The sequence below is a fragment of the Rutilus rutilus genome, assembly GCF_951802725.1.
Source record: "Rutilus rutilus genome assembly, chromosome: 24".
Taxonomy (NCBI): Eukaryota; Metazoa; Chordata; class Actinopteri; order Cypriniformes; family Leuciscidae; genus Rutilus; species Rutilus rutilus.
The window spans coordinates 12,754,796-12,898,974 of NC_140228.1; the positions used below are offsets into that span (position 1 = coordinate 12,754,796).

At 38.1% G+C, this 144,179-nt stretch overlaps 3 protein-coding genes and 2 long non-coding RNA genes across 8 annotated transcripts in view; 3 read left to right on the forward strand and 2 right to left on the reverse strand.

The window, feature by feature from the left end:
* Nucleotides 1-29,348: 29,348 nt before the first annotated feature.
* Nucleotides 29,349-38,977, reverse strand: pkia (cAMP-dependent protein kinase inhibitor alpha). Its single transcript, XM_084398569.1, has 3 exons — nucleotides 38,690-38,977; nucleotides 31,665-31,842; nucleotides 29,349-30,341 (listed from the first exon to the last, which is right to left on the reverse strand). The coding sequence occupies exons 2-3, from the start codon at nucleotides 31,813-31,815 to the stop codon at nucleotides 30,259-30,261; spliced, it is 234 nt and encodes a 77-aa protein (XP_084254695.1). The 5' UTR covers nucleotides 31,816-31,842; nucleotides 38,690-38,977; the 3' UTR covers nucleotides 29,349-30,258.
* Nucleotides 38,978-39,880: 903 nt separating this feature from the next.
* Nucleotides 39,881-52,588, forward strand: zc2hc1a (zinc finger, C2HC-type containing 1A). Of its 2 annotated transcripts, XM_084398550.1 has the most exons (10): nucleotides 39,881-40,078; nucleotides 40,756-40,826; nucleotides 42,239-42,355; nucleotides 44,837-44,872; nucleotides 49,418-49,559; nucleotides 49,648-49,796; nucleotides 49,927-50,026; nucleotides 50,970-51,075; nucleotides 51,160-51,264; nucleotides 51,512-52,588. In XM_084398550.1, the coding sequence occupies exons 1-10, from the start codon at nucleotides 40,063-40,065 to the stop codon at nucleotides 51,645-51,647; spliced, it is 978 nt and encodes a 325-aa protein (XP_084254676.1). In that variant the 5' UTR covers nucleotides 39,881-40,062; the 3' UTR covers nucleotides 51,648-52,588. The 2 variants fall into 2 exon arrangements, with proteins under 2 accessions (XP_084254676.1, XP_084254677.1); XM_084398551.1 differs by lacking the exon at nucleotides 44,837-44,872 and having other exon boundaries at nucleotides 39,951-40,078.
* Nucleotides 52,589-62,671: 10,083 nt separating this feature from the next.
* Nucleotides 62,672-67,559, reverse strand: LOC311283835. The gene is made up of 5 exons (XR_014626112.1): nucleotides 65,787-67,559; nucleotides 65,183-65,311; nucleotides 64,554-64,625; nucleotides 64,040-64,192; nucleotides 62,672-63,947 (listed from the first exon to the last, which is right to left on the reverse strand). It is a non-coding gene; the product is annotated as an uncharacterized lncRNA (long non-coding RNA).
* On the forward strand, nucleotides 65,362-96,349 carry LOC311283836. Of its 2 annotated transcripts, XR_014626114.1 has the most exons (4): nucleotides 65,362-65,691; nucleotides 84,312-84,418; nucleotides 92,311-94,358; nucleotides 95,431-96,349. It is a non-coding gene; the product is annotated as an uncharacterized lncRNA (long non-coding RNA). The 2 variants fall into 2 exon arrangements; XR_014626113.1 differs by having other exon boundaries at nucleotides 92,311-96,349.
* A 30,319-nt stretch (nucleotides 96,350-126,668) lies between these two features.
* Nucleotides 126,669-144,179, forward strand: part of ctnnd2a (catenin (cadherin-associated protein), delta 2a) — a 324,872-nt gene continuing 307,361 nt past the window's right edge. Inside the window, exon 1 of one of the 2 annotated variants that reach the window (XM_084398526.1) lies at nucleotides 126,669-126,890. The gene's annotated coding sequence lies outside the window, so the exon portion shown is untranslated. The remainder of the gene's footprint in view (nucleotides 126,891-144,179) is intronic. The other variant, XM_084398527.1, reaches the window with a different exon arrangement.

Sequence of the window (144,179 nt, forward strand, 5' to 3'; positions counted from 1 at the left end):
TGTACTAGTACACACTAGTAAATGGTAGTTTAATTTTCAAAGGCTAAAAATGTATATTGGCTATGCAGCTGGCCCATCGTCTCAGTCTAATTATTATCTTCAGCAGGTCAGAAGAGCATTTGCTTATTTATAATTTTAATGAAAAGCTGAATCCCCCTGCTTTTAAAAGCACTGTGTTTTTGATGATGCGTGATGTGTTCAAAGATGGGGGGGGGGGGGGGGGGTCAGTTCTTTGGGTAGAAACACACTCATTCTTTTTAAGTTCTTTCCCCTCTTGTTCCTTTTTTTCTGCCTCTTGACATGTGTCACATATTGGGATTCTGCTCTCCCAGGATAAATGCCAGATTACATGGTGTAGTATTTTTATCCTCTCTACATTAAATGAAACAGCTTACAACATCAAAGTGGAGGCACATCACACACATCAGCAAAAAAAAAAAAAAAAAAATTTGAAGAAGGCCCATAATATGCTTCCTTTGATCTTCCCCTGCTAATAATTATCCTGGCTACACGCAGGCATTCAAAGTCAGATTTGAATTAATAAGGCGACTGAATCCACAAAATGAAGAGACGTTCTTTAAGTGCTCATTTGAACCCATCAGCTTGGAGATAAACTTGATTATTGACTTTTGCGCTTGGTGTATTTTCAGGGAACCAACATGAACAACTAGTGTTTACCTCTGGGAGGGTTAAGAGACGATTGTGTTTTTATCGACAAAGTAATATTGTGAAACTGGCCACATTTTATTAGCTGTACATTTAATATATTTTTACGTTTCCTAACCTGGTGCAATGCAACAAGATTCCAGCTTAAGTTTGTTTTTTTCTCCTTACTGAAAACAAAAATTGTGCGTCTCAATAACAGTTAATCAGGATGCAATTGATTTTTGCATAATACAGTATATGAGGATTTTGGACCAATGAGACTTCTGGAGATACCACCAGAATTGTGTATTACAAATAATGTTCTGTTAATAACATAAAGAACATACAAATCTATTGACAATCATTGTTTTAGCTGAGGGTTTCAATGAGATACAGGATAACATTACTGACTGCCTTTACTTGCACAAGATGTGAACCCGAATAAGGCTGTATTAATGCAATTTAGCTGAATTAATCAGAATTTTGATCTACTGCCGTAAACAAAGTTTGGGGACTTTTGTTAATGGCTTTATTAATTAAGAATGTATTAAACTGATTAAGAGTAACAGTTAATACATACTGTTACAAAGGATTTCTATTTCAAATAAGTGTTCTTTTGAACTTTCAAATTATCAAAGAATCCTGAAAAAATGTATCACATTTTCCACAAAAATATTAAGCAGCGCATCCGTTTTTAACTAATTTGATAATAATAAGAAATGTAACTTGAGCACCAAATCAATGAATCAGAAATCAGATGTGACAAATGTGGTCATTCTTGTAAAGCGTATTATTTAGCTTATATAATGTAAGGTAATACAATCTGTGCTAAATCAGCATCTACACAGTTAAATTTGCTTTAATAAAATCGGTTTTATTGAACTCTTTTAGCTCATTTGCCTAATTCATGTGACACAGAAATCATAATGAATTCTGTTGTAATTGCTATATTCAGCATATAATAATTAACCTGACATCAAACTCAGCTGTGGTTAGAGTTTGCTCAAGAAGATAATGTCGGTCTTTCTACTGTATATGGCGATATAATAAAAGTCATCTTCACAGGAGGAAACCACCAAAACCTTCCACCATGCTGGAAAATTCCCATTATAATGACTTGATTGATTAGTCTCAGATGGAGGCCGTGGTCAAATGTCACTGTCTGGCCTTAGCGGGACCCCCCCCCCCTCATCTTAATCAGCACATTACTGTTGGTCTCTGGCTAAAGGAGAGTCCCTGTTTACCCCCTGTCTTATAGGCACAGTCAAGCAGAACTGGAATAATGCTTTTCCCGCACTGCTGGAGGAACTGAGAATCAATACACTCGTGTTACCAGTCTAAGCTCAGGCCTGAAAGGGGTTGTGTGTTAAGGATAACCTTATTTGGAGCACTGGCTCAACAGTTCCACCAATCAGGGGTCAAATGTCTCTTTGTGGAGACAGTTGATTCGGCTTTTGTACAATACATTTGAGCTGCAAGAATGTGCAGATTCATTGTAAAACCCTCTAATGAAGCTCATGAGATGCTGTTGGAGAGGAAAATAGACCTGAGGGAGGGACAATGAGCAGGAGGAAAGCCCCTTGCTGTCCACACCAAACTTGAGTCAGGATTTTTGCTCGCACTGTACATTTCCCCTGCATGTCGATTTCATTTTCTTGGCATGTGCACGGTGCAGTTGCAGAGGCGGTGGAATGAAGTGATTCAAACCAGAAGCCTGATTGCATGGAAACGTCAAACGAGAAGGAATCTTTTTGCCAACTTACTGTAAGCTGGTACGGAGGATGTGATGTGTATGTGGCCTCTATAGGAAAAGTCAGATGACATCTTCTTTATTACCTCAATATTTAGGGAATGTGATTTAGAGGTCTGAGCTAAAAGCGTTTAAATCAAATAACTTTCAGATTGAGGGTCTGTTTGGGAAGTTCAATTTGGGAAGACTTATATTGCCAGTGTTAGGTGGGGTTTAGTTTAAGGCAGGCAGATCATTTAACATATTAAAGAAGTAAATGGAGTGTCATTATGTCTATTTTTCAGCAAGCATGTGTTCAAAGATGTTTCAACCAACTGTCTCTGCCTTAGATGGGATACCCAAGGGCAAGCCATACACAGATCCATACTGCGTGCAAACATAGAAACCACTAGCCGAAATCAGCAGTTCTGCGCTGACTGGCTGGCACACAATTTACAGGAAAAACAGAATTGTTTTATCAAGTCTACAAGGTAACAAGTTGCTACAATGAGTATTTTTCTAAGGAAAATGTAGTCTCCTGATTTACCAAAGTTTGTGAGTTTCATGATCTTTGAAAGATTTTTTTTTTAGATGTTCTGCTTTTATCTCAGTTATATTCGATTTACCATCCCATAAACTTTAGGCGGTGTTATTTATTTACTATAATTGTTTTTTTTTTAAATAGTTTAAATGAGCTTTTATTTATTTATTTTTTATTTTTTGTACTTGTACTTTTTTTGTCAAATAATATTTAATTTTTATTTATTTGAATATGCCAAGGCAACATTTTTAATTTTAGTTTAGTAATTTTAATTACTAAAAACTACATGTTAAAACAGGCAGATTAAGTCTAAATATGCTAAACTTATTGCACATTTTAGGCTTGTTTTCACAATGCAAATATACACAACATATAAGCAACACATTAATTACAGCGTTCGTATTGTGCACATATAAGTTGTTTCAGTGCTGAGCTTGCCGTACTTAGCTTGTCAAACACAGCAGAAAAACATGTTGCAAATACGCTATAAACCTTTCGGTATTTTGCAAAATAGGCTTTTATGAAGCAACATTAAATAATGGTAATGTATTAAAAATCAATTACCGTTGGGAATTTAATGTTGTTTACTTGCTCACGCACATTAGATTCAGTGGCCATCAAATCTCTTATGGTACTCAATGACTCATGGATGTTTGTTGACAAAGTCCTTTCCATCACTCTATTTTCTGTATAACACACCACTTGAGCCTGCTTTTGCAGTGAAGCTTCAGCTCCTCTTATGTGTACAATGCAAAAGGACCTTGTTCCGTCAACATGAAATTGTATGTCATGAGTCAGTCCCAATTAAAAAAGAAGGCCATATTACAATTTAAACGAAAGTAAAGACCTGTATTGCGAAACATTGCATTAAATAGGTTTTTTTTCTTTCTCAGAACTAGATCAATTCAGTGCACACAAAACCAAAGCTTGGCTGCTTTCGACGGTTTGAACCACCCAGCAATGCTACATCAACAGGAACGTAAACACAGATCGCTCCATGTGGTTTTGGCTCGGTCGTGGCCTGATCATTATACGCTTTGATCATCTAAACCTGGAGAATGCAGACAAACCGCTCCCTCCTCCAGCTTTCTCTCTTTAGCTCCAACAGCCAGTTACTGGTACTTAAATAGGCAGAATATTAGCATAAATTAGACTGCATGAATTTTTTTTTAAACCACAGCATGTCGTACTGAGGTTGACAAATAGTCAAGTCGGTGATTTAGAAACTGTACGGGGAGAAAGAAAGGCTGTGCTGCTGCTTGCCGGCGTAAGCAAAGACAGCGGGGCGTCACGAGCAGATGGGAATTTCAGCAAACAACGGTCGTGTGATGATGAAACAGAAGGAAGGACATGTTTTGGTGTCTCGTTTTATTTTTTTGAGAGTCATTTTCTTTTATTATCCATGCCATCTCCTCGACGTCCAAGTGTGGGCGACTCATACAAAGCTTTGAAAGAATCCGAGGTGTCGGCACAAATACATAAACATGAAAATGAAAATATGTATGCATGGAAACAATCACCGCACCCCCCACAAGTGTCCTCGCAGCTGTCCGCTTCCGTAGCTCGAGGACTTATTACCATTGTGCCTTCAGATTCAATGTTATTTCTGATTCCGTGACTGGCAGACCGGGTATCCAAGGCTGTTTAGCCACAACACACAGTAAATGTATAAGGGATGCTAGGATGGCCAGTCGCCCACTGTGAGCCAGCTGTGATTTTTAGATTGCAATTCTCCAGCTGTGCCGCCCCCATCAAATTCGGCTCTTTGTTGTTGAAGAAAAGTGCACATCCATGAAAATAGAGTCGAGCGGACCCCTCAGAGAGAGGACAAAGACAAACCAGTTCAAAGTTGGGCCAGGTAACGAGAAAGACATTCAACCTTTCACACCCATCCTTTTTTGTATGCGTTCGTGTGTGTGTGTGTGTGTGTGAGGGATTACCACACTCGAAACAAAATGGCCGTTCTCTGTGCTTCACAAGCCTGAGAGCACACCGCCTAACTGGGTTGTTGAAGCGTTTGCAGTGAATGCTCAAGAGTTGACCTTTGGGGCCAGTGATCGATACGCGGATATTTTGTGCGTTCAGTTGCAGGCCTGCGAAGAGACGGCCGGCTCTCGGGCTGGAGGGAGTTCTCGCCGGCCTGAAGGCTGAACGAAGTGGAGAGGTGGGGGCAAGTGGAGATGCTAGAGAGACTGATTTCATTCAACGTGCCTTTTAGGTAAAATCAATAATGATCTATTCATTGAGTGTCTTCCATGCGGTGTGGGCTGCCTTCTCCAATAATACCTGACAAAGAGCAGGAGGCCTCTAAACACCGACCAAGTCAAGCTGTAATGAAACCGGCTCTCACAGGTCCTTAACTGAGGCTGATATTAGCTTTGTGTAGACGGCTGTGCTTCAGTGCTCAGGTCTGACCCGGGCCCTTGGGGAGCCCCGGGAGTCACACTGACTCAATTCGGTGCTTACTCACACTGACTCAGCTTCAAGGGAGCAACCGGTTAAGCATGACACACTTAAACTTAACTTGACCTTATTCTCTACTTGGGAGCATTGACTGTTAAAGACTCACTTTATTTTGGAGTTGTGCATCAGTTAGAAGCTTTTTTTTTTGCCCTTTGACCCCCTAGCTGTGTAATTCTCCATGTCCTATGTAGATTGGTATATAATTGAGTTTAAAAAAAAATTACTCCTGTCAATCACAATGTTGGAGTATACTATATAAACAGCCACTTTTCTCACTGTTATGTATGTTCACTTTTATTATGTCTTAGCTTAATAATAATAATAATATATCTTATTTTTTATTTATCTATAACAAGAACATGGATGTTAAAGAGTAGTGTATGCTTTTTGTATATGTGTTAGTTCAAATATACAGTTATAAATAAAATATTTAATGTATGTATATATGTATGTATTGAACATATGTATTGAACATCTGTTCAACTGCAACAAATATTTAATCAGCCAATCACATGGCAGCAACTCAATGCATTAGGGCATGCATGGTCAAGACAATCTGCTGAAGTTCAAACTGAGCATCAGAATGGGGAAGAAAGTTAATTTAAGTCTTTCATAAACTGCTGATCTAATTTTCACTCACAACCATGAGCCAGAGGTCAGAAGAGATTGGCCAGACTGGTTCAAGCTGATAGAAAGGCAACAGTAACTCAAATAGCCACTCGTTACAACAGAAATCTGCAGAAGAGCATCTCTGAATGGACAGCATGTCGAACCTTGAAGCAGATTGGCTACAACAGCAGAAAACCACACCGGGTGCCACTCCTGTCAGCTAAGAACAGGAAACTGATGCTAAACTTTGCACGGGCTCACCCAAATTGGACAATAGAAGATTGGAAAAATCTGGTATGAGTCTGACGAGTCTCGATTTCTGCTGCGACATTCAAATGGTAGGGTCAGGATTTGGTGTAAACAACATGAAAGCATGGATCCATCCTGCCTTGTATTAATGGTTCAAGCTGGTGATGTAATGGTGTGGGGGATATTTTCTTGGAACACTTTGGGTGTTAGTACCAACTGAGTATCGTTTAAATGCCTACCTGAGTATTGTTGCTGACCATGTCCATCCCTTTATGACCAGTGTACCCATCTTCTGATGGCTACTTCCAGAAGGATAACACCAGGTAACCAAGCTCAAATAATCTCAAACTGGTTCTTGAACATGACAATGAGTTCACTATACTCAAATGGCCTCCACAGTCACCAGATCTCAATCCAAAAGAGCACCTTTCGGATGTGCTGAAATGGGAGATTCGCATCATGGATGTGCAGGAGCTGGCAAATATTCTTTCAAAAAATATGAATTTTTTAAAAATAAAAATCTATAAAACACTTACATTTAATGTTTGATGGTGCTTCTTTTTTTTTTTTACTACATTCTTGATCACAGAAGTCCCATTGTGCCTTCTCTTGTTTAACATCCATGTAGCCTTTTAAAATTATCCATCAAAGCAATGTTGTCCATAAAACCTTCATAATGGCTTTTCTGTCCAGCCCTGCCTTGTTCTCAATTAAACATCATATTCTGGCACAATTAATGAGCTTTAGAGGTTCTCTTTTTCATTAGACGATTTTCTTGTCTCTGGAATTGGCCATCCATGCCACCCCTTATAAGCATAATGTTTTCATTATGCCTGCCAGCCAACCCATTTTGTGGCCGTATTATTTTAATTGTTTCACTTAGATGGTGTATAACATTAATAATTAAGTCTAAATGTAGAGTGATAAGAGCCTTGTGATCCTCCAGGCCCACTGGCTCAGTTATTATATTTTGTAGCTCTCTTTTGAACTAATTAATGCAATGATTGAGGTTACACACATAAACACACTCACTCACTCACAGACAAACTGAATGTTGATGCGGTGTTTGGCCTCTGATCGAGTGCTGCATTAGAGGGACTGACAGGGTCTCTTTGGACTCCCAAATGGAAGTACAAATTAAAAATAATTATATAGTCTAATCACAAGTGGAGAGGGATCTTAATCTTTAACCTTCTGAGACATTATGGCAAATCATCAAAAATGTGACACTGACAAATAAATAAATAACTTGCATAGAATGATGTTCCACAGCTGTAGAAAATGTTTTTCATTATGTATTTATGCGTGAAATGCCATTTGGTAGCTTTTCTTTCACCATTTGTAGTCCAGTTGTTTCACAGTGATGTATTTCACATTACACTATTTTACTTCCATAGTTACAAGCCTTTATTTAATTGCTCAAGACAGGTTCTGTACCTTAGAGATGGGGATTTTTTTTTTTTTTTTTTTGCAGGTTTCATTGAAGCCCCAGTAGGTGGTGAGTGACCGCCTTTATGAGTGAGTCATTGAATCACAAACTCAACCAATTTGTTCAAAAATATTGATTTAGCAAAAGCATTTAAATTCAATGTATTTATTTGTGTTGTTTTGGATATGTCATGACTGCCTTTATCATTTTATTCTTTAAGCCAGCTCACTGGCAAAATGTGTAACCACAGCTGTCTGATAAACAAATATAAAAACACCTAGCAGTGTGAAGACTTAAAGGGTTACTTCAGGATTTAGCATTAAGCTTTGTATTAGTAGAAAACCTGTAGTATTTTCGAATTACCATGCTTTCCACCCTCATATCCCCCTGAGACAAGAGATTTATGTATTTTTTGTCTGGAAAAAATCCTCCGATGACGCAAAAATCGTCATTTTGCGTCATCGGAGGATTTTCTGGACAGAGGCTAAAGACTACAGCCAGTAGAAGGCGTTGTTCCGCATGTTTTCAGCCCGCCCATACAGGGTGGGATCTCACTCAGTCAGAATGTACACAGTGTCAGCCGTCTTTCTTTGGAAGCTAAGCTAGCAGGCTCTTGTTCTGTGGAGAAAGCTGAATAGTAGGAGAAAGCTGAGTAAGTAACCATCGTCCTTTTCCCGGACTTGTCCGACGGGCGAGATCGTTCAAAATGTCCGGGATTCAGCTTTTGCTTTCTGCGGTCGCCATTCATTGTTTACATGCACACCTTTCAATCTAACTGAATTCATTCTGATTGGTGAATTTGAATGTAGTGTTTACATGAACGCTAAACAAGTGATCGGTTGATGTGCGTTTTACCATTGCTAAGAAAAATTCCCGCTCCTCCGTGAGAGATGCGAGACCCGGCGCGTCTCAATAATCACGCCACCGGCCTCGCGCTGTTCTCCCGCGGCCGTCAGCCTCGTCCTGCTCACCACAGTAAACATGATGAATGGCGACTGTAGAACGCAAAAGCCGAATCCCGGACATTTTGGACGATCTCTAAATCCCTCGCAAACTCATCATCACGTAGGCTAGCTTTGTTGTTTTCATCTGCGCACTCTTACCGGTAGGCGTGGCCTCCTAAGGCAGCGAAGCAAGTGCATTCTGGGAGTTGTTGTCTTTCATCCACATAAGCCAAAAATACTTTTTCTGGCTTTTCTCAGTCTAGAAAGCTCCAAATTCAAAAATTTCTTCACATTTCTTCTACTTAAATGACCTATTTTAAATACACATTCATCTTCCCAGAGGTGAAGTACCCCTTTAAGAAATGATTGCTAAAATGTGCCGGAGTTTATTTGGGGCTCAAGGTGTGGTTTATCTGGGCTGTTTTCTGACCTCTGAGCTTCCCTCACCACATTCTTTTTTTGAAAATGGAGGGGGTAAAGGAAAGGAGTGATTTTGCCTTTCTCTCCTGTAGCCACTTAACCAGCTCTATTCAAGATGGGATCAGGTGTTTCCAACATACCTGTGGTTGTTAATGCACGGTCAATTTCACTGGGGAGACAAATTCTTTTGATATAGCTGAGAATGAGTGCGCTTCACTCTATTTAGTGTCACAACATTTACAGTGTATCTGTCTGTCTGTGGAAAGAATGTACAGTTGGCAAAATTAATCCCAAAAAATAATAGAAAAACATGTTATATAAATGTTGTATACCAGATAATTCTTGGAAATACTGTCCTACTTAGATTTGGTTGAAGTTTCTGGATACAAAATAAACAGGGTAAACACTACAACCGTATTATTAATACATAATATATAAAAAATATTTACATTTAATTTAAATACATTACACTATACTACTGTGTATTTATATATAAATGTGTATATTTTATATATATATATATTTTTTTTTTATATATATTACACTTTTATTCATTTCTTTGCACTTTACTGAATTCCCAGACTAGATTTCATTTGCTGTTGTGATGATTTGAGGTGTTTTTAAAAATATGCTGCATGGTTTTCAGACCAAAAGGGTCCAAGGTTTGTTTCTTTGCCCATTTGAAATGGAAAGTATAGTGGGAGGAGGGAGAGAAGCCGAAAAGGGGAAGGAAAGCATGTTTGATGAAAGGCGAAAATGAAAGGAGTGTGTTGGTGGGACACCATTATTGCCTCAGGCGGGCTGATGAAGTGCTTGGCTTATTAACAGATCCATTTTTTTTTTTTTAAGTGTGGTCTAGCACACACAATCTGTTGAAGGATAGCAGTGCATGGCCAAGCTGTGACCAGACCTTTACAACACAGGCTTGCAGGCCCTTAATGAGCTTGGCCTTGACGCACACAGATACATGCACGCACACACATAGGCCTACGTGTAAACTGGCCTTCATCTCTCTCTAGCTTCATTATAAAGCATTACTATTTGGCCAAAGCTTTGAAGCACTTGATACAGGTGTTGGAATTTCACTAAATATATTGGATATAAATTTAGCAGACGCTTTCATCCAAAGTGTCATATTGCATCCAAGGTATACTTTTTATCAGTTGATTCCCCAACCTTCAAGTGCACTCATTTTAATGGTTAGAGAATACCCATAATGCACTGTGAGGCACGCGTCGAAAGAAGTCCCGCGTCCCGCGTCTCGCCAGAAGATACCGTCCGCAGCTGAATCATCCATTCATTTTACAAACCACTGGTCCAATGTGACTAGCGTAATATCATACAGCTATAAATTCCTTTTTAATTGATTATTAAATTGTTAAATTAAGGTTTATACATAGTGTTTATGACAGAGTTCAAGATAAATCTTTACATCTTACTACGGGTGCTGCCAGTTTTCTAAGTTTCTATTTTCTATTGTTAGTTATGCAAATGTTGAGGAAACTTTTCATTTTATAGTTTTTCAAACATTAGGGGAATGTCCAACTAAGACATTTCAGGAAAAAAAAAGTTCCATGAACGATGTATACTGTAAAAAACGTGTCAACAACATTATTAAAAGAGATAACTTTTGAGCAAACACTTAATTAACGTTACTGAAGATTGTTTGCTCATAACTTTGAGAGAACTTTAAAGTTCTGAGAACGTTTCCTGTTAGCTGGGACTGTGTTCATTCTGCCCTAGACTAACAGCTTCAGAGCAGATTACTTCTCTTACTCCGGTTTATAGATCTACCTGGCACTGGAAGTAAGTGCTTTTCCCTGACAGTAAAATCAATGTTCTCCTCCACACTACAGTAGGGGCTCAACAGGCTCTGAGTGTGTGAAATAAACAACAGGGCTCTTCACTTATGGGTCCTTCCTTACATAGCACTGCTAACTTGACAACCTATCTGTGTTCACCACCAGATGATTCTTTAGCTTGTATGAGCTCTTGTGTAATCGTTTTAAAGATGTGTGAGGGGCCAGCACTGAAACAGTGGATGGGTGAGGTAATATGTGCCGTCCAATCAAACGTGCAAGACCACAGGAGTTGAAATGAGGTGGGGGCCCTGATAATGATGAAGCGCTATAAGCTGATATTTTCCACAATTACTGTTTTTCATTCCAAACTGTGCTTCCATTAAAGGGATACTCCACTTTTTTTGGAAATAGGCTCATTTTACAACTCCCCCAGAGTTAAAGAGTTGAGTTTTACCGTTTTCTAATCCATTCAGCCGATCTCCGGGTCTGGCGGTCCCACTTTTAGCATAGCTTAGCATAGATCATTGAATCGGACATGACCATTAGCATCTCTCTCAAAAAAATGACCAAAGAGTTTCGATATTTTTCCTATTTAAAACTTGACTCTTCTGTAGTTACATCGTGTACTAAGACCGACGGAAAATGTGAAGTTGCGATTTTCTAGGCTGATATGCGTAATAATCAAGAAACTTTGCTGCCGTACCATGGGTCCAGCAGGCATAATGATATGACGCAGCGCCTGAAAATAGGTCTAATAGGTTAGACAAACTTAGTCCCGGTCACGTTGTTAGTTACTGAGCTGGGGACTATTTTCAGGCGCTGCGTCATATCATTACGCCTGCTGCACTCGTGGTACGGCAGCAAAGTTTCTTGATTATTACGCAGGAATGAGAGTATAGTTCCTAGCCATATCAGCCTAGAAAATCGCAACTTTACATTTTCCGTCGGTCTTAGTACATGATGTAACTACAGAAGAGTCAAGTTTTAAATAGGAAAAATATCGAAACTCTTTGGTCATTTTTTTGAGAGAGATGCTAATGGTCATGTCCGATTCAATGATCTATGCTAAGCTATGCTAAAAGTGGTACCGCCAGACCCGGAGATCGGCTGAATGGATTAGAAAACGGTAAAACTCAACTGTTTAACTCTGGGGGAGTTGTAAAATGAGCCTATTTCCAAAAAAAGTGGAGTATCCCTTTAAGGCCCTACATAAACTCATGAATTCATTAATGCAACTCCAACAGTTACTAGATCCTCCCAGGTTTTTCAAGAAAATGTAAACAGTGTTTTTCATACGGCCTTGAATGGAGAATTACGTGGGAACTCTGAGAAAAACAATGGCATTTACAGATGGAAAAGTGATAACATTTTCCGTAAAACTACATGTGAGTGTACACATCTTATAAATAAATAAATATTTAATTAAAATTAAAAATTAATAATGATAATAATAATGAATTATAAATTAATTATTATTAATAATAATGACCTGTTTGCCTCTCCGGACACGTCCCACTGCCAGTTGTTTTGGACCCTCGGCACGGACTCGCTGGCACACAGCTGGCCCCGGGGCCTACGCAAATTTGTGTTTCCCCCAGTGACCCTACTTGCATAGACAATGTGCAAAGTCAGGGAGGATGAAGAGCATAGTTGCTAGTTAGTCGCCTTACTGGCCCAACCGGATCTGGTCTGAAATTACGTGAATTTGTATTTATGTATTTGAAAGACAAAAGCCTTCCAAAGTAATACTTGGTTAAATGACTTACCGGATGATAATTAAAATAATAATTAATGTGTTCGTGAGGAGCTGATGCAATGTTGTTGCAAAGTTGAGAAAACACTTCTTTAAGTTATAAATCTAGTGATCAAATGCCATGTGGGTCTCAGTTTTCAGTTATAGTCACATGACTAGTGGCTGGTCTGTGTGTGCAATTCCACAAACCTGGAAGACCTTCTCAACGGATATAAACAGTAGGCGTTTTTAGATAGGAAAACTTAAAAGATAAAAAAGAAGTAGGTGGGAGATGAATGAATTATGATTAATTTACTGCCACTGTGAGAATAACATGTAATCATGTAATCAATAAAAAAGTAACTGTAGTCTGATCACGAGTATTTTTAAAATGTTAATTTGTGGAATCTGATTACGTAATCCAGATGATATAGTCAGTGCTGGGTAGTAACTGATTACAATTATGTAACTACATGGCAACTTATTCTACTAACCCGAGCCTTAACACCTAACCTAACAGTCTACTAATACTCTAATGAGAGTTAGTTGACATGTATTTGCAAAGTTACTTATATATAGTAGAATATCTAGAGGACCATCAAAATAAAGTAATCTAACCTATTTTCCTGTATATGTCTTTTTTTTATTTTTTTTTTTATTGGTTGAACCACATGACTTTGATTTGGCAAACAGATATTTTAAAGTTTTTCAATACGCAATAAAACTGGTTTGCAAAAATAAATAAAAATCTCATTCTTTTAAAGAGGCTTTTCTATTTATTATGATATCAGAACAGTTGTATCACCTGCCACCTCGGCAAAAAAATATCATATAAATTATAATGTGGAAATTGAAGACATGGTCATCATAGAAGATGTGTATTTGGGTCATTCTATGTATGAATATTTTAAAATAAATTCATAAATCTACTTCATCATTCATCTATCATTATTGCTTCACATACCGGTTTAACCCTTGTTACCTTGTGTATGGTTTAAAATGAATATTTTTTTGGGGGGTGAATTAACCAGGCCTCTCCACTTTTCCTCCCCCATCCTCTTCTCCCCAGCCTTCAGTGCTTTTACTTACAATGGCTGAACAGATGGATCAGAAGATCCACAGCGCCACAGAAAACAAGAGGGTCACTCTGCCCTATCACATCAGAAAAAAAACATGTAAAAAGCAGGAGTCTAGAGTGTACTTGAGTGTAAAATCACATTCTGATGTGCCCGTGCAGCTTCCTCCTCTCATGTACCGGTGTATATTAAAACCTCCCTTACTCTTCCCTTCAGTCAGATACAGATTACAGTCCTGTTTAAAAGCCCTGCTATTTCTCCACACAAGTGCTTCAGTCTGATCGCTTGCTTTGTTTATGGGTCAACTCATTGTCTTGCCCACAGAGCACAAATGTCTCCAGCCTGAGAGTGTCTTCTAAAGATTGACGCACTTGATACGCATAATAAAAAGCATCTTTCTGCCGATCGCCTGGCTTCTTTGAATTGTACCTCAACTAATGCTTTCTCAGCTCTTAGACCTTTTAGAGAATCAAATCATTTATGAGGGTGCAAGTATGTTTTCTGATGCTGGACTTATTGAAAGGATCAAATGATCTTTGCATGCAGGGCTAAATGAAAGACGTGCACTCAGTGGAGAGACACAAAGTGATTTCAATACCTACAAGATGTTTTCTGCTGAAAAATCTAGCATTGATAGTCACCAGCATAATGTGTTTTTCATGCTGAGACCAGCATAGACTGCTGGTTGCTGGTTTGCTGGTTCCCAGGATGGGAAGAAGTGAGAGTGCTGATGGACCAGCTACACCAGCTCAGTTTTGCTTGAGAACAGCATGACCACATGCTGGTCCACCAACTAAACCTCACTAGCTGCGTTTCCATTACCCTTCAAATGGCGCAAATTGAAATTGCGAATTGAAAATACGCTTAATGGAAACACGTAATTTTCGCAAAAAAGTTTTTACGCTCGCATGAGGTGGTTTTTCAGGCAATTCGAAAAAGAAATATTTCGCAAAACTGCAATGGAAACAGTTTTTGCACATTTACAGGTCACCTGTTTGGACAGAATACGAGACAGAGTTCTTAAGAATTCATATAAGACAAAATAATTAAAGCAATAATGGATTCTAAACCTCAAATAAATGCCACAATCAAGACCTCAAAGCAGAAATGAGGGAGAAACACCCAGAAACACCTCATATGTGCCGCTCACAAGTATAAGGGTCGTTCCTTACCATTAATGCTTGGAATACATCTCCTTTGATTAATAATAATGGCTAGTGCAGTGGCTGGGATTAGTACATAAACCTCCATTTTGGAATGATTTTACCGATCGCGAGAGGAAAAAATGAAGTTTTAGTCGCATAACATCGGTTAATGGAAACGCCGTCATTTCGCATAGTTTTTTGTTGACAAAAAAAAATAAAATAAAATTAAAACATTAAAAAAAAAAATGTAAAAAAAAATGTAAAAAAAAAATAATAATAAAAAATAATTCGCAAAAGTTTTGCGCAAATCTGTAATGGAAACACGCCTGCTGACACTCTCCAAGCGCCAAATGCGAGTAAAAATCTGCGATGTTGTGACAACATGAAAGTGAACAAACGTGAACTAGGCTCTGTACAGTTGACGGGTCAGTGCTTCATCATCACGAAAGTTTCAGCCTTTCCAATGTAAATATTCAAACGCTGGAACACGCAAAAGGGAATTTGTTACTCACACGCGTGTGGAAAGTTTAACATCCGAAGCGCGCGATCTGAAAGCTATGGAAGCTTGTTTCCGCCACAAAAGAAAAAAATTAAATAATAATTGCGACTTTTTATCTCACAAATGCGAGTTTACATCTTGCAATTCTGACTTTATTTCTCAGAATTGCGAGATACAAAGTCAGAATTGCGTGAAATAAAGTCGCAATTGCGTGTTATAAAGTCAGAATTGCGAGATATAAAGTCAGAATTACGTGAAATAAAGTCACAATTGCGTGTTATAAAGTCAGAATTGCGAGATATAAAGTCGCAATTGCGTGTTATAAAGTCAGAATTCTGACTTTTTTTTCTCGCAATTGCGACTTTATATCACGCAATTCTGACTTTATAACACGCAATTGCGAGTTTATATCTCGCAATTCTGACATATTTTCTCAGAATTGTGAGATATAAACTCACAATTGTGAGATATAAAGTCCAATTCTAAGAAAAAAAAAAAAAGATGGACTTTTTTTTTTTTTTTTACCTCAGAATAGTTTCTCTCACAATTCTGACTTTATAACACGCAATTGCGACTTTATTTCACGCAATTCTGACTTTATATCTCAAAATTCTGAGAAATAAAGTCAGAATTGCGAGATGTAAACTCGCAATTGTGAGATAAAAAGTCGAAATTATCTCTTAAAATGTTTTATTCTGTGGCGGAAACAAGCTTCCGAAAGCCGCGTCTCTTAGACAGGTAGAGCTCTCTTTCATGCCTTCCTGCGGTTCAATGGACAAACTCACTCAAAATGATGTCAGTATCCTAGTAAACATAGTCAGTTATGTCTTAAACGAACGCAAACACTAAGACCGAATGGACGCACGAATCATGCATTTTAAGTGACAGCATCCTAATAATCCTGCTACTGTCTGCATTTTTTTATGTTAACCAAACAACAAAGGACAAAAAAAAAAAAAAAAAAACACTCACTGTTCTTGAACTTTAAAAAGGATATGAAGACTATGCAGTGTTTATTTGATTTGCCTACTTTATTAAATTTCAGTACCTGAAAACTATTAGACCTGCCTGAAGAGCACTGTTTATTTCATTTGTATGTATTTTATTGTATTTATTTGTGCTTTTGCTTTTAATTTGATTACTGACTGTTTACTTGTCAATAAAAATGTAGGCTATTAAGTTTTAGCCATGTTATCAAATTGGAATAGAGGAATGTGAATTTTCACTGGTATCTAAAATTTTTGTCATGGCTTATAAAAAATATTTTTGGCTGGTAAATTTTCTTAAGTCACTGGCCATTGGCAGGTGTGGCAAAAAAAATAGTTTTAGGCCCTGTTTATATGTGAATGAAAGCCTAAATTACATTTAGAAACAAGAGATTTTATATAGCCTAAATTTTTAAGAGAAATTAAGTATGAAAATTAATAAATGCTTGACTATTAATGAAAATGCGCAGGGTAGGCAACTTTCTGAGAGGCTAGCAATAGCGAGCTAGCTTTGAAAGCTCAAGATCCCACCCTCTCTTCAGAGCGTCTCCAAAGCCGAGTATGGAAATACATACGTTGACATGCAGGTATAGGGCATCGTATCATTGCATTCGGACCGAATTCAATGACTGGACGAACATTTTATGGTCCTACGCCTTCCGCAGATGCTATAAATACATTTAGGAACATTTAGACCACTTAACTTAGTGTTTGCTATCAGGATGTGAAGAGTGTTTATAACCAGTGTAAAAAAGAAAAATCTGAAACAAATCACCAACCCTGCCTTTAAAGTCTGCTTCCTTTAAAGCTTGTGTTCAAAGCGGTGTTGTCAGATGGCCATTGTCTCCTGCTAGTGTTTGATGAAAGTTTAATGCACACGACAACAAACATAGCGTGAAGATTGACGTCTGATTCCTGAAAAATGTCTCTTTTGAACCAGTTCTTTTTCATACGTTAGCCAAAAAAGCTATTTGAATAATCTGTGAATTGTTCAGAGCCACAGCTGAGTTCATAACTGAATCAAATGAATTGCTAGTTATTTTTCTGTTGTGTCTGATTTGAAACGAACCAGGAACTTACAGTGCATAGGTCTAATGTTTACATAATGATGCATAGCCTATTCACAACAGAGTTGTACAAATTAATAATAGATTCCATTATAAATTGTCATTCTATATATATATATATATATATATATATATATATATATATATATATATATGTGTGTGTGTGTGTGTGTGTGTGTGTGTGTGTGTGTGTGTGTATATATGTGTGTGTGTGTATATATATATATATATATATATATATATATGTGTGTGTGTGTGTGTGTGTGTGTGTGTGTGTGTGTGTGTGTGTGTGTGTGTGTGTGTGTGTGTGTGTGTGTGTGTATATATATATATAGAATGACAATTTATAATGGAATCTATTATTAATTTGTACAACTCTGTTGTATATACACACACGTGTCTATCTGTCTTTTTATTGTTATATGCAAACATTACAAAAATATTAGTTTTATTTGTTAGGAAGTCCAACTTTAAGTTTCTTGTTCTTCATTTTTAATATAATATTTTTAAACATTTTATTATTTAGTTTACTATGAGTCATTGTGGTTTTTTTCATTAATCGTAATATAATTTGTAGTGAAATATTGTCTAATTTGACAGGATTTTTTGACAGGAGAACAGGGCAGCCTTCTTTAAATTTGTGTCAAATTTCAGAACTCTAACTGATTTGTATGCCTCTCTAACTAAAGTTTCAGGATATTTAAGACCACACTCACTAATTAATGTTAATTTTAATTGCAATGCATTTAAATTTCTTCTGGAAAATAAATAGAAGTGATGCTATTTAAAAACCTTTCAAGATAATTCCTTTGAGCTGACAGGAAAACTAATATTTACAGACATTTTTAGGGCACATTTGCTGCCTGGGACTCTCAATGCAAGGAAAATGCTCATTACCATATATTATGATTTAGAAAGATATGCAAACGAGCTGCCATAATTAAAAGCAATGTGTAATCTTCTCCACATTCCTAAGCACAAGTGCCACAGCGCTGTCAAGAGGGAATTAGTGAAACACGAGCACCCGAAATCTGAACTTTTCTCTTCTGGAATGCAGTGTGCTAATGATCTCTGCACTGAGCATTAATTAGGTTTTAAGCTTGTGCCTCAGTTTAGCTTTTTAACCCAAATAAAATAAAATAAAATAAAATACGAGACATATGATTGTGGTGAGACATGGACCCTGTCAGACATGGATTCCTGGTGTGTTTTGGTGAAAGTGTGACTCCTGAACACACGTGAGCATCAGATGCTGATGTGTGTCATTAGGACTGATGATCAGGGCGAGTGAAGACGCACGTCAGTTCTTGTGCCTGTGAGCCCAGACAGTCTGTGCAAGTCATTCCAGACCCGTCAAACCCACTTCAATTCTGTATTATCTTCAATTTACTGTCATCTGAACACAGCTGCACACAGCTGAGCCCTTTCTCGTTTAATTGCTCTCTCTCTCTTTCTTTCTTTCTTTCATTCATTCTTCTATCAACCATCTGTCTGTCCATCTAGCTATCTATCTATCTCTCCGTCCATCCAACTTTCCATCAATTAACTCATCTGTCTGTCTGTCCTTCCATCCATCCCATCTAACTTATAGTCTATTAACTCATCTATCTATCTATCTATCTATCTATCTATCTATCTATCTATCTATCTATCTATCTATCTATCTATCTATCTATCTATCTATCTATCTATCTATCTATCTATCTATCTATCTATCTATCTATCCATACTTTCATATGTCAGTCTGTCCATCCATTTGCCTGTCTATTAAATAATTCACCCTTCTTTCTTTCTTTCTTTCTTTCTTTCTTTCTTTCTTTCTTTCTTTCTTTCTTTCTTTCTTTCTTTCTTTCTTTCATGTCTGTCTTCACTCTTCTTTCTTTCTTTCTTTCTTGTCTGTCTATCTGTCTTCACTCTTCTATCTATCTATCTATCTATCTATCTATCTATCTATCTATCTATCTATCCTTTCATGTCTGTCTTCATCCTTCTATCTGTCTTCACCCTTCTATCTATCAATCTATCTTGTCTATACCTATCCATACTTTCATGTCAGTCTGTCTGTCCTTCCATTTGCCTTAAATAATTCACCCTTCTCTTTCTTTTTCCTTCTTTCTTTCTTTCTTTCTTTCTTTCTTTCTTTCTTTCTTTCTTTCTTTCTTTCTTTCTTTCTTTCTTTCTTTCTTTCTTTCATGTCTGTCTTCACCCTTCTATCTATCTGTCTTCACCCTTCTATCTATGAATCTATCTATCCATACTTTCATGTGTCTGTCTGTCCATCCATCTGCCAGTCTTTTAAATAATTCAAACTTCTATCTGTCTGCCTCTATATATTAATTTATCTGTCTATATCTATCTTAAATTTTTTTGACCGTCCATCCATCCATCCATCGTTATTCACTTTTTCTCAATTCTTATGATCAAGTCTCTGTGAAACAGATTAAAAAAGGAGTGCTGACGGCAGCATATGACATCTCTATCCATCCATACTTTCATATGTCAGTCTGTCCATCCATTTGCCTGTCTATTAAATAATTCACCCTTCTTTCTTTCTTTCTTTCTTTCTTTCTTTCTTTCTTTCTTTCTTTCTTTCTTTCTTTCTTTCTTTCTTTCTTTCTTTCTTTCTTTCTTTCTTGTCTGTCTTCACTCTTCTTTCTTTCTTTCTTGTCTGTCTATCTGTCTTCACTCTTCTATCTATTTATCCTTTCATGTCTGTCTTCATCCTTCTATCTGTCTTCACCCTTCTATCAATCTATCTTGTCTATACCTATCCATACTTTCATGTCAGTCAGTCTGTCCATCCATTTGCCTTAAATAATTCACCCTTCTCTTTCTTTTTATTTCTTTCTTTCTCTTTCTTTCTTTCTTTCTTTCTTTCTTTCTTTCTTTCTTTCTTTCTTTCTCATATGTCTGTCTTCACCCTTCTATCTATCTGTCTTCACCCTTCTATCTAAGAATCTATCTATCCATACTTTCATGTGTCTGTCTGTCCATCCATCTGCCAGTCTTTTAAATAATTCAAACTTCTATCTGTCTGCCTCTATATATTAATTTATCTGTCTATCTATCTTTCATTTTTTTGACCGTCCATCCATCCATCCATCCATCCATCCATCCATCCATCCATCCATCCATCCATCCATCCATCGTTATTCACTTTTTCTCAATTCTTATGATCAAGTCTCTGTGAAACAGATAAAAAAAGGAGTGCTGACGGCAGCATATGACAGCGGCCTCTTCCTCTCCTGACCTTTCCGAGACCTCCCATCATGTTCAAACTCCCCACAATCACCCGCTGCAACCGTTCCCTGCGTTACACGCCAGCGCTGTGCGTTCAGCCAGATGTGTACCGCCTTACGCTCCACCTAAATATACAGAGTCAGCAGCCGCATTCATGGCTCAGGATAGGCTGGTGTGCTTTCGCTGGCTCAGCCGTAACATGTGGAACAATTAACAAACTGTGATGAGAGATGTGCGTTCAAAAGTTGACAAATGGGGGGAAAACGAAAAAGACCGCATTGCCATTTCTACAAATGGAAAACAACTGGGTGTGGGAGCCAGCCAGCGGAGAGAAATTTTTTCTCTCCATATTAGTTACAGACGAATACCACTGGCAGAGGAGAGATATCATAGCCTGCACATGTTCAGACAACAGTGAAGTCTGTGTAAAGTGGTGTGAATTGCTGTTTGTTTATGTGTGGATATGTTGTCAATAAAAAGCTTGGCGTGGATGCAGTCTCTACATGCAGTCGGTTGTGTATATGTACGCTGTATGTTTATGGGGGTGTTTTGGGTCTGTAGGCAGCTCTACGGATAGATATCTTACAAAATATGGCCTTGGACAAGAACAGTGCTGTAAATTTAGATATGTAATGGTTCCAGCATGTTCCATGTGGTTCGCAGTGACTCCAGACAGAATAGACAAATTCACTGTTATAATGTGTCTCAATAAAGACATTTAAAGTATCTGGAATGCTCATTGTGCTTATCAGATTTTCCAGGCTGTAAGCTTCCATTTTTTTGTTTGACCTAAAGAGCTTGAGCAGAATTTAAAGGGAAAGTTCACGCAAATTGTAAATTCTGTCATTATTTACTAACACGTCATAAATCAGTCTTGTATATACACTTGAGAATCAATGCTGTTTTAGTATCAGAGAGGTCGACGCCTTGATTTTTAATATAGTCTTTATGAGTTGTAAAGACTAATTTATGGTGGATTAATGGTGCTTTTTTATCCTTGTCGTATGTGATCACTATGAACAGCTGTTGTATAAGTTACAAACTTTTAAGATTTAGTAGATCTAACCGTCATGGTATGCTCTCAGATAACTGCAAATAATCTTAGCGCCAGTGGCTGTAAATTGGTCTACACTTGGCTAAGTAGGTTTATTTCATAATTCTTATAAAGCAATTTAATCTTACCTTACACTTCATCAAGAAACATAGAAAGAGGGTTTAATGAGAGGGATATTTCATCATTTCTCATTTACCCTGCATGACGGTACAAAAAAGGGGATGAGAAATGAAATGAAACGGAGCATTTTTAATTATGATCATTTTGATCTCAGCAAACATGTTCCTCGTGGAATTAGAGGGAGCAATTAAAATGTAATTTACGTGTCCTTTCAGCATACGCCGAGTGTTGATTTAAAGCTCAGCTAGCATGCACTGTTTGTTCCAGTACAGCTTTATGGGGCCTAATTAGCAGCGGTTAGCCAAGACTGCTAGCTGTCCAAACAAACTAAATACTGTTGGCCAATAAGACATACTGTGAAGTGTGGAGGCTGGTCTCTAAATGTGTGTCTGTAAACCAATCAGCCTCACTGTGGTTACATTGATTAGTGTCTCTGGCTGAGTGTGTGTGAGTTTGTGGCTCTGTGTCTGTGTGTTTATGTGGGTGTGCCGCTGAGTTTGTGACTGAGTACATGAGAAGGGAAGAGGGGGGAAGAAAATTCTTCTAGAGAGAAACCAAAAGCTGTATAATTATCCACACACACACTGGATCAAGTTTCTCTTTAAAAAGCAACCAATTATTGTAATGTGTGTGGTTGAAAACAAATTCCTGAAAAGAGATGGATTTTCCTTATAAACGCGAATAGTTTTCCAGCAGCAATCAGGAGCGGCGCAGTGTATTATTGGAAATCTTTGTCTGGTCAGGGTTGGCAATGTAAAATATCAGAATTATAGATGTGTCACATGAGAAATATAAAATATGTACCTTTAAATAGTCCAAATTAGACACTATCAACGTTTTATTAGTGTTCTTACTAAATGCCTTGAAGATTTGTAAACCTGGACCTAACTGCATATTATTTTACTCTTCGTTTGCTTAATTTATGGACGTCGTACCCCTTTCACCCTGACATTGATTTAACGTTTAATGCTGGAAAAATAACCACAAACTTCACAAATATGCAGGGTACAACTTAGTGAGAGCAAGAAAAGTGAGAGGAAGAGAGAGACAGTAAGAGACATGTCCAAAGAAAGAAAAAAGATTCAATGCTGGTTAAATTGAATCAATGATGATAATATGATATAATATAATTGTTTGAAATGCCTAATGATTTCTGAAGGATCATGTGAGTAGTGGCTGATGAAAATTCAGCTTTGCATCACAGAAATAAATTACATTTTAAAGTATTTTCAAATAAAAAAAAGATTCTTTTAAATTGTAATAATATTTCACAATATTACTGGGTTTTATCAAACAAATGCAGGCTTGATGAGCATAAGAGACAACTATTAAAAATAGTAATGTTTCCAAACTTTTGACCGGTACTGTGTACTGGTACTTTAATTGTATTATATTATATACATTTTTATGTTAGCAATAAAACATTTGGGCAAAACCAGGCAAAAATATGCTGAAAGCAGTTACTTTTAAAACTAAACATTTCATGTCATCAACAAGAGGGAGCATATGTTGATCAAGTGACATCATCAGCATTTGTGCCAGTTTAGTTATGCAACATCGCACCCTACTGTTGTTATATGATACTGCATTTTGATTCATGCGAGTTATATTTATATAGCCTACAGTACTGTATACGAGACACCAAGGGTTAAATTTCACAGTTACAAAGCAGACATTTGAGCAGCAAACACTACGTTTTTAATAGAAATGTGTTTAGACTTAATGTTTTCAAAATGATTTAAGTGGCAAAAGTTAAGCCCTAAATAGGCCTATATAGCCATCTTCCAAAGGACCGAAGCAGCACGTAAAAATTCAAAGGGAGCGACTTCCCTGAGAAGCAGCTAACCTCCAAATAATGGCGGTTTTTCATCTAAAACTCATCTTGCTTGATTGGTGAGTCTGAAAAGCTGAGCTTAACCTTTAAAAAATATAGCCATGTGCTTTTAATAGATTCTCTGAGAGCCCCGTGATGAAGAGAATTACAGAAATGAACAAGGCAAACAATCAGGGACCTCACTACAAGGCCCTTGCCATGAGAAGCATTTCAATCACGCACCCAGCTGAATTTTCTCCCAGACCGGAGGTTAATAGCATGAAATGCCCTTCAGTCTCCTGAAAGCGAAAACTGGAGCTACAGCAATATATCTGTTTCATAGGTCGCCCGCTGCCTCATATTACACCACAGAGTTGCTCAGAATTCAACAAGGGAACATATTCTTTGGAATTCCACAGAAGGACCCCTGATATAAATGTTTATTTTTATGTTTTAAGAGGCCAAAGGCAACCGCATTGTGTTATCTCTGTCAATAGACCGCGTTTTCGTTGTGAAATATGTTATTGGATGCAGTGAAGAGAGAGTTGGAGACAAGGCATAACATGTTTGTACATACAAGATCAGAAATTCCCTCTGGGCATTTTTATTTTCTCACGGAGAGTGAATGGTGATTGATGAATAAACAAGACATTAGTATAAAGGTAAAGAAGCTAAAGATGACTTTTGCTCGAGTTTGATCGCGTTGTCGTCTCCAGATGCAAATTACACTTATAATTCATGCGATTAAAATACTTAGTGACTTAGAGATGTTCATTAGTTTGTTTGAATCCACTGTCCTGGATTCTGTTACACAAGCGTACAACAACAGCCGGTCACTCTGAGACACTGCGGCACATAAACACGGAGACTGTGTGAGAATCATAAAAGTCTGCCGCCCTGTAAAATCTGACCCAATATGAGCAATATGCGTCACTGTAATTGTGTTTATTGGGAGAGGGCCCAGACACTGTGGTAATTACATATTGTTACAGTCTGCATCCCTATATATTTGATTTATGTATTTTGGCTCCAGCTGACAGATAAATAAGAAAAATTGTTATATTAAGCGGTAATAAATATGAATCATTTTGCAATCTGCCAGGAAATAATATTGTAATCTGTGAGGTGGAAGGCTTAAACAATGTATGTATTTGTGTGAGTGCAGACTAGAGCATGGTCTGTACTTTGGAGAGAATGATATATCACAGCCAGCTGAGACACAGGTTTGAGTCCTGTTCTGTTTCTGCTCTTTAATACTGGACGTTACGTACAAGCCAAACGGGTCGCTTCAACCGTTTCAGTCAGGAAGTGTGTGAAAAATAAACAACGGAAGTACATTATTTGGATAATTATATAGACACCGTTTTTCATTGTTTATTATGACTGATGTATAGGGGAGAGTGGGATAGAACTAAAAGGGACTGATTATATAAAAATGGAAACAAAAGAGAAAATTTGGTCTATATGCAATAAAATTGAATAGGGTCCGGTGTTGTTTCGGACCTCATTGACTTCCATTATATTGAATGAAAAAAAAAAAGTCTGTGTTAGACAGAAGTAAAAAAAAAAAAGTCATATAGGTTTGAAACTTCATGAGGACGAGTAAACAGAATTTTAATTTTTTAAATTAAAGTAATCCTCCTATCCACAGAATTGAGAGCAATAACATGACTCAAATATGACTGAAATATTGAATTGATTAATTGGGGATTATGATAACATTTCAAATAAACATATAGTCAACATCTGAAGTGGATCAAAAAAGAGTTAATCAAAGTTGTCCTTATAGACAAGAACGGGCATTTTTCAAAATTCATGTATAACTTTGATGAAAGGTTTATATAGCCTATATATAATTTATATTGTTTAATAATTTATATTGTATATAATTATTTTTAGTGAAAACATTTTCTGACGATAGAGCTTTACAATTAAAGCGCAACATGTCAAAGTTTTGCCATCCTACTTACTTACTGTACATCCAATCACCCTGCATGGGCCACTCACTCACCCATATGCAGCCAGTCTTGCCTGTCAGAGTCAAGCTGTCTCCTCCTGAGTTTCTGTGTCTCCTCTGTCTTCCTTTTGTTTAGCACTCTGCACTCTAGCTGTTGAGCATCCGCAAGACTCCGGCCTGACCTTTGCCGGTAATCCTTATAAAACATAAATGCATGATATCTCCGCTTCTCTCTCTCTCACACTCACTCACTCTGTAAGACCACCCCATGGCCCTCATTACAAGCATCCCACTGCCACCCGATGTCACTGTCTAATTACAATCACCCTTGATCTGCTCGATCATGACGCGAGACCTGCAGCTCACTGGCGTGCAGTGCCGAGGGTCTTTCCCCCGCAGGCGGTGTGCTGAGCCGGGCCGACAGGACTGATGAGGACGACGCTTCGCTCGCGGCTCTCCCGACAGGCGGAGGATCATTAGTGAACCAGCTGTTAACAAGCAGAGACAGGACAGCCAATATCACTTCCTGTGTGAGTGACACGCCGTGGGTGGCAAAGGAAACGCGAGGCCAGGTGGGCACAAGTTCATCGGATTTAAAACTCTAAATCGCCTGCTTTCCCAAGTTTTTCAAGGAATCAATTCATAATTACGCAGCAAATGACTATATTTAGGCTTGTATTTGAGGGTGATGTGTTTTTGTGAGTATAAATGCTTCTAGCTTTCATCATTAAGACTGTTAAAGGAATTATTAACACCAAAATTATAGTTAAACTAATTATTTATTTATCTTAAAGGAATTAATCACCAAAATTATTTCATATTTAATATTAAGGTCAAGTAAGCCTGATGAATGCTGTGTGACTAAAAATTTGGTGTGTGTTTTTCCTCTTTAATAGCTTTTGTTCTATGCAATTTATAATTTGTCAGGTCCATTGATTTATTGTTAATATTTAAAATTATAGTTATGTAAGCCAGATGAAAGTCATGTGACTGAAATATCACCCAATACATTTTAATTTATGGAATTAAATTTAATTTAATTTAATTTAAAGAATGTCTTGGGTGCTCTTTTATTATAGAAGTGAATTAAGCTTCAAAATGACCTAAAAAAAAACCAGCATAAAAGTGGTCCATACAACTATATTCAAACTTTTTGAAGCCATAATGGCTGCGCCAAAATCGCATACCTATATACAGTAGGCCTACGTGACAAAAGAAGTAGGCCTATGTCAAAATGCACAGTAAATATAAAGCTAAAAGTATGACATACTTCCGGTGAGATTCTAAAGTTTGCATATGATGGGCACTTCACTATCCCATGAGGCCAAGGGAGAGGATTTATGAATGGCAGTGAAGCGACACAACTGACGCTGGTCACATGATAATGACAACATGGCGAGTGTAGTGCATTCACACTACACACTCATACTATAAGGAACATACTTTTTAGCGGCCGTGAAGTAATTACTTGTTCGAAATAAGTACCTACCCAAGAGAGTATGCGATTTCGGACACAGCCGATATCTTTCTGCCAAAACATCATTGGCTCTCGCGAGTCATGTGACCAGAAGTCATTGATGTCAATGGTGCCACATTTGATTTAAGAGCTGCAGCTGAGATTTTAGCAAATACAATTTTAAGTCTCAGTCTGTTCTTTGGACAAAGTTTTTGTATAACCTGAAAAGACCTTTTCTGTGGTAATTTTGGTGCCTGACAGCTCCAGTCCCCATTCACTTTTATTACATGGAGAGAGAGAAAAGCAGCAGGAAATTTGTAAAAATTCACCTTTTATGCTTCACAGAATGTCATACGGATTTATTTATTTTTAAATTACGGTGAATAAATGATGACAGAATTTTCATGTTTGGTTGAACTATCCATTGTTAAATGTTAAATGTGGTTTGTAGTTAGGTTTTCACAGATGAAGCAACAGTGTAGGCCTACTTGTGTGCGAATGTATGAGTGTGTGTGCGAAAAAGAATGAGAGAGATTAGAAATGATGGTATGACACTCTCCCATCAGGACAAAATCCATCACTGTCAGAGGTAGCAGACTAAGAGTAGCAGAGCTCCAAGACCACAGATTCAATTTCACTCCCTTGAGCCGTTCAGCCCTGCCCACACGTACAGACACCTTCCATCTGAATAATAGCTCTGCATAGATTTGAATTTTCACTCTGCACTCCAGAGCAAGGCCATGATAGTCCAAGTCTAACATTTACAGTTTTGTTCTTACACATCCCCCTTATCTCACAACAATATATTAAAATGTAAACAGCTCATTTGTTAGTGTGTGCAAGTTCATAGGAGTCCAGCTCCAATTGTAACTGCATAGAAAAGATCTTCAGAATTCCATGTTTTCAGTCATTTTAGACCAACACTGCAGAGTCTTCCTTTATGTTCTGTTAGAGAATATGTATTCTTGTCATTGTCGCACACAATGCCTCTGCATCTTACTCATGATTTCTCTCCACATGAGAAGAACTTGCATTACTTATTTGAAAAAGTAACTATTTTGTTGTGAATTTAAAAGTAATGCTTTACTTGTCACTTAAAATCTGATTATGTACTTGCGTTACTTGTAATGCGTCACCCCCAACATTGATTGTATATTATAATTCATGCCGGCCCATGATTACATCCACAAATGCTGTTTGGTTTCCAATCAAACACCAACTACAGGGGGCACCAGATGCCACCTCTATGGAGTGTGATTGAGTGGACGGACACGCTTGACAGATTTGGAATTACAACTGGAGTGTGTGATCAAAGTTTTAAGGCTGTGGTCCTGTCTGCCTTTAAACCACCGTATGTCTCTATTGCTCATGCACAGGGGTCACAATTACATAACTGATCTCTCAGAAAAGCCACATGGATTCATTGGTTGTGAAAATTGGCTGATAACTCCAGTGTGCTGTAAGCTGATTAATGATTAATGTGCAGCTCTGCCACTTAAAAGACAGAAAAGGTCAGCGGCTCTGCCAAAGGGTACGAGGTCTCAAAATATTACTGAGAAATGACACGGCAAATGGAAGGAAGGAAAGGTTGTCTTCTCAAAGGTTGTCCCACCTGCAATTCATTTCTTCCGGGTATTTATGTTTTAATAAATGAATTTTAATGATGTGAAATTGCATTGCATTGCTAAATATTGGCATATATTAAAGGGATAGTTCACCCAAAAATGTAAATTCTGTCATCGTTTATTCACCCTCAAGTTGTTCTAAACCTATACAAGTTTCTTTGTTCTGTTAAACACAAAATACTATATTTTGAAGAATTTTGGTAACCAAATTCTGGTCCCCATTGACTCCCATAGTATTTTTATTTTATTTTTTACTATGGAAGTTAATGGGGACCAGAACCTGACAGGAAGAAATTATTAGCAAGTGAATTGCAGGTTTAGAACAACATGAGGGTGAGTAAATAATGACCGAATCTTTAATTTTGGGTGAACTATCCCTTTAAGTAGAAAAAGTAGCAAAAATGGTGCAGCTATAGTGACCTAAATATATATAATGTAATTACATATAACTGACATATGAAAAGGAAAGAATATAAAACTCCAAAATGGATGATGTTCACTGACTTCAATCACTCATTAGGTGGAGCTGCATTTAGAATAAAATAGATTAGTGAGTGAACAGTGCCATCCAGTGGAATATCAGTATCACTGTCTTAATCAGTGTCTAAGTTAGTACAGAGCACACATATGGTTGTTGACTAATACAATATAATATAATAATCATTGATTCATGAATCATCGATAAATAAATGAATACATGTACAATACATTATAAATAAATATATGCAGAAATTAAAAAAAATCACCTTTTTCACAAAGATTTCTTGAATTTATTCAAATTTGTATGTAACCACAGATGAAAATATCAAATATATGTATGCAAAATTTAGGACATAGAGCTGGAAGACAAAATATGGGCAGAGGTTTGGTAAGGCAAGCTCTATTGAACACATTTTCAAATGGATTAATAGGCAGTGTAATTAAGACTTCAAATCGAGCCAGATTTTATAATATAATAAGAATTCTCATCATGAAACACACAAATTAGCATCGCAACACTGCAAATGATTGGATCACAAATTTGTGGGATGTGAACGGTTATACATACAGACTCTGTCAGGAGCAGTGTCATGCAAGACCATCATACACAGTTTATCAGAATTCAGTGAGTGTTTACTAAAAGTGCAGCACTTATATTATGTACATATACCAATGTGTACTCAGTGAAAACATAAACTGAAGATATCAAAGACAAAGCACAATTTAATATCAAAATCTGATATTACTATTACAACACTACACCTATAAAATGACTGAATTTTAAGTGCGTAATAGCTGCACTACACTGGCAGTTATTTGGTGAATCGAAAATCACAAGTTCAGTGGGTGTTGTTCATCTCCCAAGTGTGTCTTCATCATTCTAATGTGATTACTTCTGACTCAAATCCCACCAGTCGCTCTAGGTACCTACCAACTAGAGTGAATATCTAAGTAAAAGTCATACCTACATCAGCTAAAGTAGCGATCACTGTGGTAAAACAGCAGCGCTATGATTCATAAGGCCCAGCCTTTCACAGTAGCTTCCTCAAAGCAAAGTCTCCTCCATCCGGATCCTTCAGAGAGAGGGATGCTGCGCTATTTTCAGTGTCAACCCCTCCATGCTTATAAAAATCAGCCACTAGAGGGGGTATTTTACTAATTCTCTCACTGAAGTCTGTTATGTTTCTTCCCCTTTTCCCTCTTCCTGCTTCGGTTCGGAGTCTGAAAAGCTCTGGCTCTTCTCTCCATCATTCCCTGACTCTGAGAGTGAAAGAATTTTTTGTTAGTGAAAGCAAAAACAGAAACAAAAGACAGATGGTTTAAAAGTGGAACTCTCGCCATAATGCAACCTAGGGTCTTTTTGTTAATCTACCCGAGGCGAACTTTCGTTTAAAAGCATAATTAGAATGGAAACGCCACTTTTAAGTTTGACCGTATTTTCGTTTTCGGTCAAATTGCCTTTTGAATGGGAGTGCTTGGGGCACGATCAAAAATCGCTATTTTTAAAACACAAAGAAGGCTCGACACAACATGAAACTTTGCTCGAAGTATCACCAGGGGCTCTACACATGAACTCGAGCATTGAGAACATTGTTTGTGTACACAGAGTTTACTAAAAAGAAAGATTTTGAACAACTCACTGTAGCTGTGTCCGCCGGCATTTTGACAGTCAAAAATAGTCGATCTCCGAATGTGAATGAGCAGACTCTGGATTTTAGTATTGCTTCTTATATGAGCATCCATTTTCAAATACAAGGTCAATATTGATTTTCACTAACGACAAAACAACAAATTATCCGTGAATTTGTATGGAACTAAGCTTTAGGAGCTTTCCATCTTTACTCTCCTCCCTGTTACGTTGCATTCGGAGATCGACTATTTTTGACTGTCAAAATGCCGGCGGACACAGCTACAGTGAGTTGTTCAAAATCTTTCTTTTTAGTAAACTCTGTGTACACAAACAATGTTCTCAATGCTCGAGTTCATGTGTAGAGCCCCTGGTGATACTTCGAGCAAAGTTTCATGTTGTGTCGAGCCTTCTTAGTGTTTTAAAAATAGCGATTTTTGATGCTATCATAGAAGTGCCCCAAGCACTCCCATTCAAAAGGCAATTTGACCGAAAATGAAAATACGGTCAAACTTAAAAGTGGCGCTTCCATTCTAATTATGCTTTTAAACGAAAGTTTGCCTCGGGTAGATTTACAAAAAGATCCTAGGTTTCATTTTGGCGAGAGTTACCCTTTAATGAAAACTAGGGAGCTGTTGTCCAACAAGAGCGGATACTCGACACCCTACGGCAGGGCAGGATGTTTAGCAGTTGCTGCACTGCTTTTTCTCAAGGATGCCCTCAGCTAACAGGCCTATATTTGATAAAGCACATCCATGTTTGTCTTGAGCTAAAAACTGGAGTGGGAAGCCACTAACAGGCCCTCTAAACTCTCTAGTTTGCCCAAAGCAGGTTTGTCTGATACATTATTCATGGCCAGCCTGCCTCTCAGTGCCATATTACATTACTGCAGTGTTTTGATGACACTCCATGTTCTTTCTGAAGGAGCAGTGATAAGTTAAGGGGACTTTACTCACCTGCTTTGCTGATATTGAGCTCAGACAGAGTTTGGGAGAGACCACTAGCATCCAGCCCGCCGGAGGTTCCCAGTATTTCGTGCACAGCATTGCGTCTGCCGGTCCTTGCAGAGGCGATGAAGTCTTCATATGTCACCTCGACATCAGTCATATCTAATACATTTCAACATAGCAGTGCCTGTGACAGACAGAGATGGTTTTATTTGGTCAAACACAGATCTGCTGTGGCATGCAGATGCCTTGCAAGTCATTAAGTAGAAAAAACTCAAGTGACTTTAAGAAATAAGTGCACTTAGTTCACCCAAAAATGAAAATTATCCCATAATTTACTCACCCTCAAGCCAGGTATAACAGCATACTGGACCTAATTTAGATCGTACAGTCATTACAGACCTATAACGAAATTACCTTAAGTTTTAGAGAAGGTTGTTTTATCCCAACTTGTTCCGTATATGCGAATGCTGTAATAGATATGTTCCAGTCAGATTTTAAGTCCCTTCAAGTACAGAATCTGCCCTTCTTAAGGTGTTTAATGATATTTTATTTGCAGTTGATTCTGGAAAGGTAGTTATCTCGATCTCAAAGCTGCCTTTGATTAGCCTGGCTCCGCCCTCCTACGTACTTCCGCTCAATTTAATTTTCCTTCAGTAACTCCGTCTGGGATTGTGGTGTATTCTTTGGTTTTCTCCGATCAATTTTTAACCGGTCCAATCAGCGAACAGAGGGAGTGGCTGAGAACGATGACGTTGAGATCGTGCGCTAGTTTGAGTTGACATACGTCACGACCAAACGTTAGCAATTGGTTATGGCAGATCCAGAGTGACTCTGGTCAGATCCAATAGCTTTAAACTTCAACAGAGTTTTGTCAATGGAGAGAGGCCAGACTCTCTGTACAAATGAAATGTACGAGTGTCTGATAGAACCAGGCTAGCCTTTGATACCATTGATTATGAAATTTTAGTGCGGCGTTTGGAAGATGTTGACATTAAGGGTACAGCCTTAGACTGGTTAAAAACATACTTGAAGGAAAGATCATTTTCGGTTTGCATTGAAAATTTGTGTTCTACATCAGCTAAATTGCATAGTGGTGTGCCACAGGGTTCCATACTTGGGCCTATTTTATTTTCATTGTACATGTGCCCTTTAGGTAGCGTGGATGCCAGCCGAACTTAGCCCCGCCCACAACATTTTTAGATCGGGAAGTTCGGTCTGGACTTGATCCGTTGTGGAGCAAACCAGAGCTGCTCGGACCAATCAAATTGTCAGGGCGGGCTTTATACGATGATGGACAGATGTTCAACAGTAACGTAATCATCCACGTCACCAAAGAGCGATTGGGTTGAATTTGTTTACAACAAAGATGACTGCCGCTGGAGAATTTGGATTTCACGAGGTCACACTTACAAAAAAGTCAGATAGAATAAATGCATATTTGACGTGCTGTCTGAGGAGAGGGCTCCGGGCACGGTATTCGGCCCGAACCCAAAGTACTCCCCCCGTATTCCTGGCTGTGGAAGAACAAGCCAAGAGTGAGTGGAGGGATGCTGAAAACTGTCAAGGAATGTTAGGTGAGTTGACAGAGTGAATAAATATATGCTTCCTCTCATGCTGATAGGGTAGACATGGTAATTGTTTGATGACAAGTTGATTGGATTGATTATTTGAACGTGCTCCTCCCGAACTTTGTTTATGAAACGTGTAGATTCCGCCATCACGTCTGTTATATCGACAGCGCATTATTTTTAAAAGAGGAACAGAGAACCGCGATCAAGGCATTTGTCGAACGGAAAGATGAATGAAGAACATACGTCACTTACTCCGTTGCTCTGATTGGTTGTAGGTCTATCCAATTGAGTGCAGAGGCATTTTGTTTCCTGGTTCAGTTGAAACACGCCCCTTAATCACAGCCCAATGGAGCAGTATCAGACTCACATTCTGACTAGAATCTGAGTATGACGACGTCAGGCTACCCTTTAGGCTCAATTTTTCGAAAATACAATATTATGTATCATTTATACGCAGACGATATTCAGTTGTATATTCCAATAGATCCGAAAGGCTCTCACTTGTACAGTGCTTAGGTGAGATTAAAGCCTGGTTGGCGAGCAATTTTCTTCATCTTAAGACTAATAAGCCTGAGTGTGTTGTCTTGGGACTCTCTTCTGTCTCTAAGGGAATTGTAAGTAGGTTGGACTCTATGTCGATAAGTGTTTCAGATCATCTCAAGAATTTGGGCGTTATCATGGATTCGGGTTTGGTTTTGGTTTTAGATAAACAGGTTACAAGTGTTGTTAAGGCTGGATTTGATCAACTCGTACTATTTCTAAACTGAAACCAATTCTCTCCTTCAAGGACCTGGAAAGTGTTATTCATGCATTCGTATCATCAATCATTGATTACTCAAATTCTATATACAGTATATTGGTATATCACAGGCACAGGGTCAATTATCTCGTCTACAATTAGTGCAAAATGCTGCGGCCAGACTTTTGACTTGTACAAAGAAGAGAGAGAGAAATACCCCAGTTTTGGTTTCTTTACACTGGTTCCCTGTAAAATTCAGAATTGAGTTTAAGGTTTTGTTGATGGTTTTTGAAGTGTTCCATGGTATTGGCCCAAAATATATTGTTGACCTTTTGATACCTTATCAAAATACAAGAAATATGAGATCTTCTAGTCAGATGATTCTTCATGTTCCTAAAAAAAAAATCAAAGGGTGATAGGGCCTTCTCAATACGTCATGAGTCGGGTCTTCTGCCGGAAATAGACTCACGTTCGGCCATTACCAGAAGCCAGAGATTACAGTTTATAAAGCAATAAATATGGATATTTTTCTTACAAAAACACATTGCTTCGCTTCAGAAGGCCTTTAATAACCCCCTAAAGCCGTATGGATTACTTTTATGATGGATGGATGCAGGTTTTTTTTTGGCTTCAAAATCGAAGGTCCCATTCACTCCTATTATAAAACTTGCAAGAGACAGGATATTTTTTTAATATAACTCTGATTGTGTTTGGCTGAAAGAAGAAAGTCAAATACACCTAGGATGGCTTAGGAGTGAGTAAAGTATGGGACATTTTGGGGTAAACTAACTATTTAACTAAATCTAGTTTTTTTTCTTGAGTGCAAGGAACACAAACAACACTCAGTGCTGATTTAAAATGATCTTTTAATTATAACGTAATTATTAAAATTATTTATTGGCATACTACTATATATTCGGCCTGTGTTTCTCAAAATATGTTTTATTTGCCTTTATGCAATGATGCATTTTTATTTTAGCAATGCCTTTTTACATTTGGTTATAAATTAAAATATATAAATGTTTAATAATTTATTTATAATTGTAAATATTTTACTTGTTTTCAAATGTTTAAAATATTTCTTTGCTAAATTTTTGTACTTAATTCCAAAAGAAAATATGCAACAATCTAAAAATTATACAGCTACAATGTACATCATCATCATTTAAAGGTTAATAAAAAAAAAATATTATTCAGCATTAAATTGATAAAAAGTAACAGTTATAACTTTAAAATTGTCTAATAAATGCTGTTCTTTTGAACTTTCTATTAATCAAACAATCCTGGAAAAATGAATCATGGCTTCCACAAAAATATTAAGCAGCACAAATGTTTCCTGAGCACCAAATCAGCATATTATAATGATTTCTGAAGAATTATGTGACACTGTAAACTAATAGCTACTGAAAATTAGCTTTGCCATTACAGGAAAACATTACATTTTAAAATATGTTCAGATAGAAAAATATATTTTAAATTGTAATAATATTTCACAATATATCTGTTTGTACTGTATTTTGATCAAATAAAAACAGCCTTGGTGAGCATAAGAGACCTTTGGAAACCTTTGAATGGAAGTGTTACTCCTTAGATTCACACATTTCAAACTGATTTAATTACTAATTGAACAAAGACTGTTCTAACTATGAGGAATCCCAAACAACAATGTAAAGACTATACAAGGAGCTATAATCTGTCCTAGATAAGAAGATAAGCTTGGATAAAGGACTGTTCTGTCACACATTTGTGATCTCATGCATTTCTAAATTGTCCTTCTGGATTTCTTATCTGAGACTCCTCTATATGTTGTCTTGGGGAAAAAGTCCAATAAAATGTTTTAATGCTCTGATCCCTGAGTCAAACACATCAAAACAGATGTGGCACAAATCTGCGAGATTATCTAGCATTTTGTGGAACTAAATATCATTCATGAGATGCAAGGACAGTCTTCCCTGAGCTCAGAGTTATATTTAGCCCATGCTATCATCTAAGTACAGTCATTCTCAGGTGTTGCCTTCAAAATGGTGCAACTGTGTGGTGAAACACCCATAATGAGGTCACCATTACAGGGCTGTTCTTACAGTATTAAAAAATAGCACATGATTTTAAAACTAAAATATTTACTTTTCGATTTTTGGTTGCTGAATAAGTGAAATAATAATAAAACAATATGTGTATTATTTTAACTGTATGCATAAATACAGAGAATGGTGGCCCTATTATGCTTTTTCAGATATTATACCTTTCATGTAGTGTGTAATATAGCTGATTGTGAAAAGGTCTGCAAATTTTTACATATCAAAGTGCTTGATAAATGGAGTTATTGTCTCCCAAAAGAAAGAACTGATTCTGAACTGCCTGAAACAAGTTATTCCAATCTTACTTCCTGCACAAACATATGCTTGCAACAAATCTGCATAATGTTCTATGCCTATGTTCTTCATTGGCTGCCTGCAAACAACGCCCACTTTGACCTGCCCGCAAACATGGCATCCTGGCCAAATTTGCCCCTTGGCCTCTGTCTATCATGGCCTCCTAATCATCCCCATATACTGATTGGCTTCATCACTGTCTCCTCTCCACCAGTATGCTGGTGTGTGGTGGGCGTTCTGGCGCAATATGGCTGCCGTCGCATCATCCAAGTGGATGCTGCACATTGGTGGTGGTTGAGGAGATTCCCCCCTTCTATGTAAACACTGTAGTTGTAGCTGAGGCCTAGAAGAGTTTGTTTCTTGTTGTCAAAATGTCGTGAAGACGCTGTTTTCTGCTCTGCGAAAGCAAATCCACTTTGCATGCACTTCCAAATGATGAGGACTGAATTGGAAGTGGCTCGAACTGAAATGGTAAAACCGACGCCATCGTTACTGTTCATTTCACTACATACAAGTGCTGAAGAAGTTTCCAGAGCTGAAATTCAGATATGATAATGGGCGTTTAGTTTCCAACACCATAAGCGGTAGACCAATCACAACAGACTAGGCCATCTGACCAATCAGAGTAGAGTAGGCTTTCAGAAAGGAGGGGTTTAGAGAGACTGAATCCTTTAATCGAACCATTTCAGGCACTGTGAGAAAAAAGGTAATGCTGCCATATTGAGAAAATGAAAGTGTTTATTTTTCTATTGTAAGAGTCCTCCAAAACAAAACTAGGAACCTTTAAAATAGCATAATAGGCGCACATTAAGGGTGCACATACTTTTTATCACCATTGCACTTACTATAGAATCATATCTATTAAAATGTGTCCAACACCAAATGAATTGTATATTTATTAATGGGAAAGAGATGTCATTTAAAGCTCACTTGGCACAGGAGTTCAGGTCTAAGTCCAAAAAAAAAATCTATATGGACTTGAGTGAGCAGTTCCTCAAGGCAACATTGACAACCTTGCAGAAGAACTGCCACACACTTTCCCTGCCTATGCCTCAGAGACCTCCGTGGAATCCACCAACCCACCCCCTGAAAAAAGTTTGTGCAACAGTTTGGACACAAAACAGTCCGAACAAACCGACATAGCAATAAAGGTTGCTATGTACAGCAACCCTACACACTGTACATAAAGAACAAGACAGAGCTGAAGAAGATCGGGAGGAGAGATGGGTGTACCTCTTTTTTGCATAAGGTGCACACCACTGATGCTTGAGTCCTGGGATATAACAGGTTGCAAAACTTAGAAAATAAAAGTTTTTGTACCAAGGAATTAACTTGATACATAAAATATATTAGTGTTCAAGATAAATTATTGAGGATGAACACAGAATTTGATTTCACACAATTTTATAAATGGTTTCAAAAATATCTGATGGTAAAATATGCATTTCTTTATATTTCAGTTTAAAGTATTGAGGTATGATCTGAGAACAAGTGGTACACCTGAGTGATAATGCAATATTTCTATTTAATACTAATATCTAGAGTCAAATGAAATAGTCATTTACATTGTAGTTATCATTTTGGATTCATTTGAAAACTTTTTTTGCGGTTTTCAAAACTAAAGGCAAGTTGCGTGACCTGTCCTGTTATTCCTATGTCTCAGGAATCAGTCCCACTAAGGCCTCCACAAATCCAGTTTTGTCCTCCAACAAGCACTCTTCAAATGAACCAACTACATACAGTAGTATGATATTAATAAATTATAAGAACTCTAATGAGTTACAATGTGCAACATAATAAGGGTGAGATAATCTTAAAAATTGCTTCATTCATAACTATACCCTTCAATGCCCTAAACTCAGAATATAAATTACCTTATTAATTGAATCCAAAAACACATATCTGGCTAAATGTGTTGTTGTGATAGGCTATTCTAGTTCTTCCAACGTTTAAAGGAATACACAATCTATTCGTGACAATTTGACAGATTTATGTATTATTAGAGCGTAAAATGCACTAGAATATGATGTAAAATTAAGAAAATACAGAAATATAAACGTTTGTGGGGAAACTCGTCTCGTCCATGACATGTCACGTGCATTAGACAAAAACATCAAAACATAGTATCAACATGGCATATCCAAATATGACAGCTACAAGTGCAAATCTCAGTGGAGCAATATTTCATTTACAGCACAACATACGGCGTTTGAGCTTATATGAATGCACCGGTTATATAAATCTGACAGGCTACAGCACAGATGCTAATGAAACAGGGTCGCGCGACTAATTTTATCATAGAATGCGATTAAGAAAGCTTATAAAGCCGAGCGAATCCGCAAATCGTACCTGTTTTGGGCTAGACGTTTTTCTTCTCGTCAAGGTTGAGCAGTTTTGTCGGTCTTGTTAATACTTAAGTGGGATGCGACGGTGCTGTCAGTGGTGCTGCTGCTGCCTCAGTTCATGAGTCTGCATGAGAAGAAAGGGATGACGTATGCGCGTTCCTGAGTGCTGATGATATGCGAGGATTATCCAAAGCCCATCATATCTGCTTACGCTCAGTAGTGGTGAGGAGTTTGATTCATCTCAGTGATTCGAATCTTTCGAACCTGTTCACTGATTTACATGACTCTTTGTTTTGGGTTTCATCGTAGGCTAGGTTACTCCAGTAGGTGACGACAGTGAGTCGTGTTTTATGTAACTCGTTCACTTTTAAACGTGTAGGCCTATCGGTTATTTATTTATTTATTTGTTTGTTTGTTTGTTTGTTAGTTTGTTTTTACCGCACACTTTCTCTCATGTCATGCCTGATTCACTGATTCTAGTTCTCGAGAAGTCACGCTGTCAAAAGAGAGGGAATTTATTTAATGAAAATATGATTAATCGTATGGAAGTGAACGAGAAAGATTTGTTAACTTTTTTATTTATTTATGTAGCCTACATTAAAGAAAAAAAATAAAACAATCAAAAGGCTATTTGACACAGCGCCATATTGAAATATAGCGTGGGGACAATATCGCCCCTGGCAAAAAGTGGTGGGGACATGTTACGCCTAGGGGCCTATGTCATTTCAAATAAAACATTTCATTGAGTAAATTCTGGACAGTGCAGCTGTTGTCTGGACATGCATTTCCTATCACACATAGCAGATGTTCTGGCATTCTAACCCAACTAGTTCAGTATTTAAAAGGGATCTATTGTTCGAGATTTCGTCCAGACATGTTGATTGTTGCTTCCCAGGGGCTTGTGAATGAGACACTTACAGAGTTTAAAAACAGAGGAATATGGTGCAATATGGCATCTCAATTGCAAAAGAATCAATTGAATCTTTTGCTTTTGCAAATTGTAGTTTTGGTCTGGAAGTTTGCCAGTAGATATAAGAAGAAGAAAAATAACTTAGGCCCTATATATATAAAAAAAAAAAAACAATATGCTGAAGTAATTATACATTTAGAAAATATTTTTCAAAAAAGCCATATATAATATAAAATGTTAGTGGAAGATTATTCATCTTTCTGTACATTGTAATGCACAGCCTGGTCGCCTCCCACGTTCCACCTAGCGACTAGATGCAGGTACTACACAACGTTTATTTCTGCATGGAAACGGGGAAACGGGAAAAGACCAATCAAAAACAAGGATACTAGCATGTGGAGGGGCCGGCTACCTAGAAGAGCCAAGTTGCTACAGCATCGTCCTTAGTGTCTTACCAAGCAGGAAAGATGGAGGAAATAGAAGGTAAGGCTTTAAATAAGCAAAAGAGGCATATGTAAATATATTGTATTTTGTGTATCTAACCTCTAACACTCAGTCCATGTGTTTGTGTAATGGAGAGCCGCTTTGGTTTATTCAGCGCTGTTGTTTGGGTTATCACCACGGAAGAGAATGACGTTTTGTAGGAAAATATTGACGTTTAACTGTTATTTTAGGGGCTATATGTATACACACACACACACACACATACATATATATATATATATATATATATATATATATATATATATATATATAATGTTGTGACATTTTGATTCAGCAAACTTGATTCCATTTCACTAAATTGTTCTGGTGTAAGTTAGGTCTTTTTAAACATAAGAGAAAAAAGGTCAAATGCTTCACTTACCATTCAGGATCATTTTTCTTTCTCCCTACAAACTGTCATTCTTTAGTTCCTTCCTTCAGCCGCTCTGTTGTTTTGCATGGACTGACATGATTGACCTATTTTCACATAACGTTACAGCTGCTTGATCCATTCTCATTTGTTTAGCTAATCCAAAGCCACTGTATCTGAGTAAACTGGCTGCACAGACACACCCAAACAGACTAAACTACTCTTTGATCTATTATTTTTGTGTTTGTTATTTCCGTGTTATCATGATGATCTGTTTCTATTTATATTTTTTCTGTTTTGTCTTCAGAATCTCCTCCTGTTTCTGAAGACCTGGTGCCCTGCAAAATATGTGGAAGAAGTTTTTTTTCGAGGGTGATTGTAAGTATGTCTTTATAGATGATGAACTGACAGCTGATGGTTGATATAGATTATTTTGCCATTCAAATGTGCTTGCAAACATTTTAAAAAATCCATACAGGATATAATATTCTGCTATATGTTATCATATGTGCATTATTATGCGTTGCCTAGCAAGGTACTAGTATGTTACAGTACGTACACTACCGTACAAAAGTGTTTTTAAGAAAGTCTTTTATGCTCACCAAGGCTGCAATTATTTGATCAAAAATACAGTAAAAATATTAATATTGTGAAATATTATTACAATTTAAAACGACTCTTTTCTGTTTTAAAGGGATACTCCACTTTTTTCGGAAATATGCTCATTTTACAACTCCCCCAGAGTTAAACAGATGAGTTTTACCGTTTTAGAATCCATTCAGCCGAACTCCGGGTCTGACGGTACCACTTTTAGCATAGCTTAGCATAGATCATTGATTCAGACGAGTCCAGTAGCATTTCTTTCAAAATGACCAAAGAGTTTCAATATTTTTCCTATTTAAAACTTGACTCTTCTGTAGTTAAACCGTGTACTAAGATCGACGGAAAATGAAAAGTTGCGATTTTCTAAGCCTATATGACTAGGAACTACTCTCATTCCGGCGTAATAATCAAGGAACTGTGTGGCTGTACCATGAGTGCAGCAGGCGTAATGATATGACGCAGCGCCTGAAAATAGGTCTAATAGGTTAGACAAACTTAGTCCCGGTCACGTTGGAAGAAGTTACCGAGCTGGGGACTATTTTTAGGCGCTGCGATAGAGTTAAATATATGAGTGTCACAGCAAAGGGTCTGAATACTTAGGACCATGTGATATTTCAGTTTTTCTTTTTTAATAAATGTGCAAAAATGTCAACAATTCTGTGTTTTTCTGTCAATGTGGGGTGCTGTGTGTACAATAATGAGAAAAAAAAAGAACTTAAATGATTTTAGCAAATGGCTGCAATATAACAAAGAGTGAAAAATTTAAGGGGGTCTGAATACTTTCCTGTATATAATTTTCAGGATTCTTTAATGAATAGAAAGTTCAAAAGAACAGCATTTATTTGAAATATGAATCTTTTGTAACATTATAAAGGTCTTCACTGTCTTTTTAAAAAAAGAAATATAAGAATTTAATGTATTCTTAATTAATAAAAGTAAAAATGTCATTCAATTTTTTTAATTAAACAAATTGTTACTGACTAAAAACTTAAGTGTCCATTACGTGTTGCCTAGTAATATACTAACCAATTAGGCCTATATTGTTGTGCAGTTGCTATATCAAGATTAGCAACAAGGCATGTATTTCTCACAGGTCACTATGTAAACACAAATCCTAGTATTATTACCCTGTCAACGCAGTGCTGTCACAGTTATTTCATACCTGCAAACCTTATTACCTGTTGTAGAAAAAACATGTGCCGATCTGCCAGAAGACAGTGGCAAAGAGAAGGAAGGTGTTTGACTCCAGCAGGCAAAGGGCAGAGGGGACCGATATTTCTACAGTCAAACCCATAAAACCAAAGGTGAGGAAACAACCACACCATGTTCCCCCTTATGTTCACAGATGATGAGATGTGAACCGTGAGTGATTACATGCAGTATATAGTTAAGATTTATGCACATTCAGGGACAGTGTAGTTGCTGTCACCATAAAATCCGTCTGCAGTGGCAAAAGTGTCATTCCCTACACATCATCTTAGTATTATTCGAACAACATAAGTAAAAAGGCAAATAATCCATACATGTTACTGGATTTCATTGCAGTTTCCAGTACTAGTTAATAATATCTAACAATAATACTACTAATAAAGGTATTTTGTAAGGCTAGTTTACACTGCTCCAACACACAAACATCCAATGAGTGTCTCGAAACTTGTGTGGTCTGGTATAATGATTTTGATTTGATAGTGAACCATTGAGTCATTGACAGTCATTGTCAGTCATTGACAATGAGTGTGTTTAGTTGCACATTCTTAACCTGATTTTGCCTAATAAGCTGACAATGCATATGGTTGTAAACGTTTTCCTGTTTTACAACTCGATTTTTGCCTCTTACCCCAATTTTGCCTGGAATGTGAACACGTTAACCTGCATTCTATTGGCTTATTGAAGTGTGCATGTGTGATATGTGACAGGAAATGTCCTTATTGTGGATTTAAGCGCATTTAGACAGAGTAAGCGTTAATCGGTAGGGCAGGAGAAAATATATTGATGCTTTGGGCATATGCTTTTATCCAAAATGACTTGCAGCACTTTCAAGGTATTTTTCTATATTATATTATTAAGAAAAATAAATGATTTGTTACGTATCAAAATACATCAAGGTTCACAAGGTGTATTAATTCAAAACAAAGAGCAACCTAAAAATCAAAAGTCCCTAGCAATCTAAAGAAATCTAAAATTCTATAATAAATTAAAAAAAATGTATAAATCTTGGAGGACATAATTTTGAACTTCTCTTTTTTTCACTTTTTTTTGTACATTTGTTGATTTTTGTCCAAATTCTTCCTGACCGTGACCATAGGCCTCAATTTACAAGCCTCTTGTCCTCCATTAATTGGTCTTTTTTTTTTTTTTTATTACCATAGATTTGGTGTGAAGATTCCTTATTACTGATTTTTGCCAGTGTGTTCGTTTCCTGGGAATTGCTAGCTTCAAACAGCTTAGAGCCCTGCACGGGCCTCAAATCTAGGCCCGAGCCCGGCCCTGGCCCGAGACGCTCAGGCCCTAGCCCGACCCGTGTCCGACAGCTCATCAGAATTATCAGCCCGAGTCCGACCCGAGCCCGTTTTTTTTTTTTTTTTTTTTCTCACAGCGGCAGCCTGCCCTATTTGCAGCCATTAAAATATGTCCGTTTTGTTAGTTATGCTTCTTTTCTTTTCATTTCTTTATTAAGTTAATTTAGACAAATGTTTGGAGCATTTAAAAAAAAAAAGAGAAAAAAAAAAGACAAAGCAAGCCGAGCCAACAGCGAGTAAACCATGTTTGATCAATTTAGCCTCTCAAATCAACGCTAATACTTTACTTGGCTACAATAAAATCCATAGATATAAAACACTTCAAGCATATCACACAGACAGTTAGTTTGATGTTTATTTATTAAACCACAGTGAGTAAAATTTTTTGAAATACTGAGGCAGGCTCAGACTGCTCGCAACAGCGCTCGCAAACGAAATGAGCAATAGCCAATCTAAACAAATAAAATAAAATAAATCAAAAACAAACTTGCAGGTTATCTTACCTCAAAAATGCACCACAGAACATGGCCATTCTTTTTTCCAGTAGTTTCCAACAGTTAAACGAAAATAAAGTCCAATCAAACGAAAAGTTAGAACAGTCTCTTACAGAGCATCGTGGAGAAAAAGAATAGCATCCACAGTGGAAGATTTTAACCCAGTCCTCTTTTCTATCACTCTGCGATTTATTTATTTATTTATTTATTTATTTTTTAAATATTCTCCATTATTTGCACATGAGGTGAATCGTTGGTTGCGCTGACGGGAAACCTTCTGTGTGTGTGCGTGCGTGAGACTGTCATGTCAATCATATGTCAGTGTAATTATAAGATTATGAAAGTTATGAGGTTATTAAATGTCTTTCTATGTTTGTTTTTCTATCGTCGACGTCAACTTCTCATATTTTTTTTTAATTAATGTCTAAAAATATAAAAAGAAGGATAACCCAAAAAAGGCCCGAGGCTGCATGTGAACTATGACGTGAAAATTGGCCCGAAGCCCGGCCCTAGGGGCGTAAAAAAGTCGGGGCCCGTCGGGCTTGGGCTGAAATGCAGGGCTTTAAAACAGCTTATTTGTTTGAAATGTTAAGTGACCATGCCTTGGTTCGGAACAGTCAAACTCTGGTTTGGCCTCAAGCAAGAAGATCAAATGTGAAAAAGACCTCGGTCTCACAAAGAGCCTCTGTTCAGAAACATTTCCTCCACGGCTACCCACATTTCTACCCCAATGTCCTAAAATATTCTGAAACTCCTTTTGATTATGTTTCAGTTACAAGGTTCTTCCAGCAGCTCTAAGTCTGATAAAGTAAGTTGAATGTTTGACTTTGTTTATTTTTTTTCTCATAACTGAATTTTGTGTCTCAACATGTCACTTCTGATATTAAGGCGTCAGTGTTTAATATTTGTTAAAAACAGTGGTTCCCTTTCATGTCGATCACTTCAACATTCGTCGGAGGGATCCGACAGAAATGGGATCTTCCAGAGAGACCAATCTACTTGGAGAGAAACTAAACAAGCCAATGCACATTGACATGTGATAATTGCGCCAGCTGCTTCTATCATGCAGTGCAGGCATATAATGAGCAGCAGGTGCAACGCATCCTTGCATTTCGAGCTTTCGAGGCGAGCTGACTCATGTTCTGTTCCAGCAGTCTTACTTCTAAAGCCTATTTAAGGCTTCAACAGCCTCCGTGCTGTTTTCCCGGATGTGCGTGAAGAACTTTGGCAGTATGGAAGCATATTGGCGGCAATATGGCAAGCCAAACATGCCTAAGTCTGCAGAAAAAGTTTTTTCTCTCTCACTATCCTCGTTGGCGGGGTGGCAGTGCTACGTGCAGGCCGCCTCCACCCTGCATGTGATGGCCACCCTGAAACTATGGAAGGCCAAAACACTCATAATGCAGGAGGGTAGTTCTGAGCCGGGGTTGAGCTGCGGATGTTGACTGAGATTAAGTCAAAGCGTTGGCCCTCGGCCAGACGATGTCCACCCTGGTGGTCCAGAAGCGCCCCCTGGCTAAACCTTGCAGAGGTGCGAGATATCGCCAAGTGTGCCTTCTCAATGCTCTCATCTCACAAGGTGGCCTTTTCGGTGACACTGTCGAGGACTGGGCCCAGCAGTTCTCTGCAGTTCAGAAGCAGGCTGAGGCAATCAAGTGCTTGCCCCTTTGTGCTTCAAGAGCACTCGTGGGCTGCCCCTCAGTCTGATCGTCGCCAAGGCGCCTATTCAAAAAAAAAAGGGGGACTCCGCCACAGCTCTACTGTGATGTTGAGCCTCACAGGGAACGTCACAGTAGAGCTGAGCGGTCTACGAGGCACCTCTATGCATTGAAGTGGAACCTATTCGTTGAGTGGTGTTCTTCACGACGGGAAGACCCCCGAAGATGCCCGGTTACAGTTTTAGATGTTAAAGATGCCAGCTTTCCTTCCTGCAAGATGGGTTGGAGCGAAGGCTGTCTCCCTCCACCCTCAAAGTGTATGTTGCCGCTATTGCCTCGCATCATAATGCAGTTGAAGGTAAGTCATTGGTAAAGCATGACCTGATAGTCAGGTTCCTGAGGGGGGCAAGGAGACTAAATCCATCTCGTCCCCCCTCTTTACCCTCTTGGGACCTGTCTCTGGTGCTCAGCGCACTGCAGAGACCTTCCTTTGAACCGCTGCAGTCAGCAGAGCTAAAGATCCTGTCTCAAGGCTCAAGGTTACCTCGCTCCGGGCAGGTCGTGGCTTCCGCAGCGTTCTCCTTCCCCTATGAAGGGCACGCTTTTCTAGTGTTATCCAATGTTCTCACTGAGTGGGTATTGCGGAACATCAGTGGCCAGGACTCCCTGCATAAGCTTCTGCCCCTAATAAAGGGAGAGAAGTGAGGCTTATGCAGGGCACTGGAAGGGCCAACAACATGGCGTGTTGGTAGGGATCCCATTTCTGTCGGATCCCTTCGACGAACATTGGAGTGACCGACATGAAAGGGAACGTATCAGTTTCGTATGGTAACCCACGTTCCCTGAAAGAGGGAATGGAGACGTTCGTCCCGTCGCCATGTTGTTGTACCATCGCTGTACACGGCCGGGTCCCAGGCTCGGCTCCTCAGCCAAAACCAAAGATGCGTTGCACCTCTGCTCATTATATACCCGCACTGCGTGATAGAAGCAGCTGGCGCAATTATCGCAATTATGTGCATTGGCTCGTTTAGTTTCTCTCTAAGTAGATTGATCTTTCTGCGAAGATCCCATTTCTGTTGGATCCCTCCGACGAACATCTCTGTTCCCTCTTTCAGGGAACGTGGGTTTCCATATGTAACCGAGACGTTTCTTTTCGAAGTGGAACTCAACACTGCCTTGGATTGACGCTATGGGGAACACCAGTGTGACCGGTGTCTGAAGCACGTGTGTACACAACAATTTCATTTGCCGACGGCAGTCCATGACGTCATCACCTGGGCGCCTGGTGCAGCATGGAGGAGTGTGTATTTGTTCCCATAGCATCAATCCCAAGACGCAGTGTTGAGTTCCACTTCGAAAGGGAACGCATCAAGTTACGCATCAGGAAAGGGAGTCTCCTGCGTCTCGTCCGGTGGTGACGTCATGGACTGTCTTCATCCAATGAAATAGTCATGTTTACACGCATGCTTCAGACACCGGTTACACTGGTGTTCCCCATAGCGTAAATCCAAGGCGCAGTGTAGTGTTGCACGATATACCGATACTAGAAAGGTATCACGATACCCTGCTTTTAAAAATGTTATGATTCTTAATTTTATTAGTACTGGTACTTTAAGAGTGACAGCTGTATTTCCTAATGTGCAAATATGATATAGACTCAAAAGATTAAATAGAGCAGTAGGACCTTGATGGACAAACAGAATACCTTAAATCTACCTATGCAAAAGCTAATTCACAATGAGCCTACTTCCTGGAACTCCACCTTTGATATGGTGGAAGGATTCTGTATACAGCAACAGGCCGAAAATCGGAAGAAGTAGCATCTGATGCCTAAAGACTCTGAAATGGCAACACTAGAATTTGTTAGAGAGGTCCTTGGCTTCTAAGCAGCTTTACTGATGTTTTAAGTGGAGAGAAAGACCCCATGTTGTCTTCTGGGTTGCCACTCAATTGGAAACTACGTTCCTTACTGACAGTGAAGGAAGGAGAAAGCACTCTTTCATGTGAAATGAAAGAAAAAATAAGACTTCAGACTTCACAGCAAGATATGAAAGCAGACTAATAGACACTGTTCTAGACCCAAGATTTAAGGAGAGCTTTGTTACCATGGAGGAAGAGGTGAAAGCTGTACTTTTACAGAAATCTGTTGAAGCTTCACTACAGCAAAAGAATGAGGCCTAAGCACAGAAACAAGATCAAGGAGGGGCAAAAGAAACTGCTCTCCACCATCAAGTTTGAAAATATGAAGTCATTAGTGGCAGCAGGTGGGGCTGAGGGATTCCCCTGCTGACCAATTTACAAGTGAATTCTTGTTGTACAAACAAATGGCAGGGATCAAATGCTTCTGAATACCCACTTAGCTGGTGGAAGAACCATGCAGCCCCCATGTCAACTGCCAACTGTCCATGTCTTGCACATTTAGCCAGCAAGTGCATGTGCAGTCCAGCCTCAAGCTGTGTTTAGCACATCAGGCTTTATCTGCACATCAGACTTTATCATTAGACTGACTGAGGGGCACTCTTGTTTTCCTTGCTAAAAACCTGTAAATGGCTAAAGAACTGTCCAGAAGTCCAAGAGAGAATATGAAAGAAACAAAGGTTCAGGTTTTCACATATCCATGTTCTGGTGACAAAAATCTTTATATTGTGAACCAATGTTTGTTTAAATAAACATAGCTATAAATCTTAGCTGTTGCAACAACAATATTGTTTTGTTAGACCCTGTAGCTGACATCAAAAACTGAGAAGCTTTTTGTTTATTAATAACAACAACAACAAAACGTTATGTTATCTATTATTTATTTACTTTTCCTGATGTTTTAGGTTTTTTCCATAGTATCGTTTAAGTATCTGTATCGTGCTATTTTCGTTAGGTATCGAAGTCAAAGTTTTGGTATCGTGACAACACTAGCGCAGCACCTCATTCCCCTTCTCAGGGAGTCATGGTTACTGTCGTAAACTGAGGCGTTACATGTTGTAATGATGACAAAGCTGCTTGCTTTCAAACTTCTTTATTACCAGAAACTAAGCATTTCAGTAGATTAAAATAATTAACCATGATTAATTTTGTGATTCCAGATGTTTCAAGAACTACACGTTCTTCTGTAAAACCAACAGTTGAGGGGACAAATTGAGAAATGTTGGTTACATGTTGTACATATGATTTCAATGAAATAAAGTTTTTATCATTTTATCACTTTTAACTGATTTCAATTTGCATTCACAATGTATAGGTACCATATTAGTTATCAGACAATATTATTATTGTTATTTTTTTATTTAATGGTCATTAGTGGATGCATATCAGCCAATATTTGGATATTTATTGTTCATACACCTTTACCCTATTCTTACATTTTACTGTTACTGTTGCCATTATCTAACATTTAATTTTTTAAATACTTATAATGTAATACATTATAAATCACAATCTTAAAACATATATCTAAGTTTTACACTTATGTTTTTTAGTTTGAAGTGTTTTTGTTTTCATTTTCAATTTACAAAAAGTATAGAATAGACCCTATTGACCCTTTATCGTTTTCAAAGCATGAAAAAAATGTATCAGAATTTTAAAAATGGTTCATAACTACATTGTAAGTAATTAGTTCATTTATGGCCCCCTTAGAGGTTATGTAGTAAGTGATATAGGAAATTTATATTATCCTTTTAAACTAAATGTTTGCTTTTAAACAGCCTGAACCACCCAAGAAACAGTCGAATTGGCGCCGAAAGCATGAAGAATTCATTGCCACCATTCGCGCTGCCAAAGGCTTAGATCAAGTCATAAAAGATGGTGGACCCCTTCCTCCACCCCCTCCTCCATCCTATGATCCAGGTTAAAAAAAAAAACCTTTTTATTGACACTTGAAATGGTTACCGTAATATCAGTAAAAAAAAACATTAACAGCTATTGACTTTTTCAGATTATATCCAGTGTCCATATTGCCAGCGACGCTTCAGTGAGAATGCAGCAGATCGCCACATTAAATTCTGTAAGGAGCAAGCGTCCAGAATCTCCAACAAGAGCAAGGTTCCTGGAAGTGAGAAAGCCAAACCCCCAGCTAGGATTCCGGTGAGGTTTCACTCACTGTGAACATTCCTTGGGATCAGCCAGTGGTTTATTTGTTAAGTTTATTTATTGAGGAACATAAACAGTGCCTTGAGTGGGTTGAGATAAACATTGCATGTTCCTGTGTCTGCAGTACAAACCTCCACCACAAAAGAAGGCAAACTCTCCCGCTGTACCTATTGTGTCCTCTCGTTTACCTCAGCGCTCAGCCTATGGGCAGGGTGCTGGCACAGGTATGATTGCTCCTGTTGCATCCCTCAATGTTTTCCTAACATTATTTCAGTGTAGCGAATGAAAGTGAATGGAAATTCTGTCGTCATTTACTCACCCTCATGTCGTTCCAAACCTGTAAGACTTTCGTTCGTCTTTGGAACAGAAATGAAGATTTAAAAAAAAAAAAAATAATCTGAGAGATTTCTGTTCCTCCATTAACAGCTACGCATTTACCACTTTGACGTTCAAAAAGAGATCATAAAATGAATCCATATGAATTTAGGGATTAGAGAAATTATAGCTTTATATGATGAACAGATTGAATTTAGGCTTTTAAGTCGAAATGTGGTGCCTAATACACGAGAATTAACCTCATTGGTTCTTGCGGAAGCTCAAACGTGCTGCGTAACACCAGGAATGAACCTCATTGGTTCTTGCAGAAGCTCAAACGTGCTGCGTAACACGAGAATTAACCTCATTGGTTCTTGCGGAAGCTCAAGCATGCTGCGTAACTCATGAGAATGAACCTCATTGGTTCTCGCATGTCAAGCAAGCATTGAGCTTCTGTTTATCATATCTGATGTGTAGGTTCATGAAGGTTTATATGTGAATAAAAGCCTAAATTCAATCTATTCAGCATATAAAGCGATCGTGTCTCTTTATTTGAATGTTTTCGAAAAACTTTAACAAAAATTTGAAATCTTGCCTCGGCAACTAACTGAAATGAAAAAGTTGAAGTACTGATATATATAAAATAAATAAACTATTACAGTATCTCAGTGATACTAAAATAATACTGGCTCCTAGAAAATGATATATGTAAGGGCCTGAACCTGTTCCTAACACAAAGCAATTTTATGGTTGCTGTAGACTTGCAATACAGAACATGAAATGTAGAAACTATACTATATAATCATATTAAAATAAGGACATCAAAACCCCTTTTCCCCTCTCCCTCCACAGGGATTCCCAGCAGCAAAACCTCATCCACCGGCTCAGTGAGGAGCTCATCATCAGGATATTCTCCTTTACAGAACAACTCATTCGACTTGAACAGCCCTCCCTCTGAGTAAGGCACCGAGTCACTGACTAATCCTGTTTTTTTGACATTATCTCCAGGCTTTTAAGACCATCATTGCACTTGTGTTTGCAGAGGGAACGTGAAGCCCAAGGGCATGGTTTTGCAAAACTCCCTGAGAAGTCCACCTTCTGGTATAGGGATGAATAAGAAGAAAGTCCAAAATGCAGATAATTCAAGGTATGATGTTACAAATATTGCTGTACTGCACTGCTACATTCTTGGGACTGATGACGAATCCAAATGAAATGGATTCCATCAACTCCTTAATGGTCCCTATTCAAGCACAACACTTGAGTTCACTGCATCAGTTACAAATGGTCTATAGTTGTCCATGTTTTAGGCCAGTTTTCCTAAATCATTTTTGGTTGTAGTTTTGTTTTGAATAGTCGACGCTGACTCATTCACATCTTGATCTTGTTTATAGGAATGATGTGAAGAAAGAACATGAAAACAATTACTCTACAATTGGCACCAAGTTTTGCCATGAGTGTGGGACCAAGTACCCCGTGAACTGGGCCAAGTTTTGCTGCGAGTGCGGAGTTAAACGAATGTACATTTAAATGGTACAAATGATAGAAAGACTGACTCACTGTAGCTGCATAAAACTGAGCGTTCCTTTCCAACCCACTAGTGTACTTGGCAAAATCCATGTGCTGTACAAACATCTCACTTGTAATCTGTTTCTGTTTCTATAGACTGAACCCCATCTCACCCTTCTGCTCAGTTTTTATTTTATTTCTTTTAATGAAAGTGCAATATGATTGGTTACTGCTACAAAAGGAGTATTATCACAGTTAAAGTTATGATTTAAATGTTTAAATTGACTTTAATTGATCTAGGCCTTAAAATGGGACCATAACACAAAATCCAACCATTCTGATGTTAACAGGGCAATATCTTATTGTATTGTCATTGAGTTAATTATTTATTAGAAAAAGAATTCGGTTAAATGCATTGACTAGAGTTCTTTCGCTGTGCAATCCAGTTTTGTATTTCACTTAGTTTTTATACGTGTTGTTTTGTGTGTTTTTAACAGTATTCAACATGAAAACATATTGTAGAAATTGCCATTGTTGTATATTTATTAGATCACATCTTTTCAACCTTGGTTTATTTAATCTCTTTAACATATTCACACATTAACGCAACATTCAAAACTTAAAGGCAACTGAAATGTCATGTCACATCCTTCCAGAGCGTGCACCATACTACAATATTCAAAAAGGACTTTACTATGGTATTTTATAGCTTCAGAGTGCTGAACTGCTGTTCAGAGTGAGTGAAGTCAAGGAGCTGGTGTGTGTTTGTGCTGATCTCAAACTCACGTGTATCTTGAGCATCACTCTGCACCTTGTTATGCTTGTACTACTGCTGCTCTGACCACATCACAGCTTATGAATACATGCTATATGGACAGAAATTTTACCATTAAATAATTGACTGGTAAAAATGGCTCCTGAATTGAAGTGATCCTAAATAAATAAACTGGTAAACAAAGCTCAGGTTGTGTCCAGTTTGATGTTTGTCAACGCCCACCACCCTCCACCAATATCATATACTGTACAATAGATGAGCATATCTATATAACAGAAGATGATGTTGAAAAACCTTTATTTTAAAAGTTAAATGTTTATATAAAAATTACAACTAATAAAAACGAACAAAAAGCAAGAAATTGTTAAATAATAATAAAACCAATTTTAAAGTATGTAGCAACAATGGTTGTATATTAATATTAGCTCAAATGATCTATAGGGAATTTTAATAATCATGAATATGATTATTATTTTGCATATTACAGTTATATTAATTTATCGCAGCTGAACTAGATTGATGTATGAATGATTACCATAACGGGTTATGGTTCGTCATTAATACATAGTCTTATTTCAGCTCGAAGTTATGGGATAACTTTACTGGAATTAATTTAGCTATATCAAACAATCTGTTTGTCCCGCAAACATTAAATGTAAGATTAACTTAACTCAAGGAAAATTATCCTTCTTACAAACACAAGAAAGAGTATCCCTTCCAGGCCTTGAAAGAAAACAACTCTGGGTTTGTAAGATTAGGTTACTTAAATCGTATCAAGATAAAGCATATAGCTAAGATCGACATTTCAGTGACTTTGTAACATGGGCAATTAAAACAGAGTCAGTCAAGGACATATGGAATTTAATAGAGAATGAGAGAGAGAGAGAATAAAATGATCAGAATTAGAGAAAGATATGAATGACAGAAAAGGATGAGAGAGAGAGAGAGAGAGAGGGATAAGAGATGAGATCGGAAGTGAAAGCAAAAATCTGCGATCAGAGATCGCAGTAGGCTATGGCAAAAAATCACAGACAGTGACCCTTAAGAGACAACAAAGAAATCACATTTAAAAGTTCAATTCAATAATCGATACTTGCATATGGTTCTCTTTGTATGAGGAAGGAAGCAGGGCCGGCTCTGTAAGTCTGGGGGCCCTAATCAGGATAATTTTGGGGCCCTTCCTTGCAGTGAATAGCCTAATGGAGTATTGCCACCACAAACCAGCAACTGCAATCTAACCCTTACATGTTTCATCTCTACCTCTTTTAACTGCCCACAATTATTTATTGTTTTATTAAAATTTTATTTTATTAATATTATACTAGTTACAGGTGTTGCTGGAGTCTCGATCTTTGAACTTCTTTTCCCTTTTCCACACTTTAAAAAGAGGAAGAAGTTGGACCAGTAATTTCTTTGCTTCCTTTTAAAGTGATTTAAACATATTCTTATATATTGATGTATCAAAGAGATAAACAATTCTACAAAAGATTCTAGTTTGAGTTGGAATTTATATATTTTTTTATATATATATATTCCAACTACAAAAACACTACTTCAGCGAACAATCATTAACCAAATGTGTATTTAAAATGTTTAGTTATAAAATATATACATATATCTAATAAAAACTCTAGGTAACACTTTTTAACTAGGCTACATTTTACAGTAAAAAATAAATAATAAATTAGTGTCATTGTTACACGTTACATGTAGTTCATACAAAAATAATTCCACAGTAAAAACTGCTTATGTGGATTTCGTTAGAGTAGTAGCTCTACTATAATGGGCTTATGTCCACTTTAACGCACACTCCGAGGCTGCCGTGAAACAGCGCCGCGAATTGTGCAGAAAATGCAATAGGCGGCTTTTTGTGCATTGTGTAATGTCAAGTTAAAAAATTCATAACAAAATAATTCTACAGTAAAAACTTCTTAAAATGTGGATTTAATTAGACTAGAGAATCAGCTCTACTATAATGGGCTCATGTCCACTTTAACGCACCCTCCGGCTCCGAGGCTGCCGTGAAATAGCAACGCGAATTGGGCTGAAGGCGCAATAAGCGGTTATTTGTGCATTGTATAATGTCAAGTTCAAAAACTCATAAAAAAATAATTCTACAGTGAAAACTGCTTAAAATTTGGATTTCGTTAGAGTAGTAGCTCTACTATAATGGGATAATGTCCGATTTAACGCACCCTCCGAGGCTGCTGTGAAATAGCACCGCAAATTGTGCAGAAAAATGCAATAGGCGGCTCTTTGTGCATTGTGTAATGTGCCAAGTTCAAAAATTCATGCAAAAATAATTCTACAGTAAAAACTGCTTAAAATTTGGATTTCGTTAGAGTAGTAGCTCTACTATAATCGGATTTTTTTCTTTCTTTTCTATTGTTCCTTTTTTTTTCTGCACCCGATGGATAGACTCGTTTCATTTTTGTGGTCAAATTTCCAAGTCCAGGGAAGACAACGATTTCTATACGGTTGGTTGACAGATTATTACTCGTGACAATAAAACAAAATATATGGATATGAAGGCAGAGTCCTGCGTGTGTCTTTAAAAGCAGCGTGAGGGGAGGCGTGCGCGTGCTGTGTCTTCCATGCGAGCGCGAGCGCGGGAGGTTCAAAGAGTCTCTTTCTTTGAGGTGAAGTTGCCGGGAATGATTCAGGCTAAGTTCATTCAGCTCGTGAATGAACAGAGGCGAATCGGAAAACGAAACTAGACTATAGAAAAACATAAAAAGAAATAAAAGAGAAGAGAAGAAAAGAAAAGAAAAGAAAAGAAAAGAAAAGCAGGCCGAAGCCGGTGCGGACTTGGGTTTCCAAAGTTTTGGAGGAGGGAGAAGAGGAGGAGGTCAGAGCGATCGATGAGAGAAGAGAGTTAGAAGTGGGGGTCTCTTCCTTTTAAAAGACGTCTGTTTACGCCCTCTGTTTGTAACAACAGCGAATCAAATCTTCTGATCCGAGGCGAAAAGAAGTTTCTTTGTTGTGAAGAAACGCCTACTTTGACTGTCGTGTGAGAGATCGAAAATAGCATTCATATTTAGAAATATGGTATTTCCTGGAATAAATGCATATTCTTGTATTCTGCTATCGGAATTCAACTCCGTTAGATTGAGAGAATTTCAGAGATATCAAACGCATCGCATGAAGGTTGTAGAAATGCAACGTTACAGGAGATATGAAGAATTACACACATTTAAAGTTGTGATTACCACATGACAAAATCATAGACACCCCAATATGACATGGTCATAACAAAAGGCACCTCAGAAATATATCAACATTTTGGTAATGTCTTATGTGGGAAAGTCAATGAAAAATCTGTGTGTGTGTGGTGCGTTTGGGATGTGACTCGCTTGGAATGTTTGCCTTTTCCTGGGTCGTAAAGTTTTATGGTCTGGGGTAGGGTTACAAAACCATGATTCTATTTGAGACCCTAAATTGGGAGAAACATATGTTATGAAAGAAATGTATGTACAGTTTTAGAATTGACACAACATCATTAAACACAACAATACGCCATCGCATTCACGACTCTCCTATGATTAAAGGCGACACTTCCGGTTTTCTTCCCACCGGAGCCTCGCTTTCGATTTCAAAATAACAGCTGCGTGAAATCAGCGTATAGATCTCTTGTCTGCTCAGACAATGAAGGATGTGTTTGCGAGATCGGGATCCACTAATTTGAACAGCATGTGACCGGATGTCGTAGTCATTGTCGTTACAAGTAACTGCAAAATGTGTTTTTGTTTTTTTATCAGTTTGTTATAATTCATAAGTCAAAAAGTCAACATTTAGAAATCGACAAGAATGCAGTCAAATATAAAAATAAAAAAAACATTTATTTTTTTAATACAAATAATATGGAACTGGTAATATATTATTAAATAAAGCTAATAAATGTATTCATCCAAGTGCAGTGTGTTGTATTCGTGTTTTCTTATTCCCAGTGAAATAACTGCAAGGAGTTAGCTCAAAGGGGAAATATTAATAGTAACTCATAACTTGATTAATTATGAATATTTGGGTCAGTTAATTGGATTAACTTGATGTAGCTAAATTAATATTACAATCAATTAATAAGTTCGTCCAACGAACTCTTTTGATTATTCATTTATTCTAAGAAAAGCGTATCTTTTATTATTTCTTAGCATGTACAGCGCTTAGAGCATGTAACAAAATCAAGATCGTAAAATAAACTTTGTTGCAAGCAGAGAATCAGAACCAAATACGTATTGTGCACAAGTTTCTACAAACATAGCTAATCTAAACACACATGCATACATAGGAAAAATGTATAGAGACCAAACATGGTATAGGTGACCATTGATTCTATTGTAAAATACACAGCATCAACAAAATAATAGTATTAAAAGACATTACACAGGACAGTAAATCATTCACAAAATTTTCTGGGATGCATCTCCTTTTCATGGCGTTTCTGGTACCCTGATTTATGTTTTCTTTTTCCCGACGTTTTTCAGTCAGTCATTCTCCTGCTCTTCCACCAAGTTCATCGTTAACTTCGGGCAGCTGCCGACTCAACTCTGATTGGTTCTGTTCACGAGCTGGGGTGGGACTTACAATTTTATAGGGTCCATCTGATGTTTGTCACTAACTGCATAATTCATAAATACTTTAGATCGGATCGGACTAAACCGTTTTTTAGGGAGGTAAGAGAAGCAGATATTTGGAAAAAATATTTAACCAAATTGCATGTTTTTCATTTAAATCTCGGGCATACAACTAATATAAATATTAGAATTATTCATACAACAGGGGCCTATTTAGTATAACTGCTGGATTTTGTGGGGCCCCCTGGGCAGCGGGGTTGTCACCACCTTCCACCCCACTAGTGACGGCCCTGTATAGGGGAATGACCCTAAATAGATTATGGGCGTCAGTTTGGTTTGAAATGTGCTGGGGACAGAGACGCATTCATAAGTGCATTTTCAGAAGTGCTGGGTACAATGACGCATTCATTTTTTTCTCTCTTTCGCGCAGGTTATGTTTTGGAAGACGGTGTCCTGTAGCTCAGGCACGGCCCCACTTTTCAACAGGCCCACCCAAAAGTAAAAAAAAAAAACTTTTACTATATTCTAATTTTGTCAATAATTATAAAAAAATCGCCAATAAGCTCATAATTTGTGCTAAAATAGTGTTTAGTTTTAAAAACCATTTTAAAAAGCTGGTTATATTTTGATGTTTCTGCGCAAGTTCAGCAGACAGTGAGGTTCGGGTTTGTTCCGATCAGAGCTCGTGAGTGGAGAGCGCATTTCTGAATTTTCCGCTCCGCTCGTCCACTTCTTAAAAGTAATGATTATGAATGATTGTTAATAGGCTATATCTTCATTAACTAGAGATATAATTAAACAAAAAGTAGTCAAAACACATCTAACAGAACATAGCCTAAGTTGTTTATTTTTTACACCTTGTGTTTTTATTTTGTTTTATTAACGAAATGTCAATCTTCGTGTTTATAACAGAAGATACAATACAATACAAAAATCTTCAAGATGTATAACGGATTGTCACCTTATAAACAGTCCCTTTTAATGGAATAATACACCCTTATAATAAAGAAAAAGATTCAGTGATCAAGAATATGAACGCAATGCATTTAATTATACATTAAGCGTTTTCCTTTCATAGAAACCCTTTATTATAAGGAAAATAGGTGGCTCTTAACGTGTCTTTCTATGGGAGGATGGCATAGCGGTGCATAGCAAATATTCAATGCATTCAATGAAAATATTCAATGGTATTCAATGCAAAACAAATAAAATAAATAAATTATTGTGGCATTAATTAGCCCATAAACAATATTTATTTTAAAGCCTAAACGAATTTGTTTAAAGAAAAACACCAGCGTTGGGCGTTTATCTGAATAGGCTAAGTGTTTCAGCCGCCCTTTTCAAACTGCCGCAATAAAATGCAACAGAATTTGATTAGTTAAACATGAAGAGGATTATCAGTCTGGCATGGCCGCTCGCTCTAACGTTAACCTAGATAAATGTTTGCTATTATGAAGCGCATATCCAAGTGTTTGTGCGGAGTGTGGAGCGCGCACTATGACATGGATGGAGGCGCCGGTGCCATCACTCGCATTTTCCTATAGTGGAAACAACTTAAAATACTCCATTTCTGGTTATACAGAATATAATAATACATCAGTCGCAACTACTTTTATTTGTGTAAACTCACAACAACAAGAAAACGGTGTGCCTTTGTAAAATAAAATAAAACGAACAGGGAACGCTTTCATTATCTCTGTGAATTGGAGCGCGCCTCAAAAATGAACTGACAAACAGTAGACAAGCCTCACAGACATGAGAAATATAACTATAAAGTTACAAAAAAAAATGTCCACCAACGAAAAAAAATCCAATCGAAAGCAAATACGGTAGCTACCATCTGATAATGTAATCCTGTCCGTATGAAAGGCGCATCTAGACTACATTACAGCGGAGATGTGGAGATATGTATGCAGGCAGCCTACACTGATTTAGAAAAGACTAGATCATTAATAAACAATTAAAATGCATCGTTATTTTAAAACGACATAAGATCTCGTTAGTAGACATAATTGAGGTGAAAAAATAATATGTATGTGGCAGCAATGCGTCACCGTATGATTCACGTCCGTAACCGAGAACTGACACGTTGTTTTTTCCCTCATAAATGCGAACACGGAAAATAAAATAAAATGAATATTATAATGTTTTTTTGTTGGGTCAGACAATGATTACCAAATTTCTCTCTCATATTGCTCCTCACAACCACTGAAAACGCTCAAAAAAATCGAACCAAAAAAGTCAAATTAATATGGACGGAAGTTAAAAGTGGTGGGTACAAAATGACTCATGACGAAATCTGGGGGGTACGCGTCCCCCCCGTCCCCCCCGAAATCGACGCCTACCATATAAGCCCACCTACTGTTTTTTTTTTTTTTTTTTTTAAATATAAATAACTTTTAAAGACATTGGTAAATAAAAGGCAACCTGAAAAGATTTGCTTGGTATTTAAAAGCTAATTTAAATTAGCTTTTAAAATCGAGGGTTTACAAGGACCTGCTCTATTAATAACCCACGAAACAAGGAACCTCATCCAAAAAAAACAATTAACTGCATTTACGGTTTAGAACACATGCAGTTCGTGCACTTTACCCACTTCAAAAAACTTTAATTATGTGTAATTGTGCATGCTGAGTAAAAAACAAAGGCAGAGTTAGCGACCACAGAGGAGGACCTGGAACGCGATCGCAACTGCTCATGCCTGAGATTTTTTGGCCCAACAATTGCTGAAAGGCCCTGTGCGTACAGTTGGCGAGCCTCTTGGGACTTGGGAGGCGTCACATTGCGTTTAAATTACTGTAATTCACTGTATTTAGGTCCTCCTCATTCATCTCTTGCTCGCCTCCAGATTTAAGTGCATGGTTTAAAGTGCAGCTGCAAGGCTGTTGACTATCACTCTTAAGAAAAATGGTTCTAAACAGTACCAAATTAGGGTTCTAATTACGGCTCGGTTCGGTACGGCACGCTTTGGCGCTTTTCCACTGCATGGTATGGTACGGCTCGGTTCGGTACGGCTCACTTATGGCGCATTTCCACTGCATGGTACGGTACGGTACGGCTCGCTTTAAATGGTACCACCTCTGTTGAGGTTCCAAGTGTACCGTACCGATACTAAAATGTGACGTGAAAACACTGCAGATCACTGATTGGTCAGACAGAATCATCTCTACCAGCGTCATTGTATTTACGACACGAGATACTTAAACCCACTAGATTTAAATAGCCAGTAGACAACAGCCAATGCTGTAGCACCTGTTTTAAAAGTATTTGCTTCAAAAAAAGAGTATAAACTTTTCTTTTTTTTTTAAAGAAATGGCTGAATCGTGGGCAGTGGACGAGGTGCAGACGTTCGACGTTGGTTGCCGAGGAGTGGATGGGGAAACACGGAATGAAAAATTCGCATTTAATATGATGATGTCATGGTAGAGACGGCAACTATAACGATCAGTCCCACCCACTTTGAAGCGGTACTAACTGCAGTGGAAAAGCAACCGAGCTAAAGCGAGCCGAACCGTGCCGTACTGAGTCGAGTCGTACCACGCAGTGGAAAAGCGAAGCGAGCCGAACCGTTCCGCGCCGAGTCGAACCGTACCGAGCCGTACCATGCAGTGGAAAAGCGTAACAAGCAGAACCCCTTTTTGGTGGTAAATAGAACCCTTTTTATAAGGTTCCATAAAGAGCCATGCTTTGAAAGTGCTATTTAGGACTTTTCAACAATATTTATTTTCATTTATATTAGTATCTTCATTTTATTAAAGGTACAATATGTAAGAATTTTGCATTAAAATATCCCATAATCTCAAGGCCAGTGTTATATATTTTGTTAAGTTGATTACTTACAATATCCCAAATTTTTCCAACTATTTTTAAATCGTGAGAAAATTGCGATTTTAACCAAGGAAAGGAGGCGTTAGAGCAGGGGGGAGCTGGGAGTCGCCAGTCAATTGTGTCATATCCGCGTTACCCTCGGTTTCCGCTCGTACTGTGTGGAGTCCTGGACAAATGCGGAAGTTGTTGTAGCGTCTATCAAGCAGCAAACGTTAGCTTGTTTCGTGCAGTCGTTATGGAACACAATTATTCTTTACCGATTGCAGCTGGTTCTGTCGACAAAGAATGCTTAATTTTATATTCAAATGTAGCATTCGGTAATAGTAATGTTTATGTAAGGGAAGTATATATTGCTTTAGATGTGTTTAGTTTATTGACATTGTTTATCACGTCTGTGTGTATGGCCATGTAAATAAACATAGCATGTGTTATACATAAAGATTAATCAGTATTTTGGCAAATGATGTGGGTATGTTCGAATGTACTTTTACAACAATTGTTTAGAACACGTAAAACTGCGCCGCGTTATCACAACAATGAATTCGACATACAGTAACATCTATGATAACCAATGCAGTATTAAACCTTACTTTTCTTGCGGTTAATTCATTTTAATGAAATAAAAGTGTGATGAGGTTCAAGAGTCAGGAAGGAAGAAGACAGGGGTCGGTGTGACTGGGACTCATACTAAAATAAAGCAAAACAAACAAAAGTCGCGCACAACGCGCATTCACCGTGGTAACCGCGACGGCTCAAAAAAGTTCAAAAATGAGAGCTCGGATCCACCGGTTTTCTTTCTCTGCGTCCAATTTTCTCTTCAGTCTCTCTCTCTCGTTCCAGCGCGCAGCTTATAAGCGGTCTCTCCACGCCGATCACTGCAATAAGACACAGGTGTTCGTCATTTGCACTTTACCTACTTGCGTCGGGAAGTACGTACGTTATCGGGAAGTAAATCTCTCTCCCATTACAGACCTCGCTGAACCACGCCCTCCTCGCCACAAAAAGCATGTCATTATAAAAATAGAACTTAGCCTCATCCATGAACATGATTTTTCGATTCCCGTCTGACTGATTTACATCCACGGTGGAGTTTAAAACGACAGTTCCCATCATTCCACGCTCCTTCACATCGTCATCAAGCTACGCCGTTGTTGTTGTTTGGAATGTAGCGCCCTCTAGCGGCAAAAAATTCTTGCATATTGTACCTTTAACATTACTATTATTAATAGTTGTATATATTATTTATTCATATAGTTATTCTAGTCCTCTATCTGCCTGGTCTTATTAGGGCAAAGAAATATGAACGTCACCCCAATTTTAGCATCGCTCCATTGGCTCCTGGTCCATTTTAGGATCCAGTTTAAATACATGTTGATTGTTTTTAAAGCTCTTAACGATCAAGCTCCTTCTTATCTCAAAGATCTTCTTCCTCCACATTCATATTGGAGATTTTTAAGATCTTCAGATAGGTTTCTATTGTATGGTAGGGTGTAGATTGATTGTATCTATCACTGTAGATAGGGTGATAGAGCTTTTTCAGTTGCTGCCCCCTCGTTTATGGAATCAACTGCCAATAGACATCCGCCTCGCACCTTCTATTATCATTTTTAAAAAGAGGCTGAAAACGTATCTCTTCTCCCAGGCATTGTATTGTAATTTTAGTATTGTTTTATCGCCTGTCTTGTATTTTGTTTTATGTTTTCAATTTAATTTTCTTTACTCTGTTCAGCACTTTATTAAAATGTGCTATATAAATAAAATGTACTTACTAAAAATAGGGGAAGGCTCACGTGCTTCTTTGGCAAAGAGTTATATATGGAGTTGATAGAAAGAGCCTGAAAGATATGAAAGATGATCAACCAAAGAAAAGAGACATTTGATGACTTTATTAAGAATAAGGAAGAGAGTCATGTTGAAATTGAAACTATTTGTGTTTGGTGATTGTTAAATAAGTACTGAAAAAAACAATCCATACAAAAGCATATTTCAATCACGACAATTCTCTGAATAGTTTTAGCATGTTATTGAATATGGCAAAGCTAATGTATTTGGTATTGGCGGACGCTGCAGCTGCTGTTGCAGATCTAGGCAGGTGGAGCTGGGGAAGATGTAGGGTTTCAGAGTAACTTCCCTACACGTATTTTCTGAATATGAATATATTCTGAATATGAGGTATTCTCTGAGTAATGCACTTCAGGTATTCCCTACAGCAAACACTGAACCAGACTATTTAAATGTTGAGCAAGTAATCTCATTGGCTGCAGGATCAGCAGAGGCCAATCAGAGGCCAGCAGAGGGTAATGTGATTGCTTGCAGATCGCATGTAAAGGACCTGTTAGCCTGCACCCTCTAGAGTTTCATGACAAAACTAGTTTTTTTAATAGCTAAACTGTTTAATAAAGTGCAATGAGTTTACATCAAAAACCATAGTGGGTGTTTTTGGAATATACTGTTGGGCTTATATATACATGTACCTTATAAGCCCATTCCAGACATTTCTTTGTTTGCAATTAAATTTGGTCAGTTGATGAGAAAACAAGTGTTTCTATGAGAAATTAATATTTGCCTTTTTTGCAAAGCTGTGAGAAAGCATAAAAGATTTGGAGTTGGGTGGGCTGAATAGGGTCACTTCCCCAAGAAGACCATAAAGTCTGTAAATTGAGGCCTAGAGAATACATTTTTGCTTAGTTACAGAAATGTGCAATTAAACTCTGCAAGTGCAATTAAACTCAGCAATCTGTGGCAAATATAACAGTCCTGGTCATAAAAAAAGCAATGTCCAAGTTTTAAAACATTTTCACGCAAAGTAGTATGTTCATGTTTATGCTTAGCATATTTTTTTCCCCATAAAAAAATGGCATTGGAGGGCTTTTTTTTTTTCTTCAGTCAAATACTGAATAGTGTGAAAGGCACATGGTGCATCCAGTTCTTCATATTGTGTATATTCAATTGTTGCAATAGAGCTATGAGATGAATGGAGGCCAAGTATTATATACCGGTTTACTCTGAAGTCTTCCCACGCTCTGAAGAGTCATTGCTGAGTGAGTGGTAAGCATTGTATTGTTCAAAGTGTCTCTGTAGATTGGCAAGAATGTCTTTCACTTTGCAAGGCTTCCACTTTCGTATTTGTTGTGTCGGCGCCTCTCTCTGTTTATCCACAAATGAGACAAAAGGGAGGTTTCAATAATTTAAATGATACATAAGAAAACTGAATGTAGGAAATAGGTTGTTTCAGCTACCTTTCGATGGGACCAACATCTCAAGGACCAATTTATGTTATTCACAAGATGAGATAAATCATCTTTCAGCTGTCCATTTATATTATCTGATTCGCTCCCAAATCTCCTCAGTTTTCCGTTAACCCTGCAGATTCTTCTGTGGATGTTATGTGCCTGTGACCAATTAAGGAAAAACAGCAGATGAGTGAACTCAGAATAATGACAAGAGATGATTGATCATACATGCAGTACGGAGGAGAAACTACTTTAAATATGGCTGTTTAACTAACAAGTTCCATCTGTGTCTAATGAGAACCCACATGCCTGAACTTTACATTGAGAACTTTCGGGAATGAGTGGGAAAGCCAGGTCGTAACATTTACAAACCACATCTGAATAGAATACTAAAGTGATAGAAACACATCACTGTCACATTTTAGTGAAAGTAACTTTACTGCCACGTAGAAGACGCTGTCACGTGTGTCAGTTTGAGAGAGAAACCAGACTTACACACGAGGAAACAGAATAGACTCACATTTTTTGGCTCCTTCGACTTCCAGACATTTCTTATTGTGCAGTTTGAATATAGTTGTTCAATACTGGCCTTCTGAAAAATCAACAAATAAATAAATAAATAACTAATAGTAAAAACACAACAAGAATTTTCACAGGATATTGTTAAAATGATTATGTAAATATGTAGTCAGTTACATTGTGTCAGTTATGTTCATTTTGTTTTGTTACATTTTTAGTTAATGTTTAAAGCATTATATTTACCATGATGATGTTTTGTGGGTTTGTTTATGGTTCTGGAAAAGCCAATTTTTAACTTTAATTTATCATGTGGCCTATTTTATCACCCATATTATTATTACAAAACAGATAGTAGTTGTAGTTGAAGTTCAATGTATCAACTGATCCCCGTTAATATGATTATGAACTGTAAAATATAAAGTATATATGCCTGAAACCACCTTTTTAACAGTTAATTTACATCAACCACAGCAGCCAGTTTTTCACTGTAAATGTAATAAAATGTTTTTTTTTGTTTTGTTTTTTTTACAGTATGTATATGCACACAAGTGGAAATAGGCCTATAACATGACCTGTTTTAATCTATTCACATGGTGGTAGGTCATACATCTGATAGTAGGTCATACTTACAACGTGCTTCAACTGTGTTTCAATGATATTGCGGTAATCCTCGGTGATTTGATTTTTATTGCGGCCACTTTCGCAGGAAATCGCAAGAGGTAGAATAATAAGCATCAAAACAGAAGTACCAAGACGATGCTGCGGATACAAAAATGCACATGGGTAACCCTACAAAATATGGAACCGTGTTAGACAGTTTCATTCAACCGTAGGCCTACAAGTCGTATAGGATTCACACAACACTTCTAAAGCCCACATAACGCGTACCTTATGCACCACTCGAATCAGTCATTACTTCTGAAGCATCATTTTGACTTAATTTCGGGATTTCCACATTAATACGCCCTCAGTGAACATTCACTTTCGTAATAAACATGCTTTCTTGTAAATCACTTGCGAGTTTCGTTTTGATTGTTGGCTATAATCACCGGGAATCCCCAAGTAACGATAGCTATAAATACAAGGTTTTCCTGTAGTCCGGCTCAAACGCCAGCCGCAGACACTCGGTGCGCATGAAGGTAAGAGTTATGCATTAATATTCTGCTCGTTTCCTCATGCTCCACTGAGGCAGGACTGGGACACTTTGGTCAACTTTTGCTTTGCGCGAACTTACCATTGGTCATTTTTGAGCCATATTCACATTCAGACCGAAGCCGTCACTGCAAACTCGTTTCGAAATGTACAGGTGGAAATCCATGTTTTCCCATTTCCTATTGATTTTCCACGTGAATCAAGTTGTTTGATGGTCAGTTGTTTAAATGAATCGAATGCTTTCCTCTTCTCTCAGTCATTAAAACGCTCATAGTCCAGGGGAATTAAACTTCCGTCACTGGTGGGTCTCACCGCTTTCGTTTTCTCTCTGTATGACTGGACTATACCTCTTCAAGCCATGCTCCGTGTGAGTTCGGACCGAGCGGAGAGGACGTGTTACCGAAAGGAGGGGCCTTCCCGGTTTCCACATGACAGCTGGTGACAGCTAGAGTCATTCTGGTTTGATCGGATTATATCGTAGGAAGACGTCAAGTGCGTGACTAACACAAGGTCTATGGCAATTATCTATCAATAATGCCAAAAAATAAATAAAAAATTAATCGCGCACCACATGTGCAAGACATCCCATTCACTCCTATCGCAAAAAAAAAAAAAAAAAAAAACACCATGACTGTCAGGTGCAGGATGACTGCTTTTCATTTAGCAATCCTCTGAAACAGATTCCATTATAGAAAGGTGTTTCGTGGATTTATCGATTAGACTGGGTGGGTGTTTGTGGGTGTTTTTTACAGGCAAGACTAAACCAGGATTAGGTCTTTTGTTCAATTATGACAGTAGCTTTTATAAGACTGCATGTTAAATTATAAAAAAAAAAAAAAAAAAAAACTGCAGCACAGTTTCAAGTTTCAAGTTACAAAACAGCAAATAACCTAATGAATGAATTACATGCATTACGTTTTCATCAACGTAAGCTACATGTTATAAAGTTTAGCCTATATGCGGGCAGTTTTTTTTTTTTTTCTTTTTGTCATTTGGCCAAAATCTCATGTTATTACAGATGAAGTGCTACACAGGTGCTGTTGAAGATATTATTGGCTGTGACTTGATGACAAATTACAAACTAAGACATAATTATAGTGTTATACATATAAACAGGTTATAACTTATACCACCTGTTTATAAGTGTTCTAATAAAACACATTAGAAATCACAGCATTAGAATTAACACGCGGTTACATGTTTGTGGCGTTGCTGACGGTGTTTGCAAAGTCTGCGCCAGAATTGCAACTGAATTACCAAATAATTAACTGAAATGTAGGCTAACGAATCCAAAAAAAGAATGCACTGCTGTCTGCTGAGACTTTCACATAGTTGAATAAAATAAAATAAAAAACACTTTCCTAAATTAGGATACTTTGGAAGGTAATGTTACTGATCCTGTGACGATATCTTAACCCAGCTAACACACTACGTAACAGTTAGCCTACGTAATTTATTCGTACTTTTTGGTAATTTCATGATTTACCAACTGACGTAGTCTCGACGTCGCATGTCTGTAATTTCATTACCATCAAATTACCAACTGACAACTTCGTCAGTACGGTCTCCTAAGGTTATAAGATAACCAACAACGGTCAAGATACTCTATTCGTAATAACTTAATTTCATGATTTACCGGCCACGACACTGCAACGTCACGGACCCGTAATTTCATTACCATCTTATCAGACTGCATTTCTATGAAATATTTTATTTGTAGGTCAAAAAAGTTAATTGCAAGTTTAAATGTACCAACAACAAAAAAACGTTCATTACTGTATCAATCCCAGCAAACATGAGACACAGACCTGCAGATCATTGCATCAGTCCAGGACATACATGACGGTAAAATCTGGACGTTGAATTACCCCTCTTGGATGTAGATATTAAGTTTTTTGTACATCTGTGGATGTGCAAGACATACAGAAAATGACAGTAAACGTGATCAAATAAGAACGTAAAGTATGTTACTGCTTTAAAATTCTATTTACAACTTGTATATATAACATACATATATCCTGAAAGTGGCTTTTTATATATATACACAGTGCAATGCATAAGTTAATACACCCATGCTAAAGTTGACTAAAAAGAGGAATAAAAAATCATATTTTGGAAATTGAACTTAATGCCTTAATTTAAAACCTGATGCTAACTGAAATAAAACCATGCCAATCTCTAGGTATGGTGAATGCTATGTGATGATGTTGGGCTATTTTAATTCCAAAGGCCAAGGGAACTTTATCAGGATGCATAGTATCCTGGATCCATGAAGTAACTGGCCTTTAAAAATAAAAATCTGCCTGCCTCTATGGGAATTTAACATAGGGGTGTACTAACTTATGCACCATGTATTTTAAGGAAGAACATTTATTTATTTACGATACATTATTCATTCACAAAGAAAATTGGTGTCCTTAAAGGTTGGATTTTTCCAATTTTTTTTAAATTAAGGCATTAAGTTCAATTTCCAAAATATGATTTTTTATTCCTCTTTTTAGTCAACTTTAGCATGGGTGTATTAACTTATGCATTGCACTGTATATATATATATATATATATATATATATATATATATATATATATATATATATATATATATATATACAAAATATTATATATATATATATATATATAAAGAACTTAATTCTTTAAGTGCCACTTTGTCCCACTATCACGTGTGCAGGGGTGGCATTTTGCACATGAATGGGTCACAGAACTACAAAGTCAGTTTTAAATTCATGATTTAATATTAATGATATTTTAAATTGTTATATGTTTTAACTCTAGATTTATTTTAATGCTGCGTGACTTTTAAGTGTTTTAATGCGCGTGCGCGTGAACATTCGAGTCGCATTCAAACCAAAGGGGTAATCTTTCAGAAAAAACTGAAGCTTCCCCGGGGACCGCCATTGATTAGCAGACCATCACCTGCTGTTAGCATTCCATTGACTCCCATTCATTTTGGTGTCACTTTGACAGCGAATGACTACATCTGATACGTTTAAAGACTCCATTTGTCCATTATTTATTTCTAAAGAAACACGAAAATGTATAAAAGGCTCCATTACCTTGTATCTTATGTTATGGCCCCGTAGAAGCAGTTTTTGTAAAAATAGGCTAACGATTGCGTCATAACCAAGCGACTCTCTGTCGCACAGTAGCGAGATTACCGTATGGACAGGAAGAGAAACTCGCAGGCAATCGGGGGGACGTGGAGGCAAAATGACAAAATAATTAATCAGAATACTTAGCAAAAGTTGCTCCTGCTCCAAGCTCATGGACACCTCCTACTCACACTCTGTCTCTGCAAGTTTCGGAAGGGAATGATTCAGATTTATCTTGGCACTGCTACTAGAAGAGCTACTAAATTGTAATTATATTTCACAATATTACTGTTTTTTTCTGTATTTTTGATCAAATAAATACAGCATTGATGAACAGAAGAGACTTCTTTCAAAAACATTAATAATACCGGTAGTAAAGTTTCTAAACTTCTGACTTGTACTGTATAATCAAGTGATATTTAATAATTAACAAGGACCCTGTTGAACCAATCAGAATTTCTTGTCCAATGGTCAGTCAGTTTAATTTTCTAATTTCCTCCTTCTCATGGGCATTTAATAATGACTTTTCAGTATAAATCTCTTTTTTTGGCCCATTTTATCTGTCAAAGAAAACCTGCTTATTAATTATGCACACCTGAATAAAGGTGTTTTAGTCTGACTTTCTTAGTTTGATCATTTGTTCTGACAGTTGCACCACCACCTGACATTTTGGGGGTTTAATGCTGCTGCAGGTATTATCATAAATAAGCCTGCTAGTTTCCTATTTAAAAAAAAAAAAAAAAAAAATTGGACATCATAATCACAAATGAATTCAAACTAAGGTTTTATAGAATATAGTGATACATGTCATGAATTTATCAAATTATTTTAAAAGGAAATAATGCACTTGGACACAAAAATATGCACATCACATTGACCCATTCCCGTATTCGTTGCCACAACATAACTTTGTGACAATGTTTATAAAAATATATGAGCGATTTTTAAACAAAACTGTCTGCTTATACAGATTCTATCTTTCAGTGCAAATTGCTTTGTGTATTTAAATGTTAAATGGGAAAACACTCACCTGTTCTTTTTTTTATTTTTTATTATTATTATTGCTTTGTTATTAGGGCCACCAAAATGAAGACGTGGAAGAGTAGTTTGATGTTCAAGCTTCTGGGGAAAACCTTGTTCGTTTAAATGTTAATAAACCTGTTTGCATACTGTTTTTGCTGTTTGTGCTTTGTTCTATAGTAAATGAACTGAATTAACCAAATTCTGCGTCTTTATCTTTCATATGTCGTTGAAAAAGTCTCTAAAATAGTTTTGAGCAAATGAGGACAAGTTAAATTAGACCACTGCATGTCCGCCCACATTATATTAATTAAAGCTGCAGTAGGAGTTTTTAGAAAACATTGACTTAGCCTGAAAATTTGAACAAGCACAACTTACAGCCGGTAACTCCCCCTTGCTCTGTGCTGCGCTACAGCCCTCCCTCCACAGCTCCTCCTCCACAACGGAGCCTGCCGTGAACGCGCAGGCTAGTAAAGCCTTTAGCCTTTAAGCATGGTTCGAATTACGTGGGAGCCAGTGGGAGCTGTGCTCCCATAGAGAGAGGATGAGCTCCCATGAAAGCAGTAAAATCATACACCTGTGGGGGTCTCTAAAAATCATCAGCACCATTATTTTAAATTACAAATAAAGCACTTTTTCCTTCAGACTACTGTAGCATGACTTAAAAGATGCCAAACACATGGATCTCGCGGGATCTCGGATTGTCATCACACTACATCCTTATGCTTCGCTTTCTGCCAGGACTTTTACTGGCTTTTCTCAACTCACAGAAGTGAGTGACGTCAACGTCCGATCTAGCAGTAGCATAACCCATCAGGCGAGTGTTATTTTAACATAGGCGTAATTTGCGGGTGGGACATGTCCCCACCACTTTTTGCTAAGGTCGATATATTGTCCCCACCACTTTTGTGGCACTAATATACCAATACAAATAAATAAAACCTCTTCAGTTAACTAGCAGAGCATTAATTTAGTTTGTTTGTTAAATAAGAGGCGATCTAGCGCTGAAATGTGTTGTTTTTTAAATCAAATGATCAAAGTGCTCATTGCCGCTGCGATCAGTGGCGTGGAGACTGTGTTCTCTTGTGGCTCGCGCACAGTCTTCACACGGACGCACGCTTCAATCCGTTGTGGAGACTCTCTATTCGTTCCGGTGAAATTACAAAAAAAAAAAGCACACAAACGTGTCCCTTGCCTGATAAACAACCACTGATAAACATAATCGGATTTGATGAGAAAAAAAATATATATACGAGTGCGGATTAGAACCCAGAACCTCTGACACGTACGCTTGGCAAAAGTTCTGCCTCTGGACCACTTAAATACATGCTTAAAATTGTCGGATCTATTTATTTATTCACGTGAAAATTCGACAATTTAAACCAAGTGTAGCCTACTATTTAAACTGAATTGTGTTAGCAACGCTTTTTTATTAAACATTTTTATTTATTTACATTAGTAAACTACACCGTGCCTACTCATAGGCTACTTTTTTTTTTCTTTTTTTAAAGAGACCCCCACAAAGATGAAATCATAATTTGAACCCTGCCTTTAAGCCTAAGCAGGGCCATGTCTATAAGCAGGGCCACCGATGACGGCGGATAAACAGCTACTGCACATTCACTGGTAGGGACGAAACATCAACAATATGCTTTACATTGACTATGGCCTGCCCATACTTTGACTACAAACTTGGTCCTCCAATCATTACGTATTTTGCAATACATGTAATGTAACTTTATAACGTTGCACTCTTTCTATAAGTTATAATAGCTAGTAAGATAATATAACGGTAACTAACGTTACAGTATGTAACAAATCAGAAATGTGGCTAACTCTGAATCGGTTTTTAATCCTTTCAGGACACGTAACATTAGCTCCCTCCACCTCTGAAAAGCCGCTCCTATGTTTACCCTCGTTTTATTTCGGGCTCGGTCTAATTCTTTCTTTTTCGCTTGTTTATCGTCATCTGTCTTTTTCCGTTTACCCGTCTTTGTTGTATGAGCAGGTGCCACTCGAGAAATTGGCAGTTTTGGTTGTTTGTCCACCATGAGCACATCTGCGGCACACTGGCAATATTGATTTTGAATGACTGTATGCTAGAGATGGGGAGTCGACTCCAAAAGAGTCGATTCCTCGACTCTCACTAGCCCTAGTGTCGGAATCGACTCCAGGTCAGGAATCGACTCCCAGTGTCGAGTGTTTTTTTCAAGTTCAACACAGCAACAGTTCATTATAACGAAAAGATTATAATGAATGTAAAGATACGGAAATTAAAACAAAAAGATAAAGAAATGAGAGGAAAAAATAAGTAATGCCAGGAAAACAAAGAACAATAATGTATAGATAGTTTTTTTCTGTTGGGTCTGTTTTGCGGCTCAATCAATCATGATGTGGTTCAATACAGTCAATTGGTTGTGATTGGCACAAAACACTGCAGTAGGTTTTACGAACCAATCATGTTCCAGTCCTCAGGGTGAGAGTGGGACATGCCCATAATTGGTAAGTGGTGGTTGATTGAGTGATACTGTTGAGTGATGACTGTTTTTGAATCCAGTAACGTTAACTTATAATGGCAACCCCGACCTCAACCGTGTGGAAATATTTCAACCAGACCGAAGACAAAACTAAAGCAACGCTGTGTTTATGAAATGCAAAAACGGCAATAAAACTGGTAATGTGTTGCAATCAGTCATTAAATATACTTTTTTATTTCATATAGGCATTCTTAGAGGTGATTTTTGTTTCTTGTCTGTGTTGATTAATTTTTCAATATTAAACATTTTAATAATGACCTTTACTTATTTGTATACAAAATTAGACGTTTTCTACAGAAGAGCTTTGATATCTATAATTTCCAGGTAATGTATGTAATCATGTAGGTTATCCCTAAATAAGACATTAAAAGACAAGTGCTGTGTAAATAAGAGTATAGTGTTTAGTGTTGTAGGCTACTTCTGAAAACTGAAGGGAGTAAATTAAGTGTATAACAAAAACTATGTAATGCTTTGTGTGCTTGTCAATTCTTATATATGCATCCTTGTTTCCTTTCCTCTTACCTCCATCCCCTTAGGATGCGAGGATGGAACATTAACATTAGTGAAATGGCATGTACTCACTCTATATGAAGTTCATTTTCTATTATTAAATGACAAGTGCATTAAAAACTATTATTAAACAACAGTTATTATTGGTAATAATATAACTAATATTTTTCAATGTTAAACAAAAAAAGTAAAAAAATAAAGTTAAACATGCTTAAGTTAAAGTTCATAGCTTCACTACATTAAAATTATATAAAATAATATACAAAATAAATAGATAAATACACTGTCTAAAACAAGTCTGCTTTTACAAGTTTAATGATTAATACTAACATATTGCACACTTAAATATGATTTGAAGAAGCTGCGATGTGAAAAGGAGGGGGATTTATAAGGTTTAGTAGTTGATTAAACATTTTAGTATAGGAAACATTTGTATCCTCGCTCTTGACCCCTCAGGAAGCCTCCTCGTTCCTCGCCCTCCTCCCGGTGGAATTAAAGAATTTATGGCGCTTTTCCACTACACAGTACCAGCTCGCCTCGGCTCGGCTCGACTCGACTCGGCTCTGTTTGGTTTTCCACTGTGTAAAAGTTGTACCTGTACCTGCTTCCAGGTACTTTTTTTCGTACCACCTCCGGCAAGGTTCTAAGCGGGCTGAGGCGAGCTGAGGCGATACTAAAATGTGACGTGAAATCATGGCAGACTGCTGATTGGTCAGAGAGAATCGTCACTATTCACTGCGTCATCATTGCACGCGCCAGACGCAGTATCCTGAATAAAAAACAGCAAAAACAAAAACAAAAACATCCAAAAACAGCATACACTCGATTTCTCTCGCGCGTCTCGCGTAAAAGATTAAGTCACGGCAGTTTCCTGCGGCGTCGCTATGACGACCAGGTACTATTGTGGAGGTACTATCTGCAATGGAAAACGGAGCGAAAAGCGAGCCGAGCCGAGCTGAGTCGAGGCGAGTCGAGTCGAGTCGAGCTGGTACTGGTAATGGAAAAGCGCCATTAGATGTCCTACATGAGAGCGGAGCTCGATCGGTTTCAGGGTCGTAGGACATACGAGCGAGAAGTGAGGAAACGAGGAAGCATATTGAGACGCACCTTCTGAATCCTGACCCTATTTTAATTCAAAGTAAATGGAGTCGAGGAGTCGATTCCACCGACTCCAAAATTAGGAGTCGGGAGTCGGAGTCGACTCCAAAAAAAACGGAACCGAACACCCCTACTGTATGCGCTATGCAAGAGAGGGGTGTGATCAGCACATACACGAGTTTGATTGACACTGCTAAGACATTCCTCCTGGCTCTCATTGGTTGTTTCTGACTGGGAGCGGTGTATTGGGAGGAGCCAGAGGAGCTTGATTTTTTTCACAGATTATCTGTCTCATAGGACAATGACAGTTTGAACAAATATGTAAAAAAAATTTTTTTTTACAAAAGTTATTGAAGCTTTAAAAACTAGAATGACCAACTGGTTACAAACACAAGACTGTTGATCCACGACATCGCAGTTACTTACTGGCGACGTTACAAAGTTACGTCGTGGCAACGGATCCAGGAATTTCACTTTTCCGGTCGCCTAGACGAAAGTTTGGTCACCAGATTACGTTGCAGTAACGTAACAGTCACGTATTTGTGTTAGCTGGGTATTCTCATGTCACTATCACTAGCGCGCGCCAGTTCAGGTTCAACTGTATTAAGACCCCTTGCGGGCAATTTGTATACGGCGTAGTAGACTTAAACATAAAATACACACCAACATATAAAACAAAACAAATAAAAGAAATAACAACAAACAAGAGTCTACATATAAATAGGGCTGGGTACAGAGTTCGATACTTTTTAGGTAGGCCTACCGACCGAATTGCCTCGATACTATTGAGTATCGAAAAATGACTTCTTGTTCGGTAGTGCTACCAGATTTCGATACCTAAGGGGTTAACTCGTCAACGTCAGTGAGCCAATAAGCACTAAAAACAATAGTTTACGCCCAGAGACTTGGCTCACGTGAAGTGAAGTGTGTAGCCTATGCCTCCAAACCCCCATAGATGCACGTGAAGTGTGTAAGCGTCCCAACCCCCTAATATGAGGCGCCGTCTAGACTTAAATCAAACTTCATTCACGCACACATATATGGAAACACTTGCATACACATATACTAAGTAGTCACACATACATGTATACTGCAGTGCTGAATGCTCAAACAAATACATATGAAATGCACAACGACACACCTAAAGTCGCTCACGCACATACACGCAAACTCTACACACACACGAGACGCGCACACTCGCACACACAAACTCTCCGCGCACATACTCATATGAGACGCGAGCGCGCACACACACACACACACACACACACACACACAATACCCTAAAGCAGGGTCTCTCAAACTCGGACCTGGAGGGCCACTGTCCTGCACAGTTTGGCTCCAACCCTGATCAAACACACCTGAGCAAGCTAAGCAATGTCTTCAGGATCACTAGAAACTCACAGTGTGTTTGATCAGGGTTGGAGCTAAACTGTGCTGGACAGTGGCCCTCCAGGACCGAGTTTGAGAGACCCTGCCCTAAAGATGTGGAAAAGTCGATCAAAAGTGTGGCTACATTTCTCCAGGCTCGATGCCAACAGCGCGCGATGCAGTATTTGCGGTAAAATAATTGCTGCAAAGACCGGTACCACGACAAATATGATGAAGCACTTGATGGAGTTAACATGAGCAGAAAGTTGCTCCGTCTTCGACTGGTAAATAAAGAGATACCTTGTTGATCACTCTGACAGTGTTTATAACCTCCTGGGACCCAGAAAAAAAAAGTTTTTTGAATTTAGTTTTTTTCCATGTCATCACACTGTTTAGAGCACAATAAACAAATGGTAAAAAAACATTTTTGAAAAACAATATTTTATTCATACGTTATGCTATGTCCTCTGTAGTGGACACCAGGACTAAGTTGTTTAAAAAATAAAATGACATGAAATTATATGTATAGGCAAAACCAATGGGATTTTTTTTCAATCACCAATAAATTTGGGGGTTTCAGGATTTTTTCAACCAAAATTTGTATAAAGATGATTCTCAACTATGTTATGAAAGAAATAACGGAATGAATCGATACACCATTTTACTTTATGCAATATGTGGGTAAAATGTCCATAAATTAATATTCCCATTCAATGCAATGTATATATAAACTGTATCTAATTTGCACATTAATGTGTTCTTGGAGCAACATTTAATGAAAAAAGAAGTGTAATAATTGGAGTAATAATTGGCAACATTTTAATAATAGTATCTAATATTTCATAGGAATATTGATCTATAATTTATTTCCATATTCACTTGTTGTGTCTCCCAGAATGCCTGATAAACATGATTTAAGTCCTGGTGTCCTCTACAGTGGACACGTATGAAATCAACGCCCTGTTCTGTAACAGAAAGTAATTTTTTTATTTGAAACCCCATAACATTTTCCTGAGATGTTGTTTTATGAAATACAATTTGAAAAGTAGTCCAATTTAAATTATAATTACAATATATTATCATATTTCCATAAGAAGGCTACATTTGATCACTAAATTAATGTCAGACATTTTTAAAGACCAAGGAGAAGTTGTTTTCATGGTGAAACCTCCAAACATTTGGTATCTCTGAAAAGTCCTGAATGTGCTCTTTACAGGACACCCAGGGTGTGTCATGTGACATGTATGATGTCAGAGAAATTCACTAAAATATAATGTCCACTACAGTGGACAAAAGTCTATTCTTGGGTCCCAGGAGGATATTGCAATAATGACGTACTGAATGTACACTGCCGTTCAAAAATTTGTTGGTTAGTCAGATTTTTTTTTTCAGTAAGGATGCATTAAAGTGATCAAAAGTGACCTTAAAACATGTGTAATGTTACAAAAGATTTCTGTTTCAAATAAATGCTGTTCTTTTGAAATTTTTATTCATCAAAGAATCATGGAAAAAAATGATCAGTTTCCAAAATATTAAGCAGCAAACTGTTTTCATATTTCTGAAGGATCATGTGACACTGAAGTAATGATTTTGAAAATTCAGCTTTGACATCACAGGAATAAATTACATTTTGAAATATATTCAAATAAAAGGACAGATTTTAAATTGTATTACTATTTCCCAATATTACAAGTTTTACTGTATTTTTGATCAAACAAATTCAGCTATGGTGAGCATGAGCTCTTTATAAAAAATGTTTTGTTCCTTTGTGCTTTTTTTTGTTCCAAATAAAACCAAAGTTTTTCTGAGGTAATGTGTTATGTAATCTTGGATTTCATAAGATTGGTATCGAAAAAAGTATCGTTCAGGAACCGGTATCGAAATCGAGGTATCGGTATCAGTATCGGTATCAAATTTTTTTTAAGGATACCCAGCCCTACATATAAATTATGTTATTCATGTTTTTCCCATTGTCCAATCGAATGAATGGAGAGGCGGGGCCTTCCGTTGTGGTGACGGAAGTTTACAGTTGTTTGGAACGTCCGGAGACTGCAATGATGGAGGAGAAACTTGTGGTGGCTGTCGCAGGTTACCCGTAGCTGTATAACTTAATAAAGTTAATAAAAAGCTAATACGGCAGTTTACTTAACAGCAAACCAATGATTCTAGAGCGCTCGCACTATAATCATGATTAGACTTGCAGGACAGCTGATTCGGTGGTTGCCTAGCAACACAAAATACTCAGTGCACTGCTCAGTTCAAATCGGTTCAGTCAACCAAAAAGTGGCAGTGAATGCGTCTCGCGTTTTCAAACCTGAAAAACGTGTTCTGTATGATCGGGGCCTTCCTCAGTTGTTTCTCAAGTTTTATTTTGTAATTTAACTTTGCTTCCTTAACTGCTAATTCGATAGCTCCTGTATTTTCCCTTCATTCATAAGTGCTTTGAGAGATTTGGTGAACCATGGCTTGTAAGGAAATATTTTAACAAGTCTTACAAGGGATGAGCATATCATCACAAAACGAAATATAAATCCTAATAACATCAGAGACTGAGTTCATCTATAGCCTACATGACGGGCCAAGAATCATAAAAGACAGCCCAATTTGTACAGTCCGAAATGCTCTGAACTCTAAAACTCTTGATCTTTCTCTTTTAAAAACAGTTTTATAAACAGGGATAATCAGAACAGTGATATGGTCCGCCGACCCCACTGAAGGCTAAACGACAGACTAATATGCTTCTTTAAAGGGGTGGCTGATTATGATTTCAATTTTCTAACTTTAGGTAGTGTGTAATGTTGCTGTTTGAGCATAAACAAAATCTGCAAAGTTACAACGCTCAAAGTTCAAAGCAAAGGAAGATATTTGCTTTTAAAGAAATAGTTTTTTAAAGGTGCTCTAAGCGATGCAGGGTGACGTCACTTCTTGTTGACGTTTGAAGTATGACCTGGGGCCCGTTCTTCGTACGTCACTAACTCAGTTAGCTGGATTTGATTGTTGGCGATTTGGCATGATCTTGGATTGTTTGGTTCTTCGACGCTCATCCTGGACTTGCTGTCATAGCAACAGGTGCGCAAGCTTAAACCTGTTTGTGAGCAGGCTTATTTAATGTTAACAGGATTAGACTGCGGCTTCATAAGCGGAACTGATACGGGAAGTTTCTGAGATATTTTTTTTTTTTCTCGTGACTCGAGAGATTTCGTTTACATTATTAATTTGTTGGAAACGGACATTTATTTTCGACTTGGAGTCGGGCTTTAACTACAGCACAAACTGTTTGCATTTCCCTAAGATTATTTGCGAGTGGCTCTTTCCTTTACACCAGTGGTTCCCAAACCTGTCCTGGAGGGGATTATCTAACCCATGTGACTTTCACAAGTCAAAGCAATTCATCATTACTCAAGATTTAACAGTTGAAATGACTATACGGCCTTAATTTAATGCAGCACAAATTATTTTACAGTGTAGGCTACTAAGATTTTTTTTTTGCCTTTTTCTTGGTTGCTTTTATAAACAGACAACCATTTATTTAACAGTGCCTTTTATAAAAGAGACTATAATATAACTAAAAATTACCATTATGTAGAATATTTTTGTACTTCACTTTTATTTGTTCCCATGTTCTAATGTGGTGACTCTGACATTACAATGAACAAAGTAATTATGCAATTATTAAAATACAAAAATATAGGCTATTAAGTGATAAAAACATCTAACATGGCCACTTCTAACGGATTTAAATTGTCTGCTACTTTTTGCCAGCCCTCTCTCCTGGCTTTTGCAGACTTTGAGGTGTTCCCTGGTGTTTTGATTAAACATTAAAACTCAGAATAAACTTCGACTATTAGTTCTTGCTCTGCTGAGGAGAAAAACTGAGCGCGCTCTTTGGCCACGCTGAGCAGCCAATAGCAGCGTTGCTGATCAATGTTTCTACTATCGATACATATCCCCTTTTAAACCAGCGCATGAACGCGCAATTATCTCAGATAACTCAATCCAGCGATACTAATCATATCCGGCAGGTGTGTTCGAAGAACCTAATTAGCCAGATCATGATTAGCACGATGATATCATCTTGGATGTGTAACTTGATCTCGGATGTTTTAAGCAACGTACGAAGAACTGGCCCCTGAATGTCGGATTGGAAGCCCTTCTGCCACCTTTTGAATGCTTTTCCGAAGTAAATTCGGGACTTCGCATTCCATTCTTTGTTATTTGTTCATCAGAATGTCGTCTCTTTGGTCATATCGGCCATATCAAAATTCACAGGAAGATACAATTTTAATGTTAGTCGTTGTTAGGACATCTCTCCTCTAGCTAACTTCCCTCTTCATGCTTCTCTCTCCTCTCCTCCACTCCACCCCCCCCCCCCCCCCCCCCCCCCCCCCCCCCCCCCCCTTCATGTGCACGCACACTAACCCCCCAACCCCCACCCCCAAATCATTCTTGTCGGTTATTGGCTGGAACACTGTTTATGTTTCATGGCCAAGGCTGGGCCAGTTTGTTTTTCTTGCCGTTTGTAGAGTCTGGGCTGTCTACAGAGATAGCCCAGTGTTTTTACAGTGCATTCAGGGGACAGGCAGCTAGCGGATAGTGAGGAGATGTTTGCTGGATGTGACAAAAAAAAAATTGGCCTAAAAAACATGTGACATTGCTTAGACTAGAGCACCTTTAAGGACTAAAAAAATTGGCTGGTAGGGACGACAGGACATTCCTCCAGGGTTAGTGACATCACCAACTCTGAAATGTACATAAACCCCACCCCCGGGAACATCGGTCCATGTTGAGAAGAGGAAGAGTTGTTGCAGTACAGCACATTTGTAAGTCTGCTCAAGCTGTCACATCCGTCTTTTCACATGCAATACAGTATGTAACACAAATGCAATAGCATGTCACTCTGTATGCGTCTTACAACAGTTCCCACATGAGCGATTTATAGATTATCATGACAGAATATGCTAATCAATGACTTGAAGATAGTTAACTCCACATCAGCAACATAAATTCATCAACTAACCATTCAGAAACGTCCTGTTGCATTCTACATGTTGTCACTTCTTCTTGAGTCTCTCCATCATTGTCCAACTCCAGTTTAAACATTAAAGGCAGAACAGTTTCTGACATTTAAGTGCTTGTCTGTGTGAGGTAATCGGAGCTGCTGACACACACACAAGCTCTTGAAGCTCCGCCCTCTGTGCTGGGAACAGCAGCTTCTTTTGCATTTAAAGGGACACACGAAACAACACGTTTTTACTGACCCTCAAAAAGGGACAACTTTAACATGCTGTACAAAATTATCTGAGGGGTATTTTGAGCTAAAACTTCACATACACACTCTGGGGACAACAGAAACTTCTTTGACATTTTGTAATAAGGGGCATTTATGAAGGTAATATGGGTGAAAGTGTACATACAACAAAATGCATTTAAGGGCTAAAAAAGTGCATTTGGCATGATATGTCCCCTTTAAGACTGCAAGGGAAGCTCGGCTTCCCCTATAATGTCAAAAAATGAATGGTCAAATATGTACTATTGTGTTAACATTTTATTGACTAAAAATGCGTTAGAACACGTTCATCTCAAAAGACGAGTTCGTTCAGAATCAGTTACATATAGCAGGTCGGCTGACTCGATTTCCTTCTCATACATTCACGTAGCGTCACAGAGCATTTCCCTGTTGAAGCCTAGCGTCCATTGACTTCAATGGGGCTTCAATTCGGCCCCAACAGGCCGTTTTTTTCAGTGCTTCGAAACTAGACGGTCATTGGATAAATGCTGCGATTATGTCTCTGGGGGTGAATGAGGAGTGGGCTGGCTTGGACTCCGGGCTTCTGCGTAATGATTGGAGGGTCTGTCTGCATCTCCTTTTGATTGACAGCGATTTCATACAATAAAAAGTCGCTGATGCTGAAGCTAATCGAGCTCAGTCCCATCGCGGATTTTTCAAGTGTAGTAGAAAGACAAACTGCTGCAACCTATTTCTTGGTATTTGCTTGTCGAAATTGCTAGCCAATTTTCCAAAAATATTATTAGTATTATTATTATACTTTATTATATTATTATTTATACCTTTATTTTATTATTACATTTATACAATTATACCTAACTCTGCTGGACACTGGTCAAGTCACTGGAAAAGACGCCTATAGTTGTACGACAGGGTCACAGAGCATTTTATTGAAAAGGAAAATAGAGCAGAAATTACGTATAAATGGACAATTTGTATGATGTAGGCCGAAAATGAGCTTCCCCTCTTTGAAAGACCAGCAGCCGCCACTGGTGCATTAAAAGTACCATTTCGGCAACGAGAACATTTCTGAGCCAAATGAAGATAAAGATGTGTTCTGGTGACTGGCGTGTTTATTGAACCAATCAGATAAGAGTAAATTGAGAGTCAGCGAGAAGCTCATTTGATTGGCTACATGAAGGGGGACCCGCCCTCCTCCGCAAAACTCAATGAGTGAGAGAATCGTGCCAAAACTGGAAGCGTAAGTAAAAGAATAGGCATTAGGCTTGTTTAAGATGAGCAAAATCTGCGCAGAACCGCTCACCGGTGATCACCGCGAGATGCATGCCGGTTAGAAATGTGTCCTAGTGCGGTCCGCCTTGCTCTGATGTCATGCTGACGTATGTCAAAAAATTACATCCAGTTTATTAGCAACACTGTGCACGAGCGTGAATCCCGCAATATCCATGTTTGATCTCACAGCAGGTGTCAGATCCACTGCGAGAAGTCTTGCCTGCGCTTTTTTCACTCCTCCCTTCACTGCAGCCGCCTACTCTCGCATACATTTCTCGCGAGGCTAGGCGCATCTCAAACAAGCCTATTCATAGGCATTATACGACGAGTTCTCGCGAGAGCACAAGTTGAATTTGCTCAGCGAGTTTACTCTGGCGTCGAGTAATGATGCTCGTTAAATATGCCCTTGTATCCGAGCTGCACCAATCACATCGGGTTATCTGATATAGGCGGGCCAGAGGCGAGCTAAACAGATGACGACAGCGCTGTGACGTCGAAGTCATTAGTAAACATTGCAAGATGGCTATGGTATGGATGAACACCAGTTGTTTGAAACGGCTTTGGCCGCTACAATGAGCGAGTTAGACTTGGCTTTTTATCTAAAAGAGGAACAGAGGCGGGGCTCGAATCGTTCCTTTGCCAGAAGGGCGTTTTTTCGGATACGGCAAGAGTCTAATCTACCAGTTAGCTCCGCTGGTAGCTAAGCATATGAGGCTTGTTGTGATTGGTTGTAGTGTTATCTAATTGTGAGATTTTCAAATGCATGCTTGGTGCCGCCCCTTTGAGCTGGCCGATTTTCATTAGTCGATGCCAGACCATTAATCTTTCAGATTTAGGTCTGGATTTCCAGGCTAGCATTATACCACCCCTCTAATAAACCCATAGCAAAGGTCAAGAGTCTTATTACTGCGTGTGGGGCAAGACAAAAGTTCTCATGGAACAGGGAGTATCAAATTTCATTAGTATGCAGTGGACGGTGCCAAAGGCATGTTGATGTAGACGTAGATCTTCTTCTGCAAAGGTGGTCAGAAATTATGTCATAATTCCACATTTTTCAGATCCTGTCGTTTTATGGCCTTGGTTTCAATAAAAGCTGTTTTTGAAATAACAAGGAAGTTTTGAGTTGTGATTGTGAAACTTACAGGATATTTGTATAGTATAACGTCCTCTTACTGTCAAAAGATCAAGGGAAGTTTGAATTCTCAGGTCATGACCCCTTTAAATATTTGCACAACCAACAGACATACAAAAAAGAGTGACCAATAGTAATGATTTATGAAATAAATAAATAAAAATGACGAAATTTGGAGATACAAGGTTTCTGCATGACAGCGACAATATGAATTAATGTTTAGAATCTTTTTACTATTTTTTTACACTATAAATGTTTGTACTTACCTTTGACCTTCTGCAATATTACTCTGACACTAGCGATATTACTTCTGCAGTATTATAGAGTATATTGCCTGAAAACCGCCTGTAATTGACCATAAAACTACTGTACATTTAATCATTCTTTTAATTAAATAAATAAAGTTATAGTGTGATAAGACATTTATTTTTATCATTTTTATCACAATTATTTCATATATGTTTTTGGAAAATGACCAACTATTCATTGGGTGGGCCACAATTCAACTTCACCACTGTGACAGAAATGTCCATTATTCAAAGACAAAAAATTAATTTAACAATACTGGACTGTTTTAGTGCCTATACAACACAACTGAATACAGTTCATTGTACTTAATTGTAACTGAGGTCGTGGTGGAATAGATCAAGTAGCCTGATATTGATTGAATTTGACCATTTTGTTTTCTTACAACTGTAAGTTTCAATGTTCCTGTTTCAAAAACTTCCAACTGAAAAATTAAACACTGAATGTTTAACATTCAATAAAAAATATGTTCTCTTTTGAATTCCCATGTCACGTGCAACAATTTGAATATGATAGCCTAAAGGCTGCAACACATAAAACAAATGCCAGAAATGTACAATCTAATTTTATACATAATTAAATGCATAATTTATCCATTTTCATTTGTACTCTACCAAATAATGCAAAATGTTGCTTGTTTTCGAGTACAAATGAACAGGATGCATTTATTTGTGCATCAGATTACACATAAAAATCAATTAATTCGTGCCTTGTGAGCTGGGCGGGAACATGTTTCTTTTTCTTTTTCTTTTTTTTATCGAGCACTCGAATAATTGAAATGATATGACAAGTTGCATTAGTATCAAACCAGGAATGCGTTGGTGGTTAACGACGTTTAATTAATATATCCCCATTAACTTTAATAGCCCAAATGTGTTTCACATGTTTGTGAAAAGGCCTACCTGAAAGTGGTGCACGGGATTCATCTCTCTTTTTCTTCTTCTTCTTCTTCTTCTTCTTTTCATTTTCGGCTTCTCTGCTTAAACTGCTGTTGGCTTTTCCACAGGCATAATCAATTAAGGCCATTTGCAGCCAGCAACAAAGACGAGGCAGGCTCGGGGCAGATGCGGAAATGACGTGTCGCCTGAGCAACAGAGATGGCTTTATTTTGAGGTAAAAATATGAAGTTCGCTAATAAATGAAATTTGATTTCAAGGTGCTTCTGTTATGACATATCTTTAATTAAAATATGGTCAAAATAAATAGCCCTATAAATATGAACAAGTCTTAGAATAATTTTACTTTTCAGATAAATCTCTTTTACTGGGATTCTGCTTTGTCTGTCATCGGTTATTCAATTATTCAACTAAATTGTCAAAATAAAAATTAAAATAGAATTGATTTAGTATTTAACATTAATGACACTTTAAAAATATATATAGGCCTACATATTAATAAGAATTAGTTAAGCCCAAAATTATTCATACCAGGCCAAATTTTGAGTTAAAGTTAATTTTTATTTGATGAATGGGGATATTCTAACTGGAAATAACACAAGAAACTAGGCAAAGATAAAAAGGCATTGTGTTAGCGATATTAATGAAAAATATTAGCTGTTTTTTGTGTATTTTTGGACAATGTTCCATGCCCAAAAATATTCATATTCCAGATCTTATCACAAAATTCTCAGGAAATGCAATCGTCTGCACCATTCTAAATGTTCCTGGTAACTTCTAACATAATAATAATAATAATAATAACTTTAATTTATATAGCGCCTTTCAAAGAACCCAATGACGCTTAACAAACAACAAGAGAAAGGGGAGAGGGATAAGAGGAGAGAGGTGTGAAGTCAGGGGAGCTAAAGCCCAAAGGCCTCAGTGAAGAGGTGTGTTTTAAGCTGGTTTTTAAAGGTTATTAGAGAGGAGGCAGAGCGGATGGCATGAGGAAGCTTGTTCCAGCCTGGACTTAGGGACAGCGAGCAGGTCCTTGTCAGAGGACCGCAGGGACCGTGGCTAAGTGGGGATGGAGTAGATCAGTAAGGTACTGGGGTGCAAGTCCATGGAGAGATTTGTACGTCAGGAGGAGGATTTTATATTTGATCCGGGACTTAATTGGCAGCCAGTGAAGCTTCATCAGGATGGGAGTAATGTGAAGTCCAAGTTTTGTGTGGGTGAGCATCCTAGCCGCAGAGTTCTGTACATACTGGAGTCTGTCAGTAGCCTTGCTGGGCAGACCGAACAGGATACCGTTACAATAGTCAAGTCGGGAGGTGATGAAGGAGTGGATGAGGGTCTCAGCTACAGAGTTGGAGAGGCACTGTCGGAGTCTGGAGATGTTCTTAAGATGGTAAAAGGCAATTTTAGTAGTGTTTTTGATGTGTTGTTGGAAGGAGAGAGTGGAGTCCATGATGACGCCCAGGTTGCGTACTTGAGGAGATGCCGAGATTGAGCAGCCATCCACATCCAGTATGATGTCATCAACCTTTTTAAGAAGTGACAGCGGGGCAAACACCATGAGTTCTGTTTTGTCTTTGTTCAGTTTGAGAAGGTTACTGTCCAGCCAGTGCTTTATGTCTAACATGTTTTAGACATTCGCATTCTAATCAACTATAAATTCAGCAGCTGATACACCTTTGCTAGTCAGTTTCTGGTCAGTTGCAAGTCATGGTTAAAACAAAGGAGCTTAGTGAGGCCCTCTGGTTGTGCATTGTGGCTGCTCACAAGAAAGGGTGATACAAATGTATTTCCAAATGTTTTCAAGTACCAGTGGCCACTGTGTGAAGCATTATTAGATATGAGTTTCACCCAGTAAAATATCTGGAACTTGTAAGAAGACAAAAGTGACCCCTGCCCTAGCAAGACTGGTAGTGCGGGAGGCTAAGAAGAATCTAGGGCTCACCAGCAAAGCCATTCTGAATAATCTGAGACATGTTGGCGCCAACATTTTAAGGCAGACACTCCAGCGGACACTGCACAAGACTGGCCTCCATGGACAATGACCAAGGAGGACTCCACTTCTTCAAGACAGGCACAGAAAAGCTGGTCATCGATTGTGTGGTCTGTTTAGTGGGTTTTGTTTGGGAAAAAGAGAAGCATTCAACCCCAAGAACTTCATGGTGGTGGAAACATAATGCTTTGGGGGTGTTTTTCAGCCAATGCGCCAGGCAGCCATGTAATAGTAAATGACTTCACAAAAACAGAAAAACTTGGCCTGGGGACGCAGTGGATCCTCCAACAAGTTCACTTCCATCCAAATTACACAGCAAAAGTGGCCAAGAAATGGTAGTCAGGGAACAAATATCAATGTTTTGGAGTGGCCAAACCAGTTCATTTGTGAATTTGTGGAGAAAACTAAAGACCAGAGTGATGGCAAGGAAGCCTTCCAACCAATGCAAATGAGGCGTGTCTAAAATCTCAGTGGAAATGTGCAAAAAACTTGTCACCAATTATAAAAGACGTTTGACAGAATCAAAACACAGAGTACATTTTTAAACAAATGTAATATGCTAACCTGTCAAATACTGACAATATTTATATGTTTTTTTCAATTTTCTGGTGGTAATTGTAAGATATATTAATTATTATTGTTATTATTATTATTAAGAAATTGCTCAAGTGGCCTGTTGTTGCAATGGTTAGTGAGAATTTGTACCCTAACTGACTAAACGAAAGTTGGCTCTTTGTGTGTTTTGTTGAATGCCGTCCCATTTGGCAGTGAAATCTCAAACAAGTCCAGTCACCATTATTTAAAGTATATAGTGCTTCTAATAATGTTTTCTGCATAGAAGAACTAAAAATACAATCAGAATACTTTGAAGTATTGACTAAATAAGTATTGACTAAATAAGAACAACAGCAATAAAACACAGAGGCACACACACAAACCACAACAAAATAGCATAAATAAAAAGATAAACAAGAAAAGGACATGGGCTACAGTAGAGCTGTTGATGCTGATAGGCCTATTCAGACCTTTTCCATGCCTTCAATGGTGTTATGAAAACAAATTTCTTTCCCTGCACCACTCCCTTTTCTGAAAAAACTTTGCCCTCTTGCTGTCTTTCCATGGAAACCTCCAAGGTGGCCCGGCAGACGTGTTTTTTTTTTTTTTTTAGAGGATACCAAAGCTTATTAAATGCAGCTGTAAGCCAGTGGTAACAGTAATTTAAAAAACATAAAGATCAACTAAGTTCTGTAAAACATATTTTAAGAACAGATAGATAAACATGAATGATCTTCCATGACTTTCTGGCATTAAAATTAGATTTTCTAATAAGCATTTGAAAAATATGAGAACAATAGATCACAAACAGGGGTACAGTATCTGGTAAGTGTCTCATGTGCAAGCAAATGTGAACCTCATAAGTGGGAAACAAAAATGCCGCATAATTAATAACATCCATCACAAGCTGTCTGCTATCACTTGGGTACCTGGATGACTTATCAGACATGATTGTACATGCTTTTATAAAAGGATATGATTCACAGAACAACTATTCATCCACATTCACAGAAACAATGCTGCTTCTTTTTAGACTGCTAGCAAAATAAACAAACAAATCAAATAGGACATCTCAAATTTGAAGATGGTAAAAACTGTGTATGTCTGTAAAAATGGTTATTTAAAAAACAAACAAAATTATTGTAGTCAACTAAACTTAATTAACTGTGTTTATCTAACTGATGTATTTGACTTGACAAAAAAACTAAAAAAAACCTAAACTTTCAGGAGTAAGTAAAACTCAAAAAAAGCAATAAAATATGAGTTGAGATTGTATACAGTACAGGAAGATATCTGCATATTGAATATGGGAGTGCAATTTTTATCATGTCGATAATTTAGAGATGTATCCAATATCATATTATTTAAAGGTGACATTATGCCCCTTTTCACAAGATATAAAATAAATCTATGTTGTCCCCAGAATGTGTCTGTGAAATTTCAGCTCAAAATACCCCACAGATAATGTTTTACAGAATGTTAAATGTGCAATATGTAAGAATTTTGTATCAAAATATACAAAACCACTTGCACAGTGTTATATATTTCTTTCAATTGTGTACTTCCATTATCCTAAATGTTTCCAAGAATTTGTAAATTCTATAGTGCATAACGTCTAGCGGCACGCTGCTCTTGTTTCGTTCAAACATTATGGACCATGGCAAGCAGACTTTGGGTTAAAAGGAGAACTAAAATGAAGATCAATATCAGCGTGGCGTTTTCGAGATGCCGAGAGCTTGGACTTGACACTTGACAGAGCTTCACAAGTCACGAATTGACAGGGCCGCTTTTGCACGTAGCCTACTTTATTAGACAGGAGAGCAAATGTACATAAAACAAATCAATGTTATATAGCTTAACATGATGAAATGTTAGAATATGATCATTATGTTATTATAATGTTTATCTAGCTTACTGCTTGTCTCATAAAGCAAACAAACTAGTAGGCTACATATAATAACATTATATCTCCCAACACGATCACATGCTGTTTAGTATGAATGATAGTGTAACGTTAGACCCAGTGACGTGCGGTCTGGGTAGGCAAACTAGGCACTGCCTACCCTGCCAAAATTAAAACATAAAATGGTTTATTAAATAATAAACTTGTATTTGTATTTTTACTGTTTATTCTTGTGATTTATATATGCAATATGTGTGTTATTCCAATTATTTAGACGTTATGATGACAAATGTAGCAGTTACGCATAATCAAATAAAAAACAAATCGTAGAATAAGCAGTGCTTTTACTGTCCATTCATTGCAGACGGCAAGCGAAAAACCCATGTTGCGCATGCGCACTTCGATCCTGTATTCTTTAACATGTACGTCAAAAAGCACAACTCTGCTGTGCCTTTGGACGTAAATATGGTATGCCCGTAACATCTCCGTAACATATCAGACATGGACCAATTAAAATCAAGATATTACTGGACATTTGCGCAGCTAACGTCATTAACGTTACACACCACAGATAGCCTACATGCCTAATCCCCGCGGCAAATTCAAAGCCAAAATGACAGCACCGGAGTTAAAAGGCTGTCATCAGAGAGTTAAATGTTTTAAATTGAGAGCCAGAGACTGTGCAATGTGAAGGCCCGTAAAGATGAGTTTTACAAAGCTGCGATCGACGTCTTCATGAGGAAATGGCGGCGGATGAATTTGATGTAGGCTACAAATAATCTACCGATTGGTGAGTCAAAAACTATTTTGGGCTTAATATTGAATTGATAAATATGGTTGAATTAATGCAAGCCATTTGACTTCATATTCAATTGAGCGGTGTGTGATTTTACTTTTACTTTTGGCCGCTGTGCAACAATAAGGATTAAGAATGGTTGCATTCTAATGCTGGAGTGGAGTGGACATAAACTACTGTTACTCGCGGTGTGTGCCTGTGCCGCGCTTGTGTGTGTGCGACGTGCGTGTATGTGTGTGTGTGTGTGTGTGTGAGAGAGAGAGAGAGAGAGAGAGAGACTGAGAGAATACACGCGATATACATCCTGATTTGTACATTTCTTGATATGCCGCGCTTGTGCGTAATGTTTACTGTTATTATTAGCCTTTAAACAATAAATCAGGTAATCTTTCATAACTCAGTGCCTAGCCTCTTTAAGACATCACCGCACGTCACTGGTTAGACCAAATGAAACAGCGCTGCTGCATTACCTCACAAGTTTAATTCGTCAAATAAACTGACCAGGGGTGCGTTTCTCAAAAGCGTCGTTGGCCAACTATGTTCGCAAGTTCCGTCGTTATCAGCATAGTTCAACGAGTCCGTGTTTCCTGAAACCATCGTTCCAACGAACATTTGCAAACAGCATCGCAAAATTGTGTGGTTGGAACGACAGTTCCACCTGTGGTTAGAAACAGTTTCTAGTTTGCATGACATGTGGACTTAATAAATCCTTATCTTGAGGGTTTACCTTATTTTTGTCACGAGATTTAGGCACCGTTTTTGAAGACTGCGTATGTTTGTACGTGCTCGACTACGTAAGAACGAGCCTATGAATTAATCTGGAAATAAAGCAAAATAACTGAGAAAAATTAGAAATAGTCCTCAAATGCCATGTCTATAATGTATATCAAAACATCTAGCCATAATTCGAACTCAACAGTTTCGTTAAAAGAAGGTATTACTCCACCACGTGCGTGACATCATTAACCAACGTGGTTGAACGACCAATTTGCAACAATACGGTTTCAGGAAACAGTCATGACTAGCTAGTTGATTTCTTCAAGGATGCATTGCACTTTTTGGCAAGTGCCAAAAGTGAATTTTGGGCCCCATGACAAAAAAATCGAATTGGGCCCCCTCTGCGTTGTCACCACATCTCTAGGACCTAACTGCCCCATCAAAAGCTTTACATAACTCTAATCAAAGGCTTGCAACTGTCTTGCTTCTTGTAGTTCAATACTAGTAGTACTAGCACAATATTACTGCTGGTGATTTGTAAATACAAGTCTGCATGCAGTATGCAGTTCACTATTTGATGCAAGATTAAAAGCCACCATAAAAATGTCCTTAAGGCAATCCTTTACAGTCTCAATGTATTTTTATTGTCAAATTAAGTCAATTGTCAATTAAGTCAATTGTCACATTTAAAAAAAAAAAGAAAAAAATATATATGAACTTTTTAATCTCAAAACAATGAAAACGGCAGATTTGTTTAACAATAAACAGTCCCACGGACCCAGCCCCTAACCCCATCTCTGCAATAATAATTAATAAAGGCTGGTTTTCACTCATCCATAAACATTATTAGATCCACCAGCATATCGGCAAGTCCCATAATTCCACTTATCACTGCGTCATCAACCTCCGCCTTTGTTATTGTAAGAGGTTAGCGACCCCTAGCGGCGAAAAGAATGACATATTGTAGCTTTAAGTTGGACACTTTTTGGGTGTGAGCAGAAACGTGCCGTTTTGTGTGTGTCCCCTTAAATGCAAATGAGCTGCTTCACCCCTCAAGGTCGATCCTTTCGGAAACAACAACAAAACACGCGAATAATCTCATTCATCCAAAATCTCAGAAATAACCAGTAGCAAAGTGCAGCCTCACAGAGCGAGACTCAGGAAAAGGTTTCAACTTTTAGACGCACCTGGACGTTTCTGAATGGTTAGTGGATACATTTATGTAGTTGTTGTGGAGTTACGTTGATTCATCATCGACTTGCATGTACCATCATGTTTAACTTTTACACAAGTTGACAGCACAGTTCCCTGAGGTCTTTAAGACAGATGTGACATTTTTGCAACGACAGAACAGTTTGCATGCTTTGCTCGAACTTTTGCCATTGCGTTAGAACTGGTTACACTGTTGAAAACCAAATGGCGGCACCATGGGTGGAAACGTACAGAGAAAAATATGTACACTGTACACATACAGTGTCCTGTTTCACCTTTTTCAGTTTTCTTACTCTGATAAAATTAGATATGGACTTATTTACCAGTTAATATCACTTGAAAGTATTGGAATGTTAATTTACTCGATTGCAATACCAAAAAGCACAGGTAGATCAGAGATTTGTTTTATTAGGATTATTATCTTTTTGATGGCTGCTCAGTAATAATATTCATAAAAGAAAAATGTTCAGCATTGTTTGGCATGTTAGATGCTGTCAGATTTATCCTCTTTACAAGTCCTCTCGGTCTCTAACCTGAAGACAACAATGATATATTATTAAAAGTATGTGAACTAGCCATTTGTTAATGCAAAGCTTTAATTTGAAAAGCTGGGGGGAAAAAAAACATTTGAGGTACCAAAAAGTTGACAGCACTGAAACCTTTTCAACCCAAATTTAAAAAGCACCATAATCCTTAGTTACATAAGCACAGAGGATTCTTTCAGCTTTTGGTACTTGGTAGCCAGACCACCAAACACTTTATGTATGCGAAAATTTAAGACTTCCAGCCAACATGTTAATCTATTTCCTTTCAAGTGTCAACAGGAGCCTCAACTCAAGTATAATGAACTGCAAATGGTTGGTGTTTATAATAGTCTGTCTTATGCTCTTAAATATACTAACTCACTACTCATCCTATTTGGCCTATTTGCAGGCAACTTTTAGCATGAGTGCAGTGAAACCAGACAAGAGCCTGATGATGACGGGACTGAAGGACAGCGTTGGCCCATCCACTCAGTTTTGAATGACTGCAAGTTCCTGCAACTGGACTTGAGCATCTTTATATCTAAAGTACTAAAACGAAAGTTTTGGTAAGTTTCTGACAGTGCATAAACAAATGATACAGCAATTGACCTTGAATCAATACAATTTCACACCTGTAGGCCTAATGTGATATTTCTAAATAAAATAAAAAACATAAAAATAAAATAAAATAAAATAAAAAACCATCAAGGTGGACTGGAAAGGTGGTGTTGGAAAGAAGCTGTTGAGATTTATACTGTATCCAGTTTTCAAATTCCACCTTTAACCTCCTAGGACCTGGTGTCACAAAAAATCACATTTTTGGTTGTGTGCAGCATAATACTTAATTCTGTGTAACTGGAACATGTTCTTCACAAACGCGGACACTTACACTGCCATCTGGTGGTGTCAGGAGAAAAAAAAAACTTAAAGGTTGTATCAGTGATTTCAGGCCCAAATTTTTTTAATCACATTCATCTAATCTTTCCTAACGATCCGCTAGCTGCCCGCCCCATAAGCATGCCGTCAAAAAAACGCGTCTCTGTAGGCAGCCTAGGCTCTGAAATCTGCACACAAAAACAATTGGTTTCACCAACCACTCAAAACCAAAACAAATAGTGTTCCAACCAATCACCGACAGGGGGAGGGTGTTGTGAGGTTTTGAGCCAGCTTCTTCTTCAGCTCCGACTTCGCGTGCAGCCGTGCACGAGCACAAAACCTCACAACACCCTGCCCCTGTCGGTGGGCCTGAAATCACTGATACAACCTTTAACATAAATAATGTCAAGATGGCGGAGAACACAGGCGACATGTCACGCAGCCACACCAGACCAAAACGTCCACAAGGTAAAAAATGTAATAACATTTCATTGTTGATTCTTGTTAAGTTATGCATAATAGTGTTGTATGATTAAAATGGCATGCACATTTTGACAAACTTTTGTAACAGTAAAGATTTACTATGCTGCTAAATTTGATGTCCACATATGTGGACAATGGGACTTAGCTTCGTTGAAACTGTATAAGAATGTTAGCAAAAAAATGAAAATTTGTAGTTGCACTGAGCTTCGTGACGCACACTGACTCACTCACTCGAGCGCACTCGTCCCAGCGAGGAGGAGAGTAGTGGGGATGAAGACCCCATTCCACAGGCCAGCCGGGGACGTAAACGTCTCCGTGCTGAAACTTGTCGTTCAGACCTGTCAGGACAGAGAAGGCTGGACCCCACTGGAGCAGTATATTGATCAAGATTTAATTAAATTGATTGTATACTGCTCCAATGCTACAGGCTGTAAATAAAAGAGATTTGCACTTTGTTACACAATGGTGTCTTGATTGTTTTCTGTGAATACAGACCCAGTGTCCACATATATGGACATCATTTTTTTCAAAAAGTGCTTCATGTTCAAAGATAATATCTGGTTATTATATGTATTGGTCCCTCCTAACCCCAAAAAGCTAGAAGAAATCTAAAATGCACGGCAAACCACAACTCAGGTCTTAGGAGGATAATTGTGCAAGGTTCAACACTTCCTCAAGTATCTGAGGGGTAAGTCATGTTTGTTTTGGCATTCACACTTCAGAAGAAAAATTCACATAGTTGTCTCTGAAAGGCATGCTAGCCTCAAGTGTAATTCCACATAACTCTTGCATACTTGGATTTACCTTTTATTACTTTACTGTAGGTACAGTGCAGTAATTCACTGGCCTAATGGTTTTGCTGATAAGTGTCAAGATGTTGCCATTACTCATTAACACATATTTGGGTTTCAAAATATTGATTTGAGACTTGGGAAGCATTCCTAAAACAGTTTTCTTATAACTTTATAGTATCTTCTTCCTCCATATCCCCTGCAGTGATCCCTTCACTTTTTTGGTTGCATTTTTTAAGGGGTTTTTTTAACATCGCTGGAGTATCCCGGTGTACTCTGTCCACATTTATCCATGTGATTGGCTTAGGTAGGTTGCAAATGACACAACAACTTTTGGAAGCTGCATTTTATGTGCCCCTAACAGATCGTATAACTCTATTTGTACAAGCGCATATTTTTTTATGGATTGTTTTTAACCTGATTTTGGCTGTAAAAGTGAATAAGTGTTAAAACACACTGGGCTTTAGGCAAGTAAATATACTGTCGAGAAAGTAGAAGTTAATGTTTCACAAACCAATAAATATTTCATATCTATTTATATTTGTTAAATAGCTATACCCTGCCTGGATATTATATTATATTATATTATATTATATTATATTATATTATATTATATTATATTATATTATATTATATTATATTATATTATATTATATTATATTAGTTAAATGGAAGTAAGGAAATTAGTGAGCATATATTGTAGTACATTACTGAATACAAATTCTATTATATTACACATTTCAGGTAATATAATCTGATTACTTTTTGATTACTTTTAGATTACTTTTAGTTACAACAGTTTAGCAAAGCGTGGTGTATGCAGGAACAGATGAAGAAGATTAATGTAAACAGACTTTATTAACAGAAGGAAAACATAACCAAACTCAGCACAAACGTTAACGAGAAGTGACAAAGGGAACAGAAACACAGACCAATATATACTATGAGTAACCATAGTAACAAACGAGATTGAAATGAGTAACTTGAAGACTAATGAGAACACAGGCAAACGGGGGCAAAGCAGAATGAAAATGAAACTAGAATGAGCATAGCTGTGACAGAATTAGGGAGAATCAGTGAATTAAGAATAATTTATTGTCATTTTGTGAATGTTAAGTAATCATGTAATCAATAAAAATGTACTGTGGTCTGATTATGAGTATTTTAAAATGTAACGCAAAATTACAAGTAGCCAATATAATTTTTGGAATCTGATTACGTAATCCAGATTACATATTGTTGTATCAATTTAAATAAACCTATACACCAAAACAAATTGTATAAACGTTGAAATGGAAGACACTTGTTTTCTAATTGTGAATTGAAACATTTAAACTCTACTCTTCTATAATCCATTGACATTTTTCTTTTTTCTTCAGCTGTTCAAGTCAAGAAGATCAAGTCAGTTACAGTCAAGTCTCCACACCCTTCATGAACTGTGATTCACACAGATCACACATATTATCTTTTCACACACATAATCTAATTAGTTCATCTGGCAGCTGTTTTAACTGTATCTTGTGGTTTACAAATCAGTGCGCATAGTTTAGGGTGTAGTCATTGTACTTTTTTGAAGCGTACATATTGTCTATATTGTATATTTATAAAGTCTCATACAGTATTTCCTGTTGCAATGAAACAAGGTTGCTGTTACTATATTACGTAAATACTTAAATAGTGAAAGAGAAGCTTTCATATACAGATGAATGATGAATACCCTCCAATGTAATACTCTCCCACATAAATTTCACCAGCTCAAATTCCCAGCCAAACAGACACAGAAGTGAAAGAAATGCATGTAATTCTGTCAACCAAATCGGCAACTCTCCTGCCCAGACAAGTGTAAAAAAGAAGAGGCTGATAAAGAAGAAACCAAACCAATTCCTGTAAACTCTGCCATGAGAACGGCATGCAGTATCATAATATTTTATACAATGTACAATATACAAAACAAAATAAAATTACAGTATTAATGCGTGCTGTTACTGCATTGCAGACTTAGATATTTAAGACAACTGTATATCTGGTTTTTTTTTTTTTTTATGTCAAACAAGATATTTTTGGCATTTTGCCTCATAAGCAAATATTGATCAAGTTGTCTCTATGAATTTGAAATTCAGTTGTGCAAAGTGACGTCTGTTGAAAGAAGAAAGTGTTCTGCGGAATGTATGACTCATTGGTTTCAGCTCTGTAAGCATTTAATGCCAAATGAATGATTTACAACCTGACTGTGGGAATGCTATAACAAAAAGATGACTTTGTATCTGGAGTATGGTGGTTATTAAAAGGTTTATTAAGTTTTGGCTGCAATATCATTTTACTGATTTTGTCTACCCCAGTTCAAACAAATACACAGGCTAAAAGAGAGCATTTTTTCTTTATTTCTTTGTGTATGCTGTGTGATGTTAAAGGCCCCAATAGGCCGTGTGATGTGCGTGATGTGTAGGGCCCCGACAGGCTTTGTGATGTGTTGGGCCCCGATAGGCCATGTGCTATGTTGGGCCCCAATAGGCTGTGTGATGTGTAGGGCCCTGATAGGCAGTGTGATGCGTTTAATGTGTAGGGCCATGATGGGTCGTGCTATGCTGAGGGCCATGATATGCCAATTACGTGAAGGGCCACAACAGACCGGGTTACACAAACAATAATATGGCGCTTTTCCACTGCATGGTACGGTACGGCACGGTTTGGTTCGGTACGGCATGCTTTGGCACTTTATGGCTCACTTTGTGCCGCTTTTCCACTGTACGGTACGGTACAGCTCGCTTCGGCTCGCTTTAAATGGTACCACCTCTGTTGAGGTTCCAAGCGTGAATCGTGGTCAATGAGAGAGAAGAGCAAATATATACAGAGCAAATACCGCGAAACACAGAGAGAAGTTTTCGCCATTTTGAGTTAGTGCAGCTGCCAGCAGGAGTCAGTACGCGAATTCGTGCTGAAAAACACAAAATATCCGTGGAAGGTGAGTTTTTCTTTTTAATTTGTAATTATAAATGAAGGATGTTGTGTTTTAATTCTTGTAAGCAGCACATTGACCTTGCTCTGCAAATGTAATGACACCATGGTGTTTTCCCTCACCAGTTCACCTTTTACCAGAACACCAAGTGGTAAAATAATTTAATATATCACTTTGGTTCACAGCTTATAGCGTATTTTGTTAGTTGGTGGGTGTGTAGTAAACGCATATAAGGTTACTGGAGCGGAAAAGTTGTTTACCTTTGAACAAATGTCCGTTGCCATAGCTAAGTTAGTTAACTTAGCCAACATTACACAGCTCATTTATGGGCAATCTAAGTGGAAATCACATGGTGATGATCAGCTGGGTGTTTTAGGGGTTATGTCTAGTGTCAGTAGCAGTTTTAACATTAAGTGACATGGCATCTGACGCACAGAAGCCAATGAATGGCACATGTCACTATGCGCATTGGCACATCCGGTGGCACATCCGGTCTTCATTGGCATGTGCCAGTGGATAGTGGCATGTGTCACTGACATTATTGGCATGTGCCACTGACATCGCGACACACGGACACTGACATGACACCCAGTGTTCGAATTGTGTCAAAGCTCTTGGGGGGTCCCCCCAAAAAAAAAAAAAAACGTAATAATATACATATTTTCATTTATTTATTTCATATAATACTATAATTTCATTTACTTAACTTTTAGTGTTTCAGAACATATTTTTGCAGTTGAGCATTAACTCTGTGCATCAAACTTAAATTGTCAATGTTTCATTACATCACTGTTGGAAAACACTCTTATCAGAATAATTTTTTTAGCTTTATAAAGGGCATTTCTTTCCCTAATTTGTACTCCCTATACTCTTTCCCTACTCTCAGGGAACTAAGGTTACGTTAGTAGCCTAACCGAGTAGGCCTACGTTATTTCTTATTTAATTTTTTTGATATTGAAAATTGTTTTAATCAGGGCATTTGTCCGGTTGGGCAAGTAGGCTACAATTCTCTTTCACTTGTCCCTTAAAAAACACACGCACGTGTCCCGGACAACCGTTAATGTCGAAATTCTATTCAGATCAGTAAATTACCAAACAATCATAAAAGAAAGAAATATTATCTTACTGTCATTGTGAGGTGAAAATGAGGATCCACTCTGCCAGACTCTCGTGAAAGTGCTTATCTATAGCACGAAATTTATTTCTCGTACCATTTATTTGCCAAAAATAGTTTTTGCGTGCATATGATACGCACTTTATGGTGTAATACGCACGTACTCCACACTCCTAATCCTACCTAAGGGGTTTGCAGTAGCCTAGAGGTCTGCGCGGGACTGTTTTTTAAGTCCCGCTCCCGCCCGCTCCCGCTGGGGTTATATCCCGCACCCACCCGTTCCCGCTATATATAGGCCTACACTATTTGTTCACCCGCTGTCTGCTTAGAATAATTTTCTTCCCGACCCGACCATCCCGCTTAATATAGATCTCGCAGAATTTCACATGTACAATTTCACAGAGAAAATAAAAATGTAGTCTGCACAAACATTGTTTTTATTATTATTTTATTCGCCTTGTCAATATACAAAATTTAACATTTTGCTGCAGACAAGTAGGGGAAAAATTGTCGCAGCGAAAAAAAAATGAAGTGTAGGCTATTATTTTTATTCGTAGCCTACTTGTGACTGCTGAACGGGAACACTTTTAGGCATTTTATCACAATGCGCAAGCCGCAAAGGGTATTTTTTCCCCATCTGCGTCTATGATGCATGAAAAAGACTCCCATACATTAGACTTGCCTGACGTGGGTTTCTTAGCAGTAAACTGACCATTGTCCAGTCCAAGTTGAACGTCCTTCAAGGACAGCACATCCACTTTGCTCTGCCATTTTTTTCTTTTGAGGGCCGTTTATCACATACAGTCTGCCCTGAGGAGTCGGACCGTTATGCACATGCTGCGCGCGCGCACAGATCCAGCAAATACAATCAATGCATGACAGAAAGAACCGTTACTGGTCCGTGCGTGTAGCGCATGCATAACGGTCCTGAGTGCAGGGCAGACTGTAGCCTATACCGGGTGGTCGATAAGATTAAGATTAGGTAAAGCGAAGATATGCTGTTCTGAAAGAACGTCGGCGTCGGGAACGTGATATTGAATGACCGACCGCTCCCGTTCAAATTACACCAGAGTTACCGACCGCTACCGTTTTTTAGTCGGAAATTTAATCCCGCGGCGCAAAATATCTGGTCGGGTCCCGCGGATCCCGCGGGACAGCCGCGGGAATGCAGACCTCTAGTTTGCAGTGTGTATCATTTACACGAAAAAAAAAAAAAAACTATTTTTGGCATATAAATGGCGCGATCAATAAAATGTATCTGTTTATAGATTTGAGCGTCTTTTCAGACGCAAATCTAATTTGAATTACTTTCTAATAGGAGCGGCAGCGAAATACTTTGATTAAAAAAATATATATTAGGCTACCTAATAAATTATGTTTCTATTATTTTAGTTTTAATGAAAAACCAGGGGACCCCCCGAGGTAATTTTTTGGGGCCTTATGGGGGGTCCCTTGATGCTTATGGGGGGTCCCGGACCCCCCCAGCCCCCCCTCAATTCGAACACTGATGACACCTCACTGACACCGAGTCGCGGAACATGTCACCGTGTTGCGACACCTCCAGTAGTGACTGACAGATTAATCGAACACCTATAGCAATAGCCTAATTTTGTGATATTTAAAATATCAATTAAACGAATTAAAGTGCATTAATATTTTAATAAACGTGTTATTTGTGTCACGTCTGTATTTGATTGGTATGTGTCACTGAATGTTTTGTAATACCAGTGCTACTTTATGTTGTTTATCTCGCAAAGTCACAAATCTGTCAGTCACTACTGGAGGTGTCGCAACACGGTGACATGTTCCGCGACTCGGTGTCAGTGAGGCGTCATGTCAGTGTCCGTGTGTCGCGATGTCAGTGGCACATGCCAATAATGTCAGTGACACATGCCACTATCCACTGGCACATGCCAATGAAGACCGGATGTGCCACCGGATGTGCCAATGCGCATAGTGACGTGCCATTGGCTTCTGTGCGTCAGATGCCATGTCACTTAATGTTAATACCGCCTCTCTCTAGTGTAGGACTTAACATGAATTAAACAATCCGAAAATACTGCAGGGGTTTTCCGGTCTAGAAAATTACGAGATGGCCGCCTCCGTCACATTTCGTGCTGCCTCCGGCTGTCGACACAACTGAAGTCAAAAGATTAGGCCTGTCGCGATAATTAAATAATCAGAAATGTCAGTGTCGCGTGATCCTTCAGAAATCAATCTGATATAATGAGTTAGTGCTTAAAAGTAATCTAAAGCCATTCCATAGCTTAATGTGAGGTAACGTTACAGAAGAATATTGACATTGTTTAATTCAAGTTCACGGAAACTCGTCCTCCTCTATACAGCATTCAAACGGCGCGTCGTGTTCGGTTACGACAGTCAGCATGTTAAAACTCTGCCAGTATGATATTCCCATTATAATGTTTGATCTGTAGATAAAGGGCTGTTGATTTGCATGCATAACTTTTATTAAATTATTTAAGAAGTGCCATTTATTTTCTGACATCTATTTGTCTACTATTTTTTGGGTCTAGTACCTGATTTTTAAAATGTTACTGGATTTATTGCCCTTTGTAGAGATTAGTAATGCAGTGCAAAGACACTTAAAATATCACCCTCCATCTATATAATTCGATTTTAAGCATTTCACTGACCTACATTGAGAACATGCAATACATTTTTTCTTAATTTTTTTTCTTCTTCCTCTTGACAGATTTCAAGAATGTTCCCTTAATGAAGTGGAGATGTTAGTTTTGTGCATTCTCTACTTATGGTCAGGGATGAATACTACAGCACTACAAAGAGTGTCATGGGCATCATCGAAGGAGTTCAGGCCTCATCTGTATTCACAAAGACTGTTTAAAAACTTTTCAAACCCAAGCACAACTTAAAAATCATTTAAAAGAACATAAAAAGGATACAAAATTTTAACCAAATTATCCTGTGATTTATGTACATTCTCAGAGCCTTGTGACAACATTTCATCCATCTGAAGATTCATTTGAGAAACAGAGAAATTGTTAATCAAGTCTAGTGTGCTATCTACTTTTACTTCTCATAGAAGTCGCTATCATAAGCCTTCCACCTTAGAAAATTTCAGACCAGAGCTTGCAGTTTCTGTGCCTGTTGTTGAAGACGACTTTGTTTCAGACACTGAAGATTTACTTGAAACTGATTCGGTATTTGAGGCGGCTGGATCTGGACTTGAAAATGGCAAGGCCATCCAAAATCAGTTGGGATCTCTATTTCTCGCATTGCAAACACTTTTACATGTATCAAATTGAGCAGTACAGGAAATAGTTGATGAGTTATTTGACATTGGAGAATTTGCGTAATGTGATTCCTCATGTCATGACCTCTTTAAGCAGTAATGTTTTATGATGCTGTGTGATTAACATATGGCGTTATCATTTTCATCTGTACTTGCTATCCCTCACTATTCTCTGTCGCTCTTTTCCCTGGAGAGTTCAATAGTCACCACCAATCTACTGCAGTCATTCTTAAATGGATTAGATGCCTTGGTGCCAAGTCTTTTAGAGCTGTACAAAGTAGCTGTATCGTCAAGCAGGAGGTTGAGCCTTAGCAGTGTTATGCAGTGCCTTGATAAGGAGGTATTAATAACAATGAATTAATTATCTTACATTTGATTACTTAATTAAATTTTGGTTTCTAAAAAATACTGATAGGCCTTCCGGAAAAGCACTGATTATTTCATTATTATTATTATTTAATTATTTGTTATTTTTTTAAATCAATAATTGTTTACTTGTTTTTAATAATCTTTTACATTTATGTTAGTAGTTTTAGCTGTGGTATTATATGGAATCGAGAATTGTTAAATTTCAGTGGTATCTAAAATTGTGGGTGTCATAACATTTATTGCAATACAAGGATACATGGGTCAAAAACAATAACTATTTTATTAATTTATTACTTTTTTGTGGTGGGGCCAGTGAAAATTGATTCATTGAATCAAATCGATATCTTGTGAATCGGAATAGATTCAGGACATCTGAATTGATACCCTAATCAATATTTACTAACTTTGGAATTCTAATTTGTATAATGCCAGTCATTCAGTCTTGTTTAGAATTGTTCGTAGGACACAAATCAGAACAGCTGCCTTACTTGGTCTTCCACGCTTCTTTTCAGAGGATACTTCGGATATAATCAAGATGTGTGATGTAAGAAAATATATTTACACATTGTTAACGTACTAATGATACTGAATTCATTGCAGAGCAGGGATGGAGAAAAATGTATTCACTTAACTGTCATGATTTTGTTTTTGTGATTTTGAAATTTCTTTTCATTCCAGAGTCAATAATAATTAATTAATTAATTAATTAAATTGCTTCATTTTAGTTTTTGTTTATAATAAATAATTGACCGTACAGTGGCTTTTAGCCTAATTAGTGCTTCTCCAGTGGCTTGTTTTGATTGTCATCCCAGCCTTGTAGAGAATATATTGAAATTAAGTAAAATCATGATGAAGGGGGTTGATTGGAATCCACTGCTGCTTCAATGTATAAGTAATGAGTGATTATAATCAAGGTATTAATCAATATTTTTCCTTCTAAATATCAAATGAGTTGAATGACTTCTCTGGAGATTTTATTTTGTTATTGAAGTTATCAGTGTGATTACTGAAATGTTCTTTTCATGTATTCTTTAATGTCTGTATTTGATATCTGAATGCAGTAACAGTGCTTGCTCATTTAGCCCGGCTTCCAGAAATGAAAAAGGGACTTGTTTTGTGTTTGAGAAAGGTCTTCAAAGTGTTAAAACAAATAGGGGTCATTGAAGTCTATAGTTAAGGGACCATTTCTCAGTTAAAGCCTATATTTTCCATTTAGACTAAAGTATCCTACAGTATAAATAACTTTTTAAAAATAACTGTTTTGAAAGGACTCTACTGTTTATAGTTAGAGCCTGGCCAAATCCAACCTTGGAAAAGCTGTGTGTCGGTGTGTGTGTTAGTCTTCTTGGTTTCAAGTTAAGGAACCACTGTTATTATTGGAGATTGACTGAGTTGTTGTTCTGGACATGCTGGCACCCAGCAACCAAAATGGGAGGTGCCTGACTTCAGTTTTTTTTTTTATGGAACTATTTATGAACACCTGTTAAGTCAAATTAAGTTGATATGGTATGATAGGTGAGTTCCAGATAAAAAGTAATAACGCATAGAGTATGATTAACAGGGATTAACGTAATATAAAGATAAGGTATGAACAAAAGTTTTATCAAGTAACATTGGGAACAATTCTATATTTTAATGGTAAAATAATGATTGAAATGATGATGTGAATTTGTTTTATTTTATTTCTATTTTTGAAAGAAAAAAAGGTATAAGATGTTATACAATTAAAATGGTACATGCTATGTGACTGTTAACTGAAGGATGATTTCAGTAGAGACTCAAAGTGCTTAGATGGATTATTATGGGTCTTAATTATTATTTTTATTTTTGTTTAGTTTTAGTTTGACAACCATTGTGTTTTGAACTTAAAGTGTCTATAATGGGGGAAAATAATGAAAAGAATGGATTAACCATCAATCTTCGTGTATTACAAGGAATTGGAAATCATAGTTTTATAAAAACTAGTGCATATATCCTGGTACCCATACACAAAAGAAATATATTTTCTGGATATGTTTTGGAATATATGCACATATTTGAAATTGGCCCAATAAATATATTTCATACTTATATTTCATATATTTTTGTTATATTTCAGAATATATTTCAATGTATTTTTTTCTGTACGGGTCCCCAAAAGTGTCAAAAATATATGTGGCATATATTCCAAATACATTGAAATATATTCTGAAATATAACAAAAATATATGAAATATAAGTATGAAATATATTTATTGGGCCAATTTCAAATATTTGCATATATTCCAAAACATATCCAGAAAATATATTTCAAATACAATTCTTTTGTGTATGGGTATTTATGATTATAGACAATGTATTTAGGATCCGAGTAGTGACTGCGGGTCTAGCCCATGCTAAAAATACAGCAACAGTGCTTGCTTATTTAGCCCGGCTTCCAGAGAATAAATACGTACTTGTTTTGTATCAGTTAGTGGATGTGGATGATAATACCAAATTCGCCAAGATGAATAACAGCTGTGTAAGACTATGTCGGCAGGTTCTGGAGATCAATAATATACTATGTGCTATGTGGGATATTATATTCATGTTAAGTCCTTAAAGGAAAAATATATTGTCTGTTTTATATTTTAAAAAAAAATGTACTTGACAGAGGAGTATGGGTCAGAAACCTAACATTTTGAAGCAGCCTTTATGGAAATACCAGATGTGGTGGTATTGGACCTCACATTGGTCTAAAACGGGGGACTGAAGGGGGTTGATTGGAATCCACTGCTGCTTCAATGTATATGTAATGAGTGATTAATCAAGGTATTAATCAATATTTTTCCTTCTAAATATCAAATGAGTTGAATGACTTCTCTGGAGATTTTATTTTGTTATTGAAGTTAAAAGTGTGATTACTGAAATGTTCTTTTCATGTATTCTTTAATGTCTGTATTTGATATCTGAATGCAGTAACAGTGCTTGCTCATTTAGCCCGGCTTCCAGAAATGAAATAGGGACTTGTTTTGTGTTTGCGAAAGGTCTTCAAAGTGTTAAAACAAATAGGGGTCATTGAAGTCTATAGTTTAAGGGACCATTTCTCAGTTAAAGCCTATATATTTTCCATTTAGACTAAAGTGTCCTACAGTATATCCTTGAGAAAAATAACTTTTTAAAAATAACTGTTTTGAGAGGACTCTCCTGTTTATAGTTAGAGCCTGGCCAAATCCAACCTTGTGTAACGCCATCTCACAAGGGATGAGGAGAACTCAAGAGAGGGCCACAACCACAGTGTATACAAATATACAACCACAAATATAACAAAGTTTATTACACAATATTCACAAGGAGCACATGGGGTAATCCGAGATGGCAAAGAGAGAAAACAAACAAAATTGTAACCATAACAGAAAACAGGGTTCCCAATCCTATCCAATGGAAATTGCACTGAAACTATGTTCACACTCACAATTTCAATAAACACAATTTCACTCCAACCTCCACAAGTGTAAAGTAAATCAAACCACTACCATCTGTTCCCCAAACGTTAACAGAGTAAACCATATACAAGAAAATGGGAACCCCACCGTCAGTTGTAGGTCCAAAACAAACAAAACAAAACAACAAACAAAGACAATCTCACAAATTAAATCAATCCCTTTGCCGCTTCCATACACAAGACCCAATTCAACATTAAAGTCATCTCTTCAGACACCTATTAAGCCACCAATGCTTTCAATAAAGTAAACGGCAATCATGCATCATCTGTAAAGAAAACAAAGAAAGAATACAAATTGATGATTGCACTATAAAATATTTACAAGGATTAAAAACCTTAAAACCGTTAAAGCATAAAACACAAATTACAAATATAAAATAACACCATGACCCCTCCAAAATCTTCATAATCTTTGTTCAAAGGGGGTAATCCCAGATACTCTGCTTGGCCATCTGATGGGACATAAACTGGTCGCAGCTCACTACGGTGGATTTGTTTCACTTTACCACCACCGACTGGAACAATAGAATATACGGACCCTTGACCTTCAGGGCATCGGACAATTCTGTACGTGGTTGGATCCCAGGCATCCTGGATTTTACTTCTACCTTTGTGACCGTGAGCTCTCTGATATACCAGCTGGCCTTCCTGTAAGGACATATGACACACCTTAGCATCATTTGCACGGGCACGCTGAGCTGCAGCCTTTTGGAGATGAGCTCGGGCACAGTTAAAAATCTTTTCCAGATTATCTCGATGGTCAGCCATCCAATCACAATTCGTTTGACCATAGTCATCCAATCCTAACATAACATCTACAGGTAAATGTGGTTCTTGTCCAAACATCAAGACATAAGGACAATAGCCTGTAGACTGGTGCTCTGTGGTATATGCAAAAACCACCTGAGACAAATGGGACGGCCAATCGCGTTTTTTATCAGCAGGAAGGGTGCGCAGCAAATCGTGCATGGTTCTATTGAACCGCTCACACTGACCATTCCCCTGTGGCCGATATGGTGTAGTATGAGTCTTGGTAATAATAATCTATAGAGATATGCTTCAGTCTATCTGTATATGTGTGGAAAATTACTATGTTTATCTATTTCTTAGCCAATGAGAATCATTCAACCTGTAAGCAATGACATAGTTTAGACCTTGGAAATGGTATAACTGCTGTGATCTTTGTAACTGTAAGCAGGGCGGCCTACGAACTCCTGTGTGAGTCTTGAAGCTGACTTCTGCTGATGAAACTGCAAACTATCTTCAGTAAAACTTTTCTTCAATTTTTTATAATTCTGACTCCGGGTCTTCTTTCAAACATCTGGTCCTTGGGTCCTAAACTTTTAACCCCTAACAATGATATGGCTTAGTGCAATTATCATTCTTTCATTGGATCATTTCTATCATTTTATAGACCAAATCTATTACATGCCTTTTAAATTAGGATTGATACTGTCCATTTGTTTTAGGTTCATGGTGAAACCCCGGATGTCATTATGAAGGAAATGCGTGTTGGACTATTGATTGGACATGAAGGTGTCCTGAATGATGCATTTCCTCTTGATGTCTCCAACGTGGCTGTGGTGGTGGTAGAGGAGACAATTGTTCTCCATAATCTCAGAGACATACCCACTGGCTTTGCTCTGTTAATGGGCACAATCTACTGCCTTAACCTTGAATATCCCCGCAGTATGAGGTACTCCTTCGAGTTCCTGCAGAAAGTGATCATGAAGATTGAAACTGACCACTGTTCTGCCAAGATAAACAAACTGCTGAGATATAATTTACAGACTGGTCTCAAACCATATATCGGAGGGAACATGTTGTTACATTTGCAGTCTTTGGAGGACACTTCAGTTACTTGACACTGTTCAAAATTGATATTACCGACCATTTCAAGTGAAACCCAAGTACTGCTGAAAAATATCAGAAGCATAAATGTTTAGATGTGTTTTTATTACAAGGTTGTTAATTTTGAGAATTTTTGAAGCTTTTGCTTAGGAGACACTTATTGTTACTTTGTATTCTGTTCTTTACATTTTTATCAACAGTTGCTCTGCAAGGGTAGAAACGACATGGAATTGTTCTTAAAGCATTTTGGCATTTCTAAGTTCAGCTGATTTTAAAAGTGTTTTAAACTGTAAAACAACTGCTGGTGTTGTCATTTACAACTGCTTTGTTCCTATAAGAAAGTATGTGAAAGATGAAATGGTTGTAAAATTCTAGGTAACATAATGAAACTGTTTAATAATAATCCCTTACTTAGAACCTGTTTTCCTAACATGAATTGTATCATAAAACCAATGTTAAGTTTATGCAACACTGAACTTTTTACAATAAAAATATTTTTGAGCAGACGATTTATGTTGATTATGAGTTTTCAATAATGTAACCTAGTAAGTTGTCTTAACTTGGAGAATCAAGTTGAAACAACATTTGACAATGTAACAGAAAGTTGTTTAAACCCAGAGAATCAAGTTGAAACAACGAATGTTCATTAGCTAGATAACTTGTAAAACACGTTTTGAGTTGAAACAAAGAATATATTTAAGTTGAGTTAACTCATGGTTTTAAGGCAGCAGGTCAACAGACTTGAAATGCTTTACAGTTTTTGTTTCAGATGCATTGTCTACGATTGATTCTTTAGCACTTTCTCCATGCAGTGATGCCTCAACTTCCCAACTGTTGATAGCATCGTCACCACCAGCACGACCGCCTACACCAGCAGGACACCAGAGCGTGTGGTACCAGGTATGAAAACAACTCACTGTTACAAATCATATATCAAGACTAAGCTTACCTAATGCTTTTCTCATGTCGATTTGAATGCCTGCAATAAAATAGGATATATCATGAAATCCTGTTGCTCACAATAAATACATTATTGCTAGCTACTGTAACTTTGTGATTAGTTCACACTGTAGATCATTTAAGGGATGTTAATGTACAGTTCTTTCATAAATTAATTGATGATGTGATTCCGGTAGCTTTATTTTTACTCTGAATTTTTTTCATTTTAGTAAAAACAATTATAACTTTTCTTCCTTTGTGTCCAGGCAAGAGGAAACGGAGCATGCACCATCAGGAGCATCTTGCTGTTTTAAGAGAAATGCAGGGGGCTGAAGGGAGCAGAGGGAGTGCCATTTGCAGATGGGAATCAATGAGGCCTGGCAAGCGAGGGAGCAGGTGTCACATTCACCATCTTCTTCATCGTCTGTGTCTGCACTACACTTCCCAGTTTCCTCCGTCTTCATCACCTTCACCTGCACATCGTCATCATCCTCATCACCTGTGTTCATCATCACCATCACCTGTTGTCGTGTCATTATCTGTGTATTTAAGTTCCCCTCTCACTCTTTTTCATGGCTGGTTATTGTTTGAGCACACGCTCACTGTTTCGTGTCTTTCTTTATTATTAATAAACCTTTGCTATTTTGTATCTTCACCTGACCTTCGTCTTCTTCGATCCGTGGACGTTACAGAATAACCAGCCAAACTAAGAGTCAGCATGGGAATTCTTCTCACCCCGGTTAACCCAGCTCACTCTCTACTCACCACTTTCCAAGACGGACTTTCTATAGAGGATTACATCGCAGAGTTCCTGGAACTCTCTGCTGGGGTAAGCTGGTCAGATGATGTCTTTAAATCTGTCTTTTGGTTGGGCTTAGACGATCATCTGCACCAGCAAGCACCAGCAAGCCCCAGCAGCAGCTTTTCCAGGAACCTTCGCCAGTTACCTCGATCATGTGTTGTGGTTGAGTGGATCAGCCCTCACCGTTGGTGAGGCTGAAGATGACATCACCACTCAACCACACACACCAGCCATCTTCACCACACCACCCATCATCATCCGGAAGTCAGCCGAGCCTGCACTTCACGCCAGTCCAGCCGAGCCTGCAGTTCACGCTAGTCCAGCCGAGCCCGCACTTCACGCCAGATCTGCCGAGCCTAAGGCAGTATGCGTCATGCCCGCCGCCCCTGAGACTGTGAGCGTCATGCCCGCCGCGCCTGTGACAGTGAGCGTCATGCCCGCCGAGCTAGAGACTGACAGCGTCATGCCCGCAGAGCTTTTGTTTTCTTTTATCCCGTCGAGCTTGAAGCTCCCTTCGCCGCTGGTTCCGTCCAGCTCAAAGCCCTCTTCGCCGCTGGTTCCGTCCAGCTCAAAGCCCTCTTCATCGCTGGTCCTGTCCAGCTCAGAGCCCTCTTCGCCGCTGGTTCCATCCAGCTCAATGCCCTCTTCGCCGCTGGTTCCGTCTAGCTCAAAGCCCTCTTCGCCGCTGGTTCCACCCAGCTCAAAGCCCTCTTCATCGCTGGTCCCGTCCAGCTCAGAGCCCTCTTCCCCACTGGTCCCATCCAGCTCGGAGCCCTCTTCGCCGCTGGTCCCGTCCAGCTCAAAGCCCTCTTCGCCGCTGGTCCCGTCCAGCTCAGAGCCCTCTTCGTCGCTGGTCCTGTCCAGCTCAGAGCCCTCTTCGCCGCTGGTCCTGTCCAGCTCAGAGCCCTCTTCCCCGCTAGTCCCGTCCAGCTCAAAGCCCTCTTCGCCGCTGGTCCCGTCCAGCACAGAGCCTTCACCGCTGGTCCCGTCCAGTACAGAGCCCTCTCCCCTCGTCCCCTCGTCCCGTCTGCCCAGCCGGAGACTGTTCGCGTCCTGTCTGCCCAGCCAGAGACTGTTCACGTCCCATCTGCCCAGCCAGAGACTGTTCATGTCCCGGTCCCAGTTCCTGTCCCAGAGCCTGTCCCAGAGGCTTGTCTTTGAAATGTGGCGTGTTTACAATGATGTCATGGCAGTAGAGGCGGCGCAACTATAACAATCAGTCTATAATCCCACCCACTTTGAAGCGGTACTAAGTGCAGTGGAGAAGCAAACCGAGCTAAAGCAAACCGAGCCGTGCCAAGCCGTACCACACAATGGAAAAGCGAAGCGAGCCAAACCTTGCCGCGCAGAGCCGTACCGTGCCGAGCTGTACCATGCAGTGGAAAAGCGCCAATAGTCAGTCTTTGGACTATTGGTTAACACGATAGGCTGTGCTATGCAGTGGGCCCTGATAGGCAAAGATACAGAAAAGGCTGCAATCGGCCGTGAAATAAAAAAGCCATGAAAGCCACGATAGGCCGGTTACAAGAAGAAAAGTATTTGTGAAGACAGAAGTCAAAGATATAGTATGAAAGCGAATAAAACCACCACCAGTAGCTAGTGAAAAGAAACCCCTTGATTATTACTTGAAAGTGCCTGCTGAGCGTTTGAGTAAGTTTCAGAGTCAGATCTTGCATGGAACTCGAATCCTAAGTGTGACCGGATGCTCTCCTTTCCATGTTGCCCACTTATACAAATTAAGTTAGAGTTTCCCGCCGTAAATTTCCCTTTAAGTGTTGGGACACGTCACTTCCGATTGGCCATAAATGGCCTCTTTCAGCCTGTTAGGATACGCTGCTTCCTGTTGACTCGGGGGTTCCCTTTCGCTTCCCACGTGCGGGCGTTCTGAGTGTGGCGTTACGCCAGCGGTTGCGTGTTTCTATAATGGCGATTGCCTACGGTAAGCTTGTAATGCAGTGGCTTATGACAATTGTGGTTGGGTATTAATCTGACTTGTGGGTATGACGTTTAGCTTGTTGCAGGCATGTGTGAACTCATTTATGCGACGCTGCAAGATCAAAGTGAGGTCAAATAATCTAGAGGTGGGCAGTTCGGTGCTTGACTGATGTCATCGTCGGGTAAGTCTGGGTCGAAGGAAGTTACGGGTGCTGCGTGTGTGGGCATTTGTCTTGAAAGGAGGTGCTTACAGCTTGTTTCAGAGATACAGACCAGTTCGTGCGATGGGATCAAAGCGAAACCAAACCATCTAAAAGTGGTTCGTTTCGAGCGAGTGACTGACTTCATTGTCGGGTAAGCTTTATCCTGATTGGGTCGAGACATTGGGCATTTTTTGTGGGTATTAACCATTGTGTTTCCCCTTTTAAGGTGTTTGAGATCTTTTGTGCAAATCTTTGCTCTCTATTTCAGAAGGCCTATCTAATGCGAGGAATCGCCGTTGTCCTACAGTCTATTTCTTCCTTGCCTGTTCATTTTGATTAATAGTTATGGTTTGTGTCTTACAAGTGGAATGACGATGTTATAATTTGTGTTTTTTTGTTAGCTATTGTTCCCAGGCGAGTGTTTGGGTTTATTAGTAATTTATCGTGTTTATATTAATTTGATTTATTTTGAAAGTGTGTGTTTGAGTGTGGGTGTGTTTGAGTGAGTGTTTCTTTTGCTAGACGCTGGGGCTCCAGCCAGGAATCCTCCTTTTCCTTTTCTGTGGATTGGTGATGGTTTGAAAACAGGGTGTGGTGTGTAGTGAGACGCACGGATTTTGTGTGCAGTGGTGCGAGTTACCCCAGAGTGTGTGTGTGAAGGTATTACCTGCTCTTGAGTCCTCAGCCAAAGCTCTTGAATGTAGTGTTATTGTATGTCATTGTGAGTGTTTGTTAAAACGACCATGTTCTCTTCCCTGATCATATAAATGATCAGTTGGGGTGGCATGTCCTGCCTGCACACCCAGTTCATTTTAAATGAGATTTTATTGTTAATAAAGAATTATTGTGCATGATATTCACGTCTCTGTTCCTTCCTAGTGCAACCAACTTGCGTGCCTTAAGATAAAGTGTATCAATCATTCTCTGAGTGATGTCAGAGTGGCGTAGTCGGTTTTCTTAAAGCTGCAGTTATTCTATTCTAAAAAGTTGCAGTGTAACTCATGCCACATAAGGATGACCATGTACACAGCACCTTAACAGAGGAGGCTGACACCCCACGTTCGAAATGAATAGTTGGTAAATGAATGGTAAATTAAAAGAAGGTAGTATTTTAGGTTCTAACAGTAAGACTCAGAAAGAGCACAAGTACTGAAAAATTCTATGTTCTGGTGGCGTGACTCCCATACGACGCTTGATAGAACTCTGCCGACAGAACTCCACCTAACTGTCAGAAATCGCAGAGAGAACCCCCAAAGGAAAATTAACCAGATCAGCATGACAGATAAGTAAAAGAAATATTCAAAATACACAGAAAAAAGACGGAAATTGAGAAACTACATTGAACGGTCCCCTTGCAGAAGGATAAGCACACTTTTACGTGATAACGCTTAACTAGCTAATTAAATCTTAGCTAGCTATTGAACCCTGCAAAAAGCTAGCATAGTTTATGCAAACCTTTGCAAAAGGACAAACGATTCGAGCATCATCGTTCGATACCTCAGAAGACATAAAGCTCACTTTGAGAGAGATCTGCAAAAATGGGAAGAGGGCACGATAACGCGCACACAAAATCTACATTTTAACAATAAATGGTTTAAAGGTACAATATGTACGAATTTTTTTATCAAAATATCCAAAAAATATTTGCACAGTGTTATATATGTATTTCAATTGTGTACTTCCATTCACAAGTTAAAAAAAAAAAGTGGCCGTCCCTGTTCACTTGTCGCCTGTCAGTGACGTAATATCCGCGTTATCCCTGGATTCCGCTTGTACTGCCATAGTAACCATGGCGACAGATGTGGACAACTGCATAGCGCTGTTGTTGTTTCTTTCAAACATTATGGACCATGGCAAGCAGACTTTGGGACAAAAGGAGAAGTAAAACAAGGATCAATATCAGCATGCCGTTTTCGAGATGCCAAGAGCTCCACATCCGCGACTAACGTGGAGCTCTGAGCTCTGATGCTCTGACGTGACTTGGACTTGACAGAAACGCCGCTCTTGCATGTACTTTATTAGACAGGTGAGCAAATGTACATAAAACAAATCAATGTTATATAGCTCAACATGATGAAATGTTAGAATATGATCAGTATGTTATTCTAATGTTGATCTAGGGATGGAGTTAATCGAAGATGGCGCCAGTGTGCATGGCTAGCCGTCTGTCTCTGTCTCGTCTGCTAAGTTTGCTGTTTGATAGACATGATTTGGGAGTCCGCTGGACCTCGAGGCTTCCTCCTTTGCTGTCGGATATACCTGAGCACCTGTGCCGTTCACCTGTTGTTCTTCCCCGTAAGAAACGTTACAGGCGACGGGGAAAACGCGGAGGTGTGCTGCCAGATTCAAGGCTTACCTGGCGTACACCTGTGTGACGTGTCCTGATGGACGCTACGTTCCTGCTGCAGGGCGCTTACTGCGGATGAAAGACCGCTGGCTCCGTCCCATTTTTCCTGGCTCACGGGTTATTTTCCGAGCCCCACCTGTTGACGGCACCATCTTCACCCATGCGGGTTCGGATCCACCGAGGTGGTGTGGACTTTTCGAACCTCCGCCCGCTAGATTGTGCGGCGCCTCCAGCCAGTGAGGATCAAACTCTTCGCCTGGCTATGTTTAATGCTAGACAACAAGACTTTTCTCCTCAATGACTTCTTCACTTCTCATGAGTTGGATTTTATGTTCTTAACAGAAACCTGGCTTCATGATGGCGAGCTCACGCCTTTCTCTGAACTTCTTCCTGCCCGATGTGGCTTCCTCAGCTCCCCTCGGATCACAGGTAGACGTGGCGGACTAGCCGCTGTGTTTAAGTGTGCTTTTCAGTGTCGGGAGATTCCGTTTGAGAGCTGCTCTAGCTTTGAGCTGCAGTTGTTTGAGACAAATCATCCAGTGATTATATTATGTGCAGTGGTGTATCGACCTCCAAAGTTTAACAAGGATTTTATTCAGGACTTTGCTGACTTTGTGGCTGGGATTGCGTTAAAATATGATCGCTTTTTAATCGTTGATGATTTTAATATACATGTGTGCTGCGAATCCAGACCTATGTCTAAGGATTTTCTTAATCTTATTGAGTCTTTTAATCTTATGCAGTCGGTCACTGGCCCGACCCACGAAAAAGGTAATACTTTGGACCTGGTACTGTCATATGGCTTAGATGTTGCCATTAGTGAAATATGTGACATTTGTATGTCGGATCATCTGCCCGTTGTATTTACTATAGTTGTCCCCTGCTCGGGCACTTCCACTGTTGCTCCTGCACGCAGTGTGCGTGCAATTAACCCTTTAACTGCCTCACAGTTTTCTGCTGCCTTTAAAGACTCAGTGCTGCTGTACAATCTTGAAGTTTGTAATCTTAATGTGGAGTGTTGTGGCAATTTTTCATTAAACAATCATCAACTGCGTAAGAGACACTCTGAAATTCAAATGATCATTAAAAAAGTATTTTATTCTTGCAAGAAGGCCCAGTTGCCACACAGAAGTCATTAGTACAGTCTGTGGAACAAGTGCGACAAAGGGAGGGAGGGCAGAGGAGCCTTTATATCTTTTCCAAGGTCTCTTACAGGCCGGCTCTTATCTATAGAAGGGAAGGTTTCTCTGCTAGTGACCTAATCCTGCTGAGATTATTCCTACAAACTCAGAAGTCCCAAATGGGACCACCTCTGATCCCAAGGGGTCAGAGGTTCCTTTTACAGCTGTCTCCCCCTTTGTCTCACAGTGTTCACATTAATCATTATATTGAGAAATCAGGAGCACACCTAGAGTGTGAAAATTAAAATTCCCATTACAATCCCCCCTTTTTATCATTCATTGATAACTGATCAATCAAAACACATCATACTAATACTACAACTCTGATCACTCTTCTTAAACTTGCAGGAACAGAAAAAGATTAAAATGAAATAAGCTTAGGCTGTTCTGTAAGGATAGGCCCTTAATTTTATAGCAAGCAAGTAAAGGTTTATATAAAGCCGGGCTAGGTGGATAAGCACTGTTATCGCACCCCCAACACAAGGTCGGACCCTCAGTCACCTCAATATAAACAAGAAATAGTATAGATTATATTTAGAAAGAAAAACATCATTAGGAAAAGATAAAAGTAAAATAAAAGTCCCTCATTTCAACTCTATCCTTGTATGCCACCTCGTAACACGGATGGCTACTGTTTTTAACCCTCTTTACATATCATCGTCCTTAAAAATAAAACATACGAAAATAAGACAATAAGGAAATAGGAAAAAATAAGAAAATAAAGAAAAACACTCCCATCTACCACATGTTACAAATTATTCTGTTACCATCTGCCTAATTTTTGTTCATCCTTGGGATAGGCTGTCATTTTCGCCAATTGAACAGACATTCCAGTACTCGTATTCACCCATGAATAACAAAATTATCAGAATAACACATACAATCATAACTCCTGTCCATTCAGCCTTTTCCATTAATCCACGCCCATCCACATATTTCCTAACCATATTTTGTTAACTTTTAATTCAATCGGGCAATGGTTTTACTTAGTAAGCTCTATTTAATACACCAATCAAATCATTAGATCTATATCAATACTAAGCCCTAGTTTGATTCAATCAAATAAAATCATCAAAAACCGTCACAAAACAAATTATTCTGCTAAACGTCCTTGATCCCTCACTGCCCTCCGCGTCGGCGCGTGGGGTTGCTGAGGTTGGTTGGTGTAGTCTAAGGTGAGAGGCGTGGACCCAGGTGTCACCCTCTCCGTACCAATCCTTACGGGATTTTCCCTCAGATCCCGACTGCACCTCCACTGGAATCAACCATTTGCTGTCTGCTGTCACCTGTGAATGCAGACCCTAGCTATTTTGTTAGCGACCGCTTGTCATGCCGGTCGTCCCTTTTGATTTGACCTGTGGAATCAACTTTGCTCATGTCAACAAAACAATATTTATACATTTGGAACAGAATCAGTTCTGTTCGACAATCCATCCTGACAATCTGCAAAGGGAAAATTTTAAGTTATGCGCTGCACAAGGTGTGGCCTTTCATTCTGCCCTGTATCAAAAGTCTGCATGCTCTGTAAAGAAAAACAAATGTCGAGGTTATTGTCAGATAGTAAAGTACGTAGTTTCTTTTGTCTGCTGTGCTGCCACGGCCTTCGCTGCCGCATCTGCCCTGGCGTTCCCTGTTGAAACGGTCCTTGTTTTTAGCACACTTACAGACAGCAATTTTGTTAGGGAGAAGAACGACTTCTTGCAGGGCTTTTACCCAGTTAAACCCTGTGTCCTCCCAGCATTTATCGTCCCACCTGTGCGATTGCATTCAGCAAATTTGAACCCCTTGGTATGGCAATTGTTACCATCCCCCTTTTATGCATGATGCACAACAGTGTTTGGGTAAACAAAGTTTTCAACTAACCCAAATGTTGTCCTTCAGCCAAATTTCCCCCCAGACATCTTTCTCTGCCTCTGAAACAAAACATTACGTAAGCCACAATCAGTTCTTCTTATCTAATAATTTGAAGGGCACTGGCCCTGAGTCTCACTGCTTTTCAGGCCTGTTATTTGGTCTCTTAAGTCAGTCATCTACAAACATTTTCCAATGTCAAAGTCATCAATTGTTTCTATCAGGTCAGGTCGTGGTGTACAGACTTGGTCAGTATCAGTCAAACAACATTCTCCTCCCTTTGTTCACAATAATCTACAGAGCTTGATGACCAAATTTCTTTCAAATTTGTCATTTGCCTTAACCCATCTGAAATGATAAAACTCTCGTTTCAGAGGTCAATGACACATACATAGACACTATTCAGACAGAATAGCTCCCATAACCTAACACTTACCAAGACCTAGTCCATTCACCCTCAAACACACGCACACATACCTGACTATAAATCACTCATATTTTCATATTCACATCTTTTCCTAAAAAGATTAACGTTTATAATAAGATTTTAAACTTCTCATTTTCCTCTAGCTTTTATCTAATTTTACATGGTCTCTTTACCAGTTTCAAATCACGTTTGTTCATTATTCATTTTCTCTTAGAAAAGTCAGCTGGGTTGTTTTGGTTCATTATCATCATTTTGCTTCAGCTTGCTTTAGCAGGCCGATAACAGAAAGACAGACAGAGTACCATCCCTTCCTCCACTCAAGCAGTCTCTCTCACTATTCACAAATAATCTTTTCAACAGCCTCCTAAGACTGTAATTTAGACAAAACATAATAATAAATTCATTACAATAACCTTTGACCATTAACCTTTATCCAGACTTTTCTTGAATCTACAAAAGCTGTCTTCATCTTTAGCCACCAACATGTCTAATGACCTTCAGCAGTTAAAACTATCTAGGCATATTATTTCAATATCAACACTTCTATAATTTTCCCTTGCCCATAAGGCAACCAGCATCGTGTTCCTGACATAAATTAAGTTTTGTTACTGTCTCCACAACAAATAATGACAATCACCTCATGGTCTCAGCTGGCTCTTGAAAGCCCATTCCCGTTAGCTCTTTATCTTTAATCTCCATCAGGGTGTGTCCCCTGGCATCGTTGCAGTGATGGAAACGCGGTTTTCTGGTGAGTGGTATAGAGGAACTCACATTTTGCGGGTCAGACTGCCATGACTCGGCGGCACAGCATCTCCCCTCTCAGTGACCTGCTGATGCTGGTGGCTAGTGCAGTCTTTCAGCGTTCAACTCTCATACCTTTCTCACATATAAAAACACCTGCCTTCTCTATTTGGCAAAGCGCCCAGCAGCGATGCAATCCTGCTTTGGGCGTCCATCCTTTTAAAGCCTTTGGAGAATCTTACCCGTCATCGGATATACACCTCATGCATACTGGTCATCGCGGTTATTTTCATTTTCTTTTTTTCATCATCACGCAATCAGTTGTCTTCAACAGAACCCAGCTGTTTTCTGGAGCTCAGGAAAGTCACATTCAAGAGTCACCTCACCCGGACTTGCCTAATAAGTGTTAAGGGAGACAGGTTAATAGCAACACGATTTAATCACTTAAATCTGTTAAACATCTTCAAATCAGCAAAATCTCAGTGAACTTTAATCACATTCATCTATTCAGTGTACTGTTACATCTGTAGCCGGAGCCATCGGCCCTGTATCATGGTGGAAGCTAAGATCAGACATAGAAGTTACTGGCCCTGAATTAAACTAGTCAAAAACGTCACTTCTATTGTTTAAGACTTCTTTAAAGTCATTCAGTTTTACTTTTAAAACATATACAAATTTCCCTTTAAATGTATGAAATCTGAACTGCCTGTAGCATGATTTCTTTTAACATCTCCATGTCTATGAATTTTAAACTGAATCACTGTGCTTCACTATAAATAGCTTATTATCACTTATGACACAGGCTCAGATAACAGCATTTAGCTGACTTTGAATGAGAGAGACTCTGAGGCATTCATGACTGGTACACTGCACTCTCATAAACTTCTAAAATCAAACTTTATCTACCATCTTTTAACTCTACTCCAGCGTTAGGCATCTTTGCCAGAAATAACATGCGTTTTCAAATAAACATAATTTTTATATTTGTCTTTTGCCCACATCAGGGAATTTAGACATTACAAATTTCCTCTCAGATCGTGTCTCTGTCGCACTGGACGTCTCAGCCACAGCACACACCAGATTCAGATAAGCAAACTGTTTCAGCCAATCACAAGCTTATCTTTTGAAAGCAAAACATCAGCTTTTTATTTCTTTCATTTCTCCCTTATTTACTTGCACGTTCTTTTCACATACTTTAGCACTGCGTTCACATTCTTAGTTCTTTCTCAGACGAAAACTTTGATAACGTCATTTAAACACTGATCTACTTTCAAACCCACATTAATACACGTCCCTTTCACGTTATCACTTTCTTTTCTGAGTGTCCATTTACAATTACAGGCTAAATGGCCCCGCTGACCATAATTAAAACTCTCTTTGCCTATAGTTTGATCATTGAGCTTTCAAACAGCTCCAACTTACTGCACACCCTTGAAGCAGTGTGTCCCAATCAGGAATGTAAACAGAGCCACTGATAAGCAGTTCTCTGTATTCTTTTACACCAGTGTGGATTCAATCACAACAGCCAAATCATAATCTTCATCATTATCATTGGCAGCACATACATTTTCATAAACTGCACAGAAAATCATTCAACATATTCTAAGGGGTTTTCACTAAACATTTTCGTTTTTTAACTTCACATTTCTTTGAAGTCAAAGCTTCAGAGCACAGCTGCTTACAGCGTTTGCTCTCTTCTGTCTCACTGTTTGTTTCAGGACTCCTCATAAAGTATAAAATTTGTACTAAATGCCATCACTGGTTGGAAACAGTATTCCTCTATCGAATGGTTCGACTTAATGTTATCATTATTTTCTCAGTCCCGCTTATCTCTGCTGTTTCACATGATTTCTTTTTTTCCCTCATTCCCACATTTACTTCACGCACACACTTTCAGGTGCCGTGGGCACAGACTTTTCACATACTTCACTCTGCTTTTCATTCAAACCAACATTCAACCATTGCTTCACAGTTTTTTTACACACGTTTTGCACAGGCACAACTTTCCTATGTCTAACATGCCCTTTTCCCCATAGTTTTCTTCATTGCACAGTACACTGGTGTGCAACATTTACTGTTGGATGCTCCCATGATGGCTGTTTTGTTTCTTTCACTGCTGCCTGTGGCTTTCTCAGCGCGCTTTAACTTTTCACCCAAAGTAAGGGTTGAAATTAATTTCTGCTTACTCTCAATATCTTTCTCTGGAATTCAGTTTCGGCCTGGAAATTCCTCAACCTGTTAGGTCTCAATTTCCTGCCCTTTTAAAAAACTTCCTTCCCTTGATCAATTATTTCAGCCTTGAATTAATCTTCTATACGAGTACTGGCTTCGGTCCGGACAATATCTTGACCTTTTTGTGGTCTCAATTTCCTTCCCCTACTTAAAAGCCTTTTCCCTCGTACCACAGCTTTAGTTTCAGTTTTCAAATACAGCCATTATGGTCCATCACAACATTTTCTTTTCAAAAATTCTTTTCAAAATAATTTCTTAAAAACAAAAATTCTTTTCAAATCCCCAAAAGTAAATGAATTTACTGTCTCTTACCAGAGATTTTTCTGTCGCCACTCGGGTTCTTTTTTTGAGTTCCCTCTGGAAGTCCTCCCCGGGTCTGAAGCGGCTGGTTCTCCTTCTCTCAATATTTTTCGAGGTGAGACTGAAGCCTGTTGCTTTCAGGGCGTTTTCCCTCCACCGTCCGCTGATCAGACCCGGAAAGCCCTCAAGGAAAACTCATCCCAATACTCTGACACCAAAATTGTTGTGGCAATTTTTCATTAAACAATCATCAACTGCGTAAGAGACACTCTGAAATTCAAATGATCATTAAAAAAGTATTTTATTCTTGCAAGAAGGCCCAGTTGCCACACAGAAGTCATTAGTACAGTCTGTGGAACAAGTGCGACAAAGGGAGGGAGGGCAGAGGAGCCTTTATATCTTTTCCAAGGTCTCTTACAGGCCGGCTCTTATCTATAGAAGGGAAGGTTTCTCTGCTAGTGACCTAATCCTGCTGAGATTATTCCTACAAACTCAGAAGTCCCAAATGGGACCACCTCTGATCCCAAGGGGTCAGAGGTTCCTTTTACAGCTGTCTCCCCCTTTGTCTCACAGTGTTCACATTAATCATTATATTGAGAAATCAGGAGCACACCTAGAGTGTGAAAATTAAAATTCCCATTACAGGAGGAACTCACCAACCTCTTTGACTCTACTTGTACGGAGATACTTGACTCTGTTTCTCCACTGAGGGAGAAACGCACTAAAGCAATAACAGAACCTTGGCTAAATGACCATACCCGCTCTCTCAGACATGCCTGCAGAATAGCTGAGAGAAAGTGGAAAAAGGACAAACTTCAAGTGTCATTTCAAATTTTAAAGGATACATTATATAAATACCAGGGAGCAGTTAAATCTGCAAAAACTCACCTGTTTTTATCTCACCTGGTTGCTAATAACACCCAGAGGCCTCAGGTTCATTTTAAAGTGTTTAACTCTCTTGTTAACCCTTGTGAAACTGACTGTGCTGTGCCTTCCACATTGTTGTGTGAAAACTTCCTGAAACACTTCATAGATAAAATTGCTGGCCTGAGCTTATCATCCCCTGCTTTTACCAGTGACCCCTCTGTTCCTCCTTTATGTCCAGCTGTCTTCCAGCAGTTTGAGCCAGTTACATTACACGTTCTCTCTGACATAGTTAAGTAGCTTCGTCCTGCAAACTGCCTGTTGGACAGTATCCCTGCCTGCCTACTCAAGGATGTTTTTAACACTGTTGGGTCCAGTATTTTATCTTTGGTTAACGCATCTCTCAGCTCAGGGTGTGTTCCAGCTGCTTTTAAACACGCTGTTGTACAACCACTCTTAAAAAAGAATAATCTGGATCCTTCAGTTTTGTCTAATTTTAGACCTATTTCTAAACTTCCCTTTTTATCTATTGGAGAAGGTAGTTTTGAATCAACTTCAATCATTTTTACATGATTTTAGTATTTATGAAAAGTTCCAGTCTGACTTTAAACCCCGCCACAGTACTGAAACTGCCCTTCTAAGAGTCTACAACGACCTTCTCTTAGAGGTTGACTCAGGAAAATCTGCTGTTTTAGTGCTCTTAGATTTGACTTCTGCCTTTGACACTGTCAACCACTCTATCCTCTTATCCCGACTCAAACAAAGTGTTGGTATTACGGGCACGGCCCTAAAATGGTTTGAATCTTATTTGTCAGATAGGAGTTTTGCTGTCCACCTTGGGAATTGCTCTTCTTCTGCTGCCCCTCTTTCTTGTGGGGTCCCCCAAGGTTCCATTTTGGGTCCCATGCTCTTTTCTCGGTACATGCTGCCCTTAGGGTCCATTTTTGAAAAAACATAACATTTCTTTCCACTGTTTTGCAGACGAAGTACAAATCTATTTGCCTGTAAAAAAACAATGAGAAGGACACTATCCAGCCTTTGTTGAACTGCTTGAGTGATCTCAAAATTTGGTTGGATCAGAATTTTCTCTGTCTCAATGATAATAAGACTGAAATTGTTGTGTTTGGTCGTGCGGTACATTTTAGTGCCTGTGTAGATGCTCTTGGTACTTTAGGTTCCCATATTCGACCTTTTACCAAGAATTTGGTTGTGATTTTTGACAGTGCTTTTAAATTTGATAAACAGATTAGTTCTGTTGTTAAAACTAGCTTCTTCCAGCTGAGACTTTTGGCTAAGGTCAAGCCCTACCTGCTACGCAAAGACTTTGAAAGAGTCATACATGCTTTTATTACGTCCCGTTTGGACTACTGTAACTCTTTGTATGTTGGTTTGGATCAGTCATCCCTTCGTCGGTTACAGTTAGTCCAGAACGCAGCAGCTCGACTTTTAACCGGGACCAAAAAGCGCGACCATATTACACCGGCTTTGGGCACGCTTCACTGGCTTCCTGTTTGTTTCAGGATTGAATTTAAAATTGTATTAATTGTTTACAAAATCTTAAATGGGTTGTCGCCTTCATATTTATCGGAGCTTTTACATGTCCACACATCTGTCAAAGCACTGAGGTCTTCCGATCAGATGCTCCTCGATGTGCCCAGATCCAGGTTAAAAAACAAAGGTGACCGAGCCTTTGCAGTGGCTGCTCCAAAACTCTGGAATAGTCGACCTATTCATGTAAGAAAAGCTCGGACCATTGAAACATTCAAGTCCTTGCTTAAGACCCATTATTATGCAGTGGCTTTCAATTCAAGTTGAGCTTTGATATCTTGACCTTTTTCTAATGTTGATTATTTTGTATTGTATATTGTGTATTGTTTGTGTATATTATCTCTTTGATTTTGGACCTTGTTAAGCACTTTGGTCAACTATGGTTGTTTTTAAACGAGCTATATATATACATTGAGATTGAGATTGAGATTGAGATCTATCTTACTGCTAGTCTCATATACCAAACAAACTTGTTATCCCCTTCAAGTGTGCTACATTTATGTGCCAAAATGGCTGAGTGCAGTTTTGTTTGCTCGGTTTCTGTATTCATTAACAATTTGAATAAATGCTATGTTTTCCATGCTGCGAATAACTGGTCGGGTATTCTGTTAAGAAGGTGGCCCAACACTGCAGCCCGTGTGTTTCTCGAAAAACATGTGTGTTTACTTCAGTAAAACAAATATTGATGAGTTATAGCGAGAGTACACATATCCGTTTCATTCATACAGCCCTGCTTATGACAAATTTGTACTCTGGTGTATGTGAAAGAGCAAAATTGAAAAAGAGTACAGTTCTACACCCAATCGACATCAAAAGTGCATAAAACAATGAAAATACGTATCACTGAGATGAAATGGCTGATGTAGTGACGACACCAGAATGCTGATGAGCCGTGTCTTTGATAGTAGTCATCAATAAAAGTGAATGCGAAAAAGGAAAGGAGAAGAAATGGAGACTTCTGACACTTTCTGATTCCCGAAGTGATGCTTGCGCTGTTTGCATATTTTATCACAGCTTGTGCAATATTTGTCAAATACAAAGATGTTTCAGAGACATTTTCATTCAATACTTTATGTACTGCTTAATACAGCGTCTGTTTGTATAAGAATAAAGTTCAACATAAGCCTATGCTATTTAAATACCAATGAAGTTTTACTTTGATAAACATGACACAATATAACATCGGGACAACATGAAAATAGCTTTTACTGTTATAAAAATACAGATTTGTGAGCATTAGTGTAACTGAAGGTGTCAGAATAAACACATACACACGTGATTGTTGTCATGCGGTGAATCCGGCCAATCGTGGAACAGTTGTGTCGTCATCAGAGCTCGTGCAGCCGCTCTTGAGAAGCTGCGCCGGCTGAGTCAGCCGTCTGCTCTCAAATCACTCTTACGGTACTTTGATGCCATAATGTCACAGTCATGTGGAGTCAGCGCTGTCTCAAGTCGGACAAAATTTCGAACCGGCTGCACTGCTTCAAGTCGAACAAGCCGTAATTATAGTATTATAGTAATTATGACATGGAGAGAGTATGCAATTTCGGAAGCAGCCATTGTGGTGTTTCATTATTGAATCATTCTGTGTTGTTGAACGAATCGGTTGAGTGATTGAACCTCACTTGTCACCAAATACTGGGGAAATGAAAAAGAGCATGCTAGTAGAAAAAAAGTTACATGTTTTAAAAACGTTTACAGGTTGTGGCAAATGCATAAAAGCCTTTATCTGTGCTAAATAACAAATTAACCAAAACTATTTATCCCATTTTGCGTAGTTCACCCCATGCGCGTAGCCAGTAATAGGCAAGGGCAGCACTGGCCTGCCCGCCCACATTACTCACTGGCCCGCCCAGGCAAGTTTGATCAAAATACATTTTTAGTTCATTTTTATTATTCAAATGTATTTAAGAAAATATATTGATATAAACCTGATTTATTGTTGACTGCATGTTTTTAATTTGTTTTCCGAATAAAATGGAATTGTTGAAGTAAGCTGTAGAAAGCTTCCCTCCGGAACGTAGGCCTAATTGGTTGCTATGGTTGCTAGGGGTTCCGACAGGAAGACTCTCTGGGCGGCAGACTCTGGCGGCCTTTAGCCAGTGTATTAACCTCGCCACAATAATGGCTAAACAAGTTTCTTTAATGTTTTATTTGAAAAAAGCAAGAGTTGAGAAAGAAGACACGCCACTGCCTTCATCTACCGAGTCCACCCAGCTCAGTTCTTCAGACTCATTAACCCACAAGGCTAGACAGGCGCTGGTGGCGGCCGCCGCTTGCTCCCTGGCGGCAGTGCCAGTGCTCTCTCCCGGTCAGCCTGATACGGGTTTACCCGCCGATCTAACTGCAATTGATGAACCACATTCACAACCCAATTTGAAGGTATTTCCCTGCACTATCAAGAATGGAAAATCAAGGAGCTTCTCATCAAAGTGGTATGGACATTGTTTAGTTTAAATGAGTTGCTATTTTTTTTGGCACAAAAGCTTTTTCCATTCAAATAATGCTTTTAGCCTACTTTTACTTTTAGCCTACTTTACTTTCGGGTGAACTGTCTTTGCACTGCTGACTAGCCTGAATAAAATAGACAGGTTATTGTCTATGCTGGTTTGTCCAGCCTTTATCAAGCTCTGTTGGTTGAACATTAGTTGACAGTGTTTTGTTATTGCCATTGCCAAATAAAGGTGTAACTGTTTTTGTAGTTCTTTTTTCTACTCTCTAAGGTTTAATTACTATTTAAGTAAAAAAAAATTCTAGGAAAAACTATAGGCGACTTTTTCACTGGCCCGCCCAAATTACAATTTATGCCTACGCTACTGATTCACCCAATGGGAATTCTAATGTCAGGCCAATTTCTTTGAGCTGCATATAGAGGAATGTTGTTCGCCCTAAGTCCCTTTTTGTGTTGTCATCTGCTAACATTCAAGACTCTAGACTCATATGTTCTTTTTAATAATTTCACTCATGGGGCAACATGTAGGCCTATTGCTTCATCGAGAACAGCATTTTACGTCAAAGTCTGTTTCTGCTTTTTCAGCAGAACTGGCTACTTTTATCGTAATTCAACAGAGACGAATCCACCCAAAGTGATTCATATTCAGAGTGGAACTATACTGACCAGTAATAATCAGTGTTGCACAATGTGCTATTTATAGTAGCCTAGGCTCAGTATATATTGCTGTATACCGCGGACGGTCTACTACACACTGACACTCTGTGACTGTGACTCCACAACGACCAAGAGATGGCGCTTTTGTCTGACAGTGTGAAGCTTCTCAAATCTAGGCTATATTCTACACAGTGCTAACCTCCTTGACAAATGACATTATGTATTGATCGATTTAAGTAATCAAGACATAAACATATATATATATATATATATATATATATATATATATATATATATATATATATATATATATATATATATATATATATACATACATACACACACACACACACACACACACACACATATATATATATATATATATATATATATATAGAGAGAGAGAGAGAGAGAGAGAGAGAGAGAGAGAGAGAGAGAGAGAGAGAGAGAGAGAGTCGTAGTCGTAGTCGTAGCCTACTTTTGACTCCAATTAATATTTTTCAGTGTATGTTTATATTTAAAAGTGAGCACATGCCTTAACGTCTTGGCTACGAAAAAGCTCTTGAATAATACCATTTGAGGTATGCCTAAGTTATAGCACTGTAGTGTTTTCTTAAAAGAAGAAGAAGAAGAAGACTTCTAACCGCTTTTTCATTGTGAAGTAATGGATGTGTTGTGCACAAAAGACGCCGCTCAGCTCCAAAAGAATGATGTCACCTGAACTGGAAAGACATCGCTGCGCATGCGCGTGTGGCAGGCAGTCAGAGCGCGCATACATGCAAGACCAAACAGCCAAAAGTTGCCAAAACTGTTTATGACTGCAAATGTGTTTAAAAGTTGTGCAAAAAGATATGATATGAGCATATTGTCATCGTACAAAATAGACAAATTAAATGTAAATAGCCTAAAATAAATCAAATCAATAAGGGGTATCACATTAGAAATATAATATATAATAGGCGTACACATTAATGCTTAAATCCGCAATACTGTAAGAAATAAATCATAAAGAGTAGGTCCTATCTAATATAATTTAAAGAACAGGTGCGTAAAGCATGTATATACTGCCAGAAGATGGTGCTCTGTGAATGAAAACAGCGCGAGACTTGCGCGTGGATGTATGTGTGTGGATGAAAGCTGAAAAGGCAGCATCACCGCGCGCTCTGCCTCCGTTGCCTTTCAGCAGCCGATGCTTGCTCTTTACTGAGTCAACATCTAGACAACAGTTCATTTTCTTAAATAACCTTTACAGGGCATGAACGCAGGATTCTTATTCAGCTGAAATTTCGGATTTAAAGCGGGGAGAGGAGAGCGTTTGTTCTCTGGACATCATTTGGTGAGTGTACAATGTCATTCCATTGCACTCACTGTTTGTTCGCGGGGAAATGCACTATTTCAGGTTTGCTCAGTTCTGTCTGTTAAAGATGCCTGTTATTTTGGTTAAAATGGAGGAATGTAGCACAGTATGCAATTCTAAGAAACCTGCCTCAATGTGCTGAATAAAGAGGAAAACAGAGCATTAGCATATATACTGTGCTCAGTTTAACAATAGATTTTGGTATTACAGCTCATTCGAAGATACTGACCCAAATTTTAAATGGAAGGTGGGTGAGTGGAAGGTGTAGGGTAGGATGTGATAGAAATGTTTTAGTTTTTTCTCTTAAACGCCTAAATAAAGCTCCTCAATGACATGCCAGGTAATTATGCACATCATTTGCAAAGGTCTTTACTTTTCACCTTGAGAACGGTATTAAGTTGGTATAACTAACTGAGAATTTGGAATACTTCCTTTAAAGTAACCCAGAGTTTCGGCTGAACAGACATTAAAAGAAAAAATCCTTTCAAATGCCACGAGGTCTACCAATACATCCCCACGAGCTCAGTTTGGTCCACTTCCAGCAGTGTTGAACTGAATATGATTTCAAGATATTCCTGCATCTATTACTTTGTCATAATTTGCTCTTTATGCAGAAATATAATTAAGCACTGTGGAGCAGTAAGTTGGTGTGTTGGTTGTAGGCATTGGATGTTGCTGTAGACCTGTAGAGTCGCTGTCTTGTTTAACCTTGCCTTCATGTTCAAGTGCTGTTCTTGAAGTGATGTTATGCTCTCAGTTTGCCAATATGTCAAGACATTTTTTGTTTACAAAATCATTAATTGGCATTTCAGGTGTGAGTATTTTACAGTGCTGGAAAAGGAGGTGACAAAGTTTTTTTCCATTAGGAGCGAATACTGTATTGATCTGGAGAGCTGACTGGCAGATCTTTCCACAGTGTGCCTGATCGCATCTGTAAATAAGCCCACTGAATGAGCTGTAGATGATGAGGGACAAAGCTGGATCAAAGGCGTGTAATGTTATCTACAGAATGCTCAATGCTGGCCTCTGCACATTTCACGGTTTCACATGAAATGCACACTGTTCCTTGCAGCTTGCTAATGGGATGAAGGATGTCTAAAGCTCTGAGAGCCTGTTTATCAAAACATCTCAGTTATCTCCATGCTGTTTGTTTGAAAGCATGCACGGAGATAGAGATAACGGAGAGCTTCAGTTTTGTTTGCTCTTACCGGGCCAGAAGATTTGGCCAGATCGCTATTAATTCTTCTCGTCTGCCGTCTCTCGGTTGTCTTCTGTGCCGTTGCCGCGTGCTTGAAAAGCACCATGTGTTTGGTGATGAAATGGGGAGAACGTGTGAAGTGCTTTTCACAGATATGCACTATTTTAACAGATGAATTTCATGCTTGGCTCTCAGGCTTCTGTTGTTCGAAGAAAATCAACTTGTGGCCAGGTCATCAGGCATTAACTCTGTTGGATGAAGATGAGAAACTCATGAGAATCATTTCAGTTATTCAGATGATTCAATCCACTGAGCAGATTGGTTTGGCTGTGCAGATTCCTAATTAGTTTAGCTGTCAAGGTCTCCAAAGGCTAATTGAGCATCCAGAAAGCCTGGCGTTTAAGAACCTGTCATCATATTTGTTCTTCCATGATATTAATTATTTATTTCATTGAGGTTTAGGCTATGTTATTAACCATTGGGCGTATCTTGAGTTACAATGAGTGGCAGTTCAGAGCCTTTATTTTCACTGGAGATTTTATTTTCCATCTGAACACAACATGACAGGTACAGGTTAAAAAGAGCCAGCACTTGTGTGATATGTATATAGAGCTAACAGACATCATCTACTTGTGGGCAATAACAAGCTTTAAAAAATACTGCCACTTTAGTTGACTCATTAAGCTCAAATCAGTGAGGTCATTAAAGCCAGAAGGGACAGGTTCAGCATAACACATAATTTTGTGTGCGAACAAGATGATGATGATGTCAGGCAAGTAGTGTATTTATAGTGTGTCTGTGTTAGGTTTGATTTCCAGGGTATGAATTAGCTGATACAAGAAATGTGTAGCCTGAACTCACTAAAATGAGGTTTTGCTCTAGCTTAGATTTAGCTCTATTTAAAATGAAACGGGTGACTTTGGCTGCGTCCGAAAACTTGGACAGCTGACTTGTTGCCTCAGTAAGGCAGCATTTGCACATGAAAGTACCTCATGAAACTGATTTCAGAAAGACTTCTGAGGCAGTGTAACGGTTTAATGATCTACAGCAAAATAGAGGAGCTTTGGTGATAACTATAAGCAAATATTTAATTACTACAAATGTAATTTTTCGCTAGAAACGACAGAACGTGGAAACCGAATTGACAGAACGTAGAAAAGATCAGAAGTGGAAAACATTGGTCACAAACTTACTGTACATTCACACATAAACTGACGACCAACCGCAACTTTCAACTTTATTTTCTAGCTTAACTGTCACAGAATGGAATGCAAAGGATTGTGGGATATCAACGGTATCGAAGGAGACATCTATGCTGTCTTCAAAAATCAATCAGATGAAGGGATCTAAGGAGACAGAAAGTGAAGCTAACATTAGATTTGGACATGCCTTGATGCCTTCTTCCTTGGAATGCATCCTCCAAAGACAGCATTTTTAATCTTTCGGACACACATTAGTGAGTCATTGAATCATTCACTCAACACTGATTCATTGGTTGTTCTGCTGTGGCTTTAATACTACATTAGCAAAATTGTGCCTGGAAATATTGTAAGTTACTCAAAATTCTTTGTTGTGTAAAAACTATATCACACTCGTTCACAATCACATTTGGTGCTTTTAGCAGTAGTACTAGTCAGATGTTTCATTTTCTTCCTGGGACAGTCCTATATTTGAGACACTTTTTCTCACATGTGCCTATTTATTTGAAATCACAGAATTTAGATCTCCCACAGTTCTGCCTCAAATATTGCTAAGATTTTATAAGCAGGGATCTGTGTCAAGTATATTGCATCTTGTTCCTATAGCCGGATATTACTAAGTGTGAAACTTAAGTGTGAAATTGTAAAAGTTAGGCCTACTGCTAATTTAGTTTTTCAAATCAAGGTCATGTGAGTTGGAGTACGTGATCACTAGCATTCCTGATGTGTTTTTTTTTTGGCGCATAAAAGGTGTTGGAGATGTGTTAAAAACAGTGGGCTATATTCTGTAATCTTATTGCATCATTGTATTTGTCATTTTTTTATGCTTTAAAAAGTATGAGGATTCATTGCTGGGCTTTTCTGTTTGTTTAGCTTCACATACTCTGCGTTTTATTTTCCACATGATAGAATGTTTGCTTTATATGATATATATTATATCATAGTCTTGTTTTTATGCTGTGGAGGGAAATAATTCTCTGACCAACTGATCCTCATTTGCTGAGTCAGTGGAGTCTGTGCATGTATGTGTGAGTGTGTCTCTCACTGTATTGATTTTCTTTTTTCTTTTTGGAAAGGTGGAAGAAAGGGTCTAAGAATCAAACAACAAACACTGGCTAGGGAAAAGAGGGGGTTAATCAAACGACGCAGTGGAATCTCTTCCCTCAGCGTTAAATCCCGCCAAATGCCCTGCCATATCATGTTCCTGAATATGCCTGCGTCCTGTCAGTGCGTTGCACCTCAACTGCTTTGCACACCTTGAGCGGAAAGCGTTCATCACCAAGCCTGCTATATTTAGACTTGTATTTTTAGCTGTGCTGAAAATGAAATCAAATGCATGGTTGGGCTCCACCCAGCGACATATTTGATTGACAGCTGGGTTCTGCTCAATGAAAAAGATGTCTAGAAAGGATAGGAGATGAAAGCAATAATCAAAGGAGAGTATTTTTTTGAAGAACTGTATTTTTGCACACTTTTATATATATATGGGGATATATGTATATCTCCATGTATATTTTATATATATATGGTAATATGCGCCACCTTTTACTTTGTTCTTTAATGAATGAGAAATGAGATCAAACAATTTTTCAATGATATAATAATTCTATTTATAATATGTAATGCTGTTTTATATAAGCTATCTCTCTACATAAATACAGTGTATGTCTATGTGTGGATGTATATATGTATATGTATATATATCACGCACATTCACACTATCATGTCAAGGCATCTGATATCTCTCATTTCTATTAGTTTCTGAGGCATTAAAAAGGAAGCTGATGCACATTCAGCGGTGGGCACCTGCAGGTTTTGCAGCAGAAACGATGACCTCTCAGACCTCTTTTCCCCCAGTAGAGGGTGCAGTGACTGACTGATTACTTCAGCCTTCTCTGGGGTGCTGCCTGCAGAGTCATGCTTCACTGCACATAATTATCAAGGATGAAACCATTTTCTAAGTCTTTGCCTTTTTCCTCCCCTTCTGATCTGCTTGTGTCGTCCCCATCCAAATACTGAAATGATAGATAAATTAATTGAAGAGGCATTTTGCAATCAAGCCACGAAGTGATTTCACCAAAAATCAGTGGAAAGGTTTATAGGTATAGTTATATTGTGGATACCCTCATTACCCTGGTTTTGAAAACCCCAAAATTCCCAGCTTTTGTTTGGAATAACTATGCGTATTCCATTACTATTTTATATTTTCTTATTTCTATACGCAATTGCACTATTCTTTTTTTAGTTTTGTGTCACTGCAAAAACAACTTTTAAAATATGTATAGTTGACCTAGAAACAGTGGAATGATGCTTGTGTCAGTGTTGATAAATGCATTATATTTATTTAAACTACATTAGGAAAGTGACTTTGTGCCTCGTTGTGAAGGAACAACAAGGCGGTGCTTTTTTAGTGACCACAGCTGGCGGAAGAGACGGGCATGCTGCACTTGTAGGAGTCAGTTGAGGTAGGGAGGTGCTGTTGCCCCTATTATGCTTTTTTCGAATATTACCTTTCATGTAGTGTGTAATATAGCTGTCTGAGAATGTAAACGGTCTTCAAAAAGTCGAAAATGCACAATAAAGTTATTGTCTCGCAAAAGAAAGAATCGATTCTGAACCGCCTAAACGAGTCATCAGGAATTCCAGTCTCACTTCCGTGACCTGCATACGTAATGTGGTAGCATATTTGCATAATGCCTGTCTATGGTGTTAATGGTTGCGCTGTTATTGATACAGTTAATGTTACAGTTCCCACATGTGCACCGCAATAAATTTTAAATATCGGTTTGTCGATGGACATACACTTAATGCTGATGGTGAGGAATTAAAGTTTCAACATCTTATAATGTACGCCAAAATGAGTAGTTATCACTGAGAAACATCCTGCTCAAGTCGTCCTTGCAATGAAGGTTTTGGTTGACTAGCTAGGTTGATAAGGTAAACTTGATGCCATCGTTTCTGTCTTTACTGTGTGTACAATAGCTGAGGACTGAGGAAGCCTCCGGAGCTGAAATTCAGTTATGGTAATGGTTGTTTAGTTTCTTACATGCGCTGTAAGTGATAGACCAATCACAAGAGACTGGGCCATCTGACCAATCAGAGCAGAGAAGGTCCGCGGAAAGGAGGGATTTAAAGAGATCTTCTGACGAGTCGTTTGAGAATCATTGAAAAATGTTGTGATGTGCAATGTATATTATGAGAAAATTTAAATGTTTTTTGACCTCTGATGCATGTAAACTTGTTGTAGGAGACCTACAAAACAAAATTAGGAACCTTTAAAATAGCACAACAGGGGCAATTTAAATGAACGGGCTGTCAATATAAAAGTGGTCCTTATGTCCGTTGTTGTCTATTCTGATTCTTCTGAAATCATATGACTGCTTTGCGTGATGAAGTTTGAGTATTTATTCACTGAAAAGCCTCTGCTGTTGCTCTCAAATCAAATATTATCATTATGTCAAGTTCTACACTAATTAGGTTTGGTCTTAAGAATTAAGCAATAGTGTTTATCTATGTGCCATATAACTTTTGTAGTGTATCTCAGCTTCAATAGAGGAAAAGGTCATCTGTGAATAATGACTTGGGTGACTTTTAGCTTTAGATTCCCACCAGAGCATGAGGGGAGTGAGAAATGTGGGGGACTTGTCTCTCATGAGTGACTGCTCAAGGTGTAGAGCTGGTAGCTGGGGCATCACTAGAAGCCCCTCAGCAGAGCAGTCAGCTGGAAACCGTAGCAACCATTAGCAGCGTTGTTACCATGACATTCAGGCTTCCTGACTGGACTCCGTTGGGAGTTGTGATGGCAGGCTTTAGAAGGAAGTGGGACAAAACATTGTGACGAAAGTAGTTATTGGCAGAGAATGAAGGCCTAGTTCTGTATAAACACTGCTAGAGTAAAAGTGTTAAAAGTGCTAGCTAATGTATCTGTGGGCTGGCAAACTTGGGAATGAATTGCAGTGTAAATATAGTCAATTTATATTGGTTATTTAGCACTTAGCAGCCTAGCTCTTGTTTATGTCATATCATATATATCAATAGCATACACAGCTCAAAGCTTAACCACAATCAATCCCAAGAAAATCAATCCAGAGATAAAATTCTGGAAGCCACCTGGCCATTCAGTAAAGTCTCAGATTCACGAAGGGAAGAACTATTTTGTTGAATCGGGGCCATGAGCGGTCTGTGACCGTGCAGCACAGTTTAAATACATCACTGTGACGGGTCCTGCTCCAAGGGCCTTGTAATGGATCATGGGGGAGGAAGTTATGGTGGTAAGAAATGGACAAGCAGGGCGTACAAGGTTGAATGGTTACCCTGGACTCTCATATCCGCTGAGAGGGCACATTGGTCAGTGTTCCATGGAGAGCGTAATAACAGGAAATGTTACGGAAATTAATCTTGTTGCATGTTGTTGTTTTTTGTGCTTGTACCATTTTTTTTTTTTATGTATTTGTCATTATGCATTAATTGAAGCTTTTGTCACCTTTCATGAGTAATACTTTCAATTTCAGTTGAGAAAATTGCTTTGACCTTTGCCCTTTAACTGTACGGTTGCATAAAGCTCCAACAATGCCCTTTTAAATTCTCTAATAGCTGTATAATCTAACCTTTGCACAGAAGGGAATGCATAAAAGATATAGTTATTGTTGTCAAAATGTGTTGCTGGTGGTTATAACTTAAGTTATCTGTGTTGCGGCACTGATGTGGTAAAGAGAGCATGAGAGAAAGTGAATGTGGGCATTTTCGGTCTCTCTTTTGTTTAAACAAGTGTGTTTAGCCGTTGATAAGGAGGAGAAAGGGATATAGAGGCGAGTCAGTCTCCTCCGGTTGGGCACGTCTTTTCAGTGCCAGAATCAGGTTGACCTTGGAGATAATATTGAGCCTTATCCCCGTTTGTCACGGGTGAGAAAAAACAGATTATACTCTCTAAAGTCGCTGCTGACTATAGAGCCTAGATGGCCTCCCACATCAATGACGTCCTCAACCTGTCCTCAACCTCAATACTTGTTTTTCCTCGCAAATCCATGCCTTCTCATCTTTGTCTTTCAGGGGGATTTTGCTTACCTGTGTTGGTGCCTTTTAGCAATTTGGTACATCCCTAAAATCTGGGGTTGTGCAAAATTCTTATTCCTTTACATTCATAAGTTGGAATTTGAATTGAATTGGCTACACCTCCACACTCCACAGCAAGTAACATTTTAAATTTAACTTGCTGCAAGTTAAAGCAGCAAGTTCAATTTTAAATTTGAATCGCAATGGAAGTGGAATTTTAATTGCATTCTTTGAGTATGTATGACATATATCTGAAGTATTTTGTATGATATGCATTGTAACATCTGAAGCCTTATGAGCACTCGATTTTAGCATTTCTTCTATACTTTCATAACTAACTCGAGTTTTCTTACCCCATCATGCACCAACGAAATGAAATAATCAATGTGATAATCAGGGGTATTAATTTAAGATTTGCTGTCTCTCACAGCTGCTAATTAACGCCGCTTATGATTGCATTGCTGATGAGAGTCACCCGTTATTATCAAGAATGGCTTATTGCGGAGTGCCACAAGAGCCTCTTTTATATATTCCCAGCATGAGTTTGTGACAGTTGTCTGTAACAAACAGATTAGACACAATCTTGCCGCGATAAATGGCACAACTATTGCTGAAATGGCACTTATGTTTTTACGCCACCCTTGTAAAATAATTTCCTACCCCAACTTCTCTCGCAAAGCTCAGATCATATTGAGAATGAGATGATGGTCTAGCTGTGCTAATTTCCTAACTTTGTTATTTTAGTCCATGTGCACTGAAAATGAGATGGAACAGTGATTAGACCAATTACTGCAACCACAGGCAGATTGCAGCAGGGTGTCCTCGCGCCCACCTGGTACAGAGATCGCCCTTCCTTTGGTGCCAGTCAAGACGTGATCCTCCCTCACTAATCTCAATCACACAGTCTCATGATCACGGCCCAGTTCAGCAAGCGTACCGCTGTGTGAATGGCACAAACAGGTCAGCAGGGCTGCTCAAATTAGAAGCTCACATGGATGGTGTTGGGTCGACCTTTGTCAGACTGTACACCATATTTAATTTGGCATAAACAAAAACATGGCTGTGAGGGACAGAAATGCAGTCTATTCAATATGTCACACTGTTGTGTCGATTACATTACATCTTTCCTGTAGATAAAAAAAATAAATAAAATAAATAAATTTAAATATGAATTTTGAATTAAAAACACATATGGTAAACATTAACCCTAAATCACCCAACTAATTGACACACCAAATAATAAATTGTGACTGTGCTGATTTGCATGTTTAATTTGTGCCATTCTTTTTACCTTTAACCTTATGTTACCAGTGAATTAGGCTAGATTTTAATTTTTTTTGGTGGTGGTGGTTTGGCACAAAATAACCAAGCATTAAAGTTCTACATAGTGATAATGATTGTAATTCACTATTAGAACAAAGCTGAAATACTTTAACCTTTGAAATAAGAATAAAGTTAAAGTAAAACTGCTTTGAAAAGTGCAAATTATGTTTTGATCTTTTTTTGCGTTTGGCTGAAAATGGGTCTTGCAGACCTAGCCAACCAGTTAATTCACAATCAGCAAAACCTAAATGAATTCCTGCCAGTCAGCAACAGTTTATGACCATGTTTTCTGGTTAATATGCAAAATGTGCAAAATTAGTTTTCTTCATCTTGCAACATCAGTCAAACACATAAAATCCATTAGAGCCACGTGTCTCCAGTCCAGTCAGGAGTAACTTCAATTTACTAAATATACCACCATTCTAAAGATTTTTATTTTGTGAAGGATGCATTAAATTGATCAAAAGTAAAAACAGTTCTATTTTAAATCAACACTGTTTTTTTTAGAACTCTATTCATCAAAAAAAATAAAAATAAAGAAAATATTAAAATATTAAGCAGTGCAACTGTTATTGATAAGGAGGATCATGTGACACTGAACACTGATTACCCTCACAGAAATAAATAACAAAAAGTAATAATAACTAGAAGAAAAAAGTTTGTTGAGACAAACTTTAAGTTGGCTTGAGAAAGCCGGACCAGAGAGTTTGAAGAAGTTTAAAGTAGTTTGAAGTTTAAAGTGGTTTAAAGTTTGATAGATAGATTAGATTAAAGAAAGAATAGTTAGAAAGAAAGAAAAAGATTAGTTAGAAAGAAAAAGAAAGATTAGTTAGAAAGATAGATAATTAATAAATAGATAGATAGATAGATAGATAGATAGATAGATAGATAGATTAGTTTCAATGAAAGAAATATTAGTAAGAAAGAAATATTAGTTAGAAAGAAAGATTAGTTAGAAAGAATGAAAGATTAGTTAGAAAGAAAGAATATTTTGAAAGATAGATAGATTAGAAATAATAGCTTGAAAGAAAGAAAGATTATTTAAAAAGAAAGGAAGATTAGTTAGAAAGAAAGAACGAAAAGTTATAAAGAAAGATTCATTAGAAAGAAAAAATAGTTAGAAATAAAAAGATTAGATAGATAGATAGATAGATAGATAGATAGATAGATAGGTTAGAAAGAAAGAAAGATAGATTAGTAAGAAAGAAAGAAAGAGATTAGTAAGAGAGAAAGAAAGAAAGATTGATTAGTTATAAAGAATGAAAGATAAGTTAGAAAGAAAGAAAGAAAGAAAGATACATTAGATAGAAAGAAAGAAAGAAAGATGGATTAGTTAGAAAGAAAGAAAGATAGATTAGTTAGAAAGAAAGAAATATGGATTAGTTAGAAAGAAAGATAGATTAGTAAGGAAGAAAGAAAGATGGATTAGTTAGAAAGAAAGAAAGATGGATTAGTAAGAAAGAAAGAAAGAAAGATGGACTAGTTAGAAAGAAAGAAAGAAAGAAAGATTAGTTAGAAAGAAAGATGGATTAGTTAGAAAGAAAGAAAGAAAGACAGATGGATTAGTTAGAAAGAAAGATAGATTAGTTAGAAATAAAGAAAGAAAGATTAGTTAGAAAGAAAGATAGATTAGTTAGAAAGAAAGATAGATTATTTAGAAAGAAAGAAAGATAGATTAGTAAGAAATAAATAAATATGGATTAGATAGAAAGAAAGATAGATTATTTAGAAAGAAAGAAAGATAGATTAGTTAGAAAGAAAGATAGATAGATTAGTTAGAAAGAAAGAAAGAAAGATTAGTAAAAAAGAAATAAAGAAAGATGGATTAGTTAGATAGAAAGAAAGATAGATTAGTTAGAAAGAAAGAAAGATGTATTAGTTAGAAAGAAAGATGTATTAGTTAGAAAGAAAGAAAGATAGATTAGTTAGAAAGAAAGATGGATTAGTTAGAAAGATGGATTAGTTAGAAAGAAAGATAGATCAGAAAGAAAGAAAGAAAGAAAGAAAGAAAGAAAGAAAGAAAGATGGATTAGTTAGAAAGAAAGAAAGATAGATTAGTTGGAAAGCAAGAAAGATGGATTAGTTAGAAAGAAAGAAAGAAAGAAAGAAAGAAAGATAGATTAGTTAGAAAGAAAGAAATATAAATTAGTTAGAAAGAAAGAAAGATGGATTAATTAGAAAGAAAGATAGTGGTCCGTGAGGGTACTGCAGGTGGTCCGTGGAAAGGCAAAATAAAATATAAAATAATATTTTTTTACCTTCATTTTACCAGGAAATTCCCATAAAAAAAAAAAAAAAATGTAAAAAGAATATGTAGGCCTATATTGATTATAAAAATTAAATTAAATTGTCAAGTTATTGTGTGATTGCTAAAATAGGCTAGTGGCGCTCGGCCGTGACGTTCAAGTTCAGTGCCGTTAGAACCACAACATGGATCGGTGGATAGCAACAGGTTCTCTGAAGAGAAAAGGGCAGAGGCAGATATGTTCTCATTATCACATCACACGCATAGCCTTTATAGGCAGTTTATATGAAACGAAATGTTTATAAATGGAATGAATAAGGCCTGTTATTATTTTAATTTCCAGTTAGTTTCTTGATCTCGCGTTTTTCTGAAATGTTTTGCGGATGTGCTGTTAAGTAGACAAACTCAAGCCTACTTTTTGAGGACTTGTAAAACTCTGAAGATTAATAATCCCCTAAAATCGCCAAAGGTTTTGAAATGTTTACTATATCCAAGTGTTCTTATTACTGTAAGTTATAGATTTCATACTCCATTGCTATGGAAATAAGCCTGTTGTTCAAATGAATCTGATCATGCCCTCGGGCGCTTGAGTAAATAAATAAATTAAATAGGCCTATGTGGCAGCCGTTGTGTGCAGTAAACTTTCTTTTAACAAGCCTGTTGTACTGATGTGATGACCAGTTATAGTTTTAGTGCTAGTAAGCCTATTTAGAGGTGCGGAGTAATTCAGGTAGGACTGTGTGTGGACATATTTTGTTATGTGTATTATGAGGTGGTCCGTGAAAATTCTTGATTACAAACAGTGGTCCACACACACAAAAAGTTTGAAAACCCCTGTTGTAGAGTATACATGGCATAGATATTCATATTTCTTGTGACCCCAGCCGTCGTTTGTCTCATTGTGTTCATAATGATGAAACTGTCTAAAAATAACACATATAAGATGGTTGGTAGAAACAACTTTGCATAGATTCATATTGTAGTTTTTCCTAGTGAACTTTAATATAGGTCATTCACAGAATTAATAAAGAAGCTCTAATTTCAGGCCTCGATTTCAGATGACTGGAGAAAGAGCAACTCTTTACAGAACATCTGACAATTTAGTGTCTGTCACACTTCACCACAGGATCCAAAGCCCTTTTCTGTAACTAAATTATATCTATCACTCTGACATTAGATGAAGGTAAATTGGAACCATCAGTCACAATAGAAAATCATATCCACTGGACTTGAAACTCAATTTTAACATTTGACAAACTTTGTCCATGTCTCATATAATAGAAATGAACAAATTCTAAATGGCTCACTGGCTTTTGTATGATTATTTCTCAAATTTAATTAAGTATTACGTTTTATTCTGATCACTCCCTGTACACAAAAATTGAAGATTTGAATCAAAATGTCTCCATCATAAACATGCATCATTGAGATATTCATTAAATATCAAAATAATATTAAAACCATATTGGTTATTTCAGTTAAGTCTGATCAAACTGCCTTAGCTTTTATTAAATCATTTTTGCAACGACCACATGGACAATTAATTATGTGAATTCATAAGCAATTAAACACTCCAAGTTCATAATGGTTTTGCAGTCTTACTTGGCTGGAAATGAAAACTTGAACTGCAGTATATTTGTAGTTGCCAAATGACCCATGCAATAAGTTGTCACAGACAGTGTCCCGGGGCAGCAAACAGGAACGGTTGAATATATTTATGTATGTGGCTGGCAGCATCTCTGATATGTATTACATTTTACTAGTGAACTGAACTCATTATGATTTATATGGTGTTTAGAGTACAGTTTTAAAATAAAATGATGTCCAGTCACATTTTATCACTGGGTGCTTTATTCATAGTGTGTCCTGCATTGCAAAACATGATTGATAATAATAACCATGCATGGTACATAAATATATCAGAATTTTACAATGATGTTCCTGGCGATTTCTGTTTGTCTATACATTTGGAATATAAGAGCCCTATACCATGTCTTGAACATTAGGGGGAGACGAAAGTTTGTAATTTTTTTTATAAAAGAATTAAAGGATTAAAATGGATTTAAGGGAATAAATAAAAATACATTGCGTAGTTGAGAAGTAATCCATTTAAACTATTTGGAAATAATATGCATTATTTGCTATAGAATATGCACACATTCACTTTCTGGTATGAATTACATGATTCATGTAAATGATAGTATTTTTTTAATTCAAAAGAACAAAATTTGATGATAGAGATAAGTACTTGGTATCGCTGGATATTCCCACATAGTAAGCGATCTTACCCCAAATGTGACCTCATGCTGGCACTGCTGGCCTCCTGTCGGCAATGGCACGTCAGTCAGAGCTGGGCCATGTGTGGCCCTTGTCTTAATCCAGATCTGGGCCACTCCAGGGCCGTCATTATTTGCGGTATGTGGTAAAAAAGCTATGTGGTTTGCTGTCAGTCGTAACTAGTTAATAAAACTACTTGCATCTTATCATGCTTCTTTCACAGTTAAATTTAAAGCGTTATGTTGGAGTTCACACTTGTCTTATGTGAACAGTAAAGTTCGCCACCTTTAATTTAATTTTCCATCTCAGTCATGTTGACATTTACGAGCGCTGTAAGAACGCTGAGGGAGACCAGTCTTTTTAAAACTTTTTGTCATCCTAACAACAAACAGAGTGGTGTGTAATGGAGTGCAGCAGAGCAGCATCAAGAATATCAAGGATTGGGGGAGGACAATTTGACCATTTCTAATTATTGGACAATTTGACCATTTCTCAGTGTCTATGATGGTTATGGCCCTGCTATGAGCTGAAAAGACAAAAAAACAAAGATATCCTGAGAAAACCCTTGATTTTGAAAGCGTGGTGCCGGTGTGCAAACATATGGAGCACCATATGGCCAAATCATGTCTTGGTGCCCATTTAACAATAGAAAATAATAGTAAAAAAAAAAAAAAAAGTCTGTAGTACAACTAAAATACTGCTTTTGGATGATTGTGACTCAACTATTATAAACTTAAAACTAAGCAGTAGTGAATGTTTTCTGCCTGGAGCCTGGAAATGGAAATTCACTGGTCAGATGTGAGAACCCTGTGTATACCAACAACTGTTTCACATGAAACTGTTATGACATCCAGCATATTCTAATCACTAAAGTTGTTGCATAATTGGTCAGCATACATCAGAAGGTCATATGCATAATGCTTATCCATGGAGAATGCATTCTTATGCATCAATATAACTGCTAAGCTTTTGGTTTTGTGTTAGATTAGGAAAAATGTCATGTTCAGGCCCTTGGTGGAGATTTGCATGTTCCGGATTTCACGCTCTGGATCAGCGCAGCAGATCTCTGGGTGTGTGAGTCAAACATGTATACTGTAATCCTTCTAGATACTGTATGTTATGATGGAGGACTCTATGCAAATGCATGCACATACCATCTGTTTGCATTCAAATGAAAACTGCTGTGTTCATTTTGTACACATCCACCTGTCTTGTAAGGTCATGTCTTGTGTTTCCTGCGGGATGTAAGATCCATTCTCCAGGTCTGAAATGCACTGCTGTATCTCAATGTGTTGAAGGGTATATGCATTTCAATGCATGTAAAAAATAAAGCAATTTACAAGACGACCCAAATGCTGATAAGAAGGCTGTGTTTATTCTACATATTACCAGGATGAAATTGAATTCCGTGCGCTTATAGCATTACGACTGCAGCATTGAGAAATAATAATGGCATAGGACAGTTTTTCTCTTTAGAGATGCAACATTAATAGCTTTATAGATTAGATTTCAATTTTTTCATAGTGGCCTGTTGTGCATGTATCTAGTGGACAGGAGAATGACTAAAGGAATACAATACTTTGTGCTGGGATGAAAAACAAATCATGAATATTTCAGGATGCTCTAGACCAGGGGTTTTCAAACTTTTGATGCCATGGAACCCCAAATATGATCATCCTGAGGTATAATAGCTTTATATTTATCCATTCATACTGTAGAGTATGAGAAAGATTATTATTTTTTCCCCCAAATGATATAATGGGCTTTTATATTGTCAGTGTTTGACTAAGTATGATTAAAGTGTCATCTGGAAAATTTTTGCTTAAATATTTGTCAAGTTGACTGTGTGCCTTTCTTATCCACTGTACTGTCAGAAATATTTCAGTTCAGTTCAAATTAATTTGCGTAGCACTTTTCTCATTCAATGTGTTTAAATGTTAAGGTAGCACATTAACATTGTGAGCCCTAAAAATACAATTTGTTAAACATATTTTATTTTATTTATTTAATGGATTTCTTTTTTTTTTTCCATTTTTTTTTTTTCATTTGTCTGTTTGTTTGTCAGGGACCACAAGGGGAAGCTAAGGGGTCAATAGAAAATTGTCAAGAAAATTACATTAATTCAGTATATTATATTATATAAAAAGATATTTAGAGAAACCCCCGTTTGAAAATTAAGGGTCAAATGCCATGTTTGGCAGATGCCATCTTGGTCAACAAAAATCTTCTAGGTATAATGAAATCCGACCAAGACTACATTAATAGAGATTCACTTGTAATGTGAATAAAGATGGTTTGAGCCAGCCACAATGTGTTTCTGCAAATTTATCAACTGCTGAGAGCATTAAACCATTGAAATTCAATTTTGTATAAAACAGATTTGGTAAAGTGTTGGATAAAATGTAAAATCTGGGTCCTGAAACTAAACCAGCCTGGAACCACGACTTGAAAATGAACCAGGGTTTGCATGTTACTTCAAGGCTTAAAGGAATGAGCAAATGGGAGTAGAACAGAGGAGGATGAATGGAGATTGAGTATTTGAGAGTTCGGGTGAGTGTGCTGCGGGGAATTTAAAGGAGGAAAAGCAAAAGCAGGTGGGTGCTGTGGAGATACAGTTATGGGTGGGTTTATTGTGACAGCAGTGTGTCAATGATGGTTTTAGTGGAGACAGGCTGAGTTGTGCAGGCAAAATAAAGTGATGCGCCAGCGCACCTGGGCAGGGACCATGGGTATGGATGAGATATAAACTCTCTCCTCTCTTGCCTGACAACTACCTAGCACAGCCTAGGAGGAGGGGACGGGAGGGAGGAAGAAAGAAAGCATGCCGGTGTCACTCTTATGGAGATGTTTCCCTCCAAAGGGGTGAGCGTAGCCTAGCGTGACTGTTTGCACGGTGTGCATTGAAGCTGCTTTGACTTTGTGGCTCAAGTGTGGGCCTGAAGTTGTCTGATCAGCTGTCAAACTACTTGAGTGCAAAGTTTGTTGACACGTTGCTCTGTTGAAGCCGAAAACTAAGAGGTATCAAACCTTGGCTGTAAAAGATTCACCACCTCTCTTTTCTTTTTGCAAGATCTTGCAGCTGGATCATTTTGAATGTGCTCCATGTTTTTGGTCCCACTTTAAATTAAGTGTCTCATTGTTCCGTGTAGTCAGTGATTGATGGTTCTATAATTTGTTTCCCTGAGTTTTATTTTGGATTAAAAAATCAATACAAGTGGAGCTGGGGAAGGTGGAGGTTTCTGAAAGCGTGCTGCAACTGCTACAATTAACGTTGACCAATTATTTTGAAGGTTGAGCAGTGAGCTCGCTGGCTACTGATACAGCGGGAACCAATCAGCTGTGCCCTAGTATAGAGAATGATGTGATTGCAAGCAGATTGAGTTATAGACTTTTCAGCCTGTGCCATCTAGAGTTTCATAACAGACCTTTGTATTTATGCTGCTTAATTTTTTGTGGAAACTGAGGTATTGATTTCAGGATTCTTTGATGAAAAGGAAAAACTTATATTTTTGTAACAATGTAAAAGAAAATATGTTTGTAACAATGCAAACAACTTTACTGTCGTATTTGATCAGTTTGATGCATCCTTGCTGAACAAGTATTATCTTCTAAAAAAATAAAATAAATACTGACTCCAAACTGTATATATAGTATATACTTTACTTAATAATTTATTTAATGTAACGTTTAGCAGCATCATGATGTGAAACAGGTCGTTTAACACGGTGTTATTCACAAAAGTGTCATCCTCTGTTACCCAGTTTAGCTCATCAGCCACTTTCTTATCTAAGCTTAAAGACTAAAGGATCAGGCCTAACCAATGAGCTCAGACAGCCGGCTCAGAAATGGACCACATATCAGAGGAACAGCAATTACATGTCAGATGCCTTTGGCTAAAGACGCCTTACAAAAACGACAGTGTTGAACAGCATTTTATGTGACCAGACTGCTATGTTAAAGAATGATGACGAAGA

Bases quoted from the DNA above. Each gene is read 5' to 3' on its own strand.
- zc2hc1a (XM_084398550.1), top strand. The intron at 49,797-49,926 runs GTGAGGTTTCAC...CTGTGTCTGCAG, and splicing joins AACCCCCAGCTAGGATTCCG to TACAAACCTCCACCACAAAA. The intron at 51,076-51,159 runs GTAAGGCACCGA...TTGTGTTTGCAG, and splicing joins TTGAACAGCCCTCCCTCTGA to AGGGAACGTGAAGCCCAAGG.
- pkia (XM_084398569.1), bottom strand. From the start codon at position 31,815: ATGACTGATGTCGAGGTGACATATGAAGACTTCATCGCCTCTGCAAGG. The intron at 30,342-31,664 runs GTGAGTAAAGTC...TTTCACTCTCAG, and splicing joins GCTCAATATCAGCAAAGCAG to AGTCAGGGAATGATGGAGAG.